Below are 144,179 nucleotides of genomic sequence, written 5' to 3'. Positions count from 1 at the left end.
AGCTATTAACCCTTCAGACACGGCGATCAAAGTTGCCTGCCACATCTGAAAGTGAAAGTAAACGCTTCCCGGTAGCTCAGTCGGGCTGATCGGGACATCGCGATAAAATTGTGATGTCCCGATCAGCTAGGACGCGAGTGGAGACCCCCTTACCTTGCTCCGTCACGTCCGATCGCCATTTGATTGCTCCAAGCCTGAGCTACAGGCTTGAACAATCGAGCCCCTATCTCGCTGATCCATGCAAAGCTATGGCTTTGCAGGGATCAGCATAAGAGATCAGTGTGTGTAGTGCTATAGCTCCCTATGGGAGCTATAGCACTGCAAAAAAAAATGTGAAAAAAAAAGTTAACAAAGGTCATTTAACCCCTTCCCTAATAAAAGTTTATATCCGCCCCTTTTCCCATAAAAAAAAAAAAACTGTGTAAATAAAAATAAACATATGTGGTATCGCCGCGTGCGGAAATGTCTGAACTATAAAAATATATCGTTAATTAAACCGCACGGTCAATTGCATCCGTGCAAAAAAATTATATATATATATATATATATGTGCGAAGGTTAATTGACTGAGTCACTTAACCTGTGTTTGTGGGAGGGGCGGTACTTGCGCTTAAAAGCCGCGGCTCCCTGTGTGTTCAGTGCGCCGCGGCTCTCGCGTTGTTTGGAGTCCGTGACGTCAGACGCCGTGGGAAGTCTCTCCAGCCTCGTTTTCGTTTCTGTGCTCTGCTGTGCACGTCATTTCAGGTTAGTTCAGACGCTAGGTAGGGGGAGACGGCGGAGCAGGTCCGGGGGGTGACTGCAGGAGTCTGGGGGCTCGTGTCTTGTATGAGCCCTGCGGTTGTCCCCCGTGCCCTGCCTTTCGCATGTTGGTGTTGTTGTTCAGCAGCTGTAGCGGGCTGCTGAGCAACGTTGTGCGCTTCCGGCTGCCCGTCTCTGCATGTCGGGGGTTTCTTTTCAGATGTTTGGTGCTGGCTGGGGGAGGTGACAGCGGGAGTTACCTTTCGGAGCATATGTCCTTCAGAGCTCCACGGTATTCTCCCGTCCCGTTCCGCTGCCTTACGCATGCCGGCTTTCTTATTCGGTCACCAGTCCCAGCCGGCAGCCAGTTCGTTACACACCTCCTGCGGCTCAGCTCTGCATGCTGGGTGCTTGTTTGCATACTGTAGGTATTATAGTCTTGTAGTTCCAGGTGTTAGTCTTAGTGTCAGTACACGTTGTCTACTGGTCACGCTTCGTTAATGTGTCACAGATGTCCCTGCTGTGTATTTCACTGGTTGACGCGTTTGTTCCGCAGTTGCTTCTCATATACCTAATCTGTTTCATATTCCATGTATTTTACACTGTTGCTCCTCGTATCTACACTTCGGCCGTATACATTGGTCCGTATTAGTCATGTTTTAACTCATGAGTCTGTTAGTTCGTTAGTTGTTGTTTTAAAAAAAAAAAAATATATATATATATATAAAAAAAAATATATATATATATATATATATATTCAATCAAACTCACATTCCTTCTGCATACGCTGCTGATACACTGCCACTATATGCTCCGCTATTTGCTCCGCTATTTGTCTGGTACTATAATTCTGTTCTCACATGGTCAATTTGCCTTCCGCTGTTTCGCCTCTGTCTTCATGGTATTTATTGCTTCATGGTATTTATTGCTAGTCGTAGTTATTTACTTTGCTCGTTGTTTGGTACCGTTTTACTCTAACTTGTTGTGGTAGTGAATAAGGCGGTTGTTCCTAAATTAGTTTGCCTGGCTGGTAGCATGGTCTTCAATGTGCGCTGCTGTTTTGTTGTTCCTGTGCTCCTATGGTTACTCTTTTACCTGGTTAAGTGTTTTTGTCATGTTACTAGCTAAATTCTTCGTCATAGCCTCACTAAGCGCCTTGTAGGTGTTGATCCACACCTGTACCTATTCAGTTATGTGGTGGGTTTACCTTTGACATTATTCTTGTTTTTACATTTTAGTTTTTCTCCTCGCCCTTACGTAGTATTGTACCTTACAATCGTTTCTCATTTTCGGTCAAGCGGTGTATTTACGTTGGTTTTCCTATTTTCAGTTTATTCGCAAGATATCTACCCTCCTGCATTAGACTATCGCCTTACTAGCTCAGTAACGCTGTGTAGCTGTCTAGGCTCGAAGTTCATCTTTACGCTACTTCGCTGTCCTCGGCCCGGTCGCTTTTAGGTAAAAAGAGATAAAAGAGTATATTTGGAATTTTGCATATATGTATATAGGTGTTAATTTAAAGTTTTATGTTCTTGCAAGTTGTTTTTTCTTCCCCCAACTCGCCCTTTGGGGCTCGGTTTGTGTCCTTTCCACCGACTCAACTCGTCTTTGGGTCCTCGTGTGGATCTGCCTTAGCCTGTGTGTTGTTAAGTTATATGCCTGTGTGTTTATTCAGCAGTTGTCCACGCACGCTCTTGTGGCTTAAACGTCTGCTGTCGTGAACTTCGTGTTGGCTTACCACCCTCGGTACAGGTATGTGCAGTTCATTTTTGGGTTAGTTATAGTAAACATTCTCTTCATACGGTTCTCCTTTGGCTCGCAGTGTTCATCCTGGTGGTCTCGCCTCGCTTCAGCTTCTACGTTGTTCCAGCGCCTGTTCGTGTCGAGATTGACCGTCATAATCCAGTTGTCAAGGTGCGGTCTGTTTTAGGCTTCAGGAAGCCCAGGTATTCATGTCTTAGTTCGTTACCCATCACGTCCTTGGGTGTACTCTTTATCCCCTGCTCATCACGTCTTTGGGCCAAGGGGTTCGTTAGTCACGAGTAACTTTACGTGTCACGCTGTTAGCATGTGTTTAGTCACCACTCGGTACTCTTCACTTTCTAGTCTGATTCTGTGGTGGCAGTGGTTTTGGTTTCCGGGTTAGTCTTGATCTGACAGGTGTATTTCGTTTTTGGTTTGTTGCTTGGGTCAGGATTTGATTGTTGTATATCTAATTTTCAGAAATGTCTCACGCATCAGACATTGAAGATGCAGCTTCTGTTCTGGACAATGTCGCTAGAACATCGGATCTGGGTAGCGTCCCATCTCTTCGTAACTGGACCATTCCTAAACTGACGGCTGAACTCGTCCGCAAAGGCATCCCGTTCCCTGCTACTGCCCGCAAGGCGGAACTTTATCGCTTATTGGTCTCTGAGCACTCGGGACCCTGTGATCAAGCAGGCCCTAGCAGTGAAGAAGTGTCCATGCAGACACTCAATACGTCCATCTTGCAGTTGCATACGTTAATTAACTCGCTGTGCTCTAGAGTTGATACCTTGGAGTGTAAGAGTTCGGAGGCTCCCGCTCCGGCCCCAGTGGTGGGTTCGACTTCGGCAGTTCCACACACTTCTGTTCCCCCTCAGGTTTCTGCTACCCCGCAGGCTTCAGTATTACCGGTTGGACTTAATATGCTCGTGCCAAATGTCGCGCCAGCTCATTTTATCCCGACTAATCTGAAGAAGGACATTCTGGATGGTAAGGATGTTAATCTCGCTTCCTTGCTTATTGCATCTCATGATGTTTCCGAGAACAAGACTATTGCTTGCGGTGAGGTGAAAGCAAAAGATGTAAGGTTAAGTCGCAAGCTTACACTAGCTGAATTCAGTATGGTGTTCGCCATTTATCATGACGTTTTATGCTCAGTCAAGCCAGAAAGACGTGAAGAGCTTGACATGTATCTGTACAAAGTCACAGAGTTAGCTCATAAATATGGTGGGTTCACGTTTTATGATTATCATAAATCATTTTCAGCTAAGGCGGCGGCAGCTCTAGTGCAGTACAAATATACAGTTAATTGGGCGTTGGTTGACACCGAGATTTTATGCAATCATTTTGCAGGTCTTAAAGCCCCCGTTTGCTCTCGGTGTCAGTCCATCGCCCATACCACTGAATGGTGCAATACTGTTAATTCCCCATCCAAGGTAAATCCCGGCACGTCTTCACCCACATTTCAGCCTAGGAATCAGAAACACCCGGGCTTGATTGACAAGTTAGGTAGGCCCATCAAGTATCTTGGTAAATCTCAAATTTGCAATAATTTGAATTTTGGGTCTTGCAATTATAACCAGTGTAGACTTTTACATGTCTGTGCATTCTGTTTCAGGGCCCATCCTAAGGCCAGTTGTCCACAGAAGTCGAAAGCATGACTAGCAGTGATAGACGTGTTGTTTTTAGAACATTTTCTTGCTGATCATCCAGATCGGTGTTTTGTTCAGTTTTTGATTAATGGATTCCGGTCAGGTTTCCACACAGGTTTCATTACTTTACCCTCTGCTACGTATGAGTGTGACAATTTACGTTCTGCTCTAAGGGACCCTAGGGCTGTAGATACCCTGATACAAGCTGAAATAGACAAGGGTTTTGTTATTGGTCCGTTTGATGAGCCCCCCTTTGACGTTTGGAGAGTAAGCCCATTGGGGTTGGTGGCTGGGAAATTCAGTAATAAACTTTGTTTAATTTATGATTTGTCCGCCCCTTACTCTACACACACACCTAGTTTAAACTCTCTTATTCCCGCTGAAGAGTTCTCCCTGAAATATGCTTCCATAGATGAGGCAATAGCGGTCATCCTGAGCATGGGCGGTAACACATGGCTGTCCAAGATCGATATTTCCGATGCCTTTAAGCTCCTGCCCATTATGCCTCAGCTATGGAAGTGGCACGGTATTAAATGGCGCGACAAGTATTATTTTGCTGTTAAGTTAACTTTTGGTTCCAGGAGTAGTCCTTGGTTATTTGATAAATTTGCGCAATCCCTACACTGGCTCCTGGAAAACAGGTTTGACTGTTCCCATGTCATCCACTACTTGGACGACTTTTTGTTTATTGAGCCAGGTAACGTGTGCCCCAGGGACTTGACAACCTCGTTAGCAGTGTTCCAGCAACTGGCGGTTCCGGTGTCAGATAAAAAAGTTGAGGGCCCTTGCAAGTCACTGACTTTCTTAGGTATTGTTCTAGACACACAGGTCATGGAAGCCCGATTACCGCTCGACAAGCTCTCACGTATTAGACAGGCCATGCATGATCTTGTCAATTCACTCCGGGTGACCAAGGTGCAGCTGCAATCCATTCTCGGCATGCTGAACTTTGCCATGCGTGTAATTCCACAGGGTAGGAGTTTTGTTTCCAGGTTGTTAGACGCTATGAATTCTGTGCCTGGCCAAAGCGACGTAGTCATATTTGATAGACAAGCGTTTGCCGATTTTGCTATGTGGCATACGTTTTTGACTAACTGGAATGGGGTATCCTTTTTCACCCCTGGTATCGATAATGCCTCTCCTTTAGTTTTTTCCGATGCTTCCTCCTCAGTGGGTTTTGCAGCCATTTGGGAGAATCATTGGTTGGCCAGTGCTTGGCCAATTGAGGTATTTCAGTCTCCGGGTTTTAGCAGGTCCTCAGCATTGTTTGAGTTGTACCCTATAGTTGCAGCTGCCAGTGTGTGGGGTCACCTATGGTTTAGGAAGTCAGTACTGTTTGTTTCTGATAATGAAGCTACGGTGTATATTCTACTTAAAGGTAGATCCTCGTCCCCACAGGTCATGTCTTTGATGCGTAAACTGGTATGGTTATCATTGTTACATAATTTTCACTTTTCTAGTGCTCATATAGATGGTGTTAGGAACACGGCTGCTGATGCACTGTCTAGGCTCAATTTTGCACTTTTCTTCCAGGTAATGCCGGAGGCCGATCCATCAGGATGCATGGTTCCAGCGTTCCACGATTTGATTTTGAACTAAATGCCTATTTGTCTGTAGGTCAGGACTTGATTAATAGTTCACTTTCCCGTAACACTCAGAAAGTTTACCGTACGGCCTTTAATCTGTTTACTAAGTTCTGTCAGTCTCACCCGCATAACGATGTCCTTTCAGTATCTTTTATTTTAGCCTTTATAGGGTTTTGCCACTCCTCCTTATGGCTAGCATATAACACCATAAAGATTTATTTAGCAGGCATACAACACTTTGTTACTTTGAAGTTCCCGGATCGAGCATCATTGTTTACTTCGCATGCAGTTAAGGCTGCCCTTAAGGGGGTTGCCAAAAGTAGAGTACCAAAGCCTCCAGGCCGGCAGCCCATCTCGGGGTCGCTGTTTAGGGAGCTGGCAGATGCCCTGGATCACTCCCCGTTTGGTCTAGGTAATAGTTTAACGCTAAAAGCAGCCCTCTTCTTAGGTTTCTATGGCTTTCTGAGGCCGGGCGAGTTCACGAGTAGAACTAGTACCGCTCCATTTCTCAAGTTGGGGCAATTGCAGCGAGCCACGGATCATTTCACTCTCGTTCTGAACGACACTAAGACATCACTTCCCGGTCAGAAGGTGCACGTCAAATATTTTAAAACCTCTCACAAATGGTGTCCGGTCTTGGTCTTTAACTCGTTACTTGCTCTTCGTGTTCATGACAGTCCAGAATGCCCTTTGTTGTTGTTTAATAACATTGCTCTTACTTCCTCAGTTTTTGTTCGTTATTTACGTGTTTTAGTTAAATCCTTAGGCCATGATGCTTCGGTCATATCCGGTCATTCTCTACGCATAGGGGCAGCCGCGTCTGCCTCTCGTCATGGTGTTCCTGCTCATGTTATCAGGAAGTTAGGTCGCTGGAAGTCCAGTGCGTACATACGTTATGTTCCAAACCCAAAATTGGAGATGCAGTGTGCTTTTGAATCGCTTGTGTTGTAATTACTAATAAAGCTTGTTTTGATTTCTGAGTTGCCTGTTTGGTTTGAGTTTTGCCCTCTTATTTTACAAGGTGTACCCTTACGCGGCAGTATATGGCACAGTTCAGACTGCCTAGCCATAGTTGAGTTAGTATTAAGTAGGTAGGCTCGCTATTTGTAGCCCCGAGCACAAGTGCGAAGGTTAATTGACTGAGTCACTTAACCTGTGTTTGTGGGAGGGGTGGTACTTGCGCTTAAAAGCCGCGGCTCCCTGTGTGTTCAGTGCGCCGCGGCTCTCGCGTTGTCCCACCCTGCCCTCCCTTCTTTTCTTTTACTTCTTCCAAGGTATGCCCTCTTATTTTACAAGGTGTACCCTTACGCGGCAGTATATGGCACAGTTCAGACTGCCTAGCCATAGTTGAGTTAGTATTAAGTAGGTAGGCTCGCTATTTGTAGCCCCGAGCACAAATATATATATATATATATATATATATATATATACTTATATAAAAAAACAAGTCCAACATAGTGTATTTTTGGTCACTTTTTATATCATGAAAAAATGAATAAAAAGCGATCAAAAAGTCCGATCAATACAAAAATGGTACCGATGCAAACTTCAGAACACGGCACAAGAAATTAGCCCTCATACCAGCCCGTACGCGGAATTTTTTTTTATAGGGGTTAGAAGATGAGAATTTTTTATGTATAAATTTTCCTGCATGTAGTTATGATTTTTTTTTCCGAAGTACGACAAAATTCAACCTATATAAGTAGGATATCATTTTAATCGTTTGGGCCTACAGAATAAAGATAAGGTGTCATTTTTACCGAAAAATGCACTGCGTAGAAACGGAAGCCCGCAAAATGAAATTTTTTCTTCAATTTTGTCGCACAATGAATTTTTTTTCGTTTCGCCGTCGATTTTTGGGTAAAATGACTAATGTCACTGCAAAGTAGAATTGGTGGCGCAAAAAATAAGCTATCATATGGAATTTTATGTGAAAAATTGAAAGTGTTAGGATTTTTAGAAGGTGATGAGGAAAAAATGAAAATGCAAAAACGGAAAAACCCTGCGTCCTTAACCCCTTAAGGACCAGGCCATTTTATACCTTAAGGACCGGAGCGTTTTTTGCAATTCTGACCACTGTCACTTTAAACATTAATAACTCTGGAATGCTTTTAGTTATCATTCTGATTCCGAGATTGTTTTTTCGTGACATATTCTACTTTAACTTAGTGATAAAATTTAATGGTAACTTGCATCCTTTCTTGGTGAAAAATCCCAAAATTTGATGAAAAAAATGAAAATTTTGCATTTTTCTAACTTTGAAGCTCTCTGCTTGTAAGGAAAATGGATATTCAAAATATATTTTTTTGGGGTTCACATATACAATATGTCTACTTTATGTTTGCATCATAAAATTTATGAGTTTTTACTTTTGGAAGACACCATAGGGCTTCAAAGTTCAGTAGCAATTTTGAAATTTTTCACAAAATTTTCAAACTCACTATTTTTCAGGGACCAGTTCAGTTTTGAAGTGGATTTGAAGGGTCTTCATATTAGAAATACCCCATAAAAGACCCCATTATAAAAACTACACCCCCTAAAGTATTCAAAAAAACATTCAGTAAGTGTATTAACCCTTTAGGTGTTTCACAGGAATAGCAGCAAAGTGAAGGAGAAAATTCAAAATCTTCATTTTTTACACTCGCATGTTCTAGTAGACCCAATTTTTGAATTTTTGCAAGGGATAAAAAGGAGAAAATTTTTACTTGTATTTGAAACCCAATTTCTCTCGAGTAAGCACATACCTCATATGTCTATGTTAATTGTTCGGCGGGCGCAGTAGAGGGCTCAGAAGGGAAGGAGCGACAAATGGTTTTTGGGGGGCATGCCGCATTTAGGAAGCCCCTATGGTGCCAGGACAGCAAAAAAAAACACATGGCATACCATTTTGGAAACTAGACCCCTCAGGGAACGTAACAAGGGGTAAAGTGAACCTTAATACCCCACAGGTGATTCACGACTTTTGCATATGTAAAAAAAAATATATATTTTTTTTACCTAAAATGCTTGGTTTCCCAAAAATTTTACATTTTTAAAAAGGGTAATAGCAGAAAATACCCCCCAAAATTTGAAGCCCAATTTCTCTCGATACAGAAAACACCTCGCATGGGGGTGAAAAGTGCTCTGCTGGTGCACTACAGGTCTCAGAAGAGAAGGAGTCACATTTGGCTTTTTGAAAGCAAATTTTGCTCTGGGGGCATGCCGCATTTAGGAAGCCCCTATGGTGCCAGAACAGCAAAAAAAAACCACATGGCATACCATTTTGGAAACTAGACCCCTCGGGGAACGTAACAAGGTGTAACGTGAACCTTAATGCCCTACAGGTGTTTCACGACTTTTGCATATGTAAAAAAAAAATTTTTTTTTTACCTAAAATGCTTGTTTTCCCAAAATGTTTACATTTTTAAAAAGGGTAATAGCGGAAAATACCCCCCAAAATTTGAAGCCCAATTTCTCCCGATTCAGAAAACACCCCATATGGGGGTGAAAAGTGCTCTGCTGGTGCACTACAGGTCTCAGAAGAGAAGGAGTAACATTTGGCTTTTTGAAAGCAAATTTTGCTCTGGGGGCATGCCGCATTTAGGAAGCCCCTATGGTGCCAGAACAGCAAAAAAAAACACATGGCATACCATTTTGGAAACTAGACCCCTCGGGGAACGTAACAAGGGGTAATGTGAACCTTAATACCCTACAGGTGTTTCACGACTTTTGCATATGTAAAAAAATATATATTTTTTTTACCTAAAATGCTTGGTTTCCCAAAATTTTTACAATTTTAAAAAGGGTAATAGCAGAAAATACCCCCCAAAATTTGAAGCCCAATTTCTCCCGATTCAGAAAACACCCCATATGGGTGTGAAAAGTGCTCTGCTGGCGCACTACAGGTCTCAGAAGAGAAGGAGTCACATTTGGCTTTTTGAAAGCGAATTTTGCTCTGGGGGCATGCCGCATTTAGGAACCCCCTATGGTGCCAGGACAGCAAAAAAAAACCACATGGCATACCATTTTGGAAACTAGACCCCTTGGGGAACGTAACAAGGGGTAATTTGAACCTTAATACCCTACAGGTGTTTCACGACTTTTGCATATGTAAAAAAATATATATTTTTTTTACCTAAAATGCTTGTTTTCCCAAAAATTTTACATTTTTTAAAAGGGTAATAGCAGAAAATACCCCCCAAAATTTGAAGCCCAATTTCTCCCGAGTACGGCGATACCCCATATGTGGCCCTAAACTGTTGCCTTGAAATACGACAGGGCTCCAAAGTGAGAGCGCCATGCGCATTTGAGGCCTAAATTAGGGACTTGCATAGGGGTGGACATAGGGGTATTCTACGCCAGTGATTCCCAAACAGGGTGCCTCCAGCTGTTGTAAAACTCCCAGCATGCCTGGACAGTCAACGGCTATCTGGCAATACTGGGAGTAGTTGTTTTGCAACAGCTGGAGGCTCCGTTTTGGAAACAGTGGCGTACCAGACGTTTTTCATTTTTATTGGGGAGGGGGGTTGTATAGGGGTATGTGTATATGTAGTGTTTTTTACTTTTTATTTTATTTTGTGTTAGTGTAGTGTAGTGTTTTTAGGGTACAGTCGCATGGACGGGGGTTCACAGTAGTTTCTCGCTGGCAGTTTGAGCTACGGCAGAAAATTTGACGCAGCTCAAACTTGCAGCCGGATACTTACTGTAATCCTCCGCCCATGTGAGTGTACCCTGTACGTTCACATTGGGGGGGGGGGGGGGAACATCCAGCTGTTGCAAAACTGCAACTCCCAGCATGTACGGTCTATCAGTGCATGCTGGGAGTTGTAGTTTTGCAACCGCTGGAGGCTCCGTTTTGGAAACAGTGGCGTACCAGACATTTTCATTTTTATTGGGGAGGGGGGTTGTATAGGGGTATGTGTAAACGTAGTGTTTTTTACTTTTTATTTTATTGTGTGTTAGTGTAGTGTAGGGATTTTCGGCTAAAGTCTCACGGGCGGGGGTTCACAGTAGTTTCTCGCTGGCAGTTTGAGCTGCTGCAGAAATTTTGCCGCACCTCAAACTTGCAGCCGGATACTAACCGTAATCCTCCGCCCATGTGAGTGTACCCTGTACGTTCACATTGGGGGGGGGAACATCCAGCTGTTGCAAAACTACAACTCCCAGCATGTACGGTCTATCAGTGCATGCTGGGAGTTGTAGTTTTGCAACAGCTGGAGGCACACTGGTTGTGAAACACCGAGTTTGGTAACAAACTCAGTGTTTTGCAACCAGTGTGCCTTCAGCTGTTGCAAAAGCTACAACCCCCAGCATGTACGGACAGCGGAAGGGCATGCTGGGTGTTGTAGTTATGCAACAGCTGGAGGCATACTACTTTGGCTGGGGATGCTGGGGATTGTAGTTATGCAATAGCTGGAGACACACTGGTTTACTACTTAACTCAGTGTGCCTTCAGCTGTTGCAAAACTACAACTCTCAGCAGTCACCGACAGCCAACGGGCATGCTGGGAGTTGTAGTTATGCAACCACCAGATGCACTACTACAACTCCCAGCATGCACTTTAGCTGATTGTGCAAGCTGGGAGTTGTAGTTACACAACAGCTGAAGGTACACTTTTCCATAGAAAGAATGTGCCTCCAGCTGTTGCAAAACTACAAGTCCCAGCATGCCCATAAGGGCATGCTGGGAGTTGTGGTGGTCTGCCTCCTGCTGTTGCATAACTACAGCTCCCAGCATGCCCTTGTTGCATGCTGGGAGCTGTTGCTAAGCAACAGCAGGAGGCTGTCACTCACCTCCAACGATCCTCGCCGCACCAGGTCAGTCACTCGTCGTCTCCGCCGCCGCCGCTGCTCCTGGGGCCCCGATCCCAACAGGGGCGCCGGGGATCGGGGTCCCCAGCACCCGGGGTGCACGTCCCGCACCCGCTCACGTCCTCCGGAAGAGGGGCGGAGCGGGTTGCGGGAGTGACACCCGCAGCAGGCGCCCTGATTGGTCGGCCGGTAATCCGGCCGACGAATCAGGGCGATCGTGAGGTGGCACCAGTGCCACCTCACCCCTGCTGGCTATGGCTGTTCGGGGCCGTCTCTGACGGCCCCGATCAGCCAATAATTCCGGGTCACCGGGTCACTGGAGACCCGATTGACCCGGAATCCGCCGCAGATCGCTGGACTGAATTGTCCAGCGATCTGCGGCCATCGCCGACATGGGGGGTCATAATGACCCCCCTGGGCGATATGCCCCGATGCCTGCTGAACGATTTCAGCAGGCATCGGGGACCGGCTCCGCTCCAGATGGTTGCGGGGGGCCGGTAAAACACATGACGTTCTCATACGTCATGTGTCCTTAAGGACTCGGAAATGGAGACGTATGAGAACGTCATGTGTCCTTAAGGGGTTAAGGGGTTAAAAAAAACTTTTTTTTTTCAACTCCCAAAGTCGTCATCTGCAACTCCTCTTTCTTGCAGTTCTCTCCCGGAAGCCGGCTTCCCCAGCAGGTGCGACGTCACTGACGCCTGCTGGGCGCCAACTTCTGCCCTCACTTCATCTATTCTGCATTCCTGTCAGGAGCGCGAATAGATGATCAGGGAATTGCACGGCGGGCTGCTCCGGGGTCTCCGCCTCCCTGTTTAGCAGTGCATGTGCTACCCAGGGAGGAGGAGTATAGGAGTATCCTGCCTATAAATATACACCTGCCGAGACCCATGTAAAGTTGTAGTGGAGCTTCAGCGCGGCACTGATAACTAAGCAGCCAATGCGTGCAGCCAGCCCCGGCATTCACTGCGCTCGCTCCCGCCTGTCTGATTGACAGGCAGGGAGCGAGCGCAGCCTGAATGAATTAGGACCGATTGTCAGGCCGGCATCGGTCCAGATTCAGGCAGGATGTCACGCCAGGCTGAAGGAGGGAGACCCCTAGTGGCCGGTTTTCAAATGTAAAATACACCATGTTAATAAAAAAATTAAAATTATGAAACTATATTAGATATGTTGTAGTACATAAGTACTACAAAATGTAAAAAAGTTGGTGACAGTGCCCATTTCAAAAGATTTGTAAATTACTTAATCTTAATCCTTCCATTACTTATTAGCAGCTGTATACTAAAGAGGAAATTCTTTTCTTTTTTAAATCCTTTTCTTTCTGTCCACAGTGCTCTCTGCTGACACCTCTGTCCATGTCAGGAACTGTCAGCAACATTAGTTTGCTATGGGGATTTTCTCCTGCTCTGGACAGTTCCTTACATGGACAGAGGTGTCAGCAGAGAGCACTGTGGACAGACAGAAAAGAAATCCAAAAAGAAAAGAATTTCCTCTGTAGTATACAGTACTGAAAGGATTAACAATTTTTAAAAGAAGTAATTTAAAGATCTGTTTAACTTTCTGGAGATAGTTAACTTAAAAAGACCTAAAAAAAAAAAAATGTTTTTCCACCGGAGTACCCCTTTAACCTCTTCAGGACATAGGGCGTATGGATACGCCCTGCATACCGAGTCCTTAAGGACCAAGGGCGTATCCATACGCCCATGGGAAATCCGGTCCCCACCGCTAGCCGGTTGGGGACCGGAGACGGATGCCTGCTGAAATCGTTCAGCAGGCATCTTGGCATATCGCCCAGGGGGGTCATCATGGCCCCCCATGTCGGCGATCGCAGCACATCGCTCATCAATTCAGATGAGCGATGTGCTGCGATTCCGTTCCCCGCCGCTTGCCGGGCGGGGATCGGAGCCGGATGTCTGCTTATTTCAATCAGCAGACATCCCGGCAGTGTGCCGGAGGAGGTCTGCTGCAGCAATTCTGCAGCGGTTCCGGGTCCTCAGGGTCACGTGTGACCCTGTGACCCGAATGTAGATGGTAACTGGTGGTGTAGTATACACCACCAATCACCATCCTTGCTGTACTGGGGGCTGGCATTGCGGCCACCCCCCTCAGTACAGTTGTGATTGGGTGGCCAAAGTGGCCACACCAATCACAGTGTAATGGGAGGGGATGGTGGGGGCTAGGAGCACGTTGGTCCGTTCTGCCCGCCATTCCACTCAGATCTGGTGTGCAGGATGGAGCCCCATGCTGCCCACCATCCCCTCAGTAAAAAAAAAATTGCCCCTTGCCCCCTTTCTGTGGCCCCTTGGCACAGAAATCCCCAGGGATAGCTTTAGATTTAGGTAGGGACAGGTTAGGGTTAAAAAAAAAAAAAAGTTTTTTTTTTTTTTGCGTACCTCAGTGGGTGTCCGTGGGTCCATAGCACCTTTAGCTGCGTGACCCCGGCCCTGCTGGGTCACTGCGGTCTGTCGCCAGCATCTTTTTTTTTGGCGCAGATCTTTTTTTTTCCCTAAGCGTGTATGCGGACCCTCTTAGTTATAAAAGAGCGGTCCGCCACCATTTGTTAAAGCCCACCCGCCGCTGATCAGTCCCGTAGTACTGATCAGCGTTTTTTTTTTTTTGTGGTGCCGGTGCTTTTTTTTGTGTTTTTTTTGCACCCATAGGCGGTCCCTGCCACCAGTAGCAGGCGTGTACTGTGTGGCCGGACCTTACCTGTGTGTGCGGTGTGCCTCACTGCTGTCAGTGATTTATCACTGATCAGCGTTTTTTTTTTGTGGTAAAAGCACTTTTTTCGGTTGACGCGTATTTTTTTTTTTTGCACCCATAGGCGGTCCGTGGCACCAGTAGCAGGCGTGTACTGTGTGGACGGACCGTACCTGTGTGTGCAGACTGTCCCACCGCTGTCAGTGATTTATCACTGATGAGCATTTTTTTGGGGGTTCAGGCGGGTGCCTTTTTTTCGGGGTTAAGCGTTTTTTATTTTATTTTTCGGGTTTTTTGTGTGGGGGTCTGTGTAGAAGCCACCAGCCACTGTTCTGGGCTGAGTGGCCGGACCCCCCTCTGACTTCTGCGCCCCCTGCCGCCACAAGCGCTAATGAGTGCGCACACCACTGATTAGATAAACGCTTTTTTTTGGCGCAAGGCTTTTTTGCGCTAGAAGTCCCTTTTTTTTTTTTTAAAGTCCCCTTTTTATTTTTTTTTCTGTTAGGGCGGGTTAGTTTAGTTAGGTTAGGGAGGGTTAAGGCGGTAGTATCGCACAACACCACACACAGCACATACACACACACACACACCCATATCCCCATTAGAGTAGGGAAATGGCCCGCAGAGCGTTTTCGGCGGAGGAGGCATATGCCATAATTGCCTCTGACACCGAGAGCGGCTCAGATGACGATGAAGACCCCACGTTCCTTATTTCATCGTCCTCCTCATCATCTAGTTCAGATGATGAGCCACCAAGGCGGCGGAGACCGTGCGGTGCCGCAAACCTCCTCTGCCCTTGACCCTGTGCCCCATGCTAGTATGAGTCCCCCTGGCGCTCATACTAGTGAAGCCCCCCTGCCAAGGTCACTGGTACCTCGGACCGGAGAACTTGTCTGGGCTGAGCCAGCGGACCATGAGCCCGTGATTCCTGAGTTTGTTGGCGACTCAGGAATCAAGATTAACATCGCCGGGTTCACTTAAAAGGACTTTTTTGGTAATTTTTTCAGTGACGACATTGTTAATCTAATGGTTACACAGACGAATCTGTATGCCCAACAGTTTGTCGCCGGTAACCCGGGCTCACTTTTAGCTAGACCCGGCGGCTGGACTCCAGTCGATGCAGCCGAAATGAGGACCTTTTGGGGCCTCGTGCTGCATATGGGTCTAGTTAAAAAACCCAGTGTCAGGCAATATTGTAGTGGGGACGTCTTTTACCAGACACCCCTCTACAGTATGGCCATGGCACGTTCCCGGTTCGAGGCCATTCGGAGATGTTTGCATTATGCTGATAATGCGGCATGTCCCCCCAGAACTGATCCCGCGTATGACCGCCTGTATAAAATCAGGCCGGTCATCAATCACTTCGGGGCCAGATTTTGGGAGGCCTATGTCCCTGGAAGGGGAGACTCAGCTTCCGGCAATACATCCCTACCAAGCGAGCGTGGTATGGCGTGAAGATGTATAAACTTTGCGAGAGTACCTCCGGGTACACTTGCAAGTTTATGGTGTATGAGGGACGAGATTCCCGCATTGAACTCCCAGATTGTTCCCCCCACTCTGGGTGTTAGCGGGAAAATCGTTTGGGGCCTTTTGCACCCATTGCTAGATAAAGGTTACCACCTTTACGTGGATAACTTTTATACTAGTATCCCTCTCTTCACATCCCTCGCCGCCAGATCCACGCTCGCTTCTGGGACAGTCCGGAAGAATCAAAGAGGCTTTCCTTCCTGTCCCCTGCAGACTCCTATCCCCCGGGGTGAGTCCCGTGCCTTTTCCCATGAGAACCTGTTGTTGGTCCGATATAAGGACAAGAGGGAATGGCAGCATCCTTGTCCCGGTGCGAGGTACCGTGGGACCGGTCCTCAAGCCCGATTGTATTCTGGACAACAATCGGTATATGGGGGGAGTTGATCTTTCTGATCAAGTCCTCAAGCCGTATAATGCCATGTGGAAAACAAAGATATGGTACAAAAAAGTTGCGGTCTACATGGTACAGGTTGCCATGTACAACTCTTTTGTACTGTACAAGTACGCTGGCAACACAGGGACATACCTGGAGTTCCAAGAGGAAATTCTAAAGGCCCTCATCTTTGGTGACCGCCAAAGAGCGGGTCAGAGCACCTCTGGAACTTCAGGTCCCCGGATCGTCCCCGGCCAACACTTTCCAGGTGTGATCCCCCACAATGGAAAGAAAGGACGATCTCAGAAGAAATGCAGAGTGTGTCGCAAGAGGGGGATTCGGAAGGACACCACCACTCAATGCGACACTTGCCCCGATCATCCGGGCCTCTGCATAGGCTGCTTCAGGGAGTATCACACTTCCATTGAGTACTAAATTTTCCATCCTTTGCCCTAATTTTCAGTCCCCACAATTCGACTCCAATGTACCAGACCAGGGTACATTGCCTTCCAAATTTTATACCAACCCCCCCCCCCCCCCAAAAAAAATACAAAAAAAAAACAAAAACCTTTTTCTCAATACCCAAAATATCTTTTTTTTTCTTCTTCCCCCTAAAAAATGGGTCAAGGGACACAGAGTCAACAGCATTGGAGGTTTGCAATTACCTCAAATGCGCAACGCTCTCTCTCCCCACCTGAGCGGGTTGCGCATTGGAGGTAACAGAAGAGGGACGGCCCCACACATCCCCTTCCCAGAATGATGATTCAGAGTATAGGGTTTGGGGCGGGCATCATTTTTACTTTTGGCTGTACTCTGGGTCATCATTCTGGGAAAATAATTGGCATATCAGTACTAAAATTGCAATTTTCTTCCCCCCATAGTACACTTCATCCATTGCTGGAAAATAAATGAAGGGAACACCCGTCTGTTCCAAATCTCCACTTCACCCTATACACCTTCCCTAGGGGGTGTACTGTTTGTAATAGGTTCACATGTGGGTTGTCCTTTCTTGTATTTTCCTCTGAATGTATGTAACTGTTAGGTCCGTAACAAACATCCGCCTCAAATGCGAAGAGTTCTCGCTGAGCTCTGTCGTATTTCCAGGCGACAATTCGGAGTCACATGTTAGTTGTTCCCAGAAAGATGAAGCAGAGCATAGGTTGAAAATTGCAATTTTCAAAAGCTACCCTTCATCCATTCCTGGAAAATAAATTTAGGAAACACCCGTGCGTTCAAAATGTCCTCTTTACCCCTATACCCATTCCTTAGGGTGGGTACTTTCTGTAATGGTGTCACATGTGGGTGTTTCATATTTGTATTTTCCTCGGAATGTATGTAAACGTCAGCTACTGATATGCCGTAGGCCTCAAATACAAAGTGACCTCTATGACTTCTGAGCCTTGTTGTGCGCCCGCCCAGCACATTACCCCATATGTGGATGTATTTTCATAGTCAGGGGAAAAAGCCCTCCAAAATTGGTAACCCAATTCCTCATATTACCCCTTGTGAAAATGTTAAAAATTGGGTAACCCGTGCATTTTAGTGTAAAAAAATCTAATTTTTCAATTTAGGCCCACTTTTCAAAAAAACCTGTGAGGTATTATTTCCCACTGTACCCCTTGTTACGTTCATTGAGGGGTGTAGTTTCTAAAATGGTGTCACATGTGTTTTTTTTTTTTCGCTTTTGGGGGCTTTATAAATGCACATTTAAATTCAACAAAATTTTCACTCCTTCCATTCTGAGCATTGCAGTGCGTCCACAGAGCAATTTACATCCACATATGGGGTATTTTTGTTCTCAGACAAAATTGTTCTACAAATTTTGGGGGCCTTTTGCCCTATTACCCAATGTGAAAATGAAACATTTGGAGTAATACTATCAATATAGTGCAAAAAAAAATCAAATTTTTCACTTTTATGACCCACTGTTCAAAAAACCTGTGAGGTGTAAGTACTCACTGTAACACTCTTACGTTCCCCGAGGGGTCTAGTTTCCAAAATGTAATGCCATGTGTTTTTTTTGCTGTCCTGGCACCATAGGGGCTTCCTAAATGCGGCATGCCCCCAGAGCAAAATTTGCTTCCTAAAAGCCAAAATGTGACTCCTTCTCTTCAGAGACCTGTAGTGCGCCAGCAGAGCACTTTTCACCCCCATATGGGGTGTTTTCTGAATCGGGAGAAATTGGGCTTCAAATTTTAGGGGGTATTTTCTGCTTTAACCCTTTATAAAAATGTCAAATTTTTGGGAAACCAAGCATTTTAGGTAAAATTATTATAATTTTTTTTTACATATGCAAAAGTCGTAAAACCCCTGTGGGGTATTAAGGTTCACTTTACCCCTTGTTATGTTCCCCAAGGGGTCTAGTTTCCAAAATGGTATGCCATGTGTTTTTTTTTCTGTCCTGGCACCATAGGGGCTTCCTAAATGCAGCATGCCCTCAGAGCAAAATTTCCTTCCAAAAAGTCAAAATGTGACTCCTTCTCTTCAGAGACCTGTAGTGCGCCAGCAGAGCACTTTTCACCACCATATGGAATGTTTTCTGAATCGGGAGAAATTGGGCTTCAAATTTTAAGGGGTATTTTCTGCTTTAACCCTTTGTAAAAATGTAAAATTTTTGGAAACCAGGCATTTTAGGTAAAATTATTATTATTTTTTTTACATATGCAAAAGTCGTGAAACCCCTGTGGGGTATTAAGGTTCACTTTACCCCTTGTTACGTTCCCCAAGGGGTCTAGTTTCCAAAATGGTATGCCATGTGTTTTTTTTTTTTTGCTGTCCTGGCACCACAGGGGCTTCCTAAATGCAGCATGCCCCCAGAGCAAAATCTGCTTCCAAAAAGCCAAAATGTGACTCCTTCACTTCTGAGACCTGTAGTGAGCCAGCAGAGCACTTTTCACCCCCATATGGGGTGTTTTCTGAATTTAACCCTTTTTAAAAATGTAAAATTTTTGGGAAACCAAGCATTTTAGGTAAATTTTTTTTTTTTTTACATATGCAAAAGTCATGAAACCCCTGTGGGGTATTAAGGTTAACTTTACCCCTTGTTACGTTCCCCAAGGGGTCTAGTTTCCAAGATGGTATGCCAGATGGTATGCCATTTTGCTCTGGGGGCATGCCCCCAGAGCAAAATTTACTTCCAAAAAGCCAAATGTGACTCCTTCTCTTATGAGACCTGTAGTGCGCCAGCAGAGCACTTTTCACCCCCATATGGGGTGTTTTCTGAATTGGGAGAAATTGGGCTTCAAATTTTGGGGGGTATTTTCTGCTATTACCCTTTTTAAAAATGTAAAATTTTTGGGAAAACAAGCATTTTAGGTAAAAAAATTTTTTTTTTACATTTGCAAAAATCATGAAACCCCTGTGGGGTATTAAGCTTCACTTTACCCCTTGTTACGTTCCCCAAGGGGTCTAGTTTCCAAAATGGTATGCCATGTGTTTTTTTTTTTTTTTGCTGTTTTGACACCCTAGGGGCTTCCTAAAGGTGACATGCCCCCCAAAAACCACTTCAGAAAAATGTTCTCTCCAAAATCCCCTTGTCGCTCCTTCCCTTCTGAGCCCTCTACTGCGCCCGCCGAACACTTTACATAGACATATGAGGTATGTGCTTACTCAAGAGAAATTGGGCTACAAATGCAAGTAAAAATTTTTTCCTTTTACCCCTTGCAAAGATTCAAAAATTGGGTCTACAAGAACATGCGAGTGTAAAAAATGAAGATTTTGAATTTTCTCCTTCATATTGCTGCTATTCCTGTGAAACACCTAAAGGGTTAAAACACTGACTGAATGTCATTTTGAATACTTTGGGGGGTGCAGTTTTTATAATGGGGTAATTTGTGTGGTATTTCTAATATGAAGACCCTTCAAATCCACTTCAAAACTGAACTGGTCCCTGAAAAATAGCGAGGTTGAAAATTTTGTGAAAAATTGGAAAATTGCTGCTGAACTTTGAAGCCCTCTGGTGTCTTCCAAAAGTAAAAACTCATAAATTTTGCAAACATAAAGTGGACATATTGTATATGTGAATAATTAAAAAAAATTGGAATATCCATTTTCCTTACAAGCAGAGAGCTTCAAAGTTTGAAAAATGCAAAATTTTCAATTTTTTCATGAAATTTTGGGATTTTTCCCCAAGAAAGGATGCAAGTTACCACAAAATTTTACCACTATGTTAAAGTAGAATATGTCACGAAAAAACTATTTCGGAATCAGAATGATAACTAAAAGCATTCCAGAGTTATTAATGTTTAAAGTGACAGTGGTCAGATGTTCAAAAAACGCTCTGGTCCTTAAGGCCAAAATGGGCTTGGTCCTGAAGGGGTTAAAGCAGATGTTACACTAGTGCTTTAGAAGTAAACTGGACCCTGAATACACCAACTAGCAGCAACCTAGCTATCGCTTTCCCTATACAGCAGGAGCAGCTTCTCTGACCCGCCACTTCCTAAGCCTGCAGCATGCTGAATGAGGGTAAAATGGCGTCCGTGCAAGAGGTAGGAGGGTCTGGAAGGGAGGGACTGTTGCTGATTGGCTGTAATGTGTCTGCTGACTCTGACTCACAGGGTCAAAGTTTACTGCAATGTTAAAGTATAGGGGGCGGATCAAACTTCACATATGTTCGCCCGGCGATGCGAACATGCTAAATTTGCCGGGGAACTGTTCGCCGGAGAACAATTCGCGACATCTCTAGTCCCAAATGGTGCAGGGCCCGACCAGAGGGGGCGCCCTCCTAGACTTAATATTAACCAACAGACCTGACAGAGTAACTGATGTGCAAGTAGAAGGACACATAGGAAATAGTGATCATAATATAATACATTATAAATTGTTCTTCAATAAGGGAATCTCTCGAGGGGCCACAAAAACAATGAACTTTAGGAAGGCAAAGTTTGATCAACTCAGAGAAGCCCTTAACAATATAAAATGGGATAATGTCCTCAAAAATATGAATACTGACACTAAATGGGAGACTTTTAAGAATATCTTAAATTCTCACTGTAAGATGTATATACCCTATGGGAATAAAAGGGTCAGAAATAAAAGAAAACCAATATGGATGAATAAAAATGTTAAGGGGGCAATAAATGACAAAAATAAAGCATTTCAACTACTAAAACAGGACGGCAGTGAAGAAGCATTAAAAAGCTATAAAGGAAAAGTTAAAATATGTAAAATACAGATAAAAGCCACAAAAATAGAGACAGAAAGACTCATTGCCAAAGAGAGTAAAACTAACCCCAAAATGTTTTTTAACTATATAAATAGCAAAAAGGTCTAAAATGAAAGTGTAGGCCCTTTAAAAATGATGAGGAAGAAATTATAGACGGGGATCAGGAAAAAGCAAATATATTAAACAAATTCTTCTCCACTGTATTCACTCAGGAAAATGAAATGCCAGGTGAAATACAGCGAGATAAGATAAACTCCCCAGTACAGGTCACCTGTCTAACCCAGGAAGAAGTACAGTGCCGCCTACAAAAAATCTAAATAGACAAATCACCAGGTCCAGATGGCACCAACGAGTTCTAAAGGAATTAAGTATTGTAATAGACAGACCTCTATTTTTCATATTCAGGGACTCTATAGTAACAGGGACTGTTCCCCAGGACTGATGCATGGCACATGTGGTGCCAATATTTAAAAAGGGGCAAAAGGTGACCCATGGAATTATAGACCTGTTAGTATAACCTCTGTCGTATGTAAATAGTTTTTAGGGTTTTCTAAGGGATGCTATTTTGGAGTACAGTGACACCCCGACTTATGATGGCCCCGACATATGATCATTTCAACATATGATGGCCTCTCAGAGCCCATCGTATGTTGAAGGCAGCATCGACATATGATGCTGCTGTGTGTCGGGGCCATCATACAAACAGCTATCTGACAGTGCTGACAACTTCAGCAACTAACAGATAGTGGTTTAATGTCCCCGTGTGTCCCGTTCTGCCTCCTGTTACTCACATGCTGTCCTGCTAACTCACGCAGGCTTCCACTGTGAGCTCCGTGTAAGCCCCCCCCCCCCCCAGTGCAGCCATAGCCAATAGCCTGCAGCATCTTGCTGCAGGCATCCAATGAGCTGCTGGTTGCCCTCCCCTTCCTTTCCTATAGAGCTGTAGTCGGCAGGATCGTAATGGAGGACATTCTGTCCCCCCTGAAGGTATTTAAAGAACTGTACAGTACTGTATGCGATGTCACAAATCACATACAATACATATACACACAATACACCCCATACATCAATGTTTCCCTATCAGTGTGCCTCCAGCTGTTGCAAAACTATAACTCCCAGCATGCCCAGACAGTCAATGGCTGTACATGCATGCTGGGAGTTGTAGTTGTGCAACAGCTGGAGGCACCCTGGTTTGTTAAACACTACCCATACACTCCACATACAATGGTCATCCCAGAACCAATTAGCAGTTTCCCATAGAGATATGTATTCAACATACAATGGTTCCGAGGCCCCAGAACCAATTACCATTTTTACATAGACATATGTACTTGACATATGATGGTTTCAACATATGATGGTTCTCCTGGAACCAATTAATATCATATGTTGAGGGACCACTGTATATTGATAAAAATAAATGTATGACACCATATCAGCATGGCTTTATGAGGGATCGGTCCTGTCAAACTAACCTGATCAGCTTTAATGAGGAAGTGAGCTCCAGACTGGACCAGGGGCAATCACTGGATGTCGTATATCTGGATTTTTCCAAAGCATTTGATACGGTGCCACATAAAAGATTTGTGGATAAAATGAGAAGGATCGGGCTGGGGGAGAATGTGTGTAAGTGGGTAAGTAACTGGCTCAGTGATAGGAAACAGAGGGTGGTTATTAATGGTGCTTATTCTGTTTGGGTGACTGTTACTAGTGGGGTACCACAGGGGTCCATCTTGAGTCCTATTCTATTTAATATATTCATTAATGACCTTGTAGAGGGGTTGAATAGTAAAGCAGCAATCTTTGCAGATGATACTAAACTCTGTAAAGCGGTAAACACTATAGAGGACAGTGCATTGTTACAAATGGATCTGGATAGGTTGGAGGTTTGGGCTGGGAAGTGGCAGATGAGGTTTAACACTGATAAATGTAAGGTAATGCACATGGGGAGGAAAAATCCGGGACGGGGTTAAGTATTAAATGGGAGAACACTTGGGACGACTGACGTGGAAAATGACTTAGGGGTCTTAGTTAAAGGGAACCAATCATCAGATTTTACCCTATATAATGCTTGGTAAAGCGTTATATAGGGTAAAATTGTTGTCCTCACCATCCCCAGGGGACGCTGCTGCCCCAGGGATGGTGAAGATATGAAGTTATAAACTAGTCACTGCCACGGCCGTAAGTAGTCCCTTGGGCGGGGAGCTTCACTCACCTATTCCGGTTCTTCTGCAGGCAGCGACGCCCCTCCACTTGATTGATGGGCCACGTCATTGTTCCGCTCACTGAACAGACAAAGCAGAGCGATGACGCTGCCCATCAATCAAGCGGAGGGGGCGTCGCTGCCGGCCGAAGAACGGGAGTAGATGAGAAGAGCTCCCCGCCCAGGGGACTACTTACGGCGGTGTCGGTGACTAGTTTATAACTTCATATCTTCACCAGTCCTGGGGGCAAGAGCATCCCCCGGGAATGGTGAAAATAAAGATTTTACCCTATATAAAGCTTTGCCAAGTGTTATATAGGGTAAAATCTGATGATTGGTTCCCTTTAATAGTAAACTAGGCTGTAGTGACCAGTGTCGGGCAGCTGCTGCCAAGGCAAAAAAAAATCATGGGGTGCATCAATAGGTGATAGATGCCCACGACAAGGAAATAATTCTACCGCTGTACAAATCACTAGTCAGACCACACATAGAATACTGTGCACAGTACTGGGCACCAGTGTACAAGAAAGATATAGTGGAGCTGGAGAGGGTTCAAAGACGGGCAACCAGGGTAATATGGGGATTGGGAGGACTACAGTACACAGAAAGATTATCAGAATTAGGGTTATTTAGTTTAGAAAAAAGGAGACTTAGGGGAGACATAATAACTATGAATAAATATATCAGGGGACAGTACAGAGATCTCTCCCCTGATCTATTTATACCCAGGATTGTATCTATAACAAGGGGGCATCACCTACGTTTAGAGGAAAGAAGGTTTCTACACCAGCACAGATGGGGGTTCTTTACTGTAAGAGCAGTGAGACTGTGGAATTCTCTCCCGGAGGAGGTAGTCATGGTGAACTCTGTAAAAGAGTTTAAAAGGGGTCTGGATGCATTTTTGGAGAATAATAAAATTGATGGTTATGTATACTAGATATTTAGGAACAGCATGTTGATACAGAGATTTATTCTGACTGCCATATTTGGAGTCGGGAAGGAATTTTTACCTCTAGTATGAGGGTTTTTTGCCTTCCTCTGGATCAACTCATTAGGGATATAAGTTGAACTAGATGGACTCTGGTCTTTTTTCAACCTTATGAACTATGTTACTATGAGGTCGGGATATGAAGACGGGATGTGAGGACGGGATATGAGGTCAAGATAGGAGGACGGGAAATAAGGTCAAGATAGGAGGTCAGGATTTGAGGACAGGATATGAGGATGGGATATGAGGTTGAGACATGAGGACGGAATATGAGGATGGAATATGAGGACGGGATAGGAGGTCGATATGAGGATGGGATATGAGGTTGGGATATGAGGTCAAGATAGGAGGTCAAGCTATGAGGACGGGATAGGAGGTCGATATGAGGATGGGATATGAGGTTGGGATATGAGGTCAAGATAGGAGGTCAGGATATGAAGTCAAGATGATGATGATGGGATATGAGGATGGGATATGAGGTTGAGATACGAGGACGGGATATGGGGTTGGGATATGACAAAAATATATGAGGACGGGATATGAAGTCAAAAGCTTCCTCCTTTGTTGATTTTCCTCCCCAACAAGGATTAGGAAGGAAAAACCGGGCAACGCCGAGTACTCAGCTAGTTCATAATAAAAAAACATGTGAATTGACAGAAAATCAGCTACATCCTCCTTTTTCTCCTACATCTTTTATACCCCAATAATATGTATACATTTATTACCTGTCTACCCATAGAGGGCTGAATCTTCATAATTTTGATTATTTAAAAATAAAAAGTGATCAAAATGTCACTTGTACTCGTATCCCTTGCATCTTCTCCTCCTTCCTATTTGGGTATTGGGAGAGAGCTGTCAATCAAAGCCGGTTGGTCAGGCAGAAGCCACCAGGGACCACCCCGATGACTCGAGGTTCAGATAGTATGGCAGTAATAAAAGGTCCATCCTTTTACTAACAATAATTTCATGTCCTTATGCCTTTAAATTTTGAAATTACCCTCCCACAAAAGAAATTATTTTGGCAGGCATCACCCTGAGACGTCATTACAATTAAGCAATCCCACTTGTTGACTACATGTCCTCATTCTTTGCTGTAGGCTCTTTCCATACAGTTTCAAAGCCGCTATTACAAAGCAATGGCATTTTTTAATAAATCAAATGAACTAGCATATCCTTTCCACGTTATCAAGCAAACAAGGCCTGCTTTCATAACTATTTGGCACACAAAAAGAAGTGAGTAAAGAACAGAATAATCACAGTTCTCTACATAGATCTATGACATCTCACATTGTTCCGCCACATCTGTGCCAGCCTGTGGTAGCTCCATTAATGATGTATATTGGGCTCTCAGTACTTAAGGAACTATCTAAAGCTTTCAGCGTCAGGTTTTAAGGAAAAATCAACCTATAAAAATAAAACTATAAATTTATGCTGAGGGCAAGTATGAAGAAAGAAAGGACATCTCCTTCTGACAGGCAGCCTTGCCACTTCAGGGATTTCTTTTCAGAAATGATTGTCGCCCTAGCACACCGTTGGCATAGAAACCAGCCAAAGCTTCACATTTCTGTGCAAGTAAAAATCCTTGAATCTTAGATCCCCCTGCAAACTGTCAGGCAAATTACAGGTGTGGATTTTGGAGGGGGCAGACGCTTATTTCATTGTTTGGATTTCAATATTTGAACACTATTCGTGACATCAGCATTTCTGACAGGGGGAATTCACCAAACAGCCTGAGACATACTTGTCACATATTGCTAGTGTAGCAGAAGATGACATAGAAGAACAAGGCAAAAAAATAATTTCATCTGTTTTTTTTTTTATTATATAGATCCCACTGGCTAAAACCTTAACCGCTTAACAACATCGGACATAAATGTACACCATGGTGTGGTGAGACTTAATCGGACTGGTGCTCGCAAGTAGCCAGGGACCCACCAGTAATGGCGGACATCAGCAAGATGCCCTCCATTAACCCCTCAGATGCCGCGAACAATAAAGATCACGGCATGCGGCACTTAAAATGAATGATTCAACCATCTATAATATCTGTCCGTCTCCTGGAGTCTTCTGCTCTGGTCTGAGATCGAGTAGACTAGAGCAGAAGATCGCCGATAACACTGATCAGTGCTATGCCTATGCATAGCACTGAACAGTATTAGCAATCAAATGATTGCTATAGATAGTCCCCTATGGGGCATAAAAAGTGTTAAAAAAAGGTTTAAAAAATTTAAAAAATCGCCTCCCCAATAAAAATGTAAATCGTCCTTTTTTCCCAAGGCGTAAAAAAAATTTAATAAACATATTTGATATGCGTCAATGTCTGAACTATCAAAATATATCCTGTTATGGTGAACGGCGTAAACGCAAAAAAGAAAAAAAGTCCCAAATTGCTACTTTTTTTGTCACATTTTATTCCCCCCCCCCAAAAATAAATAAATAAATAAAAAGTGACTTAAAAGTAAAATTTAAGCAAAAGTGGTACCGATAAAAACTACAGATACAAAAAATTAACCCTCATACCGCCCCGTAAACGGAAAAACTTGAAAGTTATAGGTGGTCAAAATAGGGCAATTTCAAACATACTAATTTTGTTAAAATAGTTTGAGATTTTTTTAAAGCGGTACAATGATAGAAAAACATAACATGGGTATCATTTTAATTGTATTGACCCACAGAATAAATAAAATGTAATTTTTACAGTAAAGTGTACAGCGTGAAAACAAAACCTTCCAAAATTTGCTAAATTGCAGTTTTCTTTTCATATACCCATACATAGAATAAAAATATTTCAACGACAAACGATTGGGTGGGAGCGACAGTTTTCTATTTCTTCACTATATGATGCCTCTATCTCAGTGTTTCCCAACCAGTGTGCCTCCGACTGTTGCTAAATGTTTTGATTTAGACAGTGCCCATTGAAAGTTTACCTGTGCAGAATACATTGTGCTCGTAAGGGAAGTAGGGTTGCTGAAACCATCACCCATTGGGAATGGTGGATCCTGTGTCAACTCTCATTGTAATACTGTGTGTGATGGTAATCAGATGACTGATTAGATGTGATTTCTACAGAACAGATAGTATCGTTTTATTGTTACGATTATCAGCCAGTGTGAGAATTGCAAATTTAAAGGGGTATTCCAGGCAAAACCTTTTTTTTATATATATCAACTGGCTCCAGAAAGTTAAACAGATTTGTAAATTACTTCTATTAAAAAATCTTAATTCTTCCAATAGTTATTAGCTTCTGAAGTTTTCTGTCTAACTGCTCAATGATGATGTCACGTCCCGGAAGCTGTGCATGATGGGAAAATATCCCCATAGGAACTGCACAGCTCCCGGGACGTGAGTCATCAGAGAGCAGTTAGACAGAAAACAACAACTCAACTTCAGAAGCTAATAACTATTGGAAGGATTAAGATTTTTTAATAGAAGTAATTTACAAATCTGTTTAACTTTCTGGAGCCAGTTGATATATATAAAAAAAAGTTTTGGCCTGGAATACCCCTTTAACCCCTTCCCGACCTATGACATACCTGTACGTCATGGGTGGCAAGGTGTTCCCGACCCATGACATACAGGTACGTCATGGACATTACTGCCGCTACTCGCGGCATCCCGCAGCGCCCGGAAAGATGGTGGCTATCACTGATAGCCAGCCATCTTACCGTGCGACCACGGGGGGTTTCGTCCCCCACCCCCCCCCAGCAATCGCTGCTATCAGCTGGTCAAATCTGACTAGCTGATAGCAGCGTTTCGCTATCAGAATACTTAGCAGCGCGGTGTGTGAGTTCCGATCACGGGGATCGGGACACACACCGCTCTGCTAAGTGTCCCTGTCCCGTCCCCCGGCGTCACTTACCCGTCGGAGCGGTGTCCCGAGCGGTCCCGGCGTCCTCCGTGCGGTCCCGGCTGCGCTGCGTCCCGGAGGTGAGTTTCCGGCAGCAGTGCGGCATCTTCATTGGCAGCAGTGAGATCGCCGTAAAGCGATCTCACTGCTGCCTCTGAGAGTTTCAAAACTGCAACTCCCAGCATGCCCAGACAGCCTTTGGCTTTCTGGGCATGCTGGGAGTTGTAGTTTTGCAACATCTGGAGGTCCACAGTTTGGAGACCACTGTATAATGGTCTCCAATCTGTGCTCTTCCAGATGTTGCAAAACTACAAATCTCAGCATGCTCAGTCTGTCCAGGCATGCTGGGAGTTGTAGTTCTCTAACATCTGGAAGAGCACAGATTGGAGACCATTATACAGTGGTCTCCAAACTGTGGACCTCCAGATGTTGCAAAACTACAACTCCCAGCATGCCCAGACTGCCCAAGCATGCTGGAAGTTGTAGTTCGGCAACATCTGATCCTTCAGATATTGCCGAACTACAACTTCCAGCATGCCTTGGCAGTCTGGGCATGCTGGGAGTTGTAGTTTTGCAACATCTGGAGGCACACTAGTTGGGAAACATTGTCTGTTTCCTACCTCAGTGCCTCCAGCTGTTGCAATTGTTGCAAAACTATAACTCCCAGTATGCACTGACAGACCATGCATGCTGGGAGTTGTAATTTTGCAACAGCTGGAGGCACACTGGTTTGGAAACACTAAGTTTGGTTGCAAAACACTTGAAAGTTTATTACTTAACTTAGTGTTTCCAAACCAGTGTTCCTCCAGCTGTTGCAAAACTACAACTCCCAGCATGCACGGACAGCCAAAGGGCATGCTCGGAGTTTGCAACAGCTGGATGTTTGCCCCCTCCCCCCAATGTGAATGTACAGGGTACACTCACATGGGCGGAGGTTTACAGTGAGTGCTGCAAGTTTGAGATGGCGCAAATTTTGCGCTGCAGCTCAAACTTCCAGCGGCAAACTTGCTGTGAACCTCTGCCCATGTGACTGTACCCTAAAAACACTACACTACACTGACACTAACCTAAAATAAAAAGTAAAAAACACTACATATACACATACCCCTACACAGCTCCCCTCCCCCCAAAAAATGAAAAACGTCTGGTACGCTACTGTTTCCAAAACGGAGCCTCCAGCTGTTGCAAAATAATAACTCCCAGTATTGCCGGACAGCCATTGACTGTCCAGGCATGCTGGGAGTTTTGCAACAGCTGGAGGCACCCTGTTTGGGAATCACTAGCGTAGAATACCCCTATGTCCACCCCTATGCAAATCCCTAATTCAGGCCTCAAATGCGCATGGCGCTCTCTCACTTTGGAGCCCTGTCGTATTTCAGGGCAACAGTTTTGGGACACATATGGGGTATCGCCGTACTCGGGAGAAATTGCCTTACAAATTTTGGGGGGCTTTTTCTTCTTTAACCCCTTATGAAAAGGTGAAGTTGGGGTCTACACCAGCATGTTAGTGTAAAAAAATTAATTTTTTACACTGACATGCTGGTGTTGCCCTATACTTTTCATTTTCACAAGAGGTAAAAGGGAAAAAAGACCCTCTAAATTTGTAATGCAATTTCTCCTGAGTACGGAGATACCCCATATGTGGGTGCAAAGTGCTCTGGGGGCGCACAACAAGGCCCAGAAGGGAGAGTGTACCATGTACATTTGAGGCGATTTGCACAGGGGTGGCTGATTGTTACAGCAGTTCTGACAAACGCAAAACAATAAATATCCATATGTGACCCCATTTTGAAAACTACACCCCTCACGGAATGTAATAAGGGGTGCAGTGAGCATTTACACCCCACTGGTGTATGACAGATTTTTGGAACAGTGGTCTGTGAAAATGAAAAATAAAATTTTTGATTTGCACAGTCCACCGTTTCAAATATCTGTCAAACGCCAGTGGGGTGTAAATGCTCACTGCACCCCTTATTACATTCCATGAGGGGTATAGTTTCCAAAATGGGGTCACATGTGGGGGGGTCCACTGTTCTGGCACCATAGGGGCTTCCTAAATGGGACATGCCCCCCAAAAACCCTTTCAGAAAAACTCACTCTCCAAAATCCCATTGTCGCTCCTTCCCTTCTGAGCCCTATACTGCGCCCACCGAACATTTTACATACGCATATGAGGTATTTCCTTACTCGAGAGAAATTGGGTTACAAATTTTAGGGTGATTTCTCTCCTTTTACCCCTTGTAAAAATTAAAAAATTGGGTCAACAAGAAAATGTGAGTGTAAAAAATGAAGATTTAGAATTTTCTCCTTCACTTGGCTGCTATTCCTGTGAAACACCTAAAGGGTTAAAACACTTACTGAATGTCATTTTGAATACTTTGGGGGGTGCAGTTTTTATAATGGGGTCATTTATGGGGTATTTCTAATATGAAGATCCTTAAAATCCACTTCCAACCTGAACTGGTCCCTGAAAAATTAAGATTTTAAAAATCTTGAGAAAAATTGGAAAATTGCTGCGGAACTTTGAAGCCCTCTGGTGTCTTCCAAAAGTAAAAACTTGTCAATTTTTTAATGCAAACACAAAGTAGACATATTGTATATGTGAATCAATATGTAATTTATTTGGAATATCCATTTTCCTTTCAAGCAGAGACTTTCAAAGTTAGAAAAATGCTAAATTTTCAAAATTTTCATGACATTTTTAGATTTTTTACCAAGGAAGGATACAAATATCAGTGAAATTTTACCGATAAAATAAAGTAGAATATGTCACGAAAAAAACAATCTCGGAATCAGAATGATAAGTAAAAGCATTCCAAAGTTATTAATGTTTAAAGTGACAGTGGTCAGATTTTCAAAAAATGCCCAGGTCATGAAGGTGAAAATGGGCTGGGTCATGAAGGGGTTAAAGTCTTACTTTCAAAAGTAGATACTGATATGAAGCATTTAAAAAAAAATAAAAATAAAATCTGCAAAAGTTCAGAAATGGGATGGGATACAGAGCTAGTCCTCGTGCCTGGCCGCCAGTTTTAGTTTCTTCTTTCCTAGCCCTGTCTGCTTTTGTGCGTTTACTAAAAATATTCTCTCCTTGTGATCATTCATCCGCGTACAGAGGCTACATCTAAAGCTAAGGTTGGGCATTACATCAAAATAAAAAAAAGAACCTTGTTGGTGCTATAATGAAGTTACGGTATATGTTGCACAATGTACAGTGGTCCCTCAACATACGATGGTAATCCGTTCCAAATGGACCATCGTTTGTTGAAACTATCGTATGTTGAGGGATCCGTGCAATGTAAAGTATAGGACAGTGGTCTACAACCTGCGGACCTCCAGATGTTGCAAAACTATAACATCCAGCATGCCCTGAAAGCCAACGGCTGTCCGGGCATGCTGGGAGTTGTAGTTTTGCAACATCTGGTGGTCCGCAGGTTGAAGACCACTGGTAGAGGAAGTTGTACTCACCTGTCCCCGCCGCTCCAGAGCGTCACCGCTCGTCACCGCTGCCCGAGATGTCGCCTTCCATCGCTGTCGCCGCCTCCCCGTGGTGTCCCTGATGCTCCGGCAAGGCCTCTGCTTCCCCGGCATCCTCGCTCTCCGTCGCCGCCATCACGTCGCTACGCACGCCACTCCTATTGGATGACGGGACGGTCTGCGCGGCGACGTGATGACGACGATCGAGAGCGCCGACGATGCAGGGGATCCAGGAGAGGACGCGCCGGAGCTCTGAGGACAGGTAAGTGATCGTCAGCGGACCACACAGAGCACCGTAAACGGCTATCCGGTGGCAGCTGAAGCAGTCTGCGCTGCCGGATAGCTGTTTATGCGATGGCCCCGACATACAAAAGCATCGTATATTGATGCTGCCTTCAATCGTATGTTGAAATGATCGTATGTCAGGGCCATCGTAGGTCGAGGGGGTCACTGTACACATTTTGTAATAATCTCGATGGAAGAACTAGAGGGTTATTTTTTGGGGTAAATATTATTAAATGAACAGCCTGAAAAAAAAAATCTGGAAAAATTGTTTATCTTTTAAACTTCTGAAAAATACATTAGTACTACAGTAAAGATTAGCCCATATGTCTACTCTGCATTGAGTAACCTAGCACGCATGTATAATACAATGACTTCCTTCCCTCTTAAGAAATGCCAATAATGTATCTCCTTTCTATCAAACTATCTAGTAAACTCACAGCTGTCAACACAAGCACCATCTTTCATCACACCTAGTAAGAAGAATGAATAGTGTGATTGTTAAGCTGGGCAGGCTGTAGGCATTATATTGAGCGAGGCGTTTCTCAAAGAAGGAAAAGAATAAGAGACACTTTATCACTATGAACAAAAAAAACCACCTGCTACACTACTTGAACTATATTTGGCCATACTTCTGTCTGAAACTAAGCGGTGGAAGCATGCATGATATTTAATCTCCATACATACTATGGGGATTTAGCTCGGTAGAGATGGGCAAGCGGCAGTAAACAGTAGTCTGAGACAGTGACACAGTTGAATTGCAGGGTTTCATCTGCTCTTTATTTTCAAACACAACATACAACCTGCTTGTCTAGCACTACCTAAACACGTTAACTTTCCTTCACTATACAGGAGGCATACTACCAGCCACCTGATAAAACTAAAATTCAAATGTGTTCCCTCACACAAATGGCAACTGTCCCACGAAAGTTTAGCACTTCAGGTCATGTTCCTCATAACCTCTAAAGGCATACTGACTCTTACCTACTTTTAAGGTCTAGTGATGTGCTGTCTTCAGCACCTGTGCTGATCTGGAATAATCTGAAAACCTAAAGTGGCCTAGAAAGGGGATGAGAGGCCTCACTACCAATCCCATAAAAATCTAGGCCCAATAATATGACTATTATTTTTCTTGCAAGCTAAGTCTTGCCAGGGACTTTTCATTTTTTTTTCTGGATTCCCTTTATTTCACCCAGGTTTCCCTGGATGGGATAATGCCCTTTCTGAACCCTAGTTACAACATATGACAGGTACCTTGGGGGAACTATAGCGAACACAATCAAATACAGAATTATTGACGCCAATCAAGAGACTGGGAAACAAACAAAGTTAAAAGTTTACAATGCTTTTGAAAAGTTTTTAGACCTTTCCCCCTTTATTTTATTTTATATTTTTTTACATTTTGTTATTTTGCAGCCTTGTAGTTAACTCCTTAGGGGACTCAGCAAATTTTCGTTTTTGCATTTTCATTTTTTCCTCCTTCCCTTCTAAAAATCATACCGCTTTAAATTTTGCACCTACAGACCCATATAAGGGCTTGTTTTTTGCGTCACCAATTGTACTTTGTAATGACATCACTTATTTTATAAGTTAACCTGCGGTGAAAAAATTCTTTGTGGGGTGAAATAAAAAAATGAACGTCATTTTGTAAATTTTGCGGGCTCCCAATTCTACGCAGTGCATTTTTTGGTAAAAATGACACCTTATCTTTATTCTGTAGGTCCATAGGGTTACAAGGATACCCAATTTATGTAGGTGATAAACTAAATAAATTATAAACTACATGCACGAAAATTAGTATGTTTAACCCCTTAAGGACGCTGGGTTTTTCAGTTTTTGCATTTTCGCTTTTTCCTCCTTACCTTTTAATAATCATAACACTTTCAATTTTCCTCCTAAGAATTCATATTATGGCTTATTTTTTGCATCACCAATTCTACTTTGCAGTGACATTAGTCATTTTACCCAAAAATCCATGGCGAAACGGGAAAAAAATCATTGTGCGACAAAATCGAAGAAAAAACGCCATTTTGTAACTTTTGGGGGCTTCCGTTTCTGCGCAGTACATATTTCGGTAAAAATGACACCTTATTATTCTGTAGGTCTATACGGTTAAAATGATACCCTACTTATATAGGTTTAATTTTGTCGTACTTATGGAAAAAAATCATAACTACATGCAGGAAAATGTATACGTTTAAAAATGTCATCTTCTGACGCCTATAACTTTTTTATTTTTCCACGTACAGGGCGGTATGATGGCTAATTTTTTGCGCTGTGATCTGAAGTTTTTATCGGTACCATTTTTGTTTTGATCAGACTTTTTGATCACTTTTTATTCATTTTTAATGTTGCTGTTTTGGACTTTGGATTTTTTTTGTGTGTACGCCATTGACCGTGCGGTTTAATTAACAATATATTTTTATAGTTCAGACATTTACGCACGCGGCGATACCACATATGTTTATTTTTATTTACACTTATTTTTTAATGGGAAAAGGGGGGTGACTCAAACTTTTATTAGAAAAGGGGTTAAATGATCATTATTAACACTTTTTTTTGCAGTGTTATAGCTCCCATAGGGACCTATAACACTGCACACACTGATCTTTTACACAGATCACTGGCATGTATTAACACGCCTGTGATCAGTGTTATCGGCACTTGACTGCTTCTGCCTGGATCTCAGGCAGGAAGCAGTCATTCTCCGATCGGACACAGAGGAGGCAGGTAAGGTCCCTCCCGGTGTCCTGTAAGCTGTTTGGGACGCCGCGATTTCACTGCGGCGGTCCCAAACAGCCCGACTGAGCAGCCGGGATAGTTTCACTTTTGTTTCAGACTCGGCGGTCAGCTTTGATCGCCGCGTCTGAAGGGTTAATACAGGGCATCACCGCGATCGGTGATGTCCTGTTTTAGCCGCGGGTCCCGGCCGTTGATGGCCGCCGGGACCGACCCGATATGACGCGGGGTCACCGCGTAAATATACGTCCTTCGTCGTTAAGGAGTTAAAATTGCCATCTTCTGCCCCTATAGCTTATTTATTTTTCCGCATACAGGGTGGTATCCGGGCTCATTTTTTTGCGCCATTGTCTGTAGTTTTTATCAGTACCATTTTTGTTTTGATGGGACTTTTTGATCGCTTTTAATTAATATTTTTATGGTATATGAAATTACCAAAAATGCACAATTTTGGACTTTGTTTTTATTTTTTTTTACGAAAGGGTGGTTTAGCTAACCTTATATTTTAATAGTTTGGACATTTACCATGTATGATTATTTTTTATTCCATTATTATATTATAGGGAAGGAGTTAATTTATTTTTATTTATATATATATATTTTTTTTTTTTACAACTTTACTATTTTTTTTTAGCCCCCATAGGATGCTACAACATGCAATCTTCTGATTGCATATACTGATCAATGCTATGCCATAGCATAGCATTGATCAGTGTTACCGCTACTCTGCTGCTCCTGCTTATCAAAGGCCCTTCTCCCCTGAACTTTTCTATTTAGGAATTATGGAGGCCATTGTTCCCTAGGGAACTTTCAGTGCAACAGAATTTATTTATTTTTTAACCCATCTTTACATATGTCCACATATGACATTCTGTCTGGGCGCTACAGGCAGTTCTTCCACCTCATGGCATGCTTTTTCCTCTGATATGCACGGTCAGCTGTGAGACCCTATACAGACAGGACTGTGTCTTTCCAAATCCTGTCAAATTACCAAGGGCAACTCCAGTCAAGGTGCAGAAATATTATGCAGATTATCAAGAGAAATGGGAGGTCACCAGAACAAAATTTTGAGTATCATAGCAAATGGATTGAGAAATTTTAGTTTTTCCATTTTAATAAATTTGCTAAAATTTTTGAGATTCTACTTTCACGCTGTCGTTCTAAAGGTATAGGGACGGGGAGGGGAATGTAATAAAAAGTGAGAGGATCTGAAAACTTTCTAGATGCAATGTATATAACACGTTCTACTTTGTTCTATTCATTTAAGAATTTTTTTTTTCTTAATTTTGCCACCCTTTATTGGCTAAGATCATTACCTGTTTTGATGAGGTTTATTGTAATATAGCTGTAGAACCTGAAACCACTGCAAGTCTGCTTAATCAACTAAACTTTGATCATCATTAGGTTCTAGCTGGATGATCCCGCCCCCAGCACTTCATTCTGACTGTTGGCACCAGAGAATAAAATTATGTTTCTATGTTATGGAAGTACAGACATACATTTAAGATACCACATGTTTTCCAGTAAGAAGGAGCAGCCGGCACTGCTTGGCACTATATCCCCAAAGGACACACCGCAAACCTCCGGGCATTCATGGCACTGAAAACCGGTGCTCTCAGTGGAACAAATTGAATGTAGATGAAAAGAGCACTGGGCACACAGGTTCCAGTCAATCGGTTTATTTACAGGTGAAATGCTCAGCAACAATTGTTTCGCTACTCGCAGGTAGCTTTCTCAAAGGCATTGAGAAAGCTACCTGCGAGTAGCGAAACAAGTGTTGCTGAGCATTTCCACCTGCAAATAAACAGATTGACCGGAACCTGTGTGCCCAGTGCTCTTTTCATCTACATTCAATACCACATGTTTTGTTGTCCTAATTTGCAAAGTTCAAATGCTGATTTTTGTGGTGAGACATAGAAGAGGTTTTCTTCTGATGACTCTTCCATGAAGACCATATTTGTACAAGTAGCTCTTTATAGTGGAATTGTGTACCACAACTCCAGTGTCTGTCAGATCTTTCTGGAGGGATTGTGCAGTCAAATGTGGTTTTTGAATGGTTTTTCTCACAATCCTGCGAGCTGTTCTGTCTAATATTTTTCTTGGTCTTCCAGATCTGTTATTTTGAAAGTGTAAATGATGGAAATAAAATCTAACTTTTGTTGAACTATTATAAGAATGTATAATCTGTAATTTGATGCCTTTTGGAGATTTTTCCATCTTTCCTTGGATTCTTTATGCACATTAATACAAATTTTTACCTGGGGTGCCCAAACTTTTGATCCCCACTGTATATCAAACCATCATACTTTTTACCATAACTTTACAGAACAGTGACATTTCTTACTGTACTTAAGGACAGGAAATGGCAAAATCTCTAGTTTGTTCTTAAAAGGTTTTTAATAAGGAGCCACAAAAGCACAGACAACTGACTTTCACACAGCCAGTGTTTTATTTCAGCAATATTGTAAATAAAATGTCAACAATACAAAATAAAACAGAATAAAACTTGCCAGTGATGAACACTGGAAATGTATCAATTTGAGAAATACATTTTAAAGAGCACCATTTACATATAATGCTTTATTGGCATTGGCTTCTGTGCGATATTCCTATGCGAGGAAAAAAAGTAAAAAATTACTACCATCATATCACACACACACACAAAAGAATAAATTCACACTATGGGTCAACCTTGCAACTATTGCTATAAAATCATTCTAACTTTGGCAGAACCATAGAAGCATTACAGAACAAGCTTATTTTAGCTGCAGTGCTTTAAAGCAGTCAGAGGGTGTATCAACAATTCTGAAACAATGAAAGTGTCTAAAATGTATTAAGATCTGTATTTGTTTTGCAAAAAAAAATAAAAAATTGTTCCGCGCAAAGAAAGAACATGTTCATTCTTTGAGCGGAAGTCCGCAAACACTGCATAGCAGTCAATGGTGACAGAGCAGTGCCGCGCGTTCCGACTGCCGAAGTATGGAGCGGCTAGAATGGAATCTCCGCTCGCGGAAGTCTGCGACTGGAGATTCCGTTCATAATCCGTGTGAACATACCCGAACACCTCAATTTCACAGAATTTGTGATACGCCCTCTTCAACGCCATTTCAAATATCTTCAATAAAGTGCTGGTAACCTTACCCCATGTTAGACATGAAATGAATTGTAAACCTGAAAGGTCCTTATGAATCAGGATTAAAAGGTACCTCCCCTCCCCCCTTTGGCAACATAAAAGTCAGGTTTAGAAGTTTTAGCTACATGAAACATTTGCACGTACAACCACTTATTTTTAGCATTTCAAACACACTTGTATATGTAACAAAAGAAATAGAACTGTTTAAAAGGTACTGGGGTGGTAGCAAAACCCTTACAGTGCTTGGCCTTCATATTTATCTCCATTAAAGCAGAATAAAAATTGTCTAAAAGGCCAATCAAACACTGTTCTGAAAAAGCCGGAATGGGGAAATTCACTACAGATAATTTATTCTAATCCTAAAGGGGTACTCCTGCCCTAAGACATCTTCTCCTCTATCCAAAGGATAGGGGATAAGATGTCTGATCGCGGGGGTCCCGCCGCTGGGGACCCCCGCAATCTATCATGTAGCACCCATCTGTCTCAGGGGCACGAAGCCATGATCATTCAGTGTCTGAAGACTCACAACCACGTAGTCTTAGGGAATAGGGGATAAGAAGTCTTAGGGCTGGAGTACCCCTTTAACATATTCATTATGAAAAATCTTATTTTAAAAATAAAATGTGTTCTCCAGACTGTAAAAGGGAAGTTCATATTGTTTAAATTTTGTATGGTATAGTAGTTTTTATGTGACTTTTTTGCATAGAATTTGAATAATAGAACGCCAAATATTAAAGTGCATGTTTTCTTCACTTGTGGAATTTGCTTGGGTACTGCAGTCTCGTCACAATTTTCGTGCAATGCGAAAACAAAAAGTTTCTCAAATGTGATAAGAGAACATCATCTCTGACAAACAGCTATTTTTGCAGAAGAAAGCCTTGTCTGGTGGCTGCTGCAGGAGACATGCAGCATTACATAGAGACTATTCACATAAATGGCTGTAATTGAATGGTTGAGCTTTAAGAGTCAACAAGAGTTAGAGATGCTCCTAATAAGTGGCTGTGTTCTGGTTGAGGCTCAAACCATGGGACCCTCCTAAATGATGTCTAATTCTGGTATTTTATGGCAAGAATAGTGTAGTTTTCAGCATCATTCCTTCAATAATAACACACTAAACCCAAAATACCCTTCTAAATGATGATGAAAATTTGTCAGCCAAGCTTAATATGGTACATTTTGTAAGTTTGGCTTGAAGATTAATAGTTCCATGAAGATGAGACAAAGCAGCAGATTATCCTAATACTCAACATTTCATTGTTTACATAAATGAACACCCTGCTCAATCCAAAAACCTTTCATAAAATAACTGAAAACTATTTAACTGTATATAGGAATGGCTCCAAAACATAATTAATGAGATTGTTTACTATTATAAAAAGGGAAAAAAAACACATTATAAAAAAAAAACTTTATTATCTACCACAAAAACAAGTATTCAGTTTAGAACTACATCTTAGCATATCCCACTCTCCATAAAACAGCAATATATAGAGTTCTTAAGAAAGAATGTTTCCTTGAAAAGTCTTGAGGTCTTGATTCTCTTGCTGTATTTTAAGACAGGGGAGGCCATAGCAAATTCATATATCCTTTTTTTGAGGTGGACTCAATTTTCGCATGCCTCGTATTCTCGACAAAAGTTGGTTGATAAATTCCTACAGTGTAAAACAAATACAATCATGTCAGTGGCTTAACATTACCTGCACGTCAGCATCTAGATATACAACAGAATTAAAGGCTGTTTAAACAAATAAAAGCTCAAATAAACTGTGCCCACAGGACCTACCTAAAGCTCCTATCATTTCTCTCATTTGCACCTTTTTTCATTGGTGGCCCACCACAGCAATAATGGTCTTGAGAGCTCAGTGTGTCATGTCTATGGCACCATTATACCCCCAGTTCTCCTGTTATACATGGTCCCAGGCACTGTACAAAACATTCTTCCTCCTCCCCGACACCATGTACCACCTGTGACCCTTGTCACTAATGTTGTGTCAACCAATCCTAAAGCTATAGTAGGACATACTGTATATTCTGCTTTGTCAGATCTTTTCAAGCTTGGCATCAAAGAGGGAGACCAGAGTAAAGACACATTAGATAGGAGCCATCTAACTTTCAGTAGGACTAACCGACCATATCTATATCTCAATCGAATATGTCCAATCCTTCTCTCTATTCACATTTGCCATTGGGGTGCAGTAGGATCGGCCATGTTGAAATTCATATACCAACCATTTTTTCCCCCTTGGAGGGGTATCTAGCAGCAGTATTCTTCCCATTCAGAACACATATATCCTAATATATTAATTATTAGATATATTCAGTAGAAAATGTACCGAGTATTGCACCTTGCCCCACTGAAGTGAATGGGATGACCTGTAATACCAGGTTCAGCTGATACTGGAGGCATGGAGCCTTACCTGGTAAACACTGAAGAGGCAGACCCCCATCTATTATAGGGGAGTTATCCTTAGATTTGTTAAAGGGTTTTTGCGGGGTGTAAGGATAGGCTATCAATACCTAAGATCCATTTTCTCTATAATATAAAATATAATATAATATAAAATATAATATAATATAAAATATAATATAATATAAAATATAATATAAAATATAATATAATATAAAATATAATATAAAATATAATATAATATAATATAATATAAAATATAATATAATATAATATATAATATAATATAATATAAAATATAATATAATATAAAATATAATATAATATAAAATATAATATAATATAAAATATAATATAATATAAAATATAATATAATATAAAATATAATATAAAATATAATATAATATAATATAAAATATAATATAATATAATATAATATAATATAATATAATATAATATAATATATAATATAATATAATATATAATATAATATAATATATAATATAATATAATATAATATATAATATATAATATAATATAATATAAAATATAATATAATATAAAATATAATATAAAATATAATATAATATAAAATATAATATAAAATATAATATAATATAAAATATAATATAGAAGTGTATAGTCCAGCTCACTCCCTCAGCCCGTCGCGCCAGGACCGGCGTGGGCAACGCCGACTGGAATTGACAAGAAAAAGCAGAATGTCCAGCGCGAATGAAAAGGAACTGGATGTTTATTCCAATAGCCAAAAAGACACGTAGAACATGACAAGGTGACGCGTTTCGGTCCTAAGGTTGGACCTTAGTCATACACTAGTATACAGTGAGTACAAACCTTATATAGGTGGCCCTTCAAATGCCGACCAGTAATCCGGCCGCACCTGAATAGGGTCCTCCTCCTCTCTCCGTGACGTGGGGGGGATGAGTAAAGCCCGGAGAATGAAAAAGTGAAAAGAAAAAAGCGGAGACAAAAAAGCAAGGAAAATAAAAATAAAAAGAAGGTGAAGCAAGAAAAGAAAGAAGAAAAAAGAGAAAAAGAAGAAAAAGGACCATGCATGATCACCCCCACGTGACGGAGAAAGGTTACAATCTTAGATAATACAAAAGATCAATAAAAACAATAACTTTTATTACACGTAAGTGAAATATTTTAAAAAAGGATCAATAATACAATATATAATCTTATTCTAAGGCTACTCCCAAAAGGGAGAGAAGAAATGAAAGGAATGTACTATGTTAGGGGTTTCATAAGGAAAGGACAAAGAAAAAGAAATTGTTAAACGATAAGCAGTGAATTACATGGTATTACTATTTATTTATATATGATAAAGAGATGTAATTCGCTATACATAAGTAAATACATGATATGATGAAATAGTATATACCAATAACTTTCTCACAAGAGAAAGGATACTGTATCCTATGAAACCCTAACATAGATACTCGTACAGGATCAGCAAATAGCTAGATGGTTTGGGATGCTAGAACCGGTCAAGGAAAAGGATTGGGGGAGGGGACAGGGGAGAGAGGTCAGAAAGCCCATGGTAAAATGGTCATGAGCATCCTGATTGAGAGGAACAAGGGAAATTTGAATAGGAAAGACAACATCACTTAAATGGAAGGAGCAAAACCTAAATAAACTTAAGTATGGAGTACCCGTACAGAAAAGAGCATTTCAATAAAGCAAATAGGAGGAACAGAGCTAAATTAATCTCCAGCCAAAGACCACTAGTAATGAAGGATGGTGTCCATCCTTTTATTAAGGCCCCGAGGGACACGACTGTCCAATCTCAAGATCCAATAGACCTCTCGGTCCAGGAGTTTGAGCTTGACATTGCCACCCCTCACAGGTGGGCTAACTCGTTCTAGCCCCTGTAGTATAAGGGATGACGTATTGCCGGCATGCACCTCGGCTATATGTCTCGAGACCATAGAGATATGTCTTGAATTGAAATGGGGTATATCCGAGATGTGTTTTCGGATACGGACTTTCAGTGGAGTGGAAGTGCACCCCACGTATTGTAAATTACAGTCTCTGCAGGTAAGGACATAAACAACGTTCGGTGTGTTGCAGTTGATATAAGCATTAATTTTATGGGTGTCGCCCGTAGTGGTTGAAACCACCGAATTTGAATTTTGCATAAAACCGCAACACACGCACCTGTTGTGTCCACACCTGTAGGACCCCATATAGCGTAGCCAGGTTGGTTGTGATATCTGCTGTGTAGAAAATAGACTGGGTGAAATACTCTGACCGATAGTCGGGGCCCTTCTGGATATACATTTATATCCTGTAGGGAATACCCCTTGAAAGGCAGAATCACATAAGACAATGGGCATATATTTATGTATGATGTTACAGATCCGTTTATATTCTAGACTATACCTGGTACAGAAGACCACCGGGGAATCAGGGGTCTTCTGGGTACCTTGTGTCTTATTGTAGGAGGGAGAGATCAACAGCGCCCTATTTTTGTTCGAGGCAACATTAATGCCCCTCTCTATGTCCCGAGACTGGTACCCACGGGCTTGAAGACGGGAAGAAATTTCACATATCTCCCGTCTAAAATCTGGGTCGGCCGAGCAGTTTCTGCGGGCTCTCACCATCTCACCCGTGGGCAAGTTACGAGTTACATGTGATGGGTGGCACGAGGACGCATGTAATATAGAATTTACTGCAGTTTTTTTACGAAATGTAGCAGTTTTCACACAGCATCCCTCATTATCACCCATCAAATGCAAGTCAAGAAAACTAACCATGGACACCTCATGATTAAGAGTGAACCTCAAGTTGAGAGAATTCTCATTGATGTACGTGCAGAAATCCGGTATGGCCGCCACATCGGAACTCCAGATGATAAGAATATCATCTATGTAGCGGCCATACCAGGTTATGCACGACAAAAATGGATTGGATGGGGTGAAGATTGTCCCCCTCTCCCACCAACACATATAGATGTTAGCGAGAGAGGGGGAGAATTTCGCCCCCATAGATGCTCCCGTCACCTGCAGAAAGAAATGGTGATCAAACATGAAGAAATTATGGTGTAACAGGTAGTCCACCGCCTGAATGATATACTCCTGTACTGTATGAGAATAATCAGAGTATGTGATAAGGAACCATGTTAAAGCCTGAAGAGCCAGAGAGTGGGGGATAACAGAATATAGTGAGACAACATCAGTTGTAATCCATCGGTATGAATCACTCCACTTTATCTGGTTCATCATATGTAGAACATGGCCGCTGTCCTTGATGTATCCCGGCATGTGTGCAATCAAAGGCTGCAGGGAAGCATGAACCCAAGCGCAAAGGCGTTCGTTGAGGGAGGATATCCCCGCAACGATAGGCCTCATTGGGGGAGGAAAAACACACTTGTGGATCTTGGGTAAGGAGTGGAAAATGGGGACCACGGGGTCCTCCACAATCATATATTCCGCCTGCTTTTTGGAAAAAATATTATGCTTAACTCCAAGATCCACAAGTGCACTTAGTTCACGTTTATAGATTTGAGTGGGGTCACTCCGGAGTGGCCTGTATGTATTGATGTCAGATAGCATAGACATATTGACTTTAGCATACAGACCAGCATCCAGAATGACCACAGCTCCCCCCTTGTCCGCCTGGCGGACAATTATGTCTCCCATATCTGTTAATTGAGATAGAGCTGTTCTCTCCCTGTGAGTGAGATTGTGGTTAAATTTCCCTGTATTAGCCTGTCTGGCCAATTTAGTAAGATCCCTCTCCACCGCTTCCTGGAATAAATCCAGTGAAGCGGTACGAGAGCCAATGGGGTAGAAGTCCGGATTCGGTGTCGGAAATGCAGGAGGTCCGGACCGAAATTCGGAAGACCGGAGCTCCTGCAGCTCAGAGACCGAAACCAGATCCCTAAAGGTAAGTGCAACCTCCCCACTATTGCAAACAGGCGTAGGCAAACATGGGGGAATGGATGACACAACACTAGGATCATCATGCATAGATAATATATTAGAGATTTCACAATCAGATTCTACAGGGGTAGGTTGCATGTCATTATACAGGTCCGTGCTGGCATCGACCCACGTATCAGGATTATTTTTAGAGATATTATAAAAATGTCTCTTGACGGTAATGTTACGGACAAACTTATTGATGTCCAAGAGAGTTCGATAAAGATCAAAGTGTACCGAGGGAGCAAACGTCAGTCCTTTAGACATAACAGATAGTTGATCGGCCGTGAACACCTTTGCAGACAAGTTGTAAATAGGTATGGTGGTTACCTCTTGTTCCTTTGTGATCTCCGGACGTCTTGACCTGTGTTTCTTCCCCGCCCTCCGGCGTTTTTTGGACGGGCAGATGCATACTGGTCCCGGGTCGTTATGGGTGCTGGTGTGCTCTGTGAGGCTTGTTGCATATCCTTATGTTGCTGGAATGAATCCTCAGCCTCAGATGCGGAGGTGATAGACTCGGCGTCTGTATCACAGAAGCTCACTTTTCTGGCACGAGCTTTACGCCCACGTTTCTTGTTCCTATTATTATTTTTCAGGATAGAGCGTGGCGTTGATTGACCCATCTGTGTATTCGGCCATAGAAAGACACTGTCCGTTTTGTAGTCTTGTAGATCGCGGAGAAATTTTTTGTGTTTAATGTCCGTAATACTTTCCTCCATCTGAGCCAAATTAGCAGTGATTTTGGCGTTTAATTCAGCATACAGAGGATGTTGTTCAAATGGGGTAAGTGCCTGCTTCAGGGCTTGGATTTGATCATTAACCCCTTGTAGAGCGGTTTCTTCATGTGCTATAATCAAGCGCATAAACCGTAGAGAAAAGTCCGATAACAACTGATTCCATTCCGACCGGAATTGTTCCGAAAATATTGTCGTAGGAAATTTTCTTATACGGAGCCCTCTAGGGATCATCTGCTGCTCCTCGTATTTTTTAAGAGTAGACAGGTCCCACCAAATTCTGGTTTCAGTGGAGAGGGCTTCCTCTAGCTTGTTCATGCTGATCCGTAAGTCAATGTTCTCACATGTACTTTGATCTGTGGCGTTAAATATCTTCATCATCCGTTCCGATCTTGTCGGGCGGACCTCTGGTGGTACATGGTCTAATTCTTCGGCCATGACGCTAGTAATTCAAATCTCCAGAGGTCGGGAGGAGCAAGGGCTTGGCCCCACGTGTGACTGCAAACAAAGAAGTGTATAGTCCAGCTCACTCCCTCAGCCCGTCGCGCCAGGACCGGCGTGGGCAACGCCGACTGGAATTGACAAGAAAAAGCAGAATGTCCAGCGCGAATGAAAAGGAACTGGATGTTTATTCCAATAGCCAAAAAGACACGTAGAACATGACAAGGTGACGCGTTTCGGTCCTAAGGTTGGACCTTAGTCATACACTAGTATACAGTGAGTACAAACCTTATATAGGTGGCCCTTCAAATGCCGACCAGTAATCCGGCCGCACCTGAATAGGGTCCTCCTCCTCTCTCCGTGACGTGGGGGGGATGAGTAAAGCCCGGAGAATGAAAAAGTGAAAAGAAAAAAGCGGAGACAAAAAAGCAAGGAAAATAAAAATAAAAAGAAGGTGAAGCAAGAAAAGAAAGAAGAAAAAAGAGAAAAAGAAGAAAAAGGACCATGCATGATCACCCCCACGTGACGGAGAAAGGTTACAATCTTAGATAATACAAAAGATCAATAAAAACAATAACTTTTATTACACGTAAGTGAAATATTTTAAAAAAGGATCAATAATACAATATATAATCTTATTCTAAGGCTACTCCCAAAAGGGAGAGAAGAAATGAAAGGAATGTACTATGTTAGGGGTTTCATAAGGAAAGGACAAAGAAAAAGAAATTGTTAAACGATAAGCAGTGAATTACATGGTATTACTATTTATTTATATATGATAAAGAGATGTAATTCGCTATACATAAGTAAATACATGATATGATGAAATAGTATATACCAATAACTTTCTCACAAGAGAAAGGATACTGTATCCTATGAAACCCTAACATAGATACTCGTACAGGATCAGCAAATAGCTAGATGGTTTGGGATGCTAGAACCGGTCAAGGAAAAGGATTGGGGGAGGGGACAGGGGAGAGAGGTCAGAAAGCCCATGGTAAAATGGTCATGAGCATCCTGATTGAGAGGAACAAGGGAAATTTGAATAGGAAAGACAACATCACTTAAATGGAAGGAGCAAAACCTAAATAAACTTAAGTATGGAGTACCCGTACAGAAAAGAGCATTTCAATAAAGCAAATAGGAGGAACAGAGCTAAATTAATCTCCAGCCAAAGACCACTAGTAATGAAGGATGGTGTCCATCCTTTTATTAAGGCCCCGAGGGACACGACTGTCCAATCTCAAGATCCAATAGACCTCTCGGTCCAGGAGTTTGAGCTTGACATTGCCACCCCTCACAGGTGGGCTAACTCGTTCTAGCCCCTGTAGTATAAGGGATGACGTATTGCCGGCATGCACCTCGGCTATATGTCTCGAGACCATAGAGATATGTCTTGAATTGAAATGGGGTATATCCGAGATGTGTTTTCGGATACGGACTTTCAGTGGAGTGGAAGTGCACCCCACGTATTGTAAATTACAGTCTCTGCAGGTAAGGACATAAACAACGTTCGGTGTGTTGCAGTTGATATAAGCATTAATTTTATGGGTGTCGCCCGTAGTGGTTGAAACCACCGAATTTGAATTTTGCATAAAACCGCAACACACGCACCTGTTGTGTCCACACCTGTAGGACCCCATATAGCGTAGCCAGGTTGGTTGTGATATCTGCTGTGTAGAAAATAGACTGGGTGAAATACTCTGACCGATAGTCGGGGCCCTTCTGGATATACATTTATATCCTGTAGGGAATACCCCTTGAAAGGCAGAATCACATAAGACAATGGGCATATATTTATGTATGATGTTACAGATCCGTTTATATTCTAGACTATACCTGGTACAGAAGACCACCGGGGAATCAGGGGTCTTCTGGGTACCTTGTGTCTTATTGTAGGAGGGAGAGATCAACAGCGCCCTATTTTTGTTCGAGGCAACATTAATGCCCCTCTCTATGTCCCGAGACTGGTACCCACGGGCTTGAAGACGGGAAGAAATTTCACATATCTCCCGTCTAAAATCTGGGTCGGCCGAGCAGTTTCTGCGGGCTCTCACCATCTCACCCGTGGGCAAGTTACGAGTTACATGTGATGGGTGGCACGAGGACGCATGTAATATAGAATTTACTGCATTATAATATAATATAAAATATAATATAAAATATAATATAATATAATATATAATATAATATAATATAATATAAAATATAATATAATATAAAATATAATATAATATAAAATATAATATAATATAAAATATAAAATATAATATAATATAAAATATAATATAAAATATAATATAATATAATATAAAATATAATATAATATAATATAAAATATAATATAATATAATATAATATAATATAAAATAATATAATATAAAATAATATAATATAATATAATATATAATATAATATAATATATAATATAATATAATATATAATATAATATAATATAATATATAATATATAATATAATATAATATAAAATATAATATAATATAAAATATAATATAAAATATAATATAATATAAAATATAATATAAAATATAATATAATATAAAATATAATATAATATAATATAAAATATAAAATAATATAATATAATATAATATAAAATAATATAATATAAAATAATATACTATAATATAATATAATATATAATATAATATAATATATAATATAATATAATATATAATATATAATATAATATAATATAAAATATAATATAATATAAAATATAATATAAAATATAATATAATATAAAATATAATATAAAATATAATATAATATAATATAAAATATAATATAATATAATATAAAATATAATATAATATAATATAATATAAAATAATATAATATAAAATAATATAATATAATATAATATATAATATAATATAATATAATATATAATATAATATATAATATAATATAATATATAATATAATATAATATAATATATAATATATAATATAATATAATATAAAATATAATATAAAATATAATATAAAATATAATATAATATAAAATATAATATAAAATATAATATAATATAAAATATAATATAATATAAAATATAATATAAAATATAATATAATATAATATAATATATAATATAATATAATATAAAATATAATATAATATAATATATAATATAATATAATATAATATAAAATATAATATAATATAATATAATATATAATATAATATAATATAAAAAATATAATATAAAATATAATATAATATAAAATATAATATAATATAAAATATAAAATATAATATAATATAAAATATAATATAAAATATAATATAATATAATATAAAATATAATATAATATAATATAATATAAAATATAATATAATATAATATAATATAAAATAATATAATATAAAATAATATAATATAATATAATATAATATATAATATAATATAATATAATATATAATATATAATATAATATAAAATATAATATAATATAAAATATAATATAAAATATAATATAATATAATATATAATATAAAATATAATATAATATAATATAAAATATAATATAATATAATATAAAATATAATATAATATAATATAATATAATATAAAATAATATAATATAATATAATATATAATATAATATAATATATAATATAATATAATATATAATATAATATAATATATAATATAATATAATATATAATATATAATATAATATATAATATAATATAAAATATAATATAAAATATAATATAAAATATAATATAATATAATATAAAATATAATATAATATAATATAATATATAATATAATATAATATAATATAAAATAATATAATATAAAATAATATAATATAATATAATATATAATATAATATAATATATAATATAATATAATATATAATATAATATAATATATAATATATAATATAATATAATATAAAATATAATATAATATAAAATATAATATAAAATATAATATAATATAATATAAAATATAATATAAAATATAATATAATATAATATAAAATATAATATAATATAATATATAATATAATATATAATATAATATAATATAAAATAATATAATATAATATAAAATAATATAATATAATATAAAATAATATAATATAATATAAAATAATATAATATAATATAAAATAATATTATATAATATATAATATATAATATATAATATAATATAATATAATATAATATATATATATAAATAAATAATATAAATAGTAGGAAAAAGCAGCACATTCACCAGGGTAGTAAAAGATACAAAAGAAGGTGCACGCCGTCACAGAGGCACTGGTTAGGAGCCCCAACTTGAATAGTTGTGGAAAAGACTGCAGTACACAGGACGTTCTCCAGTAAAAAGTGAATTTATTCCATAAAACAGCAAGCAAAAAGAAAGCTTTCTTTTTGCTTGCTGTTTTATGGAATAAATTCACTTTTTACTGGAGAACGTCCTGTGTACTGCAGTCTTTTCCACTACTAATTATAAAAAAAAATTATAATTATTTTATATATCAAATTATAATATATATATATATATATGGCACGCTACCTGAGAAGGTGGTATCATGAGTTACTTATATATATATACACACACACATATAATGCAAAGTAACTCATGACACCACCTTCTCAGGTAGCGTGCCCTAAGATCAGCTCTGGCTCCAGTTACAAAGTCTCAGAAGCTGATTGGGATATATGCCAAGCCAGAATTCTCCCCAGAAGGGAAGAGGACGCATCTGCAGACAGCTGTTTTGGGGTGCTTGCCCCTCGTCAGTACAGAGCAGGGTGTTCTGGCTTAGCGAAGGATGAGGGGCTTGCGACTAGTTTAAGGGGTCAAGTATTTTCCTCAGCCAGAGGAACACCGCTTCTGGTGTAAAACAGATTCAAAAAGGCCATTAGCACTCCGCGGGCTTTCTGGGTAAGAAGTATGCAAAGTAACTCATCACACCACCTTCTCAGGTAGCGTGCCCCAAGATCAGCTCTGGCTCCAGTTACAAAGTCTCAGAAGCGGATTTGGATTTATGCCAAGCCAGAATTCTCCTCAGAAGGGAAGAGGACCCATCTGCAGCAGGAACACCCTGCTCTTTACTGACGAGGGGCAAGCACCCTGAAACAGCTGTATGCAGATGGGTCCTCTTCCCTTCTGGGGAGAATTCTGGCTTGGCATAAATTCCAGTCAGCTTCTGAGACTTTGTAACTGGAGCCAGAGCTGATCTTAGGGCACGCTACCTGAGAAGGTGGTGTGATGAGTTACTCTGCATACTTCTTACCCAGAAAGCCCATCTTACCCAAAAGGCTGACCGCAGCACTCCAGAGTATCAAAAAATAAAAAGTGACTTTTATTCCATGAACAGGCAAGTGTGACATTTCGGTGCTCTCATAACACCATTCTCAGGCCCAAGGCTCTGGAGTGCTGCGGTCATACTTTTGTTTCTGTACATATACATACACATACCTGTTTCCCCGAAAATAAGCCCTTCCCCCGAAAATAAGACCTAGGCCAGGAGTAATCAACTGGCGGACCGTGGTCCAGAACCGGACCGCGGCCGCCAGTAATGCCCTGCCCCCAGCAGCTAAGCAACAGAAGAAGATCCCGCCGCCCCCGAGAGCTGCAGCTTCCGTACAGTACAAGTTGCGGACGCTACCGTATGAAGGTGGGGAAGTGCTGGTCTCCGCTGGAGATGAAATGTGTACCATAGTTTATTATGGCAGAGGGGTGGGGAGCACTGTAGGAGTGAGGAGGGCGACGGGGGAAGGAAAGGATGGGTGGCTGCAGGAGTGTGGAGGATGGGGGGCTGTAGCAGTGTGGAGCATGGGGGGCTGCAGGAGTGTGGAGCATGGGGGGCTGTGGGAGGATGGGGGGGGGCTGTAGCAGTGTGGAAGATGGGGGTGGTGCGGCATCCTCCACACTGCTACAGCCCCCCATCCTCCACACTGCTACAGCCCCCCATGTTGTTCAAGGTACATACCGTAAATAAATAAGCCCTACCGTGTGTGTGTGTGTGTGTGTGTGTGTGTGTGTGTGTGTGTGTGTGTATGTATGTATGTATATGAAAATGTACATATACCTTGCCCCACTGAATGAATGCATACATCTATATATAAAAAAATATATTTATATTTTAAGCATAATATAGTCAATTAGTAATAATGCTTGCAAGAATTTAATGCTCATGTATTTGGCATTAGTGGAGCTAAGACATACAGAGAATTCCTTTTACACAGCAGATTTCCATCTGTCATTACAATTCTTTCCAGTTGTAATCGTAATCTGCTATGTACAGAAGCTAAAAACAAAAAATAACCTAGTCACATCTCCAAACCGATAAGCATAATTTTATATGGAAAATCCCAAATACAGTCAGTGATAGCTAAATCTAGATACTCTGCAGTCTGCACTGCAATTTCTGCTCTTAGCAGGTGGGCTTGGTAGAACCTACAATATATACGTCTATATTAGAGATGAAAGGAGTACACCAGTGCAGAAACACTTCTTCTGTATCGAAAGGTAAAGGGATAAAGTGTCTGATCGTGGGGGTCCGACCTCTGGGACACCTCGCAATCTCAAACATAGCACCCTTGCAGTCCCGAGGAAGGGAGCCTGATGACCCCTGCAATAAGCTGCGGCCGGCACGCCCCCTTCACGTATTTCTATGTGAGAGTCGGAGATACCCGAACACTATCTCCAGCTCTCCCATAGAGATACATGGAGGATTAACACGCTTTCTGGGGGCGTCAAGGTGCCGTGCAGGGGATCGCGGGTGGTTCCAGCGGTTGGTACACATTTCACCCCCTTCCCCTGGATAAGTGTTCCTGCACTGGAGTATTCCTTTAATTTAGAGCCAAGTGACTATTATCAATGGCAAATAATAAATTGTAAATCCCCTATTCCTTACTGCCATACAAATTACGTACCCATCACAATAAAAATAAATGGTTTAATGTGGACTAACAGCCAGATATTCACTGAATACATATGTGAAAGAGGGTTGAGGAGTAGTTGTGCAGAGGGAAAAGTACAAATCCGTGTAATGAAGGTTTACTCTGAAAACTAGAATAGATGAATTAATCAATTATGGTTCCCTTGAAAGGGAATGTGTTAAAAAAAAAATTATAATTTAAAGCTATTTTGGCTTTGACCATCCAGACGTAACAGTCATTATAGGAATGCTAAAAAAGGAATGGCAGGAGAGTGAAAATGTCAAATTGAGATTGGGTAATCATTTTAAAAATTACCTTGCAGACCCAAACTGTATAGAGCTGTTTAAAAGTAAAAAAAGGACCAATAAACTTTAAATATTTTCAAGAAAAACTGTGATCCCGTTCACCCATACTAAACCCAGTCCGGCGTCCGGTCCATCTGAAGATCGGCTTCTATCTGTGCTGAATTGCACGCTGGAGGCGGGCCGGTTGGCAGGAGCTGAATATTCATGGTCGCTGGTCACATGAGTGCTTGTGCCTACCGAGCGCTCGTGACCAGCGACCATGAATATTCAAATCCAGCCGACCGGCCCACCTCCAGCGCGCAATTCAGCACAGATAGAAACCGATCTTCAGAGGGACCGGATGTTGGACAGCAGGTAAGTATATTAGTCAGAGACCCCCGCATGAGTCTCCTGTTCACCCGCACTATAACTCGATGTATTGGGTTTAGTGTGGGTGAACGGCATGACCGTTTTCCTTTAATATTTCTTTAAAAAGAGAACACGTGGCCAACACCTTTTTGCAGTTTCTTGATACATCCTTCTATTCCTGAGATATGTTGGTTTATATTTTGTCCTAACAATTTAGGGAATCCGATGGGCATAAGCTTAATTTTTATAAAAGGAGTGAATTATCAGGAGATTGGTGGAGTTATATAGTCAGGGGGTGGGAATGTGGCAAAAAACTCAAAATACTGTGTTATAGTACGGGTGAACAGCTTTAAAAACATTTGTCACTTAGTTTTGTCTGTGTAATCCTCTATTCCTATTGCGCTGCTGTGCGCAATGGAGGTGGGGAGACTGCTTGCTAAGCTCCCCTGCCTCCTCCATATTCCCCGCCCGGCCCACCCCTGTGAGGAATATGAAAAGGTCAGTTGCCTTGCGCTCTGCTCAGAGGGTACAGTGCTCACATGGCCACCCCCTGCCGGCTGTCTTGTCCTTGTGACGTGGGAGTGAAGATGTTTGCATATTCATTACGTTGGTGGGACAGGAAGTGAATATTGAGGAGGCAGGGGAGCTCGTGGAGCCGGCTTCCCACCTCCATTACGCACAGGAGCGCAATAGGAATATAAGAATAAACGGACATAACTTTGAAAATAAGCCACAGATTCAAGTAGGCGCCAACAATTTTTAAAGCTTTTCAGGCAGTTTTTTTTTTTTTTGAATTGTTGGTATAAATATCTTCATATTATACAGGTATCCACAAAGAGCTTTCTAACATCTAATGTTTTTTAGATTATGAAGTTATGCAGGCTGTTCAGGCATTGAACAGTTTACGGGCTTCTTTATATTTGCAATGTTATGGTCAAGGAAGAGATATTTGTAAGCCATAATTGGTTTGCCACTGGCTAGACTGAGGTGCGGACTCTAAGTAATCCTCTGGTCTTTACTTCTTTGCAGACTTTGTTAAGGGTGTTTCTCTATAGTGCAGATACAACAGTAGTGTAGTAGGGAACAGAGCCAAGAATGGCCGGTTACCAGGAGAGCAGTCAGGAATACAACAGGCCAGAGGACTTGACAGGAGCAGAAGCAGGAATGAAGCCAAGGGTCATAGCCAGAAGTAGATCAGATGAGATAACAGACAAACAACCCAATCAGGATCAGTGTCAATAAGCAATCAGGACCAAGAACAAATAGCACAGGGAAAGAGACAGGACAAGGAGGAACCACACTAATAGGCAATACATCGCACAGCATTTGTCCTTTTAATAGGCTGTCATCTAAATTTTTATTCCAAGGTGTAATAAACAGCAATCCTTTCAACTAGCTTCACATTTAACTACATAAATAGAGGTGAGAGGGCGATAGTACAAGTGGTTTACTTGTATACTGTGCATTGGAATGCATGACTTTAAAGAGATGGCACTTTCAAATGCTTTTAAAAATGTAAGATTGTGCATCTGTACTCTAAATACCTATGCTCCTCGGGCTCAATTGACTATGGAAAATTTTATGGATTAAGCGACATATTAGAAAATTACATAAAATTGATCATAATCAAACAGGTTACTCAGACATCCAAACAAAATAAGGGACAATGCATCCAGGTTAGGTTTACAGTTACAGGCTAGGTTACTGCTTTTGCATGCTCTATATTGTAATGTACAACTTTTTAACAAAATAGGTATGCTTAAAATAACCTTAATTTCACCCCTATCATTTTTTTAATTTAGATCTATGGGGCTGTCTGAGGACTCATTTTTACACTGTGATGTGTAGTTTTTATTTATGCCATTTTAGATTAGATGTAACTTATTTATCTCTTTTTATAAACATTTTTTATGATACATTATGTGATACATTTATGCTGTTCATCATACTAGATGAATATTATTCCACTGTATAACTTGCATAGATCTGCATGTGGCGATACTAAATAGGTTGATAAAAAATGTAAATCACTCCACTTTCTCCCATAAAAAATAAAAATAAAAACTTTTTACGCATATTTTCCCTCTAGGAGACTTTTACAAGCAATCACTTGATTGCTTACACTGAATAATACTATGCTTTTACATAGCATTGCTAGTTACATCTGCACTCGGCTAGTAGAGTCTGCCTAAGGCACTCTCAGCACATTACCAAGAGGCAAGTACGGAGGCAAACAGAAGGCCTCCTGCTGCCATGGAAAGCATTCAGCTCCCTGTAGTCACATTGCAGGTTTGGCAAACGAACAGGTGACAACTCTTATCTAAGGCTCTTCCTTGCACTACTGTAAACACTGCAAAGCACACAGCTCAGACTTTCATGAGTCCTAACACTGTATAATATTTATTGATACTCTAGCATGCACCTGAATAAGGGTGCGTTCACACGGAGTAATTCAAGAGGAATTTACTCGAGTAATTCCTCTTGAATTCTCCGCTCCAAATTAATGCACATCTCCTCTGCCCATTGACTTTAATGTTATTTCTGCTGTCCTGTTCACACTGCGGAAATTCTGCTAGCTGAATTCTGACGCTGAATTCCGTTCCGCTTGAAGAACATGTTCATTCTTCAAGCGGAATCCGCTAGCAGAAATCAATTCAAGTCAATGGTAAAAAAAATTCCGCCCAACATCGTTTTTGCGCGCAATTTGCGCGGAAATGGCTGAAAAACCCTTCAGTTCTTTCTCCCACATGTCCACGCGCAATTCCACGCGCAATTCCGCGCAAATTGCACGCAAATTTCCTGCGAATTTTGCACAAAAATAAAAAAAATTCCACCCTTAAATTTTTTGTCGTGAATTACTCTTCATTTACTCCATGTGAACGCACCCTAAAGAGGAAAGAGTAACATCCTAGCAAACTGCACTATTCTTTGTTCTATATTTTGTAGTCGGATGAAGGGAAAGCCATTCTCCAACATATTTTATGCCAGGTCTTTACCAGGTGGTTTAGAAACCACAGACAGTCCCTGATTAAGCCTACCTTCGCATCTGCTATGACACTAAAAAGACTCAGCACACGAGACTATAGGAAATAGGCAGTGGTCCCTTTCCTGATTACACATCTTTGTAGCACACATATTATACACACAAAGCTCTGCTACACATACATAGTTCTGCTAACAGGGAACTTTAAATGTTTTTCCTGTTTTTCGGTTATCTTAATCAGGGGTGAGTCTTGTACTCATCTTCTAGTCCAAAAAATACCTGGATGAACCTTGCTTAACTTGTGATAATGCATAGTACTTAAATGGGCACTCTCATTAAAACCGATTTTTGCTACTGCACTCCTTATGGTAAATAAAAAATCATTCTAAATTTCTATTGTTTAAAAAAAAAATTTAAATAAAAAATGAAGTTTTCTATGTTTCGTGTTTAAAAAAGCTGCCACTAGGTATTTCCCTACTTGTCCAGAGCACATTTCCCCCCATCTCTTGCACAGACTTTGGACTCCTGCTTGCCTGGCAGAAGTCCAAAATCAGGAAATGCAGTCTGGAGTGCTGAGGGAGGCGAGTCCAGCCTTAGCCAATCATAGCTAATCTCTCATACTGAACTGCTCTGGGCTGTGTGTGGAAGAGTGAGGGAGGAAATTCTCCCCTGTATGGCTTCAGGTGATGCCCCTTTCCAGTCTGTGAATCTGACTGAAACTGAGCAGAAAATACAGAGCAATATCAAGGTAGAAAACTAAAAAAAAAAATAATCAAAATAAAGGCAGGGGTGGTTTATCATGATGGGGGCAGTGAACTAGGAAGACTATAAAATGTAACAAGATGATGATAAGTAAGAAAGAAATATTGGTTACCTCTGTTGGCTTGAAGCAGTCTACTAATGATTCCTGTAAAAAAGGATTAAAAGTGATTAAAACGAAACAGAACACATGAACAAATAATAAAGAATGGGTCCAAAATAAAGCTGAAGTGCTGGCACTGCTCATGTCAAATCTACATAGTTGTGTATATTCAACAATCTACAGGTATTAGACACATTAGAGCTGGGCGGTATGACCAAATGTGCATCACGGTATTTTTGTAACTTATGGCGATTCCACGGTATATAAAGGTATTCCCCCCCCCCCCCACCCAAATCCTGTTACCCGCCAGCGCTGTTCTGCTCCTCCCCCCTCAATTATCAGCCCAGCGGGGTACTACTCACATGTCACCCGCAAGCACCCCCACCTGGAACTCTATACTGTACGCCAGTGGTCTCCAACCTGCGGTCCGCAGGTTTGAGACCACTGCTGTACGCTGTACCCCTATGCCCGGGCTGCGAAAGTTAAAGAAAATAAACTTTAACTTACCTATGTCGGCCTCGCGCTGTTCCTGGGGACTAGAACGTCGGACAGCCTTCAGCCTATCACCGGCCGGAGCGATGTCCCGCCCCAGCCAGTGATAGGCTGAGCCCACTATCATGTAAGAAGCCGATCAGAGCTCCTTACAAGACAGTGGGCTCCGCCTATCACTGGCCAGGGTGGGACATCACTGCGTTCGGCGATAGGCTGACGGCTGTCTGACGTTCCCGTCCCCAGCGTAAGGCCGACGTAGGCAAGTTAAAGTTTACTTTCTTTATCTTTTGCAGCCCGGGCATAGGGATACAGCGTACAGCAGTGGTCTCCAACCTGCGGACCTCAAGCTGTTGCAAAACTACAACTCCCAGCATGCCCGGACAGCCGTTGGCTGTCCGGGCATGCTGGGAGTTGTAGTTTTGCAACATCTGGAGGTCTGCAGGTTGGAGACCACTGGCGTACAGTATATAGAGTTCCAGCGCCGGCGACCCCCAACAAAGAGGAGGAGGGAAGTGCTTGCGGGTGACATATGTGAGAAGTACCCCACTGGGCTGATAATTGGGGGGGGGGGGGAGCAGAACAGCGCTGGCGGGTAACATGATTTGGTGTGGGGGGGGGGGGGGGAGCAGAACAGCACTGGCAGGTCACATGATTTGGTACGGGGAGCAGAACATCTCTGGCGGGTCACATATGATTAGTTCCCCGATGTGGGGACAGCGCTGCCCTGGGTTGATAATTCATTCCCAAGGGGGAGGGGCCCAACCTGTATGGGGAAAAATACATATCGTGCAGCCCAAAAATTTCGGTATGAACCGGTACAATGCCCAGCCCTAAGACACATTGCTAAAAATATCAGTGTTCAGGTTACTAGAAATGGTGGTGGGAAATGAAAGAAGAGTTGCACAAATCACGACCATCATAAAAGTGGCGTCCACATGCTGAGGAGTGTAGGTAACATATACATAAAAGGTGGCACCTGTAATTTGACAACACGTTCTTCTTCACTAGCTGCATCTAGAAGATCATCTATATCTATTTCTACTTCTGGCATTTCTTCTTCCTGAGAGAAAACAAGACAAAAGAAAACATTTAAGATAAATCAGAACCTAGGGAAGTCATTCTGTTAGAACATGATAATGTTCACTTTTGTATTGCAGAAGGGTAGGGTCACACACAACATATATGCACAGGGATGTGGAATTCCTATCGCCCGACGTACGGGACATACATTTCCTGACGCCGGGCAGGTGAATTTTTCAGGCCCTTAGCCCTGCTTCGGGCAAGCAGGGCTGGACCTGAAAGCCCCCAAGCACGGCGGCGCTCAGAGGGGCCGCAGCTAATAGCCAGCATGCGGTGATTGCCATGGCTGGCTATTAACCCTTTAGATGGATGCTGTCAAAGCTGACAGCTGCATCTAAAGGGACATGCGAATGCTCCCAGGTGGGCTAGTGGGGTGGATCGCTCCCACCGCAGCGCGATGTGGGGGGTTATCCGCTATAGAGGTAGCCAGAAGGCTTACCTCTCGTTCCCTGGTGTCCGTGGCTCTGTCATTGATTGAGCCTAGCTGGACTAGGCTCTATCAATAGATCGCAGAGAACACAGATCAATGGAGTTCAATAGAACTCTAGTGATCTGTATAGAGGAATCTAATGATTCCTCCTAAAAGTCCCTTAAGGGACTAAAAGTAAAGAAAAAAAAATATCTTTTAATAAAAGTTTGAAAGACACACATTAACCCTTCCATATTAGTTCAAATCACCCCCTTTTCCTATATAAAACATGTAAACATAAAAATAAACCTATTTGGTATCGCTGCTTGCGTAATTGTACGAACTATTAAAAGATAACATTACGTATCCAATATGGTAAATGACGTAAATGTAAAAAAAAAAAATACATACATACACATATATATATATATATACATACACACATATATATATATATATATATATATATATATATATATATATATATATATATATATATATATATATATATATATATATATATATATATACATATATATATACACACACACACCAAACCACAGAATTTCAATTTTTATAATATCCCAGGAAAAAAAGTTAAAAGCGATTTAAAAGTCAGATTAATACAAAAATGGTACAGATACAAAAACAGATTATGGCGCAAAAAATTAGCCCTCATACAGCCTCGTATGTGGTGGGGAAGCTACAGGGGTCAGAAAATGGCAATTAAAAAGAAATTCAAAAAAGTTCAGAATTTTTTTTTATTCGTAAAACTGGAAATGATGGAAGCTACACAAATCTGGTATTGCTGCAATCAGGTCGGCCTAAAGTATCAAAATAACATGTTCGCTCAACCACAAGGTAAATGGCGTAGAAAACAAAACCACCAAATTTGCTAAATTATCTTTTACTATTTCAATTTCACGCCTCCAATATTTTGTTTTTGTTTCGGAGCATATGTTATAGAAAAATTTAAAAGGTATCAATTATAGTAGTTAGTTATGGCTATTATAGGGCGAGGAGGAAAAAAAAATTGGGTGTAAAAGCGAAAATTGGCCGGGACAAGTGGATCGTCATGAGGGACAAATAGATTTTGCTCTGTTTTTGTCCGTGGACAAGTAGTTTTTTCAATTAAAATTTCCACACCCCTGATGCAGCATATTTCACACCGCACAAAATTCACTGTGCAAAAGAAAATACTCTGCATATTCTTCTGTTAGCTGACACACAGTGCTACCCAGCGGCAGCCAATGTGTTCAGAGGTGTGGAGGGGAGGTCACATGTCACAGTAGTTTTTGAGGTGCAGCCCTGAAGCTTTAGCAGGAGATTTACATTATAAAAAATATATACATTAAAAAGGCAAGGGGTGAATACTTTTCCTTGTGGTTACATGCTGAAGGAATTCCTGTAATACCAACAAGATGGAGCAAAGCCACAACAAACTAAACTGAAACCTTTTCCTTACAGCACCCCTAGAAACAGAAATGCATATCACGCTTCTTTAAAAATTGCGTTTAAGGATTTGCTTGTCTTAGGTCTTATGATGGTCTAAAGGTTCTTTATAACATGCTGTTCAAACTAAACTCCTTTGTTTTATTTCAAATTTCTGTTTTATTTCAAAATTCTTTTTTTCCCCAGGACTTCCCATCTTTGTCCATGACTAAAATAAAGTTAAGTTCACCAAGTACAGACATTACCGTATTTTTCGCCGTATGAGATGCACTTTTTCTTCCCCAAAACTGGGGGGGGGGGGGGGAAGTTGGTGCGTCTTATAGGACAAATACACATTAAAATCCAGTCATATCGCGGCCGTCCCTGCAGCCATCAACGGCCGGGACCCACGGCTAATACAGTACATCACTGATCGTGGTGATGCCCTGTATTAACCCTTCAGACGCGGTGATCAAAGCTGACCGCCGCGTCTGAAGCGAAAGTGAAACTAACCCGGCTGCTCAGTCGGGCCGTTCGGGACCGCTGCGGTGAAATCGCGGCATCCCGAACAGCTTACAGGACACTCGGAGGGACCTTACCTGCTCCTCGGTGTCTGATCGGCGAATGACTGCTCCATGCCGGGATCCCCTGCATGGCCGGTGCTCTCCATCATCATCACTTCGTTGCGCACGCCGTCCCGTCATCCAATAGGAGCAGTGTGCGTAGCGATGTGATGGCGGAGACGGAGAGCGAGGATACCGGGCAGCAGAGACGTTCAGGAGCAAGGAGGACACCCCAGGGACACGGCGACAGCAATGGAGGGCGACATCCAGGGCAGCGGTGACGGGTCCGGAGCGGCAGGGACACGTGAGTATTACCTCCTATACCAGTGGTTTTCAACCTGCGGACCTCCAGATGTTGCAAAACTACAACTCCTGGCATGCCCGGACAGCCAACGGCTGTCCGGGCATGCTAGGAGTTGTAGTTTTGCAACATCTGGAGGTCCGCAGGTTGAAGATCACTGTCCTATACTTTACATTGTATTTGGTTCAGAATCTTTTTTTTCTAGATTTTCATCCTTTAAAATTGGGTGCGTCTTATATGGCGAAAAATACAGTATATCACAAAGCTGGTCCAAATACTGTCCGAACAAACAAGAGAGCATCTCCATAAATTGGTGATACCCATGATCTCTGCTGAGGAATAACACACATTGAGCACAATAAGTTGTCTGAACTCTAGCAGTGTTACACTAGTCTATTGATCACCATCATTCCACAATACCAACAGGAAACAGGCAGGATCCCATTGACCAAAAGAATATAAATAAATAAACTAGCATAGAGAAACTTCTTGTTTTCTTATTTTGCAACATGTAAAAGTTTTTTTTTTTTTTTTATAGAGATCAGAAAACGTCTTTGAACATCACAACTATGGTTAGGTCCAGTTTAGGCAGTGTTCATGTCTCCCAGAATTTTCCCTTTATGTAAGCCAGGGATCCATTTATCAGTCATAGTACTGTATGCCACAAACCAAATGTATGAACAATTGCATAGCTATGCACAACAAATTCATTCTCTGAAATAAACAGGAACCAGTGTGGCTGGAGAGGCAGAACAGAAGCAAATTCTCAAGTATGCCTACGTCAAAATAGATCAGATACACAAGAACTGCAGGGCAAAGCTGTTATTCCAGACCCAAAGAGGAAGAATAGAGCCTGAGATGTAGACAAAGGAACCATTCACCCCACTAACTTAATGGGATGCGTAGGGGTGTTTTGTTTTATTGCTATAAAAAAAATAAAAAAAATCTAAATTTCATATTGAAACCCCCTTTCCGGAGGAAAAGAACTACATTTTCTGGACAACATAATACATAGGTGCCATCAGCAGAGATTCCATTACTAGGCATGAGATGTAACCTAAGGTGGAGACAATCCAAATGCCGAACGTGTAGGATAATAATAGGCTCTGCTTGACGCCATAGCAGAAAACACTGGTTCACATACTGTAGCTTTGTATTGTGTTTAAAATTACAAGTGAGAAAACTGCACCCAGCATGGAAGAGTACAACCATTTAGTTCCCCGAGAGAAGATTATAAATAGCAGCATGCAAACGGAAAATTCACGACAAACTGTTCAGAGCTTCCTATCAGCACAGTACCAGTGTGTCTGGGTTGTCACTGGGAAGAAAGATTATGCAAAGCAGTTCTTACACCATCTTTTTGTGGTAGCATTCCCCTAGACTATACTGGAGCAGTTTTCCAATAAATCTTATTTTCTCTTAAAGGTTAGTTGTTCCACAATTTCAGTAAATATGTGGCAAAAACTGACATAACTAAACCCCTATCGAAGACCTGTCATTTCTAAAATAGATACTGGTAGGTATAGATTCCTGGGGGGAGGGGGGGGGGGGCTGATTACAGAGTTTGTCACCTGCCTATGTAGTGTTCTTTTTTTCTCCTTGCTCCATCGTTACCCTTTCCATTCCCTCCCTTCCGCCTTACCTCTGCTCCCTATCCTTACTGCTCATTCTATTCAGCTTTCTCCCTCTCCTTCTTCCTTTCTGCTTGCATTCTGACTGCCTGTTAAAGGAAAACTGTCAGCCTGTTCACCCTGTACACTGGGTTATAGTGTGGTAGCCCAGTACAGGAGTTGCATCCCTGTACCCTTTCTGTCCTGTCTGGCGGACTCTATTTCAATATCCCCTAAGTCCACCTCTCCATTGAATATGATAAATGGTTAATTATGCCTTGTATTATCTATTGCATTGTCTGTATAATGTATATACCTTTAAATGTTGTTACTAAGTCTTGTAACCAGGGAAAGTGTCAGTGATCATATGACTTGTGGGTGACCTATAAGACCCCTCCAAAGTCTCCCCCATATAAGCCCTGGAAGGAGCTAGCTAGACTGGTCAAGAGTCCGTCTAAGCTAAGCTACAGTGATGTCAAGTCCTGAGAGTGTCTGGTGTCCTGAGGAGACCCAAGGCCTACCACCCAGCCACGCTTCCAGCAACCAAGTGCCTCACAGGTGACCATCAAAACCTGGTAAGCTACACAAGGGGTGAAGTTTAGTCAGTCCTAGTCAAGTCAGTCAAGATCAGTCTGTCTAAATTCAGCGTGGGTCTGCAGCAATTAATCCAAGTCCACTACAAGTCCTAGCGAGCCCGCAAGTCTCAAAATTCACTTCCTATGGCCTAACAGCTGAAGAGACTATTCCATCTGTCTGCCTCAGTAAAGCTGCCGTTGTTCCGTAACTTGGCATCGGAGTCATTATTTGCCCTGCCCAGTATTCAGTCATACCTTTAGGTGGTGAAGAGGTAAAACCACGCCCTGGTGTCACGAACACAAGGGGTTAATGCCATCTTCCCCCTAGGGTAATAACATCTGCCCTCCATTACACCCTCACCACAACTTGGTCAGGACTTGGTCAGTGAAATCTGTTTATTGCAAGGCGCTTGGGTAATAGAGGGGTAGGTGAAGAAAAGTCTGCTATCTGCCCTTGTGAACCGTAAAAGAGTTGTGCAGGCCTGTGTAAAGTTTGTACCTGAAAGAGTTAATCTGATCCAGCATTTCCCGTGCACTAGTGGTTGCAGCTCCACATACATCAGTCCCCAGCGGTGATGCCTCTTCGATCCAGCGAGGAGGAACCAAAAGGAACGCCCGTGTGTTGCACAGGGGAAGATTTTCCTGACCGGACCCAAACAGGAAGTTCCCTGGGCGCAGCCATTTTGGAAGTTCAGGCTGCTGCGCTCATCTCTGGCTGTCACCCGCAAAGTCAGCGCTGCATCACAGGTTCTGCAAACACCACCAATCACCAATACAAAGTGTCCGGTACCTGAGTTTTGTTACTACTGTCCGCAAATGTGGTCACTGAGCCGCTTATCACGGGGTACCTGCAAAATAGAGGAGGAGTGTCTGTGGTTGTACCCCCATCACCCAAACCAGAGCCACTACAGAACCTCATCAGTTCTCTTAAAGGGGAACGCACCTCATTCTTCTTAAACCCCTTAAGGACTCAGCGTTTTTCCATTTTTGCATTTTCATTTTTTCCTCATCACCTTCTAAAAATCTTAACTCTTTAAATTTTGCACCTAAAAATCCATATGATGGCTTATTTTTTGCGCCACCAATTCTTCTTTACAGTGACAGTCATTTTACCAAAAAATCCACGGCAAAATGGAAAAAATAAAATAAAATCATTGTGCGACATAATTGAAGAAAACAAATTTCATTTTGTAACTTTTGGGGGCTTCTCTTTCTACGCAGTGAATTTTTTGGTCAAAATTACACCTTATCTTTATTCTGTAGGTCCATACGGTTAAAATGATACCCTACTTATATAGGTTTGACTTTATCGCACTTCTGAAAAAAATCATAACTACATGCAGGAAAATTTATACGTTTAAGATTGTCATCTTCTGACCCCTGTAACTTAATTTTTCCGCGTACAGGCTGGTATATGGGCTTATTTTTTGCGCCGTGTTCTGAAGTTTTTATCGGCACCATTTTTGTGTTGGACTTTTTATAACATTTTTTATGATTTAAAAAGTGACCAAAAATACGCTATTTTGGAATTTGGAATTTTTTTGCGTGTACGCCATTGACCGTGCGGTTTAATTAAGGATATCATTTTATAGTTTGGACATTTACGCACGCGGTGATACCACATATGTTAATTTTAATTTACAACTTTTTTTATGGGAAAATGTGGGGGTGATTCAAACTTTTATTAGAGAAGGGATTAAATGACCTTTGTTAACTTTTTTTTGCAATGTTATAGCTCCCATAGGGGCCTATAACATTACATACACTGATCTTTTACACTGATCACTGCCATGTATTAACACGCCTGTGATCAGTGTTATCGGCGCTTGACTGCTCCTACCTTTTTCCTCATCACCTTCTAAAAATCATAATGCTTTTAATTTTGCACCTAAAATTCCATATTATGGCTTATTTTTTGCGCCACCAATTCTACTTTGCAGTGTCATTAGTCATTTTACCAAAAGCTAAAAAAAAAAAAAAAAAGCAAAAGCGGAAAAAAAAATTCATTGTGTGACAAAATAGAAGAAAAAAATGCAATTTTTTAACTTTTGGGGGCTTCTGTTTAAAAGCAGGGCATTTTTCGGTAAAAATGACATCTTATCTTTATTCTGTAGGCCCATATGGTTGAAATGATACCCTACTTATATAGGTTTGATTTTGTATTACTACTAAAAAAAAAAAAAAATCATAACTACATGCAGGAAAATGTATACATTTAAAATTGTCATCTTCTGACCCCTGTAACTTTATTCTTCCGCATACGTGTCGGTATGAGGGCTAATTTTTTGCTCTGATCTGAAGTTTTTATCGGTACCATTTGTATATTGATCGGACTTTTTGATTGCTTTTTATTTATTTTTTCATGATAAAAAAAGTGACCAAAAGTACGCTATTTTGGACTTTGGAATTTTTTTTTTTGCACGTACGCCATTGACTGTGCGGTTTAACACTATAGTTTTATAGGTTGGACATTTCCGCACGCAGTGATACCACATGTTTATGTTTATTAAAAAAAAATTTAAATGGGAAAACCCCCTTTTCCCATTTAAATTTTTTTTTAATAAACATGAACTTTTATGAACGTGTTTTCCCACTTTTTTTGCAGTGTTATAAGCCCCCCTTAGTGGCTATTACACTGCACATACTGATCTCATACACAGATCATTGCCGTGCATTGACATGGCAAAGATCAGTGTTATCGGCGGTCGATTGCTCAAGCCTGGATTTCAGGTTTGGAGCAATCAATTGCCGATCGGACATGACTGAGGCAGGTAAGGGACCTCTGCTCGCATTCTAGCTGATCATGAGATCGCGATTTTATCGCGATGGTCCCGATCAGCCTGACTGAGCTACCAGGAAGTTTTTACTTTAAGATGTGGCAATCAACTTTGAACGCCGCGTCTAAAGGGTTAATAGCATGCGGCACAACGATCGGTGAAGCACGCTATTAGCCCTTTTATTAGCCGCCAAGACCGACCCGGTATACACGGAGTGACCCTGTATTATATACCGGGCCCGGCGCACCCCTAAAAGCTGTGAGCTTTAACCTCTTAAGGATGCAGGGTGTACCTGTACGCCCTGCGTCCTTAAGAGGTTAAAGCTCACACCAACTTTTAGGGGTGCCCCCCCCCCCAAAAGGGGGTCCCCCCTTTTATTAAAACTTCATTTTTGTCTCTATGTATTTTAAGGGATCTAATAAAACATTTATGTTTAGTGCTTATTAAAAACACAGCTTATGCTAAAGTAGACTATGTGCATCCAAGTTGGTATTGGAATTCTCTGATCATTTAGTTGTTCGCTGTGGACACACACTTCTTTATGCTGGTTCTATCCAGAATGGTAATCCTCCATGAATCACCATTCTTGGGTCAAATGGTATATGTACGAATACTCTGACTATATTAAACGTAATAGTGCAGAAATTGTTATTTTTTATTATTTCTATATCCTGTGCTACTGTATTGTAATAGGGTAACATTCTATTTATCTTGTGAAACGATTGACAAGTCATAATGTAATCAGATAAGTATCTTGTAAATTGGTCAAGTGAGTCATATTGTTCTCTTTAATGCTAATTATTTCCTTGTGCACGAATGTTATATATTTAGTATACATTTGTTTAACCTATATTACTTTTATCTAGATGTCTATTAGTCCAGAATTCATCTCCAACCCTGTCTCCATGTCCCATCATCTCCAGATGTGAGTACTTATACATAATGGGGGAGATTTATCAAAACCCATCTAGAGGAAAGGTTGCCGAGTTGCCCATAGCAACCTATCAGATCGCTTCTTTCATTTTTCACAGGTCTTTTCAAAAATGAAAGAAGTGATCTGATTGGTTGCTATGGGCAACTCAGCAACTTCTCCTCCGGACAGGTATTGATAAATCTTCCCCAGTGTATCATAGTGTATAGTTGTGTACTTCCTTTTAGTATTTATGCACCAATATATTCTTGTTCATGTTAGGAGTGGATTGGTATGAATAATTTAATATCTTGTTATGAAATTCTGAATTAGATAAATTAAGTAGATTGAATACCCGGTGTGAACACATTACTTGTCTCTATAAAATTGAGTTAATCTTGTGCCGTGTTATACTCATATTTTAGTCTAAGAACGCAGTAAATGAGAAGCCTTCATTTAGTCCATGTGGACTTCTGGTTTGAAGCCGATAAATTCACTTATCCTCTTTGAGCAAAATTTTATTCACATCTCCTTTTCTTGTACCCATCCTGATTTGGCACAGCCCCCAAAATTAAAGCTGGTCCATATGATTGTTATGTACCAGCCTGACATGCTTGGCCAGTGGTGTATCTGTATTAGTCCGTATCGTACTTAGATGTTTTTCGATAGGCCGTCTCAGTTCTTGTGTTGTCTTTCCGACATACAATTTTGGACATGAACAACTTACTCTTACTTAAGAGGTTAAAGCAACAGCACAGTCAAAAATCTACAAGATGTCCGAACCCAGCACCACAGATCAACCGGGCGTCAGCGTCCCTTCATCTCCAGCGGCGTCAAGCAGCTAGTCTCCTGGACCCTGCAATCCTGGTGTTCCAGCGACAGCATCGGCAATCCTGTCCTTCCCACCTACAATGGAGACCCCTTCACCCTGAGGGATTTCAAAGAGAGGATCCAGAGTTTGTTTGTCTTTTACTCTTTCCCTCCTAACCAACAGGTGCAACTGCTAACGGGACAACTCCAGGGACCAGCCAGCTTCTGAGAAGGCAACGGTGGAACAGATCTTTGAAGGACTGTACCAGGTATTTGAGTCACATTCTCCATCAGAGGTACATCTCCGGTTGTATGAAAGGCGAGAGGTGAGACCTTGAGAGCGTATGCTGTAGCCCTACAGAATGTCCCAGGTACTGTCCAGAAGTTAGATGGTATAACTCACGAGCAGGGCAACAAAGTGTTAATGGACAGATTTATTGATGGAACCCATAACAAGTGGGACAAGGCCCAGTTGAGAATGTTAGCAGTTCAAAATCCTTACATGTCATTTCCTGCTTTTAAAAGACTGGCTATCCAAGTGATTGAGTTCAGGACTGAGTTAGAGGAAATTTGTGTTCCCCTTACACCTGCTCAAGAACCACTAGGGGTGGCAGCCAGGCCTATACCATCACCATCCCCTGTCCCCGCCCCTGTGCAACATACTTTGCCAATCAATACAGTCTCGGATCTACAGGGTGTTAGTTAATTGCTCAATGTCCTGCTTAAGGCTGTTAAGGAGCTTGCCACCCGACCGTGAATCGCCCTTGCCTAGGAAACCTGCCCCTGCTCCCCACAATCCCATTTAGCATAATCCTCCATCCAATAGATACCCAGGGACTAAGAGACCTTTTTGAACCTATTGTAACAAGCCTGGCCATTGGTATATGCAGTGCTGGGATTTAAACGGATTCACCCTGAGGTCGAGGATCGGCCCTCAGGAAAACAGTCACTAGGTCCAACCTCTGAACGACCTAAATCAGGACTCTCACTTTATGTTGCCTCCTGTCCCCTTGTAACAGTTCTAGTAAAAGGTGTCCCTTTAGAGGTGTTAATAGATACAGGGTCACAAGTGTCAACCATATGTAAACATTTTTTTTTTTTTTTTACCAGCATTGGGATGCTAGTCTATTATGTGAGCCTGAGGATGTTAATTTTAGAGTAGTTGCAGGTAATGGGCAACCAGTCCCCAGATATGGATACTGGGAGCCAACCATTCAACTGGTTGAACATGTACTTAAAGGGCAGGGAGTGATTGTAACCAATGTGACAGGTAAGGGGTCTGCGTAATTTATATTGGGGATGAACATGAGGAATTGTTTTACTGAAATTCTAAATGCCTTGTATGCCTCTCTCCCCCATATGCCCCCTTCACACCAGCAGGCACCACCTGAAAATCCTACAAGCGGAACAGAAGTTTGCCAACAAGCAGGGCGAGATCAGCAGAGTACGAGTTCAAGACATCAGGTCAATGACCTTACAACCCAACACTGAAAACCATCATATGGTGCCATGCACGCCCGGAGTGAAGAATCGGGATTATCAGGCCCTGCTGGAACCCATGCAGCTGGGAGATGATCCTTTAGTCTGAGCTGCGAGAAGTCTCGTCAGTGTCTCAAATGGGAGAGTCCCAGTACGGATAGTGAACTTGTCTGATTCTGCTAATGTTTTACTCAAGTACACTCCAGTGGTTCAGTTGTACCTCCTGGAGTGTCGAAGGACATTGTGACAGAGAGTTTAGTGGCCCGACAGCGTGCGGCTCAAGTTACCGGTGGATCCAGTACTAATCCACCAGTGTCCTGGTGGGCACAGCTCCAGGTTGGAGACGACACTACCCAACGGGACCAGGTCAATGGAATCGTCAACGTCGCCAAAATATATAATGAAGCTTTCAGCAAACACCCCACAGACTTTGGGAAGACTTCAATGATCCAGAACCGTATCCTCACAAGCAACATCCCGTCCATCAAGGAAAGACACAGTCAGGTCTTGCCAGGCATGTATCAGACTGTCAAGAAGATGCTGACTGACATGAAGGAGGCAGACATGATACAAGAAAGTCAGAGTCCCTGGGTGGCGCAACTCGTCCTGTTCAAGAAGAAAGATGAAACTATTTGTGTTGACTACAGGAAACTGAATAATGTCATTCATAAAGGATGCTAATCCTCTGCCAAGGATTGAGGAGTCGTTTACTGCCCTCAGGTCTGCTGCTTACTTCTCCACTCTGGATTTAACCAGCAGCTACTGGCAAGTGCCCATGGTCGCGGAGGATCGGGAGAAGACTGCCTTCGTGACACCCATGGGGTTGTTAAAGTTTAAAAGTATGCCATTTGGGCCAAATAATGCCCCTGCTACGTTCAAACGTCTGATGGAAAGGTGCCTGGGCCATCTGAATTTACAAAGGGTCTTATTATACCTGGACAACATCATCGTGTATTCCAAGTCTTACCAGGAACACCTCAGTCATCTGTCAGACATCTTTCAAGTCCTGATCAAGCATGGGTTGAAGATCAAACCATCAAAGTGTCACTTGCTCAAACCTTAAGTCGATTACCTGGGCAACGTTGTCAGTGCAGAGGGAGTTCAGCCAAATCCTGAAAAGGTGGACGCTGTCAAGAACTGGCCTACCCCACGCACTGTGAAGGATGTCAGGAGCTTCCTGGGATTCATCGGCTACTACAGTCTCTTCATCCCACACTTCGCCCAAATTGCAGAACCCCACACAGCTCTCCTACGGGGTATGGTGAAGGAGAATTACAATGGAAGACTACCTACTGAATGGGCAAAAGAGCAAGAGACAGCTTTCAGACCTCTTAAACGTCTGCTGACAGAACCCCCCCATCTTGGCGTATCCAGACTACAGTCAGCCATTCAGGCTATATACTGATGCCAGTTTTGAAGGTCCGGGAGCTGTCCTGTTCCAAGCTCAAGATGGACAAGAGAGAGTGATTGCTTATGCCAGTCGTAACCTGCGAGGAGCAGAGAATAACCATGCCAATTACAGTTCATTCAAATTGTAACTTCTCATCCTGGTATGGACAGTGACAGAAAAAAATCTAAGATTATTTGGCTGCCGTGCCATTTACTGTCTACACGGATAATAACCTGTTGGCCCACTTGAACACTGCTAAGTTGGGTGCTCTTGAACACCAATGTGCCTCAAGGTTCGCTAATTACAGCTTTACCATAATGTACAGAAGCGGCAAGTCAAACGTCAATGCCTATGTACCATCTCAGATGATCCCCGGTAAAGAACCACCTGTCGAAGACGCGTGGGAAGACGTCGAGATGCCCCTCATTTTATCAACGGTTTGTGAACCAGAATGTTGTGACAGCCCTCATGGACGGTGAACCCAGGTCCGAAAAGGTTAAAGAAGACCTGTACACCCGGAAGACTCTCCAAGATGAAAGTCGAGTTATGGGGGGGGGGGGGGATCTGTTGGACTACATTCTGGCGAAAAAGGTACCAACAGTCTACACCGGGCCCATTGTGACTACGAGTTGAAGAGTCTGTGGCGACAGAAGAAGCAACTGTTTGTGCACAAATGACTGTACTGAAATTCTTTTGATCAAGTCTCTGGTGATCGACTTCATCAGATTCTGGTTCCCCTAAGAGATGTGGAGATGGTCCTCAAGGCATATCATGACCAGTCGGGATACTTCGGAGTAGTAAATTAAAATAAAACCTATATAAATTAGGTATCCTTGCGACTGTATGGACCTACAGAATAAAGATAAAAGGTGTAATTTTTACTGAAAAGTGCTCTCCGTATAATCAAAAGCGCCCAAAATGTACAAAAACATTTTTCTTCAATTCTGCCCCACAAATATTTTTTCCTGGTTTTGCCGTAGATTTTGTGGTGAAATGATTGATGTCATTACAAATTAAATTTGGTGGCACAAACAAAAGCCCTCATATGGGTCTGTAGGTAGAAAATTTAAAGAGTTATGATTTTTAGAAGGTGAGGAGGAAAAAAGTAAAGTGCAAAAATGAAAAATGGCCCGGGGTCCATAAGGGGTTAACTGCTAGCCAACCATTTCCTTAAAGGGTAGCTCCCACCATCCTCTTTTTTTTTTTTTCTGTCCCTGCCTATTGCCCATCTATCCCTAACCCCCTCCCTGCCTTTATTTTTTTTTTATTATCTTAAAAATGGCATTTTGTCTGCCTGGTAGTGTGCTCACTACCAGGCAGACTTCCCCAGCAGGCATCACGTCACTGATGCCTGCTGGGGGCCGAGTTCCGCCCATAGTTCTCAGCACAGGGTGCCTCCAGCTGTTTCACCACCACAACTCCCAGCATGCCCTGACAGCAAATAGATGTAGTGGGGAAACAACTGGAGGCACCCTGTGTTGGAAGACCCCCCCCCTCACCTGTGCCGGACCATGAGCGGGGGTCCGTAGCAAGCAACAAGTGTATGCCCGGCTTCCTGTCATGCCCGTACACTCTGGAAACTGTCTCTATGTTTCTGGAGGATTGAAAGTCCTCCAGAACCATAGAGAGAGTTACCAGAGTGTAGGAGCATGACAGGAAGCCGGGCACACACTTGTTGCTCCATATAACGCGCTCCCCCCGGCAATGACAGGAGCAGTGAGGAGGCGGCGTATCCCCACTGGAGCCGGGGCTGTAAGCAGAGGTAAGAGCCATGTTCCTCCCTGCTGCAGGGAGAATATGCAGCAGGGAGGCGGCCAGTGTGTGAGTCCAGGGAGCCAATGCGCAGCCCTGGATTTCACTGTGCTCGCTCTCGCCTGTTTAATTGACAGGCGGGAGCGAGCACCGCAGTGACTAGAATTTCGACTCATTTGCCAGGCTCAAATGAGACGAAATTCTGTAGTGACGTCACTGCCGAATGCATTCGGCCACTAGGAGGGCGACCCGTAGTGGCCGAATTTAAAAGTGATTTTAAACTGGTTTAAAATCACTTTTTTTAATTAAACTATATTAGAGATATGTTGTAGTACTTAAGTACTACAACATATCAATTTTTTTATTTCATGACAGTGCCCATTTAATCCATCAGATGGGCGTGCAAAATTATAAAGCGTTGGAGGTATGGGTAGGCTTTATAAGGCCGGGGGCATGAATAAACTTCCCTACCGTATGAGTCTCCTCTCTTTCTTCTGATCCTGCAGGCTACATCAGAAGGAAGCGAGGAAAGTGCGTAATGCTGGAAAAAAGGTTATTCACACCACTGTCTGGATATTTTTTAATAAAAACTACTGGGGAAGGGGGATCAATAGTGTCCGTTAATACTTTGGAAATTCAGTTTTTCTGCTAAGTTAAACCCATTTTGTTTATTATTGTGCCTTATGTTCCAAAGATTTGGTGTGGTCCCTGGCAGATTCCCTGTCGCACAGGCCCTGACTAATCAATCATCCAAATAAGGTGCAATATGGGGTAGAAAGATGCCATCAGTGGCCACCTGGTGCCTAGGAGACCCATTCCCAGCAGAAATTTGTGAATCATTTATCATTTTACAGTGGGAGAATGTAAGTGTTTCATGCTGCCTATTCTTCCAAGGAACTATGTGGACATGTTAAGAGTTACTACATATTTTTAATATATTCTAGATTTAATGAATTCACTTATGCATCCTTTACCCATTTTATAGTACTTCAAAAGAGCTAAAAGTCAGTGAAGACCATCAATAAGGGTAAAGACTTTGTGAATGTCAATGAGCTTGACATTTTAGAAAGCTTTCCTCATCCAAACTGCAGTTTGAAGGGGTATTCCAGACTTTTTTTTACCTTAAAGGACATCTGTACTGCATGAAATTTACATATTCCTGTGCCCGGGATGCAAAAATAAACAAAAACCTAAACTCACCTTTCTAAGTTCCCTCGTTGCTCCGGTAGCGGCCTCACGGTCCTCCGCTGTGGTCCTCTTGCTGCTTCCTGGGGACGGGAACGTCACAGAGCAGTCAGTGTATCACCGGATGCAGCGATGTCTCGCCTCGGCCGCTGATAGGCTGAGCACACTATCATGTAAAGGAGCTCTGGCCGGTGACGTAGGAAGGTGAGAAAGTTTATTTTGTTTATTTTTACAGCCCGGGCACAGGAATATGTAAAATTTATGCAGTACAAATGTCCTTTAAGGATGCAGTTTTTTTTATTTTTGTAGTTATTCAATTTTCCTACCTAGAGGGCCATAAGAGGGCTTGTTTTATGATGGGACCAGTTGTAATTAGTAATGATGTAACTCATTTAACCACACAATCTATGGCAAAGCCAAAACAAGTTATCTTTTTATTTTGATCTTTTATTCATTTCTGCTATATGAAGTTAACAAAAATTTAGCAATACAGCAATTCTGTAATTTGGTATTTTTTCCCACATTTATGCCACAGATTTTTTAACCTTAATTTTTAATAAAAATATGCTCAGAAACCGAAAAAAAATATTTGTGGCGATACACCACACACACTTCACCACCAACACGTATTACTGCTATTTTGATGCCGCTGTCAACTCTGACAGGCTGTCGAACCCCTGTAATTTGTGAGGGGTCTTTCAAGTCTAAACCGCAAAGGGAAGCAAATACTGAAAGGTAATTTCCGATGTGGGAGATGGAGCTTTCATAATTTTGTGCATAACTCTTTGGTAATACATCTGGGACCGCATAAGAAAGTGATTGCCCCCTAAGTGTCTAATCACTGGGGAAGGGGGCCCTCTGATCTCCTGAACAGTACCCCGGCTCTCTGAAAAAAGCACACGCTGCAGACAACATGTGCTCTATTTATTTCTATGGAGATGCCTGGGTACAGCACTCGGGGGCTACCAAAGAGAATGAATGGAGCGTGTGCAGTCAACAATCTCATCCCCACAATCAGACAATTATTCCTTATCCCCTACCCTGTGTAAAGGGGACACGATACCTTGAATGATTAACCCCTTAACCACGCAGGATGTATATTTACATCCTGCGGCGGCTCCCACGATATGAAGCGGGGTCGCGCTGCGACCCCGCATTACATCGTGTCGGTCCCGGCGCTCATCAACGGCCGGGACCCGCGGCTAATACCACACATCGCCGATCGCGACAATGTGCGGTATTAACCCTTTAGAAGCGGCGGTCAAAGCTGACCGCCGCTTCTAAAGCGAAAGTATCCCGGCTAGTCAGTCGGGCTGTTCGGGACCGCCGCGGCGTCCCGAACAGCTTACAGGACACCGGGAGGGCCCTTACCTGCCTCCTCTGTGTCAGATCAACGAATGACTGCTCCGTGCCTGAGATCCAGGCAGGAGCAGTCAAGCGCCGATAACACTGATCACAGGCGTGTTAATACCCATAAAAAAAATAAAACAGTGTAAATAAAAATAAACATATGTGGTATCTACGCGTGCGTAAATGTCCGAACTATAAAAATATATCGTTAATTAAACCGCACGGTCAATGGCGTACACGTAAAAAAATTCAAAAAGTCCAAAAAAGCGTATTTTGGTCACTTTTTATACCATTAAAAAAAATGAATAAAAAGTGATCAAAAAGTCCGATCAAAACAAAAATCGTACCGATAAAAACTTCAGATCACGGCGCAAAAAGTAAGCCCTCATACTGCCCTGTACGTGGAAAAATAAAGTTATAGGGGTCAGAAGATGACATTTTTAAATGTATACATTTTCCTGCATGTAGTTATGATTTTTTCCGGAAGTCCGACAAAATCAAACCTATATAAGTAGGGTATCATTTTAACCGTATGGACCTACAGAATAATGATAAGATGTCATTTTTACCGAAATATGCACTGTGTAGAAACGGAAGCCCCCAAAAGTTACAAAATTGCGTTTTTTCTTCGATTTTGTCGCACAATGATTTTTTTTTCCGTTTTGCCGTGAATTTTTGGGTAAAATGACTAATGTCACTGGAAAGTAGAATTGGTGATGCAAAAAATAAGCCATAATATGGATTTTTAGTAGGGATCGACCAATTATCGGTATGGCCGATATTATCGGCCGATAATCACGATTTTGGGCATTATCGATATCGGCAATTACCTTGCCGATAATGCCCCGCACCGCCCCGCGGGTTATGATTTTTAAAGGGTAAGGAGGAAAAAACTAAAGTGCAAAAACGAAAAAAAACCTGAGTCCTTAAGGGGTTAATATCACCTGTAGAACAGCCTATATAGTTTATACAGTAAATCTGTAGATGTAAACGATATTCTATAGTTTGCCCATCACCACATTAGATCAGTGCGGACTGGAAAAGGATGTCCAATGCGGTATAATTGACAATTTTATTCTGCAGGTTAGTACTGTACGAATACAGCTTTTACAGATGCTTTTATGGTTTATTACAGTTATACCATAAGGGGTTACAGCAGTCACATAGCAACTGGCAGAGTGAGCTCCATGCGGCAGCAGGGTAGCTCTGTGTCCGCTCGTAGCAGCAGATTTCCTGCCGGCAGTCATGAGCAAACACACAGAACTAACCGGCAGCAGGAGGGAGCTCACTCTGCCAACCCACTGTGACTGCGGTCTGCGAATCCAGCCGCATTGTGTGAAATACTGTGCTGTGTGTGATCCTACCCTAAGAGTGTATTCACATGTACAATATCCTGCACAATATTTGAAGCTGCAGATTTAAAGTTGTGTTCAGTCATTTCATTTACTTGAAATCTTCAAATCATGCACATTAAATACTGTATGTGCAGGATACTATACATGTGAATGTACCCTATTAGTATAAGATTCTGTATTCAGTATCAATTCTCTTCGGTATCACTGTTTTCAGGTGGGAGTGGGAGTTTCTTCATGATCTATTTAGCTGATAATTACAGACTTGTGTAACATATAGTCTGTCTTCTTATGTTAGGATTTCAAAGCTTTAAAGATTACCTGTTTCTTGTATGATGGGATAACCCACCATTGTTGGATAATGTCATTTGTTGTTTTAGTTACCAGAGAAACATGATGTCATCATTTTACACCAACAGCCCATTTATATGCAGATGATCATCTACTGAGAGAAACCAGTAAAAAAGGCTCAATATCAAAACCTCATACAAGCAGGCGGAGGGTATGTGTTGTATACATGCTGCCTCAGTGAAGATGGGGTTTTTAAAATGAAAAAAAAAAAAAAAAATAGTTTTACAAGGCCAAATAATTAGAGTTTATCTGTAAATTTCCAAACATAAGCCAAAAAGTAAATTGATGCGTCACGCCTGCGGCATTACAACCAAACACCTTTCTTTAAAAAGTAGAGAATAATTTTATGTGCATGTTTCAACACATTAGGTTTCTCATAGAAAAATAAAAATTCATACCAAAAATGAAGTAAAATTAGGTTGTGTTAACTGATCCAGCTCTAAAAGTAGTTCTTGCTGCACTTACTCCCAGAATTGTTTCAACACCTCTTCTGAAAGGTATGGCATCACCTAGATCAATGGTTACCAACCTCTGGTACACGTGATACCCCAAAAAAACTAAATAGAATGGCGGCCACAGCGCCTGATTACTAATTTTAGAGTGGGGTCTTTAAGAGAAGTGGCTGCTGGTACAACAGGAGATCGCGGGGGAACGCGCCCCCCCCCCCCCCCCCCCCGTGATCCGAAACTTATCCCCTATAAGGATACGTTTTTCACCACTGGACTACCCCTTTAACGACAATGGACGTAAATGTACGTCACGGTGACGTGGTACTTAACGCACCATGACGTACCTTTACGCGCCGCCATGACTGTGAGCAGCGCCCTGGTGCACGCATCATGCGCGGCAGGTCCCGGCAGCTGTCAGCAGCCAGAGACCCGCCATTAACCCCTCAGATGCTGTGATCAATACAGATTGCGGCAGTGCAGTACTTTCAATGCATGATCAAATCGCCCGCAGCGCTGCTGCGGCGATCCGATCAACCAGCATGGCGGCCGGAGGTCCCTTCACCTTGCTCCGGGGGACCATCTCCCAGGGTCTTCTGCTCTGGTTTGAGATCGAGCAGACCAGAGCAGAAGATCACCGATAATACAGATCAGTGCTGTGCGCTATGCATAGCATTGAACAGTATTAGCAATCAAAATGATTGCTATAGATAGTCCCCTATGGGGGCTATTAAAGTGTAAAAATGAAAGTAAAAAAAAAAAGTGAAAAATCCCCTCCCCCAATAAAAATTTTAAATATCCTTTCACCCCCCCCCCCCATTTTACCCCCATAAAGTGTAAAAAAAAAAAAAAAAAATGATTACACATTATTACACAAATTAATACACATATTTGGTATCACTGAGTGCGTAAATGTCCGAACTATTAAAATATAATGTTATTGATCCCGTACAGTGAATGGCGTGAACGTAAAAATAATACATTTTTAAAAAAAGACAAAATTGCTACTTTGTCACATTATGATACAGTACAGATCATGTTGCAAAAAATTAGCCCTCATACCGCCGCATATATGGAAAAATGAAAAAGTTATAGGTCGTCAAAATAGAAGGATTTTAAACATACTACCGTATTTTTCCCCCTATAGGACGCACCGGCGTATAAGATGCACCCAATTTATAGGTGCAAAATCTAAAAAAATAAAGATTTTGAACCCAATAGTGGTCTTCAACCTGCGGACCTCCAGATGTTGCAAAACTACAACTCCCAGCATGCCCGGACAGCCAACGGCTGTCCGGGCATGCTGGGAGTTGTAGTTTTGCAACATCTGGAGGTCCGCAGATTAAAGACCACTGCATAGGAAGTAATACACACGTGTCCCCGATGCTCCGTACCCGTCACCGCTGCCCTGGATGTCGCTCAATCTCTGTCGCCGTGTCCCCGTCGCTCCGGAACGTCTCTGCTGCCAGCCGGGTATCCTTGCTCTCCGTCGCCGCCATCACGTCGTTACACATGCCGACAGCCGGGTTAGTGTCACTTTCCCTTCAGACGCGGCGGTCAGCTTTGATCGCTGCATCTGAAGGGTTAATACAGGGCATCACCACGATCGGTGCAGTACTATACTAGCCGCAGGTCCCGGCCGTTGATGGCCGCAGGGACCGCCACCGATAGGGGTGTATTCGCCGTATAAGACGCACCGACTTTTCCCCCCCAGTTGTGGGGAAGAAAAAGTGCGTCTTATACGGCAAAAAATACGGTAATTTGGTTAAAAAGTTTGAGATTTTTTTTTAAGCGCAACAATAATAGAAAAGTATATAATCATGGGTATCCTTTTAAATCGTATTGACCCATAGAATAAAGTACACATGTAATTTTTACAGTAAATTGTACGGCGTGAAAACTAAACCTTCCAAATTTTGCAAAATTGGGGGTTTATTTTTAATTTCCCCACACAAACAGTATTTTTTTGGTTGCACCATACATTTTATAGTAAAATTAGTGATTTCATAACGCAGGGCAACTGGTCACGCAAAAAACAAGCCCTCATACTAGTCTGTGGTCGGAAAAATAAAATAGTTACGATTTTTAGAAGACTAGGAGGGAGAAAAAAAAATGCAAATATAAAATTGGCCTGGTACTTAAGGTCAAAATGGGCTTGGTCCTTAACGGGTTAAGACCACAGTGTTGAATGAAGCCCAGAAAGCTACAGACCAAGATCTTCCTTGTGAGTTTATTCAAACACACGATCCATGGAGAATTTGAAGTTGTAAAATCTGCAGTTGTGGCTCCGGTGTGTGTGTGTGTAAATACACCTAAGGGTGTCAAATTCTTGAGCAAAGGCGGCTAAAAAGCACTCACCACTCTATTGCAGTAAAAAAAACTTCTATTTCGGTGCAAACATAAAAACAGGATCTGGAGTGAACATGGGCAAACAGTGCAGTAAAGAACAGGTTACAGCTGTTGCGTGCGTATCTCGCGCTCCATTTCTGCTCAAGATTTTGATGCCGTCTGTTTCAGTTATGCTGTAACCGCAGTGGTATTGTTTCAGTGTGTTTGCTACCCAGAGGAGGACAAAGTGTATTCTAAGGGTGTATTCTCACACACCAGATGCACTAGGAATTTGATGGGAGTTGTAGTGTTGCAACAGCTGGAGGCACCCTGGTTGGGAAAAAATGACCTATCCTGTGTATAGGTGATAAACTGTGTTTTGAGGGATAACTGCACAAAAAAAACCTCTAATGTCTGAACTCAATCTAAAATAGTCCTTGCATACAAATCAGTAGGCTAATATTCTGTAATGATGGGGATTATTCCACAGGGCTGTGGAGTGTGGCAAACGTGGTGTCAATATTTAAAAAGGGATCGAGGAAACTATAGGCCTGTAAGTTTAAAGGGGTTATCCAGGAATAGAAAAACAGAGTTAATTTCCTTAAAAACCGCTCCCCATCTGTCTCCAGGTTTGGTGCGGTTCTGAATCTCAGTTCCATTGAAGGGAATGGAGCTAAGTTGTAATACCACACCGAGGAGTAGTGCTGTTTTTCAAGAAACTAGCTCTGTTTTTCTATTCCTGGATAACCCCTTTAATATCTGTTGTGGGTAAGATTTTTGAGGGTTTTCTGGCAGATGCTTTTCTGGACTATAAATGAAAATAACCTAACAGCACCAACATGAGTTTATCAGCTTCCCCTGGGGTGTGGAAATTTTATAAAAAACGACTTTTCCACGGGACAAAAATGGAGCAAAATCTACTTGTCCCTCATGACAATCCACTTGTCCTGGCCAATTTTCGCTTGTACGCTCTAATTTTTTTCCCTCCGACTACCTCTGTACTGGATTGCCCCCCACTAGCCCACCAGGGAGCATTCACATGTCCCTTTAGACGCCGCTGTCAGCTTTGACAGCAGCGATCTAAAGGGTTAATAGCCAGCCACATGCTGGCTATCAGCGGCGGCCCCAGGCTACTGAGAACAGCTGGGAGCTGCAGAGTACGGAGAGGGCAGGAGTCCGGAGCCAGCTACATACAGACTGCTGAGTGCCGCATGCTAGCTATTAGTGGCCCCATGCAGACATGCGACCGCTCCTCCCCTCAGCTCTCCAAAGATAAAGCTGGGGGGAGCGAAGGCAGGAGGACACAGGTCTGTACAGGCTGAAAGAAGCCACGCCAGCTCATCTCCCCCTTGCACGTCTGCATGGCAGAAAGAAGGCAGAGCAGGGGAGATAGGATGTACACAGCTTCTCATCTCCCCTGCTCTGCTTCGGAGGATGCAAGTTTCCACAGCAGGGGGATGCAGTGTACGGAGCGGGCAGGATTCGGGAGCCCGCCCCATACAGACTGCAGAGCGCCGCAGCTTCGGCCCTGCTTGCCCGAAGCCGGGCTAAGGGCCGGAAAAATTCCCCTGCCCTGCGCCTGGAACTGAATGTCCTGGGCGTCGAGCGATAGGAATTCCACATCCCTGTTCCATGAGGTGGTCAGTTATAGATTGGATAAGGGTGAAGCTGTGGATGTTCTATATCTGGACTATTCTAAGTAGGGATCGACAGATTATCGGTTTGGCCGATATTATCAGCCGATATTCACGATTTTGGACGTTATCGGCAATTACCTTGCCGATAATCAGATAATGCCCCCCGCACCACACCGCCCCTGCCAGAGACCACGGCGCCGCTGCCCCATTGCCTCCCCAATCCCTGGTTTTATAAAATATCCCCGGTCTCAAAAAATAGAACACAAGCTAGTTACTAGATTGTTGAAGGTCGGAGGCTGATCTTGCAATTTATTCAGATTACCATAGCCTGTAAGGAATTTTTCTCCTTGTGATTGGACAATTGGCATCTGCCGCATATGGGGTTCTTGCCTTCTCTGGATGAATAAAGAAGGTTATACAGTAAGTTGTAATAAAAGGTATCTTGTCTATTTCAAATGTATCAAGCAACTATCTACTAGATATATTACAGATGTATAATATGGATCTCTAATAAGGTACACACAGCTACTAGGCCATACGTTAATATGGACATGCTGTATTATGAAGGTATTCTATAGAAGAACTTGTTTAGGGAAGTATAAAAAGCTTTCAGGTCCACACAAACCTTTGTATTGCAGGTTACTTTACAGTTCTGTGTTGCCAATACCAAATATTGAGCGGCCACACCATACCTTATCAGCCAAATGTTGCTTAGCATGAATACTATATTGTACTGGTATAATATGCAGATTATGTTATCTTACATCTACTTTATAAACTATTTACTGTTTAAGCCTTTGTAGATTTATGGGGCATTGTGTAGCCTAGCAACCTATACATAGAGGCAGCTGAATAAGAATTCTAACTCTTAAATATTGACAAATTAAAAATAGATTAAGTGAATTCTTCCATCCCAGGCTTGTCATCTCCGCTAAACCTGTTCTCCCACAATGATCTATAAAGGCAAATGGCAGCAGAGTTCTGATAAACCTGTAAATGTAGGTATACATTCTTTAAAAAGTCTAAAGAAAACCAGGAGGAAATTTTAACACCAGCAGATATAAGAAAAGAATGAGATTGCCCAAACATATCCCTGCAGATAGTATATGTATAACATTGCCTTCTCTATCTAAAGTCAACAGAAACTAAAATCAACTACAATTGAACGTGGCCGTGTCCCATATTTAGTATCAGTGGCTAAATGTTTAACTTGAGAAATTGTTTGATTTGTGACCTTGGGGCAGTAACCTAACCCTCAACCAAAAAGATAAAATGTCTGCTGCCAGAATAATGTCTACTAACTTACATAGTCATCAGAATACAAACAGCATTTACTAGAAATAAGCTATTTTCACACATAACATTAGTAATCTTGAGCTGGACAAATCCTAGGAGCCAGACTGCAACTTGGAAACAATCTGCTGGAATATAACTTTCTAGTATATGCTTTAATTGATGTTCATGAAGTGCCCCAAGTGCACCAAGTCTGCTAATGTGCATAAAATGGAAGACCGGCATAAATGGAGAAGATGCTCTGCCTGACGCGTCCCCCATCAGAGATCAAGCGATGTGATCACAGGGTCCTGATGGTTGTCAAGGCTGCAGGAGGCCAGCTGATGGCCCCCTGTGCATCGAGTAGACAAGTTGGTAAGGTCCAGCCATAGGCAGGATCTCACAGGCTGAGTGTCAGTGTAATACTGACAGTATGCTGTGCTGCAGTACAGATATACTGCAGTATAGTATAAAAGGTAAAAAGCTAAATAAGTAAAAATAAAAAATATTCTCAATAAATAAAAAAACTATCTAAGAATCTTTTTTCTTAGTAAAAGCATTCCAAAGTTAAGAAACACATGCCAGATATGAAAAATAGGGCCATTTAGGTCAAAACAGGCAGCATCCCTAAAAGTAGTACTCCGCTGTAAACATCTTTTACCCTATCCAAAAGGATAGATGATAAGATGTTAGATCACGGGGGTCCCGCCACTGGGGACCCCTGCGATCTCTACCGAGGCACCAGTCGTTCAGTGCACATAGTGAACTCTGCTCCGTGCCCAATGACTGCCGATGTCGGCCATCACGCCCCCTTCATTCACGGCTATGGGAGGGGGCATGGTGGCTAATACATAGCCGTCATGCTCCTTTCCATAGACCTGAATGATGGGGGCGTGAGGTCACAAACGTGGAAGCTGCAAGCGGCAGGACCCCTATTTGAAGGATAAGGATATGATGTTTACAGCGGAGTACTCCTTTAATGATAAAGGCCCTGATTCATCAAAATGTGAATGAAAAACCGGAGAGTTTTTCCCAAAGCAGCCAATTACAGCTCAGCTTGCCTATCTTTACATGCTCTGGTAAAGTAAAAGCTGTTTATAACAGCTCATGCAAGATGGCTGCCCCCCTAATATATTAAAAAAATAAAATGGAAATATTAGAAGAAAAAATAATCTCAGTATGTGTCTCTAATCTAGGTGAAACAGTCACTGCACTCTGTGATATAACTTCTTTTCTAAACTTGCCCAGATTGCTGCTATTTAAAAAAAAACTAAAACAAACGTAACCTACCCAGTGCCTCTGGAATCCGGCTCCAAGCCTTTACAACGATCATCTTCCTTCTCGTGGTCAAATAGACACACTGTAGTTTAGCCTGCTGCAGCTATTTCACACTTAATTGGTAATTGGCTGAGCAGCAATGTGACAAATGGGGCCCCAGCACCAGGAAGAAGACCAGGGCTGGGGCTCAATACATCGCAATGCCCCTCAGCCAGTCACTGGCTGAGGCGGGACATTGCTGTGGCCAGCTATCAGCTGAGCTCCTGTGCAATACCTCGACCACAAAAAGAAGGAAGAGGATCACTGTGGAGGCCAGGAGCAGGATAAGGAAATGCATGTTCACTCTATTGGCGGAATTCCGCACGGACTGAATTGCCTTTATTGGTGACAGGACAGTGCATGAAAATTGACGGTGTCCGCTGCAAACTGAATATTCGTCCAGAATATCTCAGGACAGAGATTCCATAATGCAAACATTACAGTGTCAGGAGCTCACTCCATACCTGGCACCTGCCAGTAATGATTGTCAGATGGCAGTTATTTAACTGTTTAAATGCTACAATCATTGTCCTTTCTGCTCCCTCTGCCACTGCAGTATGGTCCCCTGCTGTGCTGCGTTTGTTTGGGCTCAAGGAAGTGCCTTCAACAAGGACTGACCGCTGGAGGGAAAATATAGATTGTTTTTGTTTTTTTACTATTTTAAACGTGTCCCTTTCAATACAAAAAATAAATAAAAAATACTGTGAACTAGGGATCGACAGATTATCGGTTTGGCCGATATTATTGGCCGATATTCACGATTTTGGACATCGGTATCGGAAATTACCTTAGCGCGACCCACCCGACTGGACCACCAGGGACTGGTTAAAGGTCCCTTTAGACTCCACTGTCAGCTTTGACAGCGGCGATCTAAAAGGGTTAATAGCCGGTCATGGCGATCTACGCATGTTGGCTATTAACAGCGGCCCCCAGCTACAGAAATCAGCTGGGGGCCGGCCGGTATGACGTGGGCTTAAGTCAGGAGCCCTCACCATACACTGGTTACAGTCTCAGGATGAGCCGGCTTGTCCTTAGACGGCAACCGGTTAATGGGCCCTGAGCACAGCAAGAGAAAAACAAATTCTCCAGAAGAACCCTTTAAAGGGAAACTAACAGCAGGGTCACCTGCACCAACCCGATTATACAAGAAGATAGTACAGGTGATGTGGATTCAAACACTTTTTAGGGGGGGGGGGGAATCGGTGCAGCCATACAGGAGAACACCATTTCCTAATATGGTTTTTAACTCAAATGGTCAGATTCAAAAACTTTTTATATGCTGTACATCTTGGCAAAACATTAACCTTTCAAATATATTTCATAGGAGAGAGCACAGAGGAGTGCTATCAGACAGGAGAGAGAGCACAGAGGAGTGCTATCAGACAGGAGAGAGAGCACAGAGGAGTGCTATCAGACAGGAGAGAGAGCACAGAGGAGTGCTATCAGACAGGAGAGAGAGCACAGAGGAGTGCTATCAGACAGGAGAGAGAGCACAGAGGAGTGCTATCAGACAGGAGAGAGAGCACAGAGGAGTGCTATCAGACAGGAGAGAGAGCACAGAGGAGTGCTATCAGACAGGAGAGAGAGCACAGAGGAGTCCTATCAGACAGGAGAGAGAGCACAGAGGAGTCCTATCAGACAGGAGAGAGGACAGAGGAGTTCTATGAGACAGGAGAGAGCACAGAGCAGTGCTATCAGACAGGAGAGAGCAGTGTTATCGGTGCTAGACTGCTCCAGCCTGCCATGGTTGACTGGAGCATCGAGGCACCGATCGGACAGCGTGGAGGCAGGTAAGGGCCACCCACGGTGGTCCCGAACAGCCTGCTGAGCTAGCCGGGATAACTTTTTTCTCCAGTTTTAGATGCCGCCATCAACTTTGATTGTGATGTTTAAAGGGTTGATACCAGACATCAGCTTATAGCAACCGGAAACCACCGGGTATGAAGCAGCGCACTTCATATAATGGAAGCAGGCAATTGACGTAAATATACTTCCATTATCCTTAAACAGTACCCTTCACCAAGTAAACTTTTCTAAACTAACTCAGGCTATGTTTCCTAACTAATCCTATCACTCCTTCTTTCAGAGATTTTAAAAGCTCTTTATCTTACCTTTCTTCTTGCTCACATAAGTATACAGCAGAAAAACTAACAAAACTTTTTTTTTTTTTTTTTTTTTAAATGGAAGCAAATTACAAAAGTTATTTATTTGGCATAAGGAATCAAATATTAAAAATCATTTAAGCGGTTCTGCTGCATAAACCCTATATATTTACTGTGTTTTTAAGCTCTATTTCAAGACAACAATTTTTTATATATACCTATACCTGACTGGTGAATCATCAAGCCAAAACTCAACTATTAATGACGTGACCTACGTGAGAAGCTTAGACTGATCGAGACTCATCCAGATTGATGACTACTGACTGTGCTATTTCTACAGATGACATTCATCTATCAAAAACAGTGTAGTCAGACAATAACAGATCATGGGGCTCATACACTGCATAGAAGAATCAGGGTAAATGACTGAGGTTAGTAATTTGTTTTGACAAAGAATAAAATATTGTACTGAGACTGGAGCAGAAAATGTCTTAAATTTAGCATTACATTAGTACCATTGTAATGGAAATAATACTAACGCCACACGTAGTGCCTGGAAGTTACAATGCCTTGCCGGTAATAAAGTTTGTAGAAAACTAAGAGTGCATGCGCAGCTTACTTCCACTGCGCAGTTAGCACAGGGTGGCTTGCGTAAGTTGGCGAATGCGCAGTTGTTCAGGGGAGTCCGTAGAGAACTGTGTGTGCATGTGCAGTTTACTAAGGACTGCGGGTGTGTAGTTCGTGTAGTGTAGCAGGGAGTGAGGGAAACCAGCGTAGGGTAAGCGTAGTTTAACATCAGTGTAGCGTAGCTAGCTTAAACTGTAGCGTAGACTAGGTTTTAAAGTGAAAGGATGTAGGTTAGGTTTTAAATAGGGATCGACCGATATGGTTTTTTTTAGGGGCCGATTTAGGACAGATACCGATACTTTGTGGAGGTTAGGGCCGATAGCCGATAACTTATACCGATATTCCGGTATAAGTTAACGGCTATTTATCCCCTCCGGCGACACCGCTGCAGATCATTGATTTAAAGCGGGCACTTTAAATCAATGAACTGCAGCGGCTTTTGCGGTGCCAGAGACCACCGCCTGTCCTGGGGTCCTGACTCCTATCACTGCCCCCCCCGCGCCGCACCTCCGACCGCCGCACCCCCCACCACCGCACCGGCCAGAGACCGCCACCGCCGCTGCCCCATTGCCTCCCCCATCCCCGGTTTTATAATTACCTGTTCCTGGGGTCCACGCTTCTTCTGGCTCCTGCGCGTCCTCCTGAGCTGTCGCTGTGCGCACTGACGGTGACGTCGCGTTGAGCACGTCACTGCGCTGCGCAGTGCACAGCGTAATACAGGACGCGCAGGAGCCAGAAGTAGCCCCGTACCCTGGGAACAGGTAATTATAAAACCGGGGATGGGGGAGGCAATGGGGCAGCGGCGGTGACGGTCTCTGGCAGTGCGGTGGTGGTGGAAGGTGCGGCGCAGTGGTCGGGGGGGTGCGGCACGGTAAGGTGGTGGGGGCGGTGCATTATCGGAATATCGGCAAGGTAATTGCCGATAACGTCCAAAATCGTGAATATCGGCCGATATCATCGGCCAAACCGATAATCGGTCGATCCCTAGTTTTAAAGTAAAGTAAAGAGACTACAACTCCCAGAATGCCCAGACACCCTAAGGCTGTCCATGCATGCTGGAAGTTGCAGTTTTGCAGGTTTTACAGTGAAGAGACTAAAACTTCCAGCATGCCTGCCCAGACAGCTAAAGGCTGTCCAGGCAGGTATGGGAGTTGTTGTTTTACACAGGTATAAAGTAGTTAGCAAAGCGTATTGTTAGGGCAGTTTTGTAAAAGGTGTAGTGTAGTGGGCGAGGCGTAGTGTTAGCGTAGTTTTACAGCAGTGTTGCGTAGTGTTAGCAGTTTTACACAGGTGTAGTGTAGTTAGCGTACCATAGTATTAGCGTAGTTTTACACAGGTGTATTGTAGCGTAATGTTAGCGCAGTTTTACACAGGCGTAGTGTAGTTCGTGTAGCGTAGTTTTACACCAGTGTAGCGTAGCATTAGCGTAGTTTCACACAGGTGTAGCATGGTTAGTGTAGCATAGTGTTAGCGTAGTTTTATACAGGTGTAGAGTAGTTAGCGTAGGCGCAGTTTTAAACCAGTGCAGAGTAGATAGCGTAGCATAGTTTTATACAGGTGTAGCGTAGCATTAGAGTAGTTTTACAGCAGTGTAGCATAGTTAGCATAGTTTTACACAGGTGTAGCTAGCTTAGTTTTACAGGCCGATAAAACGTAGTTTAGAGAGTGTAGCATAGGGTGTAGCTTAGCTAAGTCATACAGTGAAGGGGCTACAACTCCCAGCATGCCCAGACAGCCAAAGGGAGGATGGGAGTTGTAGTTTTGCAACAGTAGCAGAGGCCATTGTGCTATATACGGTGATCAGAAGGCCATTTAACCCCCTCCGTTCCAGCTCCGTCACTAGACGTGGAGCAACACAGGAAGATGACAGACCTGGGACCAGGGTGGTAAGTTAGGCTCTCCAGGAGAAGAAACCCCCAAAATTTACAAACCCATTTTTACTAACGCCCACCCTGGTAACGTCAAGCTGTTGCTGTTCGGTTGGTATCTGGCTGAGAATGAAAATATGGGGAACCAAACATGATAATGTAGCAGAGTGCAATAGACTCTGCTACTGTTGCAAAACTACAACTCCAATCCTGCCTGGACAGCCTTTGGCTGTCTGGGCATGTTGGGAATTGTAGCCCCTTCACTGTATGACTTAGCTAAGCTTCACCCTACGCTACACTCTAAACTACGCTTTATCTGCCTGTAAAACTAAGCTAGCTACACTACACCTGTATAAAAACAGTGCCAACACTACACCTGTATAAAAACAGTGCCAACACTACACCTGTATAAAACAACGCTATGCTATCTATGCTACACTGGTGTAAAACTACACTAACACTATGCTACGTGTGTAAAATTACACTAACACTACACCTGTGTAAAACTGCACTAACACTACGCTAACTACACTACACCTGTGTAAAACTAGGCTAATGCTACGCTACACACAATGGTGTACAACTGCGCTAACACTATTCTAACTATACTACAACTATTAAAACGGTGCTAACATTACGATATGCTAACTACACTAAACCTGTGTAAAAACGACGATATGCTAACTACACTGGTGTAAAACTGCGCTAACTACTTTATACCTATGTAAAACTACAACTCTCATTCTGCCTGGACAGCCTTTAGCTGTCTGTGCATGCTGGGAGTTTTAGTCAGTCCCTTCACTGTAAAACCTGCAAAACTACAGCTTACAGCATGCTTGGACAGCCTTAGGCTGCCTGGGCGTTGTCTCTTTACTTTAAAACCTTACCTATGTCCTTTCACTTTAAAACCTAGGGTATGCTACAATCTAAGCTAGCTCTGCTACACTGATGTTAAACTACACTAACCCTACGCTGGTTTCCCTCACTCCTTGCTACACTACGCACCCGGAGTCCGTAGTAAACAGCGTCGACATACTCTAGCCACCCTACGCTAACTGTGCGGAGGAAGGAAGCTGTGCATGTGCGTTTAGTTTTCTATGAATTGTAGAAAACTTTACATCACCGGCAGTGTATGAAGAAGAAAATGGGCACAGTTTTATTTGTGGCACCGGGAGAGACCACTCGCTGTGACGGCCATAGAAGAGACGGACAGCGCATGCGCCAAGGACCTGTGGGCCAAGCGCTGGGGTAAGTTCTGGAGACAGTTGTGCATAAATGACCATATTGGCTTTAGTGCTATAAGAACTTGTTCACAGTGCACTACTGCTATAAGTGCACGTTTAGACAGCATAAGACATGTATTATAGAATGAAACAGTTCTTAATAACTCACAATGAGTCAACTGAAACCAGAGTATAGTTGCTAACCACATGCCGCATTTACGTAATTGCCTTGGGCAACACAAACTAGGTAGATGAAAAGTAATAAATTGTGTAATGAGTAACAGTGTACTTGTTGTGGAATAGCATACCTGTACTTTATAAGCTCGGTTTCGCTAGATCATCTATTGATCATGTGAAAGGAGACAGCTAAATTAAGGTCAAGTGGTTTCTTCATATTAGTATGGCATAGGGTGTATTACAAATTTTATGGGAAATCTTTTTTAAAAAGGTGAACCTTAAAGGGGTACTCCGGTGGAAAATTTTATTTTTAATGAACTGGTGCCAGAAAGTTAAATAGATTTGTAAATTACTTCTATTAAAAAAATCTTTACCCTTCCTGTACTTTTTAGCAGCTGTATGCTACAGAGGAAATTCAGTTCTTTTTTAATTTCTTTTTTTTGTCTTGTCCACAGTGCTCTCTGCTGACACCTGATGCCCGTATCAGGAACTGTCCAGAGCAGGATAAAATCCCCATAGCAAACCTATGCTGCTCTGGACAGTTCCAGATACGGGCATTTGGTGTTCGTAGAGAGCACTGTGGACAAAACAAAAAATAAATTCAAAAAGAACAGAATTTCCACTGTAGCATACAGCTGCTAAAAAGTACTGGAAGGGTAAAGATTTTTTTTTTTTTTTTTTAATAGAAGTCATTTACAAATCTTTTTAACTTTCTGGCAGGAGTTGACTTATAAAGACCTTAAAAAAAAAAAAAAAATTTCACCAGAGTACCCCTTTAGCTTTCTGTTCTGACTGACCCGTGGCTTTTAAACTCTAAAATGAAGTTTTTTCACCACCATTTGTCATTTAGGCTGCTAAATGGCATCAAGATGAGTCTTCAGGTCACAAGACTGAACGAACTCCTGTCCTCAACATAGAACGATCCACAACTTCTAAAAGCTTTACGTTCCTTTATATGTAAAGCGTGTTCAGCTGACCGCAGTCTTTGCAGATCTCCCCCAATACACAGGCATGTTCAGCCAACCATACATGTGTGGCAGCTCATCTCCAGAGTAGTTGAAATCAAACATGGCTGATCCTTGAAAATCCCCCCCCCCCCCCCCCCCCCCCCAAACTCTGCCATAGAGGAGAGAGTGGGAAGGCCTCAGACATTAAATGGCCAGTTTTGGAAGTCAACTTGCTTATCTTATGGCAGATTTAATTTACTGTTCTCACAGGGTGGGAGGGGTGTTCGGAGTAGTTAGGGGGAACATAGCCTAAGTTAGTTTAGTTATAAGTTAGAAATATTTATTTAGGGACATACTTTTTAATCCCTTAAGAATATGGCTCATGTTTGGCCCAGTAGACACAGCCAATTTTCATGTTTGTTTCCTCCTCCTTGCCTTTTAAGAGGAATAACTACATTTTTTCCATCTGCAGCCCCATATGAGGGCTGTTTTTTTTTTGCACAACAAACTGTTCTATGTAGATGTTATGACACCTTTTATCTTTTCAACCAAAAAATTATACTTTGCACTTTATGGTTAAAAAAAAATGACATGTTCTCTTTATTCTGTAAGTCAAGTCAATGGGGACATTTATCATTGTAGGTGTAAGTGAAACATTTTTCTACACTTGTGTGTGGGAACGTGTAGGAGCACCAAAATGAATTGGTCACAAAGCATTTGATACATTTTGTGCAGGTCATATTTTCTGAAATTTCACTCTTCACATACACCAAAAAGCTAAGCTAAGTCTGCGCTGGTGTCTTTTAGAGACTTTTCAGTGGCTTTGCGCCTTTTTTTTTGCACCTTTTCACAAAAAGGCGCAGTTCATAAAACCCTTCCATATCATGTGTATTGCCAAAAACAGTGGATTACAAATCAAAATCAGCGGAAATGTGTAAACCAAAAGGTGCAAAAAGGACACCTGCGCCAAAATAGCACCAAATATAGACGAAAAAAAAAAGGGTAAACAATGATAAAATCTGGCCAATGTGATTAAAACAATACCAAATTTCTATAGTTTTTCTATTATTGTCCTTTAACTTTTTAAACAAAATTTGTTTACTTTAAATTGTCCTCCTCTGACCCCCTATAACTGTTCTATTTTTCCATATACGGGGCTGAATGTGGGATCTTTTTTGTGCCATGATCTGTAGCATTTTTTGTGTTAATGGTATTTTTTAATCATTTTTTATTCATGGATTATTCTTTTTTTTCCTGATATACGAGGTGATCAAAAAAAATAAAAAATCTCCATTTTTGGCCTCAGGTATTTTTCTTCTTCTTACTTTTACATAATTCACTGTGTGGAATCATAAAAATATTTAGATAGACAATTCTGCATGTGGAAATACTAAATATATTTTTTCTGTAATTTTTTGTGAAATGGGAAAAGGGTTCTAATCATCTTAAAAGCTTCTCCACATAGCCCCACATTTTACAAAAATAAAATAAAATAATAATACATAATTTTTTAATAGGGAGAAGCTTTTAAATAATTCTAAGAACATTTTGGGGAGACGTATCAAAACAGGTGCAGAAGAAAAGTTGCCCATAGCAACTAATAAGATTGCTTTCAAAAGGTTCTCTGATCGGTTGCTACGGGCAACCTTTTTGCTGCACAGGTTTAGATTAATCTCCCCCTTTATTTTTACACATTTTTAAGCCTCTATTAGTGCTGGGTTCATACCGAATACCAAATTTTTCTTCCTGCACGATGTGAATTTTTCCCATACCGCAATACTGGTTGGGCCCCTCCCCTCCCCCCCTCGAATTAATGTATTATCAGCCACAGAGCACTGTCCCCACATTGGGCAACTAATCATGTGTCACCCGCGGGCGCTGTTCTGCACTTCGCCCCCCCGGAGTATCAGCCCAGCGCTGCGCTGTCTCCCACATCGGGGGACTAATCATATGTCACCCGCGAGCGCTCACTCCCCTCGCCCAAATAACTATCAGCCGCTGCGCTGTACTGTACTATCCTGAAGCCAGGCTTCACAAACAAAATAAACTTTAACTCTCTTCTTCCTACGTTCCCCCATTGCTCCGGAACAGGCCTCACGGTCCTCTGTGCTTTTGCTGCTTCCTGGGCATGGCAACGTCACAGAGCCATCAGCCTATCACCGGCCGCAGTGATGTCCCGCCTCGGCCTGTGATAGGCTGAGCACACTGTCATGTAAGAAGCCGGCCGGCTCCTTACATGACAGTGTGCTCAGTCTATCACCGGCCGAGGCGGAACAGGGTTGCGGCCGGTGATAGGCTGATGGCTCTGTGACATTCCCATCCCCAGGAAAGGGCAAAAGCACAGAGGACCGCGAGGCCGGTTCCGGAGCAATGGGGGAACGTAAGAAGAAGGGGAGTTAAAGTTTGTTTTTTAATATTTGCAGTCCAGGCACAGGAATACAGAGAACAGTACAGCACAGTGGCTAATAATTATTTGGTGGGGGGGGGGGGGAGGGGGGCTGAGAGGCACCGCTCGTGGGGGACAGCTCAGCGCTGGGCTTATAAACCGGGGGTGTGGGGGTTGCAGCGCCCATCACATGATGATACGGGGGTAAATACCGTTAAATACCAGGGAACCGCCATAATTTACAAAAATACAGTGATACACATTTTTGGTCATACCGCCCAGCTCTAGCCGCTATAGGGGACTATTATATGTAGTCATTAAATGGGATTTACTTTATAATGCTATTCCTACTGCATAACCAGCTGCCGGTAAAGAGACCCTCTGTGACCATTTTTAGCTCATCCGACAACTATGATCATGAGCCCCCTGAGCCAACCGGCATGTTTCATTTATACCTTTATAAGGCTTGACCGGTTTTGAGTCCCAAACGGTAAGGGCGTACATGTTTTCAGGCTGCTTTCACACTATAAATGCATCTGTTTTAAAGAGCAGTTATAATGTTCCGTTATGAAAACCCTTAAAAAACGGCCGTTAAATGGCCGTTACAAATCCCATACGGCCGATACAAAATCCCATTAAAGTCCATGGGATTTTTATATTATCCGTCTTAACCAGTCATAGCCTGTTATTAACCCTTTAAGGACCAAGTGCTCTTCTGTTTTTGCACTTACGTTTTTTTCCTCCTTACCTTTTAAAAATCATAACCCTTTCAATTTTGCACCTGAAAATCCATATGAGGGCTTATTTTTTGCGCCACCAATTCTACTTTGTAATGACATCAGTCATTTTACAGCAAAATAGAAAAAAAATAATTGTGCGACAAAATTGAAGAAAAAAAAAAAAAACCCCTTTTGTAAATTTTCTATGCCGTACATTTTTCAATAAAAATGACACATTGGCCCTCATTTACTAAGAAAATCGGGTTGTAAGTCTATGTTGCTTTCTTACCCGACTGCTTTTTTCCCCTGGTATTTATTATTATGTCGCATACTGTTTTTCACACGTGGGTTTGGTTGGTTTTGGTTTCCAACTCCTCTGAGCTGTCGGGAAAAAATCCACAACAATTCAACAAATTCGAGTTGGAAACCTTAATAAATACGTGGGAAAGCTCAGAAATGTCGGGTTACGCCCCTTTTTCGGGTTTGGGAGAATCCACATCGGGTCCGTCGGGAAAAAATGTTGCATCGTGTCACAGACTGGCGCACGATGTCTGCGACATGGCGCAGACAAAGCTGCGCCAAAAAAAAAACGGCAAAAGAGGTCGGGTTTAGAATAGTAAATGAGGGCCATTATCTTTATTCTGTAGGTCCAAACGATTAAAATGATACCCTACTTATATGGGTTTAATATTGTCTTACTTTTGGAAAAAATCATAACTACATGCACGAAAATAAACACATTTAAAATTGTCCTCTTCTGACCCCTATAACTTTTTTTATTTTTCCGCGTACGGGGTGGTATGAGGGCTAATTTTTTGCCCCGTGATCTGAAGTTTTAATCGGTATGATTTTTGTTTTGATTGGACTTTTTTATCAGAAATACACTATTTTGGACTTTGGAATTTTTTTGCGCGTACCCCATTGACCGTGCAGTTTAATTTACAATTTATTTATTTTTATAGCTCGGACATTTACGCACATGGCGATACTATATATATTTTTTTATTATGGTTACATATTTTTTTATATGGAATTTGGGAAAAGGGGGGGGGGGGGCGATTTAAACTTTTAATAAGGAAGGGGTTAATGTGTGTTTTTAAATCAATCATTATTATTTATTTATTTTTTTACACTTTTAATCATTTGATTCCTCATACAGATCAATGGGATTACATACAATCCCATTGATCTGTGTGCTCTGTGCTCGATTGATAAAGCGTGGTCCTAACTGGCTCTATCATTCTGAGCACCGGAGCCGCCGCAGCAGGAGAGGTAAGCCCTCAGGCTACCTCAGTAGTGGATCGCTCCCCCGTGATAGCGCTGCGAGGGGGGGCGTCCACCCCACTGGACCACAAGGGACGGGATACAGGCACCTTTAGACACCGCTGTCAACTTTGACAGCGGCGATCTAAAGGGTTAATAGGTGGCAGCGACTACAGGAATCAGTTGGGGGGCGGCCGGTATGATGCAGGCTTGAGTTGGGAGCCCGCGTCATACCCAGTTAACGGCCATTAGAAGAGTATAGACGTCCATGGTTGTTATCGGGTTAATAACGGACGTTATTTTGTGACGGGAGAAAAATAGTGCATATACCGTAACAGCCATTTTTAAGGATTTTCATAACGGAACATTATAATTGCTCTTTAAAACGGATGAAGTTTATAGTGTGAAAGCAGCCTTAGCGCTGCGTCATCTAGGGGGAAATTTTATGTAAAATCACAATCTGGGCGCATTTACTAAAGAAATTCCAATGCAGCAGCCTTCCATTGTCTTCAATGGGATTCTGCTGCACTATGTACACTGCAGAATTTTCACCACAAAATTCAAATTCTGGACCACACCGAAAGAATAACCAAATTCATTTGTTGAATCCTCTCAGAAATCAATTGTAACCAGAAATATCTTCGGGTGGAGATTCTGTAGTGTGAATGCGTCCTTACAGCCATAATGTTCAGGGATGCTATCCTTCTATTGGGGGTAGCTTTCATGCTAGTCAAAGTTCAACCCATATTAAGAGCCTTAAAGAGAGCTGGTCACATTGAAAACACAGTCCATTCCAAAGGCATCATGTTATAGAGCAGATTTCTATCTAGTTTGGTTGGAAAAGTTCCAGAATAACTTTTTGATGTAAATCTCAAGCAGTCAAGTAGTGAGTGCACAGCCTGTACAACAGTGTTTAAATGGGCACCGTCCGATCCAAAAACTTTTTATATGTTGTTACTGATGTAAATTAAAGACCTTTTGTAATATGGCTGTTTACATTTTTTTTTTATATATATATATTTAACCCCTTAGGGACTTCACGTTTCAGTTTTTGCATTTTCACTTTTTCCTCATCACCTTCTAAAAATCATAACACTTTCAATTTTGCACATAAAATTCCATATGATGGCTTATTTTTTACGCCACCAATTCTACTTTGCAGTGACAGTCACTTTCCCCAAAAATCCACTGCGAAACGGAAAAAAAAATAATTGTGCGACAAAATTGAAGAAAAAATGTAATTTTGTAACTTTTGGGGGCTTCCGTTTCTACGCAGTGCATTTTTCGGTAAAAATAACACCTTATCTTTATTCTGTAGGTCCATACGGTTAAAATGATACCCTACTTATATAGGTTGGATATTGTCGTACTTCGGGAAAAAAAATAATAACTACATGGAGGAAAATTTCTATGTTAAAATTATCATCTCCTGACCCTTATAACTTTTTTATTTTTCCGCATTCGGGCCGGTATGAGGGCTCATTTTTTGCGCCCAAAGGATAGGGGATAAGATGTCAGATCGCCGGGGTCCCGCCACTTGGGACCCCTGCAATATAAAAGCAGCATCCACCGGATATATATATATATATATATATATATTGCTCCAGCATCACGTTTGCTTGACAAAGACCGTGAGAGACGGTTGAAACGTTGTGGCATCTGATGAATAAAGCCTGACACGCTTTCATCTAAACCGGAGTGCTGCTGTTTTGTTTTGCTGGCTGTTTGTGGGGGCTCTTGACCTGGGCCCGACCAGCTTGCACCCGTGGACACCCTTGGGAGTGCGGTCCTTTTTGTTGACTTTAGATAGATAGATAGATAGAGAAACCCAACAAGCGCAGCACTCAAAGTAAAGTGCTTTTATTTTTTCATGTCTCAATACAGCAACGTTTCTGCCCCTATGGAGCCATTTTCAAGCCTGTCATACACACAATCTAAGGGCTATAAATACCCAGTTCTAGTGCAACATTACAAATCACGTGATTCACAACAATCAATTAATAATTGAGCAAAAATAAACAACAAGCTAAATACATAATATTCCGTGCTTTCCATAAAATATAAAGTGCATATTATAGTGCATTATTGTGCAAGTTTAAAAACAATGCTTGAAAAGCACCATTCCTGGAATAATCTAAGATCTAATTATTTAACGCATTCCTCTGTACATAATTATATATTAACATTAACACAAGACCAGGGAGATATTACTCACACGCTCTGTCAATGGCGGCGCTAGCGTGGGTCAAAATAAACTGCGCATGCGTGTATTATTGAAAGATTAGGGATTCATTTGCTTTTATTGTTTTGATACTGTTTTAAGTTTATTTAGTGAGTTTTCTTCCCTGATCCTGGCTCCCCACCCATATAGGTATTGATCTCTATCCTTTTTGAATAAGCCAGATGACGGCTGGTATATAACTGGCGGTTACCAGGCAACACTAGCTCCGGATACACATGAACTCATTCATCTAGGTGGATGTGGTCATGTGACTCGGAATGTGTCACGTGACCGGAACGCCGCGGTCTACTTCCCTGTTCTCGTCACCAGATACTGGAGGCGTTGACATGGTGATGGATCACGTGAGCGGCCCGGTCATGTGACTATATCCCAGGAGTCTTTCACTAATACACGCTGTACACACATGAATCAGTGCTGGTGATGGAAACTGATTTAGTCCTCATGTCTTCAACATGACCAGACGACCTAAGTCCTAGGCCATAAAGGGGACCTCCGGCGGAGAAAAAAGGTTTTCAAATCAACTGGTGCCAGAAAGTTAAAAAGATTTGTAAATCACTTCTATTTAAAAATCTTAACCCTTCCAGTACTTATCAGCTGCTGTATACTACAGCTATACTACAGAGAAATTTGTGAAGTTCTTTCCTGTCATCTGTACTTTTTAGCGATACCACATTTGCATATATAAAACTATTAGATAATTTTTTTTATTTTTATTTTTTTTATAAAATGTGACAAAAAGCTGCATTTTTGGACTTTTTATTTTTTCATGTTTACGCCATTCACCGTACAAGATCATTAACATTATATTTTGAGAGTTCGGATAGTTGGCAGCACTTTAACCCTATCCTGGCTTCCACCTTTGATGCTTCCGGAATATTGAGCAGCGCGCGCGCTGATAAGGTCTGAATTTTTCTACAAGTTTGCATGTCTTTCATGGGAGAAGTCCTCTTCTATCCCATCCACGCCTTGGGCTCAGCAGTTCATACCCAGAAGACTACATTATACTACCTTATACCCCTTTGGGGTGATATGCGCATTTTCTCCTTGAAAAGGTGAGCGGCCATTTTATAGAGCCCACTTTGTCCTGTCCTCTGTAGGCACCCCTGTATCCTGGGTAATACACGAGGCGCTGTCCTCCCTGTGTTTTTTGCTTTCCTTTTCTGAATAGTGATCTGTGTTGATCACGGCATCTGAGGGGTTAATGGTGGACATCTGCGCAATCACGGATGGCGGCCATTACCGGCGGGTCCCCAGCTGCTGCTAGCATCTGGAACCTGCCATGTATGACGCGAGCACCGTTCCGATGCTCGCTGTCATACAAAGGATGTAAATGTACGTCCTGGTGCGCGAAGTACCGCCAAACCAGTACGTACATTGAAGTCCGTGGTCGTTATGGGGTTAAGCAAAGAAATCCTCCATTCATTCTTCTGTCTCCTGCTCAGTCATGGCAGCAATATGCTTCTGCCCCTCCCCCCCCCCCCTTCTCCTCACAGGAGCACACAAGCAGCAGCTTTAGATCTGCAGACCTGTCAATCATGAAGTGGGTCCATGACGTAGGTGATGACAAGTGGACACAGTAGGACTAGTGATAGGGATGACCCTTATGTTTCTAATGACTGATCAATCTACTAATACTAAAATGCCATTGCTGCTGGAAAAATATATCTGTTACCTACCCTTTAACCCATAAACATCAGAATGCTATCTGCTCGTGACTCTGAATATAGGCCTTGGAACTCCATGCGGGAGTGCAAAGTCTAAACATCTGACGAACAGAGAACTTCTGCCAAGAAATTAATGGACACTAGATATGCTAATACAGTGACCCCCCCGACTTATGATGGCCCCGACATATGATCATTTCAACATATGATGGCCTCTCAGAGCCCATCGTATGTTGAAGGCAGCATCGACATGATATCACAGGGAAATATAGAAAAATTCAGCTCACCGTTGTAGTTCTCAGACCCAGATCATGTATATGGTAACACACCTCTCCAGTTGGAAGACTCGGAGTGAGGCAAGGGCCGTGTTCCCAGGTGTGGCAATTAGGCAGAGGAGAAAGTAGCATCCGGCTCCCAAACTGGATAAAATACTGGCTTTATTGAAAAATATTAAAAACCAAACTGGAACATAATATGGATAAGAACAAACGAAACGCAACCAACGCGTTTCAACCTGTTAACAAGTCTTAATCATGGTAAGACTTGTTACCATGATTAAGACTTGTTAACAGGTCGAAACGCGTTGGTTGCGTTTCGTTTGTTCTTATCCATATTATGTTCCAGTTTGGTTTTTAATATTTTTCAATAAAGCCAGTATTTTATCCAGTTTGGGAGCCGGATGCTACTTTCTCCTCTGCCTAAGCATCGACATGATGCTGCTGTGTGTCGGGGCCATCGTATAAACAGCTATCTGACAGCGCTGACAACTTCAGCAACTGACAGATAGTTGTTTAACGTGCCCTGTTCTGCCTCCTGTTACTCACATGCTGTCCCCAGGCTTCCACTGTGAGCTCCGTGTAAGCCCCCCCCCGTGCAACAATAGCCAATAGCCTGCAGCATCTTGCTGCAGGCATCCAATGAGCTGCTGGCTGCCCTCCCCTTCCTTTCCTATGGAGCTGCAGTCGGCAGGATCGTAATGGAGGACATTCTGTCCCCCCTGAAGGTATTTAAAGAACTGTACAGTACTGTATGCGATGTCACACATCACATACAATACATATACACACTATACACCCCATACATCAATGTTTCCCTATCAGTGTGCCTCCAGCTGTTGCAAAACTATAACTCCCAGCATGCCCAGACAGTCAATGGCTGTACATGCATGCTGGGAGTTGTGCAACAGATGGAGGCACCCTGGTTTGTTAAACACTCCCCATACACTCCACATACAATGGTCATCCCAGAACCAATTAGCAGTTTCCCATAGAGATATGTATTCAACATACAATGGTTCCGAGGCCCCAGAACCAATTACCATTTTTTACATAGACATATGTACTCGACATATGATGGTTTCAACATATGATGGTTCTCCTGGAACCAATTAATATCATATGTTGAGGGACCACTGTATATACAGATACAATAATCGAACAACCAATCAAAATGTAACATGCTAATTGTGATGTCATAACCAACCCTCCTTTTTCCAAATGTAAAACCCAAATTTACTTCCTGTAATAAATCAGAACTCCCTGGAGTCAACACAGAGGAGGGACTCATGCCAACCTGGCCTGGTGTGAATTTTCTTACGTCGACACTCGGAAAAATAGTACAGCAGTAGTCACTCACAGATTAGGGCCGCACATTAACCCATCCTTAACACTAGTATGTATCCCAGGGGGCAGTTCTTTGGCTGGCATTTTCAGTATGAAATACTGAAATTTTTTTAATTAAAGCAATTGCAAAACCTATTGCTTTACAACATATCAAAAGTTTTTATATCTGACAGTGCCTATTTAAATATACAGCACACACATTGAGCCACATTACCTTTATGTGAATGCGGCCTTAAGTCAGATTCACACAACTGTAATGTAAAAATGGGGAATATTTATCAAAACCCGTGCAGAGAAAAAGTGGAGCCTTTTTTTAAATTAAAGAAGCAACCTGATCGGTTTCTATAGACAACTGTTCCACTTACCCTCTGCATAAGATTTAATAGACCTCCCCAGAGATTTTTACCAATGCCATTTCTTTATCGAAAACAGCATACTGAGGAAACTGGAACAGGATAGGATGGGATGGGATGGGTTGGATGTCATGCAATAGCTTATATCTCATATGATAGGTGGCAGAAATATCTGACCTCAGATGATCTACATTCCTATAAGACTGATTCATACAGTAGGTTTACAATGTGCTTTTGCAGTACTGTCCAATCAGATGGCTCAACCAGAGGAAAGCCATTCCTTTAGTTAAGAGAAACTATGACTATTCATTATTTTTTTGTATATAAAAGTGCTGTTCTGTTGCTAGCGGCATACATAGCTGCTGAATGCTCCAGAGGAAGTTCTTTTCTTCTTGAATTTCCTTTCTGTCTGACCACAGTGCTCTCTGCCGACACCTCTATCCATGTCAGGAACTTTCCAGAGTAGGATAGGTTTGCTATAGGGATTTGCTCCTACTCTAGACAGTTACTAAAATGGACAGAGGTGTCAGCAAAGAGAACTGTGGACAGATAGAAAGGAAATTTAAAAAGAAAAGAACTTCCTTTGTAGTATACAGCAGCTGATAAGTACAGGAAGAATTAAGATTTTTAAATAGAAGTAATTTACAAATCTGTATAACTTTCTGGCACCAGTCGATTTAACCCCTTAACGATGCAGGACGTAACCGTATGTCCTGGTGAGGTGGTACTTAACGCACATTAAATGTCCTATACATAATCGCGAGCATCGGAGCGATGCTTGGGACATGCGCGGCAGGTGCCGGCTGCTGATAGCAACCAGGGACCCGCCGGTAATGGCCAACATCCGTGATTGCGCGGATGTCCGCCATTAACTCCACAGATGCCTTTATCAATACAGATCACAGCATCCGCGGCGATCCGATCATCCAGAATAGCAGACGGAGGTCCCCTCACCTGCCTATGCTGCCTTCCATGGGTTCTTCTGCTCTGGTCTGAGATCGAGCAAACCAGAAGATGACCAATATCACTGATCAGTGCTATGTCCTATGCATAGCACTGAACAGTCTTAGCAATTGAATGATTGCTATAAATAGTCCCCTATGGGGACTATTTAAGTGTAAATATGAAAGTTAAAAAAAAAAATAATTTGAAAAATCCCCTAGCCAATAAAAAAATTTAAATGACCCATTTTCCCCCATTTCACCACAAAAAGTGTAAAAAAAAAAAAAGAAATGTAAAAAACATTTAGTATCACCACGTGTGTAAATATCCGAACTGTTAAAATATAATAATGATACCGTACGGTGAATGGCGTGAACATAAAAAAATTAAAAATAAAGTCCAAAATTGCTGCTTTTTTTTTATAACATTTTATTCCAAAATAAATTGATAAAAAATGTATTTTATATATGCAAATATGGTATCAATAAAAAGTACAGATCACTGCGCAAAAAATGAGCCCTCATACCGCTGCTTATACGGAAAAATGAAAAAGTTATAGGTCTTCAAAACGTACTAATTTGGTTAAAAAGTTTGCGATTTTTTTTACAGTAATAGAAAAGTATGTAATCATGAGTATCATTTTAATCGTATTGACCCAAAGAATAAAGAACATGTCATTTTTACCGTAAATTGTACGGCGTGAAAACGAAACCTTCCAAAACTAGCAAAATTGTGGTTTTCTTTTTAATTTCCCCACATTTTGGTTGCGCCATACATTTTATGGTAAAGTGAATGAATGCATTACAAAGGACAACCGGTCGCGCAAAAAACAAGCCCTCATACTAGTCTGTGGATGAAAATATAAAAGTTATGATTTTTTGAAGGCAAGGAGGAAAAACGAAAACGAAAAAATTAAATCCTTAAGGCCAAAATGGGCTGGGTTCTTAAAGGGTTAAAAAATGTTTTCCCAGCAGAGTACCCCTTTAAGCTTTATTTACATCCTCATCAGATTTCATCAAAAAGCCCAGACTTTAGCAGAGCATGCTGAGCTTTCTTGTTCTGTAAAATGCTAACAGGCTCCCTTCAAGAGAATTTATTTTTTTTTTTATATATTTTAATTTTCTGACTGTATATCATTCCATGTTCGCACACTATCTTTGCAGCCATATTGCTATACAGCAAGCCGCGTTGACAGAAAATGTAACAAAGGGGACTTATTTTCAGTGGCGAAGTTTCCTAGACATGTTGTGTGACCTGTGTAGAGACCATGAAGGGGGAAGTGCGACCATCACCCATTGTCAATGGTGGCTCCTGTGTTTTATATATACACAGTATAGGTATCACCTTTCATTGTTATTCTGTATATTTTAAAGGAAATCTGTCACCAGTGTCACCTGCACTAAGGTGACACTGATGACAACGGTACTTACCTTGTCCCATTCTGTGGCAGGGATTTCTGGTAATCTTCTCCATTAAGCTTCAGCTCTGGGCCCGGCTTGGGGCACGGTGGGGTGACGTCAGAGTGCCAGTTAACGCCACCTGTGCCAGTTAGCACTTTATTAGTATATAGGGAAAAACAAAGATATCAGCAGAACGGGCACAGTAAGCATCAGACTGATCAGCATCCCCCGCACTCAGCCAGTACCGCTATTTAGTGTGGGGGGAGCAAGCTGACAGTTTTCCTTTAATGACGTCACCGCTGCTGCGAGACCCAGCAGAGAACTGCAGCGGCTTGGGCGGAGCTTAATGACATCACCGCTGCTGCTCCCTGCTGCTAGAAAACAGCAGCGGTAACAGAGCTGAAGCTTAACGGTCAAGATTACCAGAGATCCCCGCCACGGAAAGGGACAAGGTAAGTACCATTGTCATCAGAGTCCCCTGCACTACCTGTCGGTACCGTCTGGTTAGTGCAGGTGACACTGGTGACAGATTTCCTTTAAGGAGAACACCGCTGATTTTTTTTTCTGTACAGAACAGGAAGTGTCAGCTAATTTTTAGGCTCAGTGGTCAAAACGAAAACCGCATGATTTTATAATAGATTTGCAACATTTCCATTCATCTTTAAAAATAGGTTTCTCATAAAAACTATTTAACAAGGTCATTTATTTGAAGATACATTCTCCTTAAAGCAGTGTTTTCCAAACAGCGTGCCTCCAGCTGTTGCAGCCTTTGGCAGTCCAGGAATGCTGGATGTTGTAGGTTTGCAACAGCTGTAGGCACACTGTTTGGAAAACACTGCCTTAAAGGGGTATTTCCATCTCAGGCTCACTTTACACCTCTGCACCTGACCAAGTCATCTCCCTCCCTGCACTTTAAGTTGCCTGCGGTCTTTGAATCAACATGAAAAACTACAAACTGCAATATCTTCGTACCTGGTAAATGCTATGTTCATTTTTCCTTTTCTATCCTCATGAAGTTTCTCCTTACATATAAGCATACCAGTACTCCGTGAATCTAACTCATCTCCTGGCTTACATGTGTGCAGTGCCTAAAGTGCCTTCTTGACATGTGCTAGTATCCCCATATTTAGCTTATCCCCAAATTATAGGATAGGGGATAACAAGCTGGTTAGTGTGGGTCCAACTCCTGGGACCTCCACTGATCCCAAAAACATGGACCATCGCGTTAACCAGTCATCTGTCTGTGTAAAAGGAGCCTAGCCCTCACAGCACTGAAGCTTAGAGAGAGGGATAGTCAAAAGTAGGTTACTAAATAACAAATGTCTGTCACACCTATCTATTCTTGCATCACCAAAACTAAAAGACATTCCAGACAAGTTAAAAAAAATAAAAAAAATAATAGAATTAGAACTAGATCTAAATTTAGAGGGGAAAGGTTAAATTGAGAGGTACTTCTAGCTGCACACGAGGCTCCTTTCACATTATACATTCATCTGTTTTTTAAAGATCCGTTATGAAAACCCTGAAAATCGGCCGTTAAACAATCCCATTATAGTCTATGGGATTTTTACATTATCCGTTTTAACCCATTATTTTGGGACAGGAGAAAGAACGGAAGAAATAGTGCATGCACTATTTCTTCAGTTCTTTCTCCCGTCACAAAATAATGTCCGTTATTAATAACGGGTTATGAGGGGATAAAACAGATAATTTAAAATTCCCATACACTATAATGGGATTTTGTAACGGCCGTTTTTAATGGTTTTGTTAACAGATTCTTATAACGGATCTTTAAAATGGATAATTCTATAATGTGAAAGCAGCCTAACATACATACGTTACCTTTTCCTGCACCAAAAATGTTAAACCCCTCAACCCATGATTTTAGATACGGCACATTACTCAACTAGACAATAGGGGAGATATATAAAACTCTGTGCAGTGTTAGAGTGGTGCGGATGCCCAGAGCAATCAGATTGCTTCTTTCATTTCCCAGAGAACATTTTAAAAATAAAAGAAGCAATCTGATTGCCCATAGCAGCCAATCTCCCCCTATTTGCCTCTACAGCTGTAGTGAAAACCTCAGCATAGACCGTCAGCCGTACATAGTCACACATGACGTATTTGGCTGCTGCGTATTTTCCCACCTCCATTGAAGTCAATGGGTAGCAAAATGTGCAGCTGATTTTGCTACCCATTGATTTCAATAGGTAGGAAAATATGCAGCAGCAAAATATGTCAAGTGTGACCCTACTCTAACGGTTCGAGTTAAAGAGTCTTAACCCATAGAATGGTTACTATATACAAAACTACAACCTCCTAGCATGACAACCTCACTACAGCTGGAGAGACATCCTAGTTGGGAACCACTGGTCTAGGTGATCTGTACTAGTGAACCAGGCCTGAGCTTCTGTTTGCCAGCAACTTAGCCAGAATATATAGATTGGAGTGTGGGTGCCCATTCCTATGACATCTCATCAGTAAAGTGCCCTAGGCTTTGCCCCATGCCCACAGCTATACTGTGCAGAAAATAGCAGATGCCCACAGCTCCCGTCAGTCCAAAACACAAGGGTTGGAAGATGAATTTACAATATGCTCCTTGATGAGCGCTTGTATATATGCCGGGGTATGTACATGTGTATTCAGGTGTCATATGTAGGTTTATGTGTAAAGTTGTATGTTTACAATGAACTGAATACCAATACTGAATGTGGTCTTTACAAAAGTTGCTGCATCTCCACTGTCACGTGTCTGCCCCACAGAGAGTTGGGTATAAAATGTTGAGTGTTCCAGACGTAGTGTGGATCTGTGTGAGGTGAAGGTTTTAGTTTTTATGGAGGACACCTGATCAATTAATTTCAAAAGAGAAAAAAATAATAAAATGTCCCAGTATTTCAATCAAAACTATATAACAATCTGTTTAGATCATTTGGGTGGATTGCATTTTCTATGACAGATTTCCGTCCCACTCAATGCAAGTCTATGGGAGGGGTTGTTAAGGCTGTCACGCCCCCTCCCATAGACTTTCATTGAGGGGGCGGGGCATGACCTCACAAGCTTCCAGCACCGGCCCCAGCATTCAGAACAGTTTGTTCCAAACACTGAGCAGTGGAGTACCCCTTTAAAGGGCTATTGGAGGAGGAGAGCACTGAATGGTGATGTTATGGTGGAAGGGAAGATGGTTCGAACCACGTTTTTGCCATACTGTTTTCAATCAATTTTTCTAAAGAAAACCGTATGGCAAAAAAAACGGATGGAATCGTATTGGAAAAAGTAAACTGTATGCGTTTTTTTAAACCGTATACTGTTTTTAAAAGTGCATACGGTTCAATCTTTTTATTAAAAAATTTAAAAAAATCTTTAATTTTTGAAGAAAATACGGAAGAAGCGGCACTCCAGGGATTGTAATCCAAAGATAATAGTTTTATTCACCCATCAGTGAGATGCAACGTTTCGATCCACAATCCGGATCTTTATCAATCTTTTTATTAAAAAATTTAAAAAAATCTTTAATTTTTGAAGATTTTGTCCATTTTAATGTGAGGGGTGTTGGGTGGGGACTTTAGGATGCAAATGTGCATGTGCAAAGTAAAAACCGTACATGGTTTCCCGTATGGAACCATATACATGTGCGTTTCCCATTGACGTCCATGTTTTAAAAAAAAAAAACCTATGCGGTTGCAGTACGGTTTTTAAACCGTATACGTTTTTACTTTGCACATGCCCATTTGCATCCTAAAGTCCCCAGCCAACACCCCTCCCATTAAAAATGGACAACATTTACAAAAACTTATGTTTTTTTTTCTGTGTTTTTTTTTTAATAAAAACAGAGAACCGTATGCACTTTTAAAAACAGTATATGTTTAAAAATGCATACTGTTTACTTTTTCCCATACAGTTCCATCCGTTTTTTTGCCATATGGTTTTCTTTAGAAAAACTGATTGAAAACAGTATGGCAAAAATGTGATGTGAACCCAGCCTAAGGCTGCATGTTTGTCTGTACAGTCCTTATTGGAAGGCCTAATGATAAACTCTAGTGTTGCTTTGGTTATTAACTTATGACCCCTCTGGCAGCGATGGAGCTGTTTTTGGCAAGGTGCTATCAGCACATGGCAATAAAGTATACAAAGGAGGAAATAAAAACAGATTATTTACTCTGCAGGTACAAGCCATGCAGGAAGGCTACAAGGGGAAAAAATGAAGACTGCCCTATGCCTTATAGAAAGAAACAATGTATGTTGTCAGCTACAATTTTACACCCTATGACCGTTTTCCAAACAGGGTGTCTCCAGCTGATGCAAAACCAAAGGCTTTCCCGGCATGCTTGGAGTTGTATTTTTGCAACAGCTGAAGGCCCCCTTGTTGGCTGCCATGATATCTGAGAAAGCTAAAACATTTGTGGGGAAACAATAAGAAAAGTACATATTGCACACTTGTATATAGAACGTATATGTCGATGTAATTGATCCAGCCCTGAAATGGATAGACTGACCGCTAAGACTGGTTTCCTTCATAGTCTCTTGGAGGACCCTTTCCTCTGCTCCATGGAGGACCCTCTTCTCCACTTTTGGACAGGCGTACAGCCGGATTGTAAGCAGTTCTATATTATAAGCCGCTATATACCGCCTCCCTGTTCTGGTTCTCATGGATTGAGAAGGAAAGTATTACTGATCCTATTCATAGTGCTGCAGGCTTTTGCATCCTGCCCACCCTGGCAGTACAGAGGGTACTGTTCAGGGATTGTTCATTAACACAACTTTACCCAACAGCCGAGACACTGACAGCATTCTGCAGGCCTAAGCTAAAACTAAAGGGAGGTTTCTAAATGAAAATGTTCTTCTGTGATAAAGCACTGACTGTGCTCACAGATAAGATATACTGAAAATGTCAGAGCTTCTATGAAGAGGAGAAGACTAGCAGAAATGCAACCCTGTGCAATCTATGTGTTCAGAATGCCAGGCAAAATGTTCATAAGGTAACCCTATAGAGGGGCCTAACAAAACCTGGGGCATCAACCCACTGACATCTATACATACATGATATTCTATTGTACTGACATATAGATATTCAATTAGTATATATGGGTGCAAGATTAAACACACAAAATGTTACTCCTCTGCTATTAGGACCTTTAGGATAGGGGATAAGGTGTCTGATTGCGAGGGGGTCAGGCGATCTCCAGCCAGCACCTCTCTGAAGATTTTTGTTTATAACGCTCCCTGCATGACATCACGACCACCCGAACCCAGCATTCTGAACAAAAAAAAAAACATGATAAATGTTGAATTCTTTTATAAACAAGATCCTGAACCCTCAATAGCAAGAAGTGTAAATGATATTTAGAAAAGACTTGAAAAAGTGTCTAGAAAACTACAAAATAACAGATAGCTGGACCAGGAAAATAATGACTGAAGATGTATAAGGCTGCTTTCACACTATGAACGTTTACCCGTTATTAAACGTCTGTTTTCTGTGTAAATAACGGACGCTTAATAACGGATAAAATAACGGGTGCTAACAGCTGAATAAATCATCCGTTAAGACCCGTTATTCCTCATGTATGGCCACCTCTGCCTGCAGACTCCCATAGGAGGAACTACTACTGCTCCCATCATGGAACAGACTTGTTTCCATGATGGGAGTAGTAATTCCCTGGCTGCAGGAGTCTGCAGGCAGCTGGGGAGGCTACATTAGTGTTTGTACTAATACCCCCATCATAGAACAGTCTGTTCCATGGTGGGGATTGTAGTACAGGGGCTGTGGGATTGATCGCACCGGCTTTCACTTCTGAGACCCGATGCGATCAGAATTTATTAATAAGGGGAGCGGGCTGAAAGCTCCGCAACCCGGCGATGTATCAGTGTGTTTTAACTTTCTTTTTTAATCCCCCACGGGAGCCCTGAATGGCCGGTACTGAGGAGCCAATCAGGGCTCTCAGAGGTAGATTTTAAAATTGTGAGTAGCAGGGGCCATATATATATTTTAAAAGCGCTGTGGGGGGCAAGATATATAATGCTGCAGGGGGGGCATACATATAGCCTATATATCTAGCCCATACGCTGCAGGGGGGGGGTATATATTTAATGCGCTGGTGGGGGGGGGGTATATATTTATTAATGCACTGGTGGGGGTCATATCTAATGCGCTGCTGGGGGGCTAGATATATAGGCTATAAGTCTGCCCCCCCCCTCCTGCTATATATCTTTATAGCTTTTAATATACATATGGCCCCCCTGCTCGTCACAATTTTCATTTTTAAATCTCCCTCATTCAAAAATGAAAAGTTAAAAACACACTGATACATGGCAGGGTTGCGGAGCTTGCCGCCCGCTCCCCTGCTTAATAACTTCAGATCGCATCAGGTCTCAGAAGTAAAACCCGGTGCGATCAATCCCTCAGCCCCTCTACTACAAACCCCCTCATGGAACAGACTGTTCCATGATGGGGTAGTAGTACAAACACTAATGTAGCCTCCCCAGCTGTCTGCAGACTCCCGAAGCCGGGGAATTACTACTCCAATCATGGAAACAAGTCTGTTCCATGATGGGAGTAGTAGTCCCTCAGCACTGCAGGAGTCTGCTGATGTCATGTCATGCTCAGTAAAATTAACGTCAGCATTAACAGGTGTATTTACTAACGTCCATTGGCCATAGACTTCAATGCTAAAAAGAACGTCCGTTAATTTACCCGTTTCTTGTGACGGGCGAAAAATTTGTGCATGTCCCGTTATTTCTCCAGTCACAACTAACGTAAGTTAGTCATGAAGGGTGATAACGGGTAAACAAAAAAAACCATTGACTTCAATGGGGTTGTTTAACAGGCGTTAATTTTTTTTCAAACGTACGTTTATTAACGGGTGAACTTCATAGTGTGAAAGCAGCCTTACCCATCAGACATGACTTCCATGAACCTTCTAGATACTTGTGGATGCTCAAAACTCCACATACACAACAATATGCCGGCCAAGTATTGTAGGATAAGTGCTGGGAACAGGATTGTATCCAGTTACAGGAAAATCTTTCATTTCACCTTATGACCAGATAAGAACTATTTCTGTCACTGGAATACATCTGACAGCCTGTTCATAAGACAGAAGGAATTAAAGGGGTACTCTGGTGGAAAACATGTATCTATTTATTTATTTTTAAAATCAACTGGTGCCAGAAAGTTAAACAGATTTGTAAATTACTTCTACTAAAAAATCTTTACCCTTACAGTACTTATTAGCAGCTGTATGCTACAGAGGAAATTCTTTTCTTTTTGAATTTCTTTTTTGTCTTGTCCACAGTGCTCTCTGTTGACACCTGAATATATAGCCGATAACTTATACCGATATTCCGGTATAAGTTATCGGTTATCTGCTAAAATAAAAAAAAGAAAAGATATCGGTCGATCCCTACTTGGTATTAGAGCTGGGCAGTATGACCACATATGTGTACACGGTATTTTTGTAACTTATTGCGGTTCAACGGTATTTCTTTCACACCCCCCCCCCCCTAAATCATGTGACCCGCGAACTCTGTTCTGCTCCCCCCCCCCCCACCAAATCATGTGACCCGCCAGCGCAGTTCTGCTCCCCCCTCCCCCCCCAAATTAATTATCAGCCCAGCGGGGGTACTAATCACATATGTCAAGCATTGCCCCCCTCTTTGTTGCGGGCCGCTGGCGCTGGAACTCACTGTGCGCCAGTGGTCTCCAACCTGCGGACCTCCAGACGTTGGCTGTCCGGGCATGCTGGGAGTTGTAGTTTTGCAACAGCTGGAGGTCCGCAGGTTTGAGACCACTGCTGTACGCAGTATCCCTATGCTGTAAAAGTTAAAGAAAATAAACTTTAAGTTACCTACGTCGGCCTTACGCTGGGGACTGGAACATCGGACAGCTGTCAGCCTATCACTAGCCGAAGCAATGTCCCGCCCCCGGCCAGTGATAGGCTGAGCCCACTGTCATGTAAAAAGCCGTTGGCTGTCCAGGCATGCTGGGAGTTGTAGTTTTGCAACATCTGGAGGTCCGCAGGTTGGAGACCACTGGCGTACAGTGAGTTCCAGTGCCAGCGGCCCCCAACAAAGAGGAGGAGGGCAGTGCTTGACATCTGTGAGTAGTTCCCTGCTGGGCTGATCATTAATTGGGGGGGGAACAGAACAGCGCTGGCGGGTAACATATGATTACTTCCCCGATGTGAGGACAGCGCTGCGCTGGGCTGATTCATTAATTCCCGAGGGGGAGGGGCCCAACCGGTATTGCGGTATGGGAGAAATTCATATCGTGCAGCCCAAAAATTTCGGTATTTGGTATGAACCGGTATACAGCCCAGCCCTACTTGGTATCTCCCTTTTTTAGCCAGGACACTGCTCTGGTGAAACTAGGATGGCTATCACACAAGTGGCTACAATATAATGCTACTTAAAGCCCTTTCTAGTTTTTCAAAAGTGAGGTAAAGGCTACCATTAGGGATAGCCAAACAAATATGTACATGACCACAATTCACTGTCTACTTCCCAGTATGTCAATAATAGATGGGTATACTTGTACCTCCTTGGGTTAGTTCACAGAAGGAAGAAACATCTGCACCAGATTAAAATACTAAGACGTGAAAATATATGGATGGACAGTACATAGATCTTTCCTGTAATGTTTACACCTAGGCCTGAACCATGACAAAGGGCAGCCCATATCTAGAGGAAAGAAGGTTTCACCATCATCACAGAAAGGGATTCTTTACTGTAAGAGCAGTACAAGCTCCTGGTTTGGGGCAACTGGCATCTATGTCAACACATTAGGGCAGTGTCTCCCAACCAGGCTGCCTCCAGCTGTTGCAAAACAACAACTCCCAGCATGACCGGACAGCCAAAGGCTGTCCGGTCATGCTGGGAGTTGAAGTTTTGCAACAGCTGGAGGCACCCTGGTTGGGAAACACTGCATTAGGGTAAAAGGTTGGGATTAATGGACTCTTGTCAAGCTGATCAGATAAGAAACTATGTAACTACCAATGAAAATGAAACCCCTTTTACATCATGTGTTTGTCCATGTCACATATACACGATGGGGGAGATTTATCAAAAACTGTGCAGAGGAAGAGTGGTGCAGTTTCCCATGGCAACCAATCAGATGGCTTCTTTCATTTTTAAAGAGACCAGTGAAAAATGAAAGCAGGAATCTAATTGGTTGCCATTGGCAACTGCACCACTCTTCCTCTACACAGGTTACACTACAAGATAACATTACTGAGCCGGGCCCAAATGCACTACAAGATAACACTACAGAGTACCCCCACAATATGTTAGAAGGTAACACTACAGAACAGGCCCTACAGATTATACAGTACAAAAAAGGTAGGAATACACCTTTATACTCACCCAATCTCATAAGTGATCGCACATAGAAAGGATAGGCCATGTGACACCTTCACTTGTGAGAACAAAGAATTGCGCCCCCTCAGGATCACCAGAGATCTGCAGACTAGATCCCTAGCCAGATCTCTTGAGTAGTCATCATCCATCCTATAGAAATGTTCACTATAAAAGGGATGGTTCTGTACTGATAACACTGCAGTCATTGTGCTGCTCCTCTCCTATTGCAGTGAACAGATGTGAATGTAAACTCTGCAAGCGTTATTGCTATGTCACTAGTGCATTATATATGGCAGGATCACATAAAGGCAGCCTCTGATCCGCACTCCCCTTCCTGTATAATATAACCAATGGAATAAACATCACGCATGAGAGAATAGTCTTACCAATCCTGACAAGTGACTTAATGCTTCCTAAATCTGATCAGATGCAAAGGAGGCTTGGAGAGAACCAGACACAATAGCCTTACCCAGACAGTATGGACAAGTAATGGTATTAAATGAAGGTGACCCAGACGCAATGCATTACATGGAGCCCAGGGACTGCTAGATCCTACATTAGGGACAACTTCACACTGAGCCTGAATGTAAAGACAGCTAGATACAGATAGCCCTATATACCTTCTAGATCAGACAGATCTCCTTACAGAGGGGCACCGATGGCTGGCATCTTCCTTAAAGATAGGGAACAATTGGCTGGCATGCTCCTAATAGAGGGGCATCTATACTTTGCATCTTCCAACTAGAAGGACATTTATGCCTGGCATCCTCCTTGTGGAGGCTTCAAAGGCTGACATCTACCATATAGAAGGGCACCAGTGCCCGGTACCCGTCATATAGAAGTGCCGGCACCCGTCATATAAGAAGGGCACCAATGCCCGGCACCCGTCATATAAGAAGGGCACCAGTGCCCGGCACCCGTCATATAAGAAGGGCACCAGTGCACGGCACCCGTCATATAAGAAGGGCACCAGTGCCCGGCACCCGTCATATAAGAAGGGCACCAGTGCACGGCACCCGTCATATAAGAAGGGCACCAGTGCACGGCACCCGTCATATAAGAAGGGCACCAGTGCCCGGCACCCGTCATATAAGAAGGGCACCAGTGCCCGGCACCCGTCATATAAGAAGGGCACCAGTGCACGGCACCCGTCATATAAGAAGGGCACCAATGCCCGGCACCCGTCATAAGAAGGGCACCAATGCCCGGCACCCGTCATATAGATGGGCTTCAAAAACTGGTCATATAGACAGGCTTCCTCCATACAGAGGGGTGTCCATGCCTGGCATCCTCTATATAGATCAGTGTTACCCAACCAAGGTGCCTCCAGCTGTTGCAAAACAACAACTCCCAGCATGCCCGGACAGCCGAAGGCTGTCCGGGCATGCTGGGAGTTGTTGTTTTACAACAGCTGGAGGCACCCTGGTTGGAAAACACCGATATAGAGGGACATCCATCTAAAGACCTGATAACCTGACCATGAACTGTCTAGAAGACAAGACACATACAGGGACACTGCCCCAGGCCTGCAGAGCTGCTGTCAGTCACATCTATGTATATGGAGGGCTGAGGGATATAAATCCCACCGTCTGCCTCCCCATATCCTGTGCTGGCTGATAACAGAGAACTATAGCTGTAGTGTGGTCTACATGACGTCACCATCAGCAGTATATAGATGCACATGTATGGTCCGGTACCTCACAGCCATAGAGCTCGCTCAGCTGCTCCACGATCCACTCCTCCAGCACCAGCCGCTTCCTCAGCTCCTTCCTGTCGTATTTCACAGTCACTTTCCCCTGCTGCTGCCTCTTCTGCTGCTGCTGCTTGTGCTGCTGAGCGGACACCTGCGGGGACTCTTCACGGGCTCCAGGGGCGCCCAGCGGGGTCTGAAAAAACACCCTTCCCCCGGCTGCAGCAGGGCTGGGCTCCGTGCCGCTCACCGCAGACATCTCCCTGAGTGGAGCCCGGTATGCTGGGATGAGGAGCGCGCAGTGATCCAGGCAGCCCCGCACTGCTGTGTGCTGTGACGTGTGCGGCTTGTGCTGATCCCGCGGCGCTCTACTCCCTCATTACCACAGCCCGTGGATCGTTCCGCCCGGTCTATATAACGCGCAGCGGCCGCTTCTTCAGGTCCCCGCTATTCTCCCTGTCATCCGCCGTCTGCTCACCTCGTACCTGCACCCACTCCCTCCCCCCGCGCTCTGCCGGGCTCTGGTTCGCTCTTATCTGAGGGGGAGGAGCTTACCAGCCAAAATATAGGAAAGGGGGCGGGGACTGCGACCTGGAGACGGCTGATCCATACGCGGTGGGGGTGTATTACATAGTGTACAGTGGAGAGAGGGGCTCAGGTGTAGGCTACTGCTGTCACGTGGCTGCTATAGAGCTTTCCTATAGGCTTCATGCTGGGTACCTGTATTATGAGGCCTATTTCACTAAAACTGCTGAGAAAAAAAACTATGTGGGAACATATATGGGGAGAAATATTAAAACCTGTCCAGAAGAAAAGTTGCTGAGTTGCCCATAGCAACCAATCAGATCACTTTTTTCATTTTTAATAAGGCCTCTGAAAAATGAAAGAAGTCATCTGATTGGTTGCTATGGGCAACTGGGCAACTTTTCCTCTACACAGGTTTTGATAAATCTCCCTAGACTCCTGACTCCATAGACTCCTGCTTAAAATGGCACAAAGTAAGGGAGGCTTATTCTTTTTGGAGCTGTAAAATGCCTTAGAAAACAAAGCCTTAACCCCTTAAAGGAGAACTCCAGAATGTAAAAACTGGGATGCTTCCAGTTTCACTTCAGACGCAGTGGTCAAATTTGATCGCCGTGTCTGAAGGGTTAATACCAGGCATCACCGCGATCGGTGATGTCCGGTATTAGCCACGGGTCCCGGTCGTTGATGACTGCCGGGACCAACCCAATATGACGCGGGGTCCTGCGTCGTTAAGGAGTTAAAAACTGAAGAGAAAAAGAGTAGGGTGCTGATGTTCAGTAGCCCCGGGGTTCTTCCAGACTCTGCAAACATCAGACGTTGTTGTAAATTGTAGAAAGACAAGAGTAAATCACGAACCCAAAAATTAACCTTGTCTAGGCACTTCTCCCATTGTATACAATAGAACAGAGAATAACATTTAAGTCCATTAACTCCTTAAGGACCCAGCCCAAATATAATTTAACCCCTTAAGAACTCAGGGTTTTTCAGTTTTTGCACTTTCGTTTTTTCCTCCTTACCTTTTAAAAATCATAACCCTTTCAATTTTCCACCTAAGAATCCATATTATGGCTTATTTTTTGCATCACCAATTCTACTTTGCAGTGACATTAGTCATTTTACCCAAAAATTCACGGCGAAACAGAAAAAAAATCATTGTGCGACAAAATCGAAGAAAAAACGCCATTTTGTAACTTTTGGGGGCTTCCGTTTCTACGCAGTGCATATTTCGGTAAAAATTCCACCTTATCATTATTCTGTAGGTCCATACGGTGAAAATGATACCCTACTTATATAGGTTTGATTTTGTCGTACTTCTGGAAAAAATCATAACTACATGCAGGAAAATGTATACGTTTAAAAATGTCATCTTCTGACCCCTATAACTTTTTTTATTTTTCCACGTACAGGGCGGTATGAGGACTCATTTTTTGCGCCGTGATCTGAACTTTTTATCGGTACGATTTTTGTTTTGATCGGACTTTTTGATCACTTTTTATAAATTTTTTAATGGTATAAAAAGTGACCAAAAATACGCTTTTTTGGACTTTGGAATTTTTTTGCGCGTACACCATTGACCGTGCGGTTTAATTAATGATATATTTTTATAGTTCGGACATTTACACACGCGGTGATACCACATATGTTTATTTTTTTTTATTTACACTGTTTTATTTTTTTTTATGGGAAAAGGGGGGTGATTCAAACTTTTATTAGGGAAGGGGTTAAATGACCTTTATTAACACTTTTTTTTTGCAGAAGACCCATAACACTGCACGCACTGATCTCTCATGATGATCACTGACGTGTATTAACACACCTGTGATCAGTGTTATCGGCGCTTGACTGCTCCTGCCTGGATCTCACACCGAGGAGGCAGGTAAGGGCCCTCCCGGTGTCCTGTAAGCTGTTCCAGCGGCAGTCCCGAACAGCTCGACTGAGCAGCCGGGATACTTTCCCTTTCACTTCAGACGCGGCGGTCAGCTTTGATCGCTGCGTCTGAAGGGTTAATACAGGGCATCACCGCGACAGGTGATGTCCTGTATTAGCCGCGGGTCCCGGCCGTTGATAGCCGCCGGGACCGACCCGATATGACGCGGGGACACAGCGTGACCCGGCGGCATATCGCGGGAGCCGGTGGAGGACGTAAATATACGTCATGCGTCGTTAAGCGCTTAAGGACCCGGCCATTTTTTGAACATCTGACCACTGTCACTTCAAACATTAATAATTCTGGGATGCTTTTACCTTTCATTCTGATTCCGAGATAGTTTTTTCGTGACATATTCTACTTTATGTTAGTGGTAAAATTTTGTTGATACTTGTTTCATTTCTTGGTGAAAAATTCAAAAATTTGATGAAAAAATTGAAAATTTAGCATTTTTTTTTACTTTGAAGCTCTCTGCGTATAAGGAAAATAAACATTCCAAAATAAATTATACATTGATCCAGATACACAATATGTCTACTTTATGTTTGCATCATAAAGTTGACATGTTCAGCAGCAATTTTCCAATTTTTCTCAAAATTTTCAAAATCTGAATTTTTCTGGGACCAGTTCAGTTTTGAAGTGGATTTGAAGGGCCTTCATATTCGAAATACCCCACAAATTACCCAATTATAAAAACTGCACCCCTCAAAGTATCCAAAATGACATTCAGTAAGTGTGTTAACCCTTAGGTGTTTCACAGGAATAGCAGCAAAGTGAAGGAGAAAATTCAAAATCTTAATTTTTTACATTCTCATGTTCTTGGAAACCCAGTTTTTGAATTTTTACAAGGGGTAAAAGGAGAGAAATCTTCCTAAAATGTGTAACCTAATTTCTCTCGAGCAAGGAAATACCTCATATGTGTATGTCAAGTGTTCGGCGGGCGCAGTAGAGGGCTCAGAAGGGAAGGAGCGACAATGGGATTTTGGAGAGTGAGTTTTTCTGAAATGGGGGGCATGTCACATTTAAGAAGCCCCTATGGTGCCAGAACAGCAAAAAAAAAAAAAAAACACATGGCATACTATTTTGGAAACTACACCCCTCAAGGAATGTAACAAGGGGTACAGTGAGCCTTCACACCCCACAGGTGTTTCACGACTTTATGTCAAAGTTGGATGTGTTAATAAAAAAAAAATTTCACTAAAATGCTAGTTTTCCCCCAAATTTTAAATTTTTACAAGGAGTAATAGGAGAAAATGCCCACCAAAATTTGTAACCCCATCTCTTCTGAGTATGGTAATACCCCATGTGTGGACATCAAGTGCACTGCGGGCGCACTACAATGCTCAGAAGAGGAGTCACATTTGGCTTTTGGAAAGCACATTTTGCTGAAATGGTTTTTCTAGGGCATGTCGCATTTAGGAAGCCCCTATGGTGCCAGAACAGTAAAAAAACAAAAAAAAAAAAAAAAAAAAAACACATGGCATACTATTTTGGAAACTACACCCCTCAAGGAACGTAACAAGGGGTACATTGAGCCTTATCACCCCACAGGTGTTTGACGACTTTTCGTTAAATTTGGATGTGTAAATGAAAAAAAAAATTTCACTAAAATGCTGGTTTTCCCCAAAATTTTACATTTTTACAAGGGGTAATAGGAGAAAATGCCCCCCAAAATGTGTAACCCCATCTCTTCTGAGTATGGTAATACCCCATGTGTGGACGTCAAGTGCACTGCGGGTGCACTAAAATGCTCAGAAGAGAAGGAGTCACATTTGGCTTTTGGAAAGCACATTTTGCAGAAATGGTTTTTGGGGGGCATGTCGCATTAGGAAGCCCCTATGGTGCCAGAACAGCAAAAAAAAAAAAAAAACACATGGCATAACTATTTTGAAAACTACACCCCTCAAGGAACATAACAAGGGATGCAGTGAGCCTTACCACCCCACAGGTGTTTGACTACTTTGGATGTGTAAATGATTTTTTTTTTTACTAAAATGCAGTTTTTTTCACAAAATTTTAGATTTTTAGAAGGGGCAATAGAAGAGATGGGGTTACACATTTTGGGGGGCATTTTCTCCTGAGTATGGTAATACCCAATGTGTGGACATCAAGTGCACTGCGGGCGCACTACAATGCTCAGAAGAGAAGGAGTCACATTTGCTAATTTTGCTGAAATGGGGGGGCATGTCTCATTTAGTGCCAGAACAGCAAAAAAAAAAAAAAATTTAAATTTGTAAATACATTTCTTTGGAATAAGGACATACCTCATATCTGGACCGGTCACAGAAGAACAGGAGTGCAGTCAGGGGCCTTGAGCTTCGAAATCGCTGCCTGTGGAGCCAGAGCAGTGGGACCCCCCTCAAGGGGCATTACATAGGGTAATTAATAAACGTTACATGGGGTAAGTCACTAAAATGGGGTACAGTGGGACATAAAATTATAAAACAGGTTATGTTCTCAGAATGATGACCCAGAGCATAGCCAAAACTAAAGAATATGCCCACCCCAAACCCTATGCTCTGAATCATCATTCTGGGAATGTGATGTGTATGGCCGTCCCTAACCTGTTGCCTCAAATGCGCACCCCGCTCAGGTGGAGAGAGAGCGCTGCCCATGTGTGGGAACATAAAATGTCCCCGATGATACTGACTCAGTGACCCATGACCCGTTTTTTTTTTTTTTTTAATACCCCCAGAGATCTTATCAGTTTATTTATTTATTTTTTGCTGAAATTTTTTTTTGGGCAATTTAGTGGTTTTATGGGGTTAAAATTTGGAATGTACTCTGGACTTGGTACATTGGAGTCAAATTATGGAAAATTTAAATGAAAAGGGAAATTTAGTACCGCATGGAAGTGTGATACTCCCTGAAGCAGTTTTTAATGCAGAGGCCCGGATGATCGGGGCAAGTGTCATATTGATAGGTGGTATCCTTCCATATCCCCCTCCTGTGACACACTCTGCATTTTTTCTGGGTTCGACCCTTCTTTCCAGTGTGGGGAATCTCACCTCGAAAGTGTTGGCCTGGGACGATCCTGGCACCTATTACTTCAGTTCCTTCTGAACTTCGGCCTGCTCTTTCACGGTCAGCAAAGATCAGGGCCTTTAGGACTTCTTGGAACTGGAGGAATGTCCCTGTGCTGCCAGCGTTCTGGTACAGTACAAAAGAGTTGTACATGGCAACCTGTACCAAGTAGACCGCAACTTTCTTGTACCATACACGTGTTTTCCGCATGGCGTTATATGGCTTCAGGATTTGATCAGAAAGATCAACTCCCCCCATATACCGATTGTAGTCCAGAATACAATCGGGCTTGAGGACCGTTGTTGTGGTACCTCGCACAGGGACAGGTGAGCTGCCGTTGCCATGAATTGTGGTCAGCATAAGGACATCCCTCTTATCCTTATACTTGACCAGCAACAGGTTTTCATGGGCAAGGGCACGGGACTCACCCTCGGGCATAGGTGTCTGCAGAAAATTTAGAGGGAGACCTCTCTGATTCTTCTGCACGGTCCCACAAGCGGACATGGATCTGGCGGCAAGGGATGTGAAGAGAGGGATGCTGGTATAAAAGTTGTCCACGAACACGTGGTAACCCTTATCCAGCAATGGGTACATAAGGTCCCAAATGATTTTCCCGCTAACACCCAGAGTGGGGGAACAATCTGGGGGTTCAATACGGGAATCTCATCCCTCATACACCCTAAACTTGTAAGTGTACCCGGAGGTACTCTCATAAAGTTTATAAAGCTTCACGCCACACCGCGCCCGCTTCGAGGGAAAATACTGGCGGAATATGAGTCTCCCCTTAAAACTGATGAGAGATTCATCTACAGAGAGCTCCCTAAGCGGTATGTAGGCCTCCAAAAATTTGGCCCAAAAGTGATCGATGACCGGCCTCACTTTGTAAAGCCAGTCATAGGCGGGATCACCTCGGGGTGGACATGCCTCATTATCTGCATAATTAAGGCATTTCCGAATGGCCTCGAACCGCTTCCATGCCATGGCCATACTGTACAGCGGGGTCTGGTATAGGACGTCCCTGCTCCAGTACTGCCTACACTTGGCTTTTTGACCAGGCCCATGTGCAGCACGAGGCCCTAAAATGTCTTCATTTTGGCTGCACTGACGGCGTTCCATTCATTGGACCTGGCCAAAAAAGAATCAGGGTGGTGGGCGATGAACTGCCTGGCGTACAGATTCGTCTGCTCCACCATTAGATTGACCAGGCTGTCACTGAAAAAATAACTGAAAAAGTCAAATTCAGTGAACCCAATCAATCCGGATTCCGGAGTCGCCAACAAACTCCGGAACCCGTGGCTAATAACCTTCTGGGGGTCTCCTGACAGGTTCACCAGAAGGGGGCTCCGGTAAAATCGCCTGGGGGGTCGGACTCCTAGTACGAGCGGCATTGTCGCTCGTACTAGTGCCGGCCACTGGGCCACTTTCATGGGGGGTGCGTGGCCTCGCCTGGCGGCATCTCCGCCGCCGTGCAGGGGGCTCATCATCACTGCTAGATGATGAGGAGGACGATGAAGAACACAGGAATGTTGAATCTTCATCGTCCTCACTGACAGATTTGGAGTCGGAGGCAAGAAAAGCGTATGCCTCCGCTGCCAAAAAAGGCCTGGCGAAAATGGGGGGGGGGGGAATGCAGCGCCCTAAACCCCTTATAGGGCCCAGGTCACACTGAAAAATTTATGGTGGACCCTTGGGGACCTATTAGCTTTTTTACACTCACTCCTACCTTGCCCTGGAGTGTATTCTTTCCCTGCTCTGTCCCTGCAGATCTTCTTCCCTGAGGGGGCTCAAGCAGCTTCGCCTGCTGACTGAACTCAGTTAACGGGCAGAGCTGCAAGAAGATGCAGTTAACCCCTCCCCTGCTGGCTGTCCAGCCTACAGCAGCGCTCCTGGGGGTAGACGAAATCGCCACCTCCCCATAGATACAGTGGGTGATAGGGGGTGTATTGTACACCCCCGATCACCTTGTATCTCCGGGTTATCGGGTCACACGTGACCCGTATGACCAGAATCCCGGCAGATCGTTAGTGTGAATTCACTAACGATCTGCCACGATCGCCGACACAGGGGGGGTCTGATGACCCCCCTCGGCATTTGCACGGGATGCCTGCTGAACGATATCAGCAGGCATCCCGGTCCGGTCCCCGCCCGGCGCGCGGCAGGGACCGAAATTCCCACGGGCGTATGGATACGACCTGGGTCCTTAAGTACCAGAAAGCCAGGGCATATCCATACGCCCTAGGTCCTTAAGGGGTTAAAATCCAAAGTGAAACACATTGCATTTTAATGGAATTAAATTTGTAATGACTGTCCGTTACCCGGATCTGTTGTATTAATTGGGAGAAGGTTTATATTTGGGTTTGTGATTCACTCATGACTTTCTATAAAAAAATAAACTGTGAAAACGGTGTGAACCCTACCTTACCCTGTTAGTGTAATGTTCAGTCTTATAACATGACTGTGGACTAAGCTAACCACACAAACCTCTCTGAGGACAGAAGCTACAGCCTTTGAGCCTTGTCAGCACAGCTAGGGCTCATGCACACTATGGAAAGTCCACTTGGAATTATTCTGAGTGGAATTCTGCTTGCAATAGCCTCATTGCTTTCAATGGGATTATGCTGCTCTGCCGTCACGCCCCCGCCCATAGACTTGAATTGAGGGGGAGTGACGGTGATGTCACGGGGGACGTAGCCGACCCCGCAGCGCGAAAACAGCGTTTGGAACATTTACTTCCGAACGCTGGCCAGTGGAGTACCCCTTTTTAAAAATGAAATAAACGATATGATTGGTTGTTATGGGAAACTGGTCAACTTTTCCTCTACACAGGTTTTGATAAATCTCCCCCTATGTGTTGATTCTAGCGGAGGTTACTAGAAGCAGAAATCCGCTTTGAATAATTCTGACTGGAACTTTCATAGTGTACATGGGGCTCATGTAGGAGCCTTACAGTGGTATGTTTGTTATCTTCTACTGAAAGAGAGAAAAACTATTCATATAATTTTCCCAGTGGGCATTGGGAGTTTCCCTATCTTACTGCTAATTCAGGGTCAGTCTACTGTGTTTACAGCTCTTCAGAAAACCAGGTTGCTTGGGCCTATACATATTAATTCACAGCCTTCTATTTTATCAATATCTAAGTGAGTCTTGTCCTTTATTATAGCCAAATAAACCTAAATTTACATTTATGTGTACAGGAAGGAATTTGTTAAAGCATGGCAAGAGATACAGTATGCATCCGTATATGTCTATGGGTGCCATATCTATTAGCTATGTAATATATTACCTGAATACAACCATGTAGTTGCTGGTCATTAAAGTAAAAATGATTTACTCCTTTCATTCACAATGGTCATAGTTTATGTGTCCACATTAGGACTTGTACTGTAAATTAGCTATTGACATTTAGGCATTGATAGACCATTGTCACATATACCGCCATAGTGCTATAAGAACAGTGCCATCCACAGGGCCACCATAACATTGCCATCCAGCCAAAGTGCCCTTATAATTTGTAATCATAGTTTCCCCATCACAGCTTATCACCTATTATTTCAATAGGGGATAGTTTTTTCTAACCTGGAGTACCTCTTTAAGGATTCAGTATTTAGGTAGGAAGGAAGGTGTAATGGTGGTTAGGTAGGTAGGTTGGTTGGTTAGGTATGTGGGGGGCAGGCAGATGGAGGGGGAGGTAGGTAGGGGGGGTAGGAAGGTAGAGAGGTGGGTTGGTTAAATATGTGGGGGGGGGGGTAAGCAGCTGGAGGGTAGACAGGTGGGGGATGTAGGTAGGTAGCTGTTCTGTGCAGATCCTAAGTTTCCCCTTTTTGCTGTTTAAATACCTATATGGTGGCACTTGCAGGTGGTAGCAAAAACAAGAGGCCTAGCACCTCATGCGGGTCACTGCAGTGACTAATACCATCATACTGTTATACTATACAGAGACCAATAACACCACCATATAAGGGACAAATAATTGTACCTCACCATGACCACCACCATTACCATCATATATTGACAGGATAATACTGCCATACTGATACTGAATAAAACCACTATACACAGACCGGTATCACCAATAACACCACTATACACAGACAAATATCACCAATTACACCACTATACACAGATTGATATAACCAATTACACCACTATCCAAGGGACAAATAATTGCACCACAACATGACCACTATTATTACCACCACATAGAGACAAGATAATACTACCATACTGATATAACCACTGTACACAGACCAGAATCACCAATAAAACCACTATACAAGGGACAAACAATACTGCCACAATATGACCACTACCTTTACTACCATATAATGACGGGATAATATTACCATACTGATACTGAATAAAACACTATGCACAGACTAATATCCCCCAATACAGTGACCATATAGAAGTGACCCAGTCTCTACACAGGCTCTACAGACCATATAAGTGATTACATACAGTTACATCAGGTGACATCTTCTCTAATTGGAGTCGATCACTTTTCTTTTTCTTCTCCATCAGGCCCAGATCGTCATGTCAATTCTTCCATCCACAATTCGCCTCCACAGAACCTGCCAGACAAACATTTTAGGATACGTACTCTTTAGGCACCTATAGCGCTTCATACAGTAATAATAACCTCCCCTTGGTGTCTCACACAGTAGAGTAAGCAGATAAGCGGATTAGGGAAAGAGTAGATAGGTACCCCCATTAAGTAGATCCCTTCACATGGTTTCCCCCATTATCGAGGTGACCCGAGTAGGTAAGTGCCTGTAGGTAGGTCCCCATGTAGATAACTGTTGGTATTTACTCCCTGTAGGCAGTAGCAGCCTCTTATATGTAGGGGTTACTCCCTGTAGGTAAGTTCCATTGTAGATGGTAGCCCCCCTTTATTAAAGGGGTACTCCGGTGAAAACCTTTTTTCTTTTAAATCAACCAGTGGCAGAAAGTTAAACATATTTGTAAATTACTTCTATTAAAAAATCTTAATCCTTCCAGTACTTATTAGCTGCTGAATGCTACAGAGGAAATTCCTTTCTTTTTGGAACACTGATGACATCACGAACACAGTGCTCTCTGCTGACATCTCTGTCCATTTTAGCAACCATGCATAGCAGAAGCATAGCAGATTTATGCTAAGGGCAGCATGGTGGCTCAGTGGTTAGCACTGCTGCCTTGCAGTCCTGGGGACTTGGGTTCAAATCCCACTAAGGATAAAAAATAAATAAAGCGTTAATATTATTATATTAACATCAGCAGAGAGAACTGTGGTCGTGATGTCATCAGAGAGCATTCCAAAAAGAAAAGAATTTCCTCTGTAGTATTCAGCAGCTAATAAGTACAGATTTTTTAATAGAAGTAATTTACAAATATGTTTAACTTTCTGCCACCAGTTGATTTAAAAGAAAAAAGGTTTTCACCGGAGTACCCCTTTAAGTTGATGTCCCCGGTACAGTGGTTCCTCAACATACGATGGTTCCAAATGAACCATCGTTTGTTGAAACCATCGTATGTTGAGGGATCCGTGCAATGTTAAATATAGGAAGGTATACTCACCTGTCCCCGCCGCTCCGGACCGTCACCGCTGCCCTGGATGTCGCCGTCCATCACTGTCGCCCCATATCCGTGGTGTCCCCGCCGCTCCAAACCATCTCCGCTGCTCAGGATCGTCATTCCCTATCGCCGTCATCACGTTGCTACGCACGCTGCTCCTATTGGACGCCACTCCTATTGGATGACGGGACGGCGTGTGTGGTGACGTGATGACAACGATGGAGAGCGACGGTGATGCAGGGGATCCCGAAGAGGATGGTCCGGAGCGCTGGGTACATGTAAGTGATCATCACCGGACCACATGGGGCACCTTAAATGGCTATCCGGTGGCAGCTGAAGTAGTCTGCACTGCCAGATAGCCGTTTATGCGATGGCCCTGACATACAAAAGCATCGTATGTTGATGCTGCCTTCAACATGTGATGGCCTTGGAGAGGCCATCGTATGTTGAAATTATTGTATGTCGGGGCCATCGTAGGTTGGGGGTCACTGTATATAGTTGCAGCCCCCCATATATAGTAGTAGAAGGCCTCACACATATAATAGTAGCAGCCCCCATTTAGGTAGTAGTAGCAGCAGCCCCCCTAGGTAGTAGTCGTAGTAGAAGCCCCCTTTAGGTAGTAGTAGAAGCCCCCTTTAGGTAGTAGCAGCTCCCTTTAGGTAGTAGCAGCCCACTTTAGGTAGGTAGAAGTAGTAGCAGCAGCACATTTTAGGTACACACATCTATCATACACACACATCATACATACATCACACATCCATCTACACACATCTATCATACATATGCACATCTATCATATATACATCATACATACATACAAGCATCACACATACATACACACATAATACATACACACACATCATACATCCTTCTAGCTTACACACATCTATCATACATACACACATCTTACATCCTTCTAGCTTACACGCATCTATCATACATACACACATCTATCATGTATACATCACACATCATACATACATACAAACATCACACATACATACACACATAATACATACACATCATACATATACACGCATAATACATACAAACACACATTATACAATCATACATACATACATCTAGCTTACACACATCTATCATACATGCATTACATACATACACACATCATACATACATGCATCTATGATACATACATGACATACATACACACATCATACATACATGCACATATAATACATTCACCCACCGCTGCCCCTTCCCACATCATACATTACATACATACACACATCACACATACACACATCATACATATACATACACACACATCATGCATACACATCATACACACACCCGCCGTGCCCTCCCACATCATACATTACATACATAAATACACACATCACGCATACATACACATCATACATATACATATACACACATCACACATATACACACCATACATACACACACATTACACATATACACATACCATACATACACACAAATCATGCATACACATATCATACATACACCCCCACCCACATCATACATACAGCATACATATACACACATCACACATACACACATCATACATATTGTCACGATGCCGGCTGGCAGGAGGTGGATCCTCTGTGCCAGAGAGGGATTGGCGTGGACCGTGCTAGTGGACCGGTTCTAAGTCACTACTGGTTTTCACCAGAGCCCGCCGCAAAGCGGGATGGACTTGCTGCGGCGGTAGTGACCAGGTCGTATCCACTAGCAACGGCTCAACCTCTCTGGCTGCTGAAGATAGGCGCGGTACAAGGGAGTAGGCAGAAGCAAGGTCGGACGTAGCAGAAGGTCGGGGGCAGGCGGCAAGGTTCGTAGTCAGGGTGATAGCAGAAGTACTGGTACACAGGCTTTGGACACACAAAACGCTTTCACTGGCACAAGGCAACAAGATCCGGCAAGGGAGTGCATGGGAGGAGGTCAGATATAGTCTGGGAGCAGGTGGAAGCCAATTAAGCTAATTGGGCCAGGCACCAATCATTGGTGCACTGGCCCTTTAAGTCTCAGAGAGCTGGCGCGCGCGCGCCCTAGAGAGCGGAGCCGCGCGCGCCAGCACATGACAGCAGGGGACCGGGACGGGTAAGTGACCTGGGATGCGATTCGCGAGCGGGCGCGTCCCGCTGTGCGAATCGCATCCCCAACGGCCATGACAGTGCAGCGCTCCCGGTCAGCGGGACTGACCGGGGAGCTGCAGGGAGAAAGACGCCGTGAGCGCTCCGGGGAGGAGCGGGGACCCGGAGCGCTAGGCGTAACAGTACCCCCCCCCTTAGGTCTCCCCTTTTTTTTGTCCGGTGACTGCCTCCCCTGGGATGAGGACACCGGGAAAGAATGGATGGTTTCCTCAATGGCAGGCAGTACAGCAGGAGTGGGAATGGGGAGGGAGGGCAGAGGGTGAAGCTTGGCACGGGGCAGGGAGACACAAGGACGGGAGCCATGAGGAGACACAGAGGCTTGCCTGATGGGACTGGGAGGGGGGGAGAGGCACTTCCTGTGGCAGGCAGAGTCCCAGTTCTTTATCTCCCCGGTGGTCCAATCAAGGGTGGGGGAATGAAGCCGGAGCCATGGCAGACCGAGGAGGACCTCAGAGGTACAGTTGGGGAGAATGAAGAACTCAATCCTTTCGTGGTGGGGTCCGATAGACATCAGGAGGGGTTCTGTGTGGTAACGCACGGTGCAGTCCAATCTGGCTCCGTTGACCGCGGAAATGTAGAGCGGTTTGACGAGACGGGTCACCGGGATGCTGAATTTATTAACAAAGGACTCCAAAATAAAATTCCCGGAGGCACCAGAGTCCAAGCAGGCCACGGCTGAGAGGGAGGAGTTGGCTGTAGGAGAAATCCGCACGGGCACCGTGAGACGTAGAGAAGAAGACTTAGAACCAAAAGATGCAACACCCACGTGAGCTGGGTGCGTGCGTGCGTTTCCCAGGCGTGGAGGACGGATAGGGCAATCCACCAAGAAATGTTCAGTACTGGCACAGTACAGACAGAGATTTTCTTCTCTACGGCGATTCCTCTCTTCCTGGGTCAGGCGAGACCGATCCACTTGCATGGCCTCCTCGGCGGGAGGCCCAGGCGAAGACTGCAAAGGATGCTGTGGGAGAGGTGCCCAGAGATCTAAGTCTTTTTCCTGGCGGAGCTCTTGGTGTCGTTCAGAAAAACGCATGTCAATGCGGGTAGCCAAATGGATGAGTTCTTGGAGGTTGGCAGGAATCTCTCGTGCGGCCAGCACATCCTTGATGCGACTGGATAGGCCTTTTTTAAAGGTCGCGCAGAGAGCCTCATTATTCCAGGATAGTTCAGAAGCAAGAGTACGGAATTGTATGGCGTACTCGCCAACGGAAGAATTACCCTGGACCAGGTTCAGCAGGGCAGTCTCAGCAGAAGAGGCTCGGGCAGGTTCCTCGAAGACACTTCGGACTTCAGCGAAGAAGGACTGGACTGTGGCTGTGGCAGGATCATTGCGGTCCCAGAGCGGTGTGGCCCAAGACAAGGCCTTTCCTGAAAGAAGGCTTACTACGAACGCCACCTTAGACCGTTCTGTAGGAAACAAGTCCGACAACATCTCCATATGCAGGGAACACTGAGACAAAAATCCACGGCAGAGTTTAGAGTCCCCATCAAATTTGTCCGGCAGGGACAAGCGGAGGTTAGGAGCGGCCACTCGCTGCGGAGGAGGTGCAGGAGCTGGCGGAGGAGATGGTTGCTGCTGTAGCAGAGGCAGAAGTTGCTGTAACATGGCGGTCAACTGCGACAGCTGCTGTCCTTGTTGGGCAATCTGCTGCGATTGCTGAGCGACCACCGTGGGAAGATCAGCGAGACTTGGCAGCGGCACCTCAGCGGGATCCATGGCCGGATCTACTGTCACGATGCCGGCTGGCAGGAGGTGGATCCTCTGTGCCAGAGAGGGATTGGCGTGGACCGTGCTAGTGGACCGGTTCTAAGTCACTACTGGTTTTCACCAGAGCCCGCCGCAAAGCGGGATGGACTTGCTGCGGCGGTAGTGACCAGGTCGTATCCACTAGCAACGGCTCAACCTCTCTGGCTGCTGAAGATAGGCGCGGTACAAGGGAGTAGGCAGAAGCAAGGTCGGACGTAGCAGAAGGTCGGGGGCAGGCGGCAAGGTTCGTAGTCAGGGTGATAGCAGAAGTACTGGTACACAGGCTTTGGACACACAAAACGCTTTCACTGGCACAAGGCAACAAGATCCGGCAAGGGAGTGCATGGGAGGAGGTCAGATATAGTCTGGGAGCAGGTGGAAGCCAATTAAGCTAATTGGGCCAGGCACCAATCATTGGTGCACTGGCCCTTTAAGTCTCAGAGAGCTGGCGCGCGCGCGCCCTAGAGAGCGGAGCCGCGCGCGCCAGCACATGACAGCAGGGGACCGGGACGGGTAAGTGACCTGGGATGCGATTCGCGAGCGGGCGCGTCCCGCTGTGCGAATCGCATCCCCAACGGCCATGACAGTGCAGCGCTCCCGGTCAGCGGGACTGACCGGGGAGCTGCAGGGAGAAAGACGCCGTGAGCGCTCCGGGGAGGAGCGGGGACCCGGAGCGCTAGGCGTAACACATATACACACATAAAACATACATCATACATACACACATATCACACATACATATACACACATCATACATACAAATATCATACATATACCCGCCGCTGCCCCTCCCCCCCCCACATCATACATTACATATATACACACAACACACTTATCATAAACATATATGGTGTCCCGGTACCGTATTGCATACCGTACCTAGTGTAGAGGTCCCCAAAGTCAGAGTAACTATGTTCAGGTAGGGTTCCTCAGGTGGGACAGCCCCTAGTCACCTCTCCTCAAGTCTAATTCTCTATTAATAATATATGTATATATTTAATAATTATATATATTTTATAGTATTGTATAGTGCTTACCTTGTTTAGTGTCGCAGGACCTTCGGTCATGTGACCATGCTAGTCACCTCTATGGTATGTTGGAGGACCTTAGGAGGTCCTTGGGTCACGTGTTACCCACAAATCTTTGTAATGGTGATTGACATCAGTATGGACCAATTAGCACTAGTCCAGCCCCTGCCCATATAAGGGAGCTGCGTCCAATTATCGCTCTCTTGGGTTGCTGCTCTCGTGGATGCCGGACTAACAGGACGGTTCTGCGCAACTTTCAAAGACACGCTAGGCCTCAAAAACCTGCCGGCCCCAGCTGAACCAAAACTGTGAGTTCAAATCTAAATCCCCGCTAATGCTAGCCTGACTACTGGACCGTAACTAAGTCCCCTAAATCCAGTGGAATAACGCACAGTACTAAAAGACTCTAAATGCTAAAGTCCCAACCTTTGTCAATCTCCAAGGAAAGCCATTGTTATGCTTAAAGACTGTTATGTTATTGGAGCTTGCAGAAAACCTTCAGTAAAAGTTAATACTGTTTCAGGAAAACTCTCCGGTTGTGGACAATCTATTCTTCTCTACCTCCCTATCGCTCTTGGGAAGGGTGGCGGTAGGACAAGCGTTACTGAGGAGCCCTCACCCTGGCGTCACGAATACCAAGGGTTAACAAGCACCCTTTGATTACTGCACAGCTACACTCCCCATACCCTACATCCCCCAGGCTATCACACATACATATTCACACATCATACATATACACACATCAGACATACACACATATATACAACCAACTACCCCCCCTCCTCCTTTAACTTTTTCAGCAAAATAAAACCTTCACAGTGCCATTCAGTCAAAGTGGCAGTAATGTGACATAGACATTTATAATTGTTTGCTTTGGTAATCGAGTTCTGTAGGCTTTTTTTTTCTTTTTTTTAGCTTTGGGTTTGCTTATGTGTGACATTTTCATCATACTATCTCAGTAGGTTGACAAATTTGGCTCACATAAGCATAAACCAATAAAATCACTTTGGAATACCATTTTCTTAGCACACATAAGCAAAAAAAAATGTATGTGTTTTTATTACGTTTTTTTAACCACTTTTTTCTCCCTAAATGTACTAACCCACTTTTTGTTTGTTTGTTTGTTTTTTTTCTTTTAATTTCAAATCCGTCTATCCTGTGGGATACTTCAGATTTGGTGGACTACGATGACCAGCATTTTCTTGTTTAATATTAACAACATTTTAGAGCTTGTGGGGGAGAGTTTTTATGGAATAAAAGTTTTTTAAATGTGTTTTTTTAAATTTATTTATTTTACAGGCTTAGTAGTCGAAGCCGTCTTATAGACAGAGTCCATCACTAAGCCAGGGCTTAGCGTTAGCTCCAAAAACAGCTAGCGCCGGTACCAACAGGCCCGGAGCATCAAAAATGGCACTCCTGGGCCTAGGCAGTAACAGGCTGGTGTTATTTAGGCTTGGGAGGGCCAGTAACAATGGTCCTCACCTACCCTGGTACCGTTAGGCTGTTGCTGTTTGGTCGGTAACCCTATGCATTTTTCTTTTATTATTTAATTATTTATGAGGGGGTAAAATAATGCCAGCCTGTTACCACCTAGGCTCAAGAGCACCATATTTGATGCTTCGGCTTGTTGGTAGCGGCTCTTCCTGGCACCCCTGTGGTGGTGGGTACCGGGGTAATAATGGGGGTTAGCGCTAGCTGTTTTTGGTGCTAACACTAAGCCCTGGCTTAGTAATGGATTCTGTCTATAAGACGGCTTCCACTACTAATCCTGTAAAGTAAATAAAAAAATTAAAAAACATGTTTAAAAAAACTTGTATTCCAAAAAACACTCCCTCACAAGCCCTCCTTAACTATTTTATTAACGTTAAAAAAATAAAAAAAAACACTGCTCATTGTCGTAGTCCACAGGATACACGGACATGAAAAGGGAAAAAAACAAGAAAAATAGGTTAGTACATTTATTGTACTAACCTGGGAGTTGAAGTCATGCGGCACGGGCGGGTGACAAGCTTGCCATCTGCCTGCCCATCTAACACACTCTCCCCGTGCCACACAACTAAAATTCCCAGCATGTCCTTACAGTAAGGACATGCTGTGAGTTGTGGTAGTGTTGCGTGGGCAGGAGATTTTCGGGCAGGTGACAAGCTTGTCATCCTTCTGTACATCTCCTACCTGCTCATCCCACCGTGCCTGTGAAAGTGAAAGTAAAAATAAATCGCACAAAAAGTCTCACCTGCGACTTCTTTGTGACTTTTTGAAAATGCTGTCATAGGAAAGTTTGTAAGCCAGGTGTGACTTTTTGAAGGGGGTTTGCGACTTTTACTTTCTTACGTGCGACTTTCGCAATAATAAATTCTGGACCACTGCAAAGTAAAAACTGAAAATTGCTTAGGTAGGGCAGATTGGTATTTTTTGCTTACAAAAGTCGCACAAAATAATTGCTTAGGCGCACATGCAACTTTTTGTGTGACTTTTGTAAGCAAAAAAAGCTGCTTAAATCCTTGATAAATCTTGTTCAAGGTCTGCAGAGGAGGAAGTCTGTATTGTAGAAGACATCTAGGACAAATCACTCATGCTTGGAGAGAAGACTTGCCCCCCCTACCAGTGCCATCAAGACGCGCAGTGACTGCTCACATGCTGACAGCACATGACAGGACAGATTGCCTTTTACTTCCCAAAAACACTGGTGATAAATGGTACAACAGAGACAATATCCCACAAGACAGTCTCCAGATGGTAGAGTAGGAACAACGAGTAAAGGACAATGCCAATAGGAGATGCCTTATTTTCTGTTCTCCAGTGGCAATCTGTCAAAGCCAGATCAGTTATTAGGGCACAGCGCCCAGTGATCATGTAATTACTGTCAATAAGTCATCGTACATTCACCTGTAATATACCCATGTCATTTCAGATTACTTCCAGATGACTGAAAGCAAATTGTGGTGGTGAGCTATTGCATGGTAAGGAGAAAGAACACACTATTTTAGATCAATTGTTGAAGTAAATGTAAAGAAATACAAATTGTAAACTGCAGTATGTGGAAAAACAAAAAGTAATGGGATAGAGGTAATATAAAAGTTTTAGGGTATGTCTACAGAACAGAAATGCTGCAGTTTTGTCCTCAGGATTTGCAGATGGAAGATGGATGTAGGTGCAAAATGTTGTGCTGTTTTTGGTGCTGAGGATTTGCAGAGAATTCCACAACTACTGAATTTATGAGCAAAATTTCACTTTTTTAAATTCCGCTGACAAATTCCAGTGCCAAAAGCGAAAACTTGTTCCTTTTTTTGGTGGAATACCGAGCGGGAATACATTGCTGTCTATGTGGACCGGTAATGTCATGGCCAGCCAACAATATTTCAGACAGAGGTTCCATTGTGTGAAGCCGGACTTATACATTACATTATGGATTTTGACTTTTCCATTGAAGTCGGTTGGGGAAATCTACAATGAATTAAAAAAGTTTCTACAATATAAATTGAAATACCCCGTTGGTGTAATGTACAGTCTTATAACATGATTGTGCACTTACCTAACCACACAACTACCATATAAATTGACATACTGCGAATTTGAAATCTACACCAAAGGTCAATTTCTGAAGATTGAAGATTCCATGCACTTTGTAGATAACATTTCTTAAAATCTCATCCACATGTGTGGTATTTTATTATTCTGTGTTTTTTTCGTGTGCAAAATCTGCACTATAAATCTGCAGCATGTGAACACACCTGGATTCTGAAAGATATGTTGCATACATCCATATGTTCCTTTATTACTCTAAGCAGTTGTTTGACATTATGCTGAATGCAGTTGTATAACTACTGGTGAAAACAAAGACTTATTGACTCATCATAAAGCTGCTTATAGCCAGAACCTGCAGGCAATAAAACACCTACACCACATTGTTTGGTATATAGTTCACTAATGCAGTAATAGAGGCCTTGTAAAATATTACCCAAGATGAGATTTGTATTAGATTTAATTGAAGCTGTAATATTGCAGCTGACATTTTCTTGTGAGAAGAAAAAAATCCCTTTCTGCTGGGTAGCATCATGTGACTTAAATCCACTGAAGTGACACTAACATGACATAAAGGTCACTTGGCAAAGTGCCAAAATCACATCTTAAAGGGATTATGTGAATAAAGGCAGTTTTAGCCTTTTAAGTGCATGTAACCACATGGACTTATAACATTTTGCACGTACTTAGTAGACATGCTAATTACATCAATTATTAGGAAATATTTACTTCACAGTAATATCATATAATGGCTAAAGTCTAATAGAAGGGGTTAAACAGTGCAATGAAGTCAGATGCAGAAAGGATGGTGGGAACAAACCAATAACCTGACCCCAGGAGAATCAGTGTCAGGTCTGATCATCATAAAGTCCACTTATGACTAATGCTTGTTTCTAGGGGGACTGGGTAGGGATGGCATCATAACCAGTAGTCACAATCTGGCTCTGTAATTGGCTTATACGGCTGCACTCTGTATGCAGCAAAAGATATGCAAGTAATATCTCAGATTGTACTGTGTTTTATAGTAACTACTAGTGCTACACAGACTGTGCATGAGCCAACAGTAAATAATTAAAAGGGCATCTCATTAAAACTAATTTTTCTAATTTTTCTTTGTTTAAAAAAATTAAGTTTTCTATGTTTTATTTGTGTTTAAAAAAGCTGCCACTAGGTGTCTCCCTACTTGTACAGAGCACATTTCCCCCCATCTTTTGCAGACTTTGGACTCCTGCTGGCCTGGCAGAAGTCCAAAATCAGGAAATGAAGTCTGGAGTGCTGAGGGGGGGGGGGGGGGTCCAGCATTATCAAATCATAGCTCATCTCACACTTACACACTTAACTGCTGTTTGCTGTTGGTTGCAGAGTAAGGGAGGATGTTCTCCCCTGTATGGCTTCAGATGATGTCACAACTGCTGGGTAACACCCCTTCCCAGTCTGTTGTGAACCTGAGGCTGAGCAGAAAAAACAGAGCAATATCAAAGTAGAAAACAAAAAAATTATAAAAATAAAGGCAGGGGGTAGTTTATCATGATTGAAGCAGTGAACGGGGAGGATTATAAAATGTGTCAAGTTAATGGGAGGTACTCTTTAAGTAGTGGCAGGACTGTAACAGAACAGAAAATAGGGGTGCCGAGTTTATGAACTGGCACAACTTATTCTGTTATTGCATTATAGTATGTGTTTTTTTAATAGCACATAGCACATTTTCATTGGTGTTGTTGTAATTGCATGGGCCTACAAAATAAAGATAATGTGATATTTATACCAAAAAGTGCACCGTGTAGAAACAGAAGCCCACATCATTTCCAAAATGGTGTGTTTTTTTTTCTTCTAGTTTTAACATAGATTTGGTGGTAAAATGAGTAATGTTACTCATTGGCCTTAAAGATGTCCGGACCTCTATACCCTGTGAGCAGTGGAGGAAAATGCACTTTAAGATACTGCATAAAGCTATGTAAGCTTTCAACTTTGCTCCAACCGGGGCTCGTCTCACTACCTAAGAGCATGCCCTAAATTCTCCCTACCCAAAGCAGACCTTCTTCATTGCTTATTACTTTGTCTCAAATTATCCACATACTGGTCAGAAGTTCACAATTTCATCTCACTAACCTGGAATGTCACTTTTGAACCATCCCTCTTGCATTCCATTTTACATTATTTCCCCAACCCCTGAGACAAGTCCGGTTCCAGCATAGTGGCATCTAAAGGGACTCAGGAACTGCCTATCATACTATTCAGTGCTTTACAGTCTGTTCCCTGGGACCCACGACATGGAGGCCATCCAGGAGGCCTGGCGCCTCATGAACTGTTTTAAGGACACTGTTTGCCAGGAACCGCCTTATCATCAACAGAGAGAACATGCCCGTCCGGGACTACCACAGGTTCAACCGCAGCCTGCTGACAGACTATGCCATCTTGGACAGCCCGAGCATCGATGAAGAAGAGAAGTGAAGACCCCTACGCTTCCCCCATATCCCATTTAAGTTAATGCCCTGTAGTTTGGCCCTGTGATCCGCCCCCTCCCTACCCCCATAGTATAGCATGCCCCCACCCCATAGCCACACACCCCTCCCCCGATCACAGATTGTATTGTTTGGTTATTTTGATTTTTGGTGCTTTTCTCTTTCAGGATTGAGCGGAGTGTTAGAGTTACATGCCGTGCGATGTATAGCTTAGGGAACCTGTGCCATGTATTATACTGTCATGCTTTGTGTGATTGTAATTTATTATATGACTTGTAATGACTGAACGCTCAATAAAGCTCTTTCAATAACAGCATCTAAAGGGACTCATTTAGCTTTACTATCAGCAGTGAAAGGTATCTTATGCCAGTGGCTACCTACTCTATCTAGACTGTTATGATACCTGTATAATTACTAGTAGTGTGATAGCCACGGGGTGTTAGTAAGAATACCTGATCACTTTGTGACACCAGGGCACTGTTATACTATACACGGTCCGAGGTTGGGGACAGCTTCTCCTGGGCCAGACAAAGGGGGGGGGGGGGGGAAGAACACACCTACGTCAGGTTATGAATAGCTGACTTTACTGAGCTGGGTACAGATGATATTACACAGACAGTTGAGAAGATGCAGCATAACCCCTTGGGAGCCCTGTTGCCTTGCTGGGATTTGTGGTGCTTTCACCAAACAGAGTTACTGACTTGTAAGATGGGTAGACGAATCCTGGTAGGTAGGGTTCTGTCAAGGTGCTGAATTCTTCTCCGCCAGGGCATGAACTTTCACTGTGCGAGTAATCCTTGGTGCCCATTGTTGAACCAAATGCTTTGTATTGTAACTTGTAACTGCATCTAGCATGCAGACTCACAAACATATAAGATAATAAACACATTGAACACACCTTTATGTACACCGTGGTTTGCAGCAGTCACTTCTAAGGGAACTCTGGAAGGCGCAACTGGTCCTGTGCCACAGGGCCCCTTGGCTTTTAGCATCTTCTCCCAATGACGAAGTTGAGTCCTCCTCCTTGGCCACACCCAGGGACAGACAAGGACACAGACAGACACCTCCTTCCATGACTAATTTTCCGCCAAGGCACCTCCTTGAATTTCAGGTGCCCTCATGCGCTTCAGGAGACACGTAAGACATACGACATAAAGCATAGGGAGAGATACATCCTAACTGGACTTGATAAAAAAAAATTTCCCCTACGGTCTGGCTGTACGCATTTATCACAACAGAAATGTAACCTCTTCCTGCTGTAGGACATATGCATACGTCCCAGCACCCAACACGTACGCACGCTGGGACATATGCATATGTCCTAGCGATCTATTGCACTGCTGTGGGCAGCGCAGGGGATCGGTGGCGGCACCTGGTTGTCAATCACAGCCGATGTCCCGCCGCAGCTGCCTGGGTCACGATCGCGTCGGTCCCGGCAGCATTAACCCCATAGATGCTGTGATCAATCCTGATCACGGTATCTATGGTGTTGACAGGGGGAGCGCGCTCCCCCTGTTCACCAACGGCGGCGCCACGATACCATCGCGGGTCGTCATTGGTTGCTATGGCAGCAGGAGGTCAGATCATGACCTCCTGTCTGTCTGCTACAGAAGCCTGTGAGATCCAGCCACAGGCTGGATCGCACAGGCTGTATTGTGTGCAGCTGATCTGGTCATACTGGGCTGCAGTACAAATGTATTGCAGCATAGTATACCAGTATAAAAAAAAGGGTAAAAAATAAAATAAAAAGTTCTTAAATAAAAGTATGAATTGTAAAAAAATAAAATGCCCCTTTCCCAATAAAAGCCCTGTATTATCACCAAAAAAGATCAAAAGCACAAATCATATACATAATAGGTATTGCCACGTCCGTAATGACATGTACTATAAAACTGTAATGTAAATGATCCCGTACAGTGAACACAGTAAAAACAAAATAAACGCAAAATTCGCCAATTTTGGTACAAGTAGCGGAATAAAAAAGATGAAAAGGTAGCACGTATCGCAAAAATGATACCAATGAAAAGTACAGCTCATCTTGCAAAAAATAAGCCTTTACTATGGTGTCAGACGAAGAATAAAAAAGTTATGGCTGTTGGGAAATGAATGGCAGAAAAATAATTTTGCTCAGAAAAGGAAATAGAATGGGTATCGCCAATTGTTCTAACCCACAGAATTAGTATAACATCACTTTTACTGCACAGTGTACACCGTAAAAAAAAAAAAACCAGAAATTTTCCAGTTTTTCACAATATTTTGGAGTTTTTCACAAAAAATGCTGCATGTGTCAACAAACATGCCCCAATTATATAAAGTAAAGTATTTCACGAAAAAACAATATCAGAATCGCTCCGCTCAGAAAAAGCATTCTAAAGTTATTACCATTTAAAGAGACACATGTGAAATAAAAAAATAAAAAAAGAGCCTGGTCATTAAAGAGTAGCTCCCACCATGTAACAAAAAATATGTTTCTGTCCCTGCCTATTGCCCATCTATCCCTAACCCCATCCCTGCCTTTAAAAATGTTTTTACCCCCTTAGAAATATATTTTTGTCTGCCTGGTAGTGTGCTCACTTACCAGGCAGACTTCCCCAGCAGGCACAACGTCACTCATGCCTGCTGAATGGGCCGACTTCCGCCCTTAGTTCATCTATGCTGCGCTCCCGTCGGGAGCACGCATAGATGAGTGGCCAATAGAACGGCAGGCTTCTCCGTCTCCTCCTCCCTGTTTAGCAGTGTAGTGTTATCCAGGGAGGAGGAGTATAGCAGCATTTCCCACCTGCCGTGCTCACCTCCGAGACCGAAACGAAGTACAGGTAAGTGAAATAAGACCTTACTTAACCATACAGGACATGTACAGTACTGGAGCATCAGTGAAGCACTGAGATTCAAGTTCAAGTTCCTGCGTCTTTTAAGGGGTTAAAAGATCCCTTTTGTCTCTGAGCTCTGGCAGTTCTTGCAGTTGCTGGATTTTTTTTTATTTTCATGGGATTCCCGCTTATTCTGGATTCAACCCCCAAAAGACTTAAAGGGGTACTCCGGTGGAAATTTTTTATTTTTTTAAATCAACTAGTGCAAGAAAGTTAAACAGATTTGTAAATTACTTCTATTGAAAACAATCTTAATCCTTCCAGTACTTATTAGCATCTGTATACTACAGAGGAAATTCTTTTTTTGGGGAGATTTCTTTTCTGTCATGACAGCTGTCTGCTGACACCTCTGTCCATTTTAGGAACTGTCCAGAGCAGCATATGTTTGCTATGGGGATTTTCTCCTGCTCTGGACAGTTCCTGACATGGACAGAGGTATCAGCAGAGAGCACTGCGGTCGTGACAGAAAAGAAATCCAAAAAGAAAAAAATTTCCTCTGTAGTATACAGCCGCTAATAAGTACTGGAAAGATTAAGATTTTTTAATAGAAGTAATTTACAAATCTGTCTGGCATCAGTTGATTCAAAAAAAAAAAAGTTTTCCACCGGAGTACCCCTTTAAAGGATTGTCCATACTATATATGCCCAAATCAGATAGATTTATAGGGAATCTGTCCAATGCATTTGCTGCTAAGAGCTGCAGACACCACAATCCCTGCTACTATGGGATGGCCTTAGGCTGCATTTCCATTTGCCAAATTTTTGGAAAACTGCCACTGCAGTTTTTGAGCCAAAACTATAAGTGGATTCAAAAAGAATGAAAAATATAAAGGACGGATTTATGCTTCTTCCTGCTGTATCCACTTTAGGCCTTGGCTCAAAAATTGCAGTGGCAGTTCCCCCCCAAAAAAAAACACCAAGCAGAAACCCAGCCTTAGGAATTAATTTTCTTTACAGTCGCCACACACCTGGGCTGCTTCGATAATCTGAAATCTAAACTTTTCCTCCAGGCATGGTGACATTGGCATTTTCCTGGTGGACCAACAAGGGATTCCTTCACGTCAAGTGATGATCAGGCTTTAATTCACTTGAACATTTTCGTACCTTTCATGCCCTCCCAGATAAAGAGTTATTTTCAATCGAACAACTCTCTCATTCTTTAGCTAGTCTTAAAGGGGTACTCCGGTGAAAAACTTTATTTTTTAAATCAACTGGTGCCAGAAAGTTAAACAGATTTGTAAATTACTTCTATTAAAAATCTTAATCCTTCCTGTACTTATTAGCTGCTGAATACTACAGTGGAAATTATTTTCTGTTTGAAACACAGAGCTGTCTGCTGACATCATGACAGTGCTCTCTGCTGACATCTCTGTCCATTTTAGGAACTGTCCAGAGTAAAAGGAAATCCCCATAGCAAACATATGCTTTTCTGGACAGTTCCTAAAATGGACAGAGATGTCAGCAGAGAGCACTGTGCTCATGATGTCAGCAGACAGCTCTGTATTTCAAAAAGAAAAGAATTTCCGCTGTAGTATTCAGCAGCTAATAAGTACAGGAAGGATTAAGATTTTCTAATAGAAGTAATTTACAAATTTGTTTAACTTTCTGGCACCTGTTGATAAAAAAAAAAAAAAAAATGTTTTTCAACGGAGTACCCCTTTAAGAAACCTGTTACATGTTGTGCTAGATATGAATCTTTATGCATCAATTCCTCTAAAAAAAAAAAGGTTTTAACTCCACTATCTATAGTGATCTCATACAAATTGCTGTATAAGCTTGTTTGCTTGTAAATTGCTTGGGAATCTGTCTTGCAATGCACTTTTGAACCAAGGGAATGGGCTTGAATGGCTGTTACTACTTGTAAACTCTCTATTAATGATAATATGCAGGAGGTGGGCTGAAAAGTATTTCTTAGAGAGTATTTAGTATCCACCAGAGTAGCTCAGATGTTTTCCTCTGCATCCCCCTTATGATTTCATAGATGCCAGAATCATGGCACCATGCTTCACACATGGTGGGACTGTCGCCCTGTGCAACACTTTCCATTTCCTTACAATTGGTCAAATCCAATTAGAATTGGATAATGGCTAATGACAAATTTACTGGTATCCTTATGGATTCACAAAAAACTTTTGATGCTACTTTGCAGCCATGGATAACATACTTAGACTTGTTCTCCTAGCCTTCTTTTCTACCACTCATCTGTCTACATTTGTAGGGTTCAACCCCCCCTCCCCTTTCACCCTTGTAAGCAGGGGCGGACTGACAACACTCAGGGCCCCTGGACCAAAAAAAGCAAGGGTCCCCTGCGAGACTCTGCCACTGGTCACACTTTAGCATATGTAAAATCATTTTCCATGACCAATAATACCAGTATTAAAGGAGGAAATATTTACCACAACACAATAACTGGATAATACCACCATAATGTACTAAATCAAACCGCTATACACAAACCAATATACCATACAGGATCTGTATACTATATAAGTGACTATATACAGTGCCCATATAGAGGTAGACACCAGCTGTACACATGATCTGTATACTATATAAGTGATTACATACAATACCCATATAGAGGTAGATACCAGCTGTACAGAGATCTGTATAACATATAAGTGATTATATACAGGACCATATGGCAGTAGATATCAGCTCTACACAGGAACGGTATACCATATAAGCAATTACAGTTACATGTAGAGTTACATGTAGGGACTCACAATTAAGTTTTTTTCTGATCGGCAGCCTCTTCTTTCCTTTTCTTCTCTGTCTGGATGAGACTGCCATGATGATCTGTTCACATCTGCAGGACAAACATGTTAGACTCTGCATTTCTCTAGTGCCCTTCCCTCCTCTTCCTCTCACAATCTTCCCATCTATAGGCCCACAAACTGTAATAATGCCCTCCTTGGTGTCCTGCACAGTAAAAGTAAATCACTAAACCTCTTGGAGCTCTCGGCCCTCGGGGACTAATCCCTTTTACTGAGACCACCGCCCCATAAAACTTTATCTTTATTCTTGTTCAACTAAAATATAAAGTGTGTTCCCAAGTGAAAATCATATATAATGAAAGTGATTAAAACCACATTGCGATGGATGATTTTCACTGAAATGCATAAGAGTTTATATTGTCCTTATGGTATTCTATTCACTTTGTGTGTGTTAGGACAATTCCGTCCTTCTACAACCTTTATCCTCCAATTCCAGAACACATCCCTCTGCAAGTTAAAAAACAATCACCATTGAACCTCCCTGACTTTTCGCCAAATTGGATCGGCTTTGTCAAAGGCTTAGGCTACAATGCTGTAATCCGCTCATAGCACTCAATTATATAAGCTCTGTTTGTAGGCATGTTAAATTAGACCCTCCCAACTCCTTCTATTTCCTGTATAACCCTATCCATAGATAGGTCCGTTCCTAATGACTGACATGAGTTTTGTCCAAGCATTTTCTACAAATCCACCCATCCAATCATCTTTTATAGCTTTCTTCATGATAGGGGAGTCACCGCTATGACATCCACTGGTCACTTGATCAGGTTTTCCATCACATGATCTCACCTACAACACGTGGTCACGCCCGTCATACCTCATTGGATCATGTGATCCTCCAATCGCTCCATTCATGTGGCTCACCAGCGAAAATCTTTTGTTCTTGGGCTCTTTTTGCTGGTACCGGTATACTTGAGTCTAAATAAGTATTTCCATTGTGTCTGCGTATCACATTACTTACCCGTGAGATTCCTTCACGCTTGTACCTTTCATGAGTGTATCGATGTAATGGAGCCTAAATAATTTTTTCCATTCTGCCTGCATGCGAGTCTCGAACGTCTTCTCACCTCTCTCTGCTCCCGGCTGTTCTCCTGTCCTGCTTCGCCGGCGCGCGCCGGCATTGCTAGATTTAGAGGGCCAGTACGCCCATAATTGGTTGTTCTCTGGGCGGACTCTATATTAGTCTGGCTCCTCCCTAATATGGTGCCGGATCTTTGTGCTTAGTGCCCTAGAGAAAGCATTCCTGTGAGTGTGGCTTATTAGTGTTTCTGACCTCCAGCTTGTAACCTGACTTTGCTTCTTTGCCGCCTGTCTCCTGACCTTGCACCTAAGACCCAACTAGGCTTCTTTGCTGCCAGCCTACTGACCCGTGCTACGTCTGACTACGCTTCATTTTCTGTGCCAAGTTACATCTGGGCAGCCTGTGTGGACGGATCATGCCAGGGGTAGCGACCTGGGTGCCGCCTACCACAGCAAGTACATCCCGCTTTGCTGCCGGCTCTGGTGAAAACCAACGGCACCTTAGACTCTGCTCCCTGGTGTGGTCCAGCCATTGTCCACACAGGACAGCAGATTCACTTCCCAGCCATTTACTGTAAGAATGTTAAATTTTCTTTATTTGAGAGCACCATATTGTTCAACCTCTCCTAACGTCAATCAATCCACCTCCTCTGTAACAATCCTAAGTAAGTACTAGTAGAGGTTCTGTTACCAGTGTCTTTGTTGGAATATGTCATCTATTACCTACTGATTTCTAATCTAATCTTGAGGTCTATGCTATGTTGTTTCTACTTCCACTATTTGTATTCTACTTTTAATTCATATTCTTTAGGAATTCTTGTTATATCCTAAATCAACTGTTATCTTAAAGAATAATGACTTTATGTTTTAAATCAACCATTTATTGTAAAAAAAAAAAAAAAGCTGAATCCTTCATTAAGTCTGTTTGATGATCTGCAATCTGTAGATCCACCTTGCTTCTTCCTTTTGTAACAAATTGCCATTATTCCCCCTTCTAGTATCTAATTTTAAATGACAAAGCCCCCAAAACTTTAGCGACTCTAATTTCCCTCCGTGGCATTCTCTTACATGTCTCGCCCGTATTCGTATTGTACTTAGATGTTTCCCTATCCTCCAACTCAAATGTTGTGTAGTTTTCCTACATATATAAGGGGACATTCACATTCCACACTGTAAATCACATTCATACTGCTACAGTTTGTGAAATCCCTTATTTCATACTGTTTATTGTCAGAGGGATACATAAAGGATTTAGCCCTAGGCATGCATGAAGACGTTAAGGAATCTTATGA

The 144,179-nt window shown here is 42.5% G+C and overlaps 1 protein-coding gene across 1 annotated transcript; it reads right to left on the bottom strand.

Annotated features, from left to right (window-relative positions):
- Positions 1-37,661: 37,661 nt before the first annotated feature.
- On the bottom strand, positions 37,662-114,902 carry PPP1R14C (protein phosphatase 1 regulatory inhibitor subunit 14C). The gene is made up of 4 exons (XM_056567333.1): positions 114,300-114,902; positions 58,371-58,454; positions 56,915-56,947; positions 37,662-39,597 (listed from the first exon to the last, which is right to left on the bottom strand). Exons 1-4 carry the CDS (start codon positions 114,549-114,551, stop codon positions 39,523-39,525), a joined length of 444 nt encoding a protein of 147 aa, XP_056423308.1. The 5' UTR covers positions 114,552-114,902; the 3' UTR covers positions 37,662-39,522.
- Between the last annotated feature and the right edge of the window lie 29,277 nt (positions 114,903-144,179).

The sequence above is a fragment of the Hyla sarda genome, chromosome 3 (genome assembly GCF_029499605.1).
Source record: "Hyla sarda isolate aHylSar1 chromosome 3, aHylSar1.hap1, whole genome shotgun sequence".
NCBI classification, from domain to species: domain Eukaryota; kingdom Metazoa; phylum Chordata; class Amphibia; order Anura; family Hylidae; genus Hyla; species Hyla sarda.
The sequence above is the reverse complement of the archived record's forward strand: the minus strand, read 5'-3'. Positions and strand labels throughout refer to the sequence as shown.

Coding starts and splice junctions, on each gene's coding strand:
- PPP1R14C (XM_056567333.1), bottom strand. CDS start 114,551: ATGTCTGCGGTGAGCGGCACGGAGCCCAGCCCTGCTGCAGCCGGGGGA. Junction 58,455..114,299: donor GCGAGCTCTATGGCTGTGAG/GTACCGGACCAT, acceptor GTTTTCTCTCAG/GAAGAAGAAATGCCAGAAGT. Junction 39,598..56,914: donor ACTGCTTCAAGCCAACAGAG/GTAACCAATATT, acceptor TTTACACTGTAG/GAATTTATCAACCAACTTTT.